Below are 117,119 nucleotides of genomic sequence, written 5' to 3' on the forward strand. Positions count from 1 at the left end.
CGCTTTGGTTCTAGTAACGAAATGAGAAAACTGTCGGCATCACACATAGACGACAGAGAGCAAAGATCCCAAGAAACTTCAGCCTGCTAGTCTGTGCAGTCTCTCAGTGGATTCATCAGGATGAATGTCGATGTCAGCCCTGTAACAGAGATCAGGAGCAGAGCGAGGACCAACCTCGGCCCGTTCTCAACGTAAAGAGGGCTTTAGTGGCCGCTAGAACTGTTTCTTTGTGGAGAGAATTACAGAGGACTTGACTCCTGCACCATCAATCATTGTACTATATAGTTTCTTCACAACGAGTCATACCTATGTGCTTTTAACAGTAACTTCAAAGTAGAGCTCACCAAATCGTGCATATGGCCTGAATATTTCTTTTATGGGTTTCCAAAGTCAGAGCTCAACATATTGTGCCGAATCAATCATGCACTGCAAAAAAGCCAACTTGTATTTTTTGGCCTAAAACAGTGATTTAAGTTGGTTTAACTTGGAAATATAAATTATTGATATTTAGGGCAATAATGTAAGTTAGCACAACAAAGGAAGCCAGTTGTCTGCTCAAAAACAAGTTTGTGAGTTGTTGTTACTTATATCTTTACGTTGGGGTTCAAAACAAGGGACAATAGTTCTGCTAACTCTTATTTCTTTGTTGTGAAATGCAGGAAAGTGGTGAAATTCGGTCATCAGCGAAAGCTAGCGGCTAACTGATGCTAGCGGCTAACTGATGCTAGCGGCGCTGCTTGTTTCAGCTACAAGAGTAGCCATTAGCGTATCAATGCTAACTCAAAATTGTGGTCGCAACATTAGCTGACATTTCATAGCGGCGTTACAATCGTGCCAATTCAGCACATTGCAGAAGTAAGGATTAAAAGTTATTACAATGTAAAATTATAAGTTAGTACAACTTAAAATTTTATCGAAGTTTGTTGCCTTGAAATTTTGAGTTCACCCAACTTTTTTTTTTTTGCAGTGTGGCAGGATAATCCACTTTCCTGATATCATCTGTATATATTCGTCAGTGATGAAAAGGTATTCAGATCACTTACTTAAGTAAAAGCACTAAGACCACACTGTGAAATGACTCCACTACAAGTAAAAGTCATGCATTCAAAACTTACTTCAGTAAAAGTACAAAAGTATCAGCATCAAAAGTAAAAGTACTCATTATGCAGAATGGATCCACTTATATATTCTAAATATATTATTAGATTATTATTAATATTGATGCATTTATGTGAGCACTGTTTTCATTTTGTAAAGGTAGGGCTTATTTTAACTACATATACTTTTTTGTAGTTTAATTAAAAAAAAAAAAAAAAGGCTAATCACTTAAAATGTATCGTGTTTTTCATGTTAAATCTCGACCAGAAAAGTAACTAAAGCTGCCAGCTAAATGTAGTGGAGTAAAAAGTACAATATCTGCCTCAAAATGTAGCGGAGTAGAAGTATAAAGTTGCATAAAATGGAAATACTCAAGTAAAGTACAAGTACCTCAAAATTGTACTTAACTGCAGTACTTGAGAAAATGTACTAGTACTACTACTTTCCACCACATGTTCATGAGACCTTTAATACCTCTGCCAATGAGGTTATGTTTTAAATTTTTTTTTTGTCTGTCAGCAGATATGACTCTCCAAGACTATGGATCGGTAATGTGTCTCCTCCCCTTAATGCAAACAAGGCGGAGTGCCAGTGGCCGACTCAGACTGTTAGAAGGGCGAAAAAATAAAAAGGGCACATTCTGCACAACATGGGGCCCTAACAGCACACAAAAAGCTATGATGCATCATGTATGATGGAATATTAGCATTAAGTTAAAAGGAGATCCAGATCAAAGTAATTAATGATATGGTACTGACAATTAAAATTATCAAAGCAAACCATCTAGGGGGGTCCAGGGGCATGCCCCCCCCCCCCCCGGGAAAAAAATAGTACATTTTTAAGTAAAATGCATCTATTTTATGCACTTTGAGAGCTAAATGAGACCGTATTATAGAATCTCTAGAGGGCACATCATCATAATTTATTGTATAAAGGGGAACCCTAGAGGGCAATCAATACGTTTTTTCATGTGTAAAGGGCAGCCAATAAGGCACTTTCTCTCATTTTCACCACTCTAGAGGGCACTTTCACGCGCTTTTTCAACCACGGAGGCACCAAACAGGAAAAAGGGCACTAGAAGGGCTCTCATTAAGGCATGTTATCAAATTTTCTTGCACTAGAGGGCACATCATCATAATTTATTGTATGAAGGGGCACCCTAGAGGGCACCAAACCATTTTTTGCATGTGTAAAGGGCAGCCAATAAGGCACTTCCTCTTGTTTTCACCACTCTAGAGGGCACTTTAGCGCGCTTTTTCAACCCCTCGAGTCCGCCACTGCGGAGCGTATAGCAGAATGATAATGGGTCTAACCACATCGTTCTTCAACGTTTTTATGGCTATAAAATATCAACAAATCACTTTTAAACAACTCTGAATGCACAAGATTGATAAACTTTCACAAATCTTTTGTCGATAGCAGATTTGCACTTTTAAGTTCAATCACTAACAGGACATATCCTCTCCAGACACCTGAGTTAAGAGTCATGTTGGCTTAAAAGGTCTAGTCGTTCATAAGGAAACACTTCGCCGCAGACGAGGCTGTCATTGTCCGTCTTTTTTGTTTTGTCCTGGGACACATTTTTGTGATTTCAAGTAGAAAACGTTGAGCTGATGTACTTTTTTACTGGCAAGAGCTTCAGCCAAAGTCATTACTCTCTCAGACACAAACCTGACACACCGGGCTGTTGCACACATGCTAATGGGTTCTGCTTTCCAAGACACACAGAATCTTTCATGGTCGTGACGTCCACCATTAGTGTTAATATCCCTCATGTTGATTTCCTTAAAGTTGGGTCAGGTGTCCTTATAATATCGGCTGTAAAAGGTTTGTTCAGGCAGAGTGCAAAGCACATGTTCTCTTCTTTATGAAGTACAGTCATATAGCTTGAAATGCGTTTGCATTTTTACTTAGTTAGAAACATTTTCTATGACAACCGGCACAATGCTGGAGTTTGCAAAGCATAGAGCAATTCTGTTCTAACTAACATTTGTTGTGACACTAATTTCTCCGTACATTCACTCTAAAAACACCTTTTGTGACGTATATACAGTGGTGGAATGTAACTGAGTACATTTACTCAAGTACTGTACTTAAGTTCAGTTTTAAGGTACTTGTACTTTACTTGAGTATTTCCATTAAATGTAACTTTATACTTCTACTCCGCTAGATTTTGATGCAAATATTTTACTTTTTACTCCACTACGTTTAGATGACATATTTAGTTCCTTTTCAGGTCCTGATTTAACATAAAAACAATGATAAAGTTAACGTGATTAGCTATTTTAAACCTCATTACAACATATTAACTTCTAAAAATGACTATACCTTGACAAAAGTAAAACACTGCTCACATAAATGCATCAATACAGATACAAATACACAAATACAAATATTTTTAGAATATATAAAAACAACCTGAATGGTTCCATTCTGTACAAAGAGTACTATTACTTTTAGAATAGAATAGAATAGAATAGAATAGCCTTTATTGTCATTGTACATAGCACAACGAAATTAGAGTGGAACTCCCATACTGCATAAAAACATTTAAGAACAACAACGCACAAACAATTAAGGACAGTAAGGTATAGAGGTACAAAAGCTATAAAATATCACAATAAGAATAAATAATTGAATGGCATGAAAATATTAAATATAGAATAAATAGCTATGTATGGAAAGGAGGTGAATGAGGAGGAGTGGTAGCATGTAGAGGTAAAGTTATTAGATAATATGAATATAAATATACTGCACTATAAATATTATTGCACTTAGATGGCAAATAACTGTTGATACTTTACATGCATTTTGATACTTTTCTACTTTCACTAAAGTAAGTTTTGAATGCAGGACTTTTACTTGTAGTGGAGTCATTTTGCAGTGTGGTATGAGTACTTTTACTTAAGTAAAGGATCTGAATACTCTTTCCACTACTGCCTATGTAAAGCACACAACAATTATGTTTCCACTTAATTAAGCAAATGTATTTTTACCTTGTATTTCTACCACATTTTGAGAGACTGTAGCTGGACTAAGCCTAAAATGATGGATAATACAAGGATGTGGTTGCAAAGACTGTCAGACGCCAGCTTAATTATTTGTTGCTCTCGAAAAGTTCCTTTCGTCGGGAACACATAGGTGATAGGAAAGAAGTTGGCCAGCAAGTTAATACAATGTGCTGCCAGACTTGGTTATTAACTTAGCGCAACATGTTTGTATAAGCTCATTGAAATGTTTAGTTATGATTAAACCATTCTTTCAAAGCTTTTCTTGCAGCACACCTGATATCCTATGGCACTAGTGTGCCCTACAACCTCTACCATGTCATCTCATAACTGCTTACAATAGTCATATAATTATAAATAACTGGAAAGATTATTTCAATGAGTGAAACATCTGTTTTTCTCTGTGAACTCATCAGATACATGACAAAACACAAAGAACAAGTCCAAAAGAATCTAAAATAAGTCAAGAACAACAAAGCATTTGAACTGCTCTCAACTCAAGTTATGATTACAGTAAGTCATTAGTTACAATCCAGACATCAGGAGGACACTGACCTAATGCTGAATCCTGTCTTATACTATTCTTTCCACCTTTGATTTAAGACCAAAAGCCCCAGCTGACTAGTCTGTTTGGGAAGCAAAAGTGTATTCTGGATGAGAGTAGTGTTTTTCTCCATTTATTTGGGAGTTGAAATGTCTATTTTAGCTCATGTCTGGTCCTCCTCCTTTGGGCTGAGTTGAACAGTGTTTTTGCCAAAAAGGCCAAGATTGAACATAGACTTGGTGAGGTATGATGAGGGGTCACACTGAACCTACTGTTATTAATTATACCATAAACTGTGAGTTCTTTATTACACCAAGGTTGTTGTAACGGCTTAACAAAGCATAACTGTTTCCACTTTTTCAACACGAGAAACTAGAATTTATAGTTTGCGGTATATTCAACAGAAGCATCTTCTCACTTAAGTAGCGTGACTCACCGCTGAAAAATGTGTTGAGTCATTTTAATTAGCCTTAATTTGATGTAATTAGTTTAACATTGAAATCAAGTGAATGATTTACTTCATGCTTCCTTGTTGGTGTGTCTCAATTTGTACATACTCGTGAAACTGATATGACAAATGACAAAATGCAGAGCACTATGAGGACGCCGATAGTGTGGAATGCTGGACACTTCTCAACTGTCGCCATCTTTGCTACATAGCTGAAGGGGAGGGACAACAAACCTGCCTCAGACTTGTGAAAGTGCTGGCCAAGGAAGTTGCAGCTGTTGCGACTGAAACTGTATACACTAAACTACACAAATAAGTTATACAAGTGGGTTTTTCTTCACTGTTGTCAATTAGAAGCCGTTGTTCTATTATTCTATTCTATTCGAAGTCTTGAATGAACTGAATTCATCAGCATGACGTCCATGGCTGACTATCACTAGCCTGGCCTGGACACCAACCGTTCATTTCTCCGTAGAGGAGGTGTGGTTTACGATCCTCCAGAGCCGTTTATTGGGCGCTTAGAATGTCTATCAAAGCGTCTGTAGGTAGCTCTTACGTAGTAGAGCAACAGAAATGGATGTTTGTTGTGTGTGTGTCTGTGAGAGAGTGTTGTTTGCCGCTTTGCTTCTCCAGTTCTCGCTTTCTGCAAGATTATTTATTTTCACGCTTTATTCCCCCTCATGTCATTCAGCCACACACATCCGCTGATTTTATGGGCAATAAACAAGCTGCTGCGGGTCTCTCGGCGGCTCCGCTGTCCCCCGGCTCGTAGCCAGATCACCGGCGGCGACTGGCGGTCTCGCCGGCTCGGTCTCGCCGGCTCGGTCTCGGTCTCGGCGCTACCGGTGATCTCGCTACAAGCCGGGGGACAGCGGAGCCGCTGAGAGACCTTTCGCCTTTCAACTTTCGCTCTAAACTATTTAAAACACCATCTACAGCTAAAGAGAGTTTCGCGTCTGCAGCAGCCATGTTGGATCCGGAAAACTACAAGCTTCCAAGTGCCGAGTAGTACGCGTCATCGTCTTGCCGTCCCTCCCCGCTCTGTGATTGGATCCCTAAAACAGGGCTAAGAAACCTCTCTGGTTGCCAGACCGCCTGGAGGTTCGAAATTAAATTCGAGCGTGCAAGGCAGTCTGGGTATACCCAGGCTAGACTATCACCAGCAGATCTACCAAACTTAGAAAATGTGCAAGTACCCTAAACATTACATTACATTTTTTTACATGTCATTTAGCAGACGCTTTTGTCCAAAGCGACTTACAATAAGTGCATTCAACCTGATGGTACTAGACATAGACCATAGGAATCGAGTAAGTACATAACTTTAAGAGCTAACTGTCATTGCTAAAGGAGTGCTATATGTTAAAGAAGAAAAGAAGAGAAAAGAATAAGAGTTTTTTTTTTTTTTTTTTTTTTTAAATATATCTGTTAGGTGACCATGACTTAACCGAGGTATTGTTGGAAGAGGTAGGTCTTCAGCCTGCGGCGGAAGATGTACAGGCTGTCTGAGGTCCTGATGTCGGTAGGGAGCTCGTTCCACCATTTGGGAGCCAAGACAGAGAAAAGTCTGGAAGTGGTTTTGAGGCGAGTTGACCCACGCAGGGTGGGAGTCGCCAGCTGTTTGGCTGATGCAGAGTGTAGAGGACGGGCAGGGGTGTAGAGTTTGACAAGGTCCTGGATGTAAGTAGGACCGGAACCGTTAGCAGCAGAGTACGCCAGAGCTAGAGTCTTGAAGCGTATCCGCGCAGCCACCGGTAGCCAGTGGAGGGAGCGGAGGAGGGGTGTTGTGTGTGAAAATTTGGGAAGATTGAAGACCAATCGAGCAGCTGCATTCTGGATGAGTTGCAGAGGTCGGATGGCTTTGGCAGCAGACCTGCCATGAGGGAGTTGCAGTAGTCCAGGCGTGAGATGACCAGTGCCTGGACCAGGACCTGAGCTGCCTTCTGAGTGAGAAACGGGCGGATTCTCCTGATGCTATGCAGCAAGAATCTGCAAGATCTGGTAGTGGCGGTGATGTTTGTTGAGAGGGACAGTTGGTTGTCAAGAGTTACGCCAAGGTTTTTGGCGGTTTCTGTGGAGACAACCACTGTGTTCTGGACAGTGATGTGGAGGTCAGTGGTGGGGGAGCCCTTCCCTGGGAGGTAGAGTAGCTCAGTCTTTCCCAGGTTGAGTTTGAGGTGGTGCGAGGACATCCACTGGGAGATGTCGGCCAGACATGCAGAGATACGAGCTGCTGTCTGTGTTTCAGACTGGGGAAATGAGAAGATTAGCTGGGTGTCGTCGGCATAGCTCGGCAGAGCCAGATACTCCCAGGTGGTGAAGGGTGGAGATGAGGATCTGGTGATCCACAGTGTCGAAAGCTGCTGAAAGGTCCAGTAGAACCACCACAGATGAGAGAGAGGCCGCCTTCGCCTTGTGAAGCTGTTCAGTCACAGCGAGAAGGGCAGTCTCTGTTGAGTGGCCCTTCTTGAAACCAGACTGGTGAGGGTCAAGGAGGTTGTGCCTATGCAGGTAGCAGGATAGTTGGTTGAAGATAGCCCGTTCCAGAGTTTTGGAGAGGAACGGCAGGAGAGAGACAGGTTTGTAGTTGTCCACTAAGGATGGGTCGAGGGTGGATTTCTTTAGGAGAGGATTCACCCTTGCTTCCTTCAGAGAGTTAGGAAAGCAGCCAGTAGTCAAGGAAGCATTCTTTGTAATGGCCTGCAGGGTTAACTCGTTTCAAAAGCCAGAAAAGTACCATTACCAAAAAAGTACCTTCATACTTGATTGACTACTTGATTGGAATCATGGATACTACACTGTAACAAATTGCTGTAAGAAAACAGCAAAGTTGTGACAGTAACATACTTTTTTCCATTAAAAAGGTATTATACTCTAGAAAACAATGCATTCTGGGCAATATTTGTAGCTAGTTTGCCGTTTCCCATAAAATACTGTATTATACCATAAATAGCATTGCATTCTGGGAGTTATGGTAGAATCAACAGCGGTGAGGCTGATAAAATACGGAAAGCTACTGTATTTCTAGAGGAGACATTCAGCCAACTCTGGTCTTTCCTTTCTTGGAACATCCATTTTAATCCTGCATTTCTTGAGCAAATCACAGGGTAAGTTGAACTATGTTTTATTTGTTAGATGATGTTTGCAGTATTTTATTGTCAAATCAAGAAGATACAGGATTGTACTGTAATTTAGTGTGTGGTTTTATCAAAGTAACATACTGTAAAGTAAATAACAGTAAGGGAACTGTAAAATTAACAGTAGAATGCTGGCAACCCTGCTGCCAGTATTCTACTGTCAATTTACAAGACAAATGTTTACAGTGTATTTGATACAATCAAATAATTGGTTTAGTCTCACAGTTCCCCATGTGCAGACTAAACTATGGAAGTCAGCCTTTTGTTTTAATGCCCTGCGACCTGGAATGATCTTCAACTTACACTGAGGATCAATATGCCCATAACTTTTTTTCAATTATCGTAGCTTTGAAAGTTTTGATAATTTTAAATAGCATTTTTACTTATTTATTTACCTTGTCTGTTATCTGTGTTTTGAATTTGTATTTCTGTACTGTTTGTATATGTACTTGTCATCACTGTAAATGAGGGAAGTAACGGATGTCCCTAACCAAGTCCCTGGCTGGCACTAGCATTAGCTATAAACCTATTAACATATCCTATGGTATCAAGATGGCAATGGCTAAATACCAGGATGGCGACGGTCAAAATAGCAATCTTGAGGCTTTGAAGCCACAGACCAGAGGGTGATGTCACTGTGACTATGTTCATTATTTTTTCAGTCTTTGGATAAAATACCACCCAGCTGAAATTCATGCACTGAACAAGTAAGTACATTGTGTGCAACGTGGAAGAAAGTATACTAATGGAAGAAGAAAGTGAGACACAGCACATGTCTTTGTCACATTACATTTCCCAACATGCCGCAAAATGCAGGCACCCAGGGTTCTCTCTTGGAGATAACCAAGGATTACAAAAGACTCTTGCTTTAGTGGCTTTGCATCTGCAGGCAGAATTGGCAGAGCATCACAACATAATCTATGTCAACCTTCCAAGTACTTTTGGCTTTGGTGGAGGGGAAATTAAGTCTGTAAAGACAACTTTTGAGGTCAACGCCAAAAACCATGTCAACTCACTGAGGTAGGAGTATATTAAATTCCAAGGCACTGGAGGCTTTATTTACTAACAGACACACTAATTACGTCTCTACTCTTAAACTTAATGATCTAATTTCCCTAGCTCAACCAATTAAAGACAGCCATGCAACTCAAGTTGGTTGCAAGATTCCAATTAAAACACCCTGATTACACAGACAATAGCATTGCTCTACAAAATAGTTTGAGTCAACAAACAAGAGAGTCTAGAAAAGTATGCAATGCTATTATGGCAAAAATTATAATCTTAGTCTTTATTTAAAATGAGGAATTATTGAAAATATGTCTAATAACTTCATGTATTTTTGATTACTGACATGAAGTAATAGTCAAACAGGACATTTTCTCTGTGCCTGCGTGTTTTCACATCACACATCATCATGGTGACACCAGATGGTTCAGCAGGATTCAGTATCAAGTGCAGGAGGAGGTATTCTGTGCACGGGTGCTAGGAGGTGGTAGAATGTTCACTCAAGTACTGGACTTAAGTACAATTTTGAGGTACTTGTACTTTACTTGTGTATTACCATTTTATGTAACTTTTTACTTCTACTCCACTACATTTTGAGGCAAATTCTGTACTTTTTACTCCACTACATTTGGCTGACAGCTTTAGTTAGTTTTCAGGTCGAGATTTAACATAAAACATGATCAGTTTAAAGTGATTAGACATGTTTTTTTTTATTTATTAAACCTCATCAACTTTTTTCTTGCAGATTCACCACTTTAAATCTCATAAATCTGCACATTATTTTCCCGTAGATTTGCCACGTTAATCTCATAAACTTTTTTCTCAAAATATTATTTTCGTATGTTTTTTTTACACATTCTGGCAGTATGTAATATCCTCCAATATTCTCTAGGGTTGAAATTTGGAATTTGCAAGTATTTCAATGAGTGACCTATTAAGGGTTAAACAATGTAAGTGGGGCCATTCTGCATAATGAGTACTTTTACTTTTAATACTTTAAGTACATTTTGATGCTGATACTTTTGTGCTTTTACTTAAGTACGTTTTGAATACAGGACTTTTACTTGTAGTGGAGTAATTTCACAGTGTTGTATTAGTATTTTTACTTAAGTAAGGGATCTGAATACTCCTTTCTCCACTGGTTCTAGGCATGTGGCTTATTACTGTTCAGTGCTTAATTGATGTTCAGAAAAGTTGACACAATGGAAAAACAACTAAGACAAAGAAATGTGTATTTACATGATGAAATAATGGGCAAATTATTACCTTTTGGTTCCTGGCACTTCTGCACAGAGAAGGTGATTCCAATTTTCAACATGTTTATATCATGCAACTTCAATCAATTATATGTAAATTGTATAGAGTATTGCTTCCAATGCCCTTTTCCAACTGACTTGTAATGTATGGACATGATGTCACGTGTGATAAATTCAACATCTGTTCCCTGAGCAGAAACATATTACTTTTATTGGTGGCATCCACAGTGAACTGATTTTGCTGCCTGTGATGGTCTCAGGTTCAAGCAACTTGTATACTGATACAGATGGTGTTATTTTCTTGTGTATTTCTTGTAGCAGGAGGGGAAATTACTGTTTAACACTCTACACATGGACTACTATTGGTACAATGAAGCTTTGTTCACTGGGTAAGTGTACACATCTTGCTGTGGGGTGCTGTACTGGATCAGCTCTGAGATCGTTATCATGTAATAATCACAGAGTGAAGCTGGCCAGCCGTGTTAGTTGGTTCCAGTATAACATGCATTGGGTATGCCAAAGATTCTTGGATCTTTTGATGTAAAGTTGACACTGTACAGATTGTTTTGAGGTCCTTCCACACTGTATTTGTTTTCAGCTACCAAAGAACATGCAAAAAGTCAACCGCAATGGTCACACCACAGATGGAGGCATTTTGTCGGCCTATATCTGCTGTCAGCTTTGGGACACTGCGGAGGGAAAACCATCACAGTCTGGTAGAGTGCCCTGGTGCAGGAGAAACGTCATTCTTTTAATGGCCTGTGGTGTCACCAACACACACAGAAAAGTAGGCTGGCCTCCATCCAAAGTGCGATATTCGCAGCCAGACCACACTCCAGATGTGGTTTCTCTGCAGCTAGCATTGCTCTGTATACAGAGCAGGTTCCAGTGAACATCAGACCCAAGCCCAGGCACCCAGGGAAAACTGATGAGTTCTGGTAAGAACCAGACCAGGCAACATGGTGACTCACGTTTGGCATTAAAATCTTGAAGACTCCGACTTTAAGAGAGCTTTCCATGCACACAAGTAAAACATCCAAGTCCTTATCTATCCATTCTCCTTCAACCTTTGCAAATTTGCTACATGGGTTTCAAACGCATCCATAGTGAAGCCAGGCTAAGAGTTTGGGAAATCAAAAATTAGGATTAAAAAAAGTGATTTATCACACCATCCTTTGAGCAAGCCTGGTGTACTGACACAATCCTATTCATTCATTATTACTTGTTTGGGAGGAGCCCGCCTATGAACTGTGTCTATGTGTTCTTTGTTGGTTCATTTTCGAAGTGTTGGGTTATGCACAGTGCTCTGTTGAAGTGTTCTGCACAGTTTTGACTGCATTGAGGCTTGCTCAATACATTCACATAACAGGAAGTAGCTGGGTCAATTCTATCTGTAGGGGAATGATGGTCAATGCCAAATATCTTGTCAATAACTCCAATGGCGTTAAAAGTAACTATAACAAAAAGCAACCTTATGCCATTACAGGAATTTGGAACGGAACCGGTGATGATTTTTAAGGCTATGAGCCACCATGTGCTCACTTTAAAAGAACATTAAATACAGTTAATAAGACCTATAAATTAAACATTTTTGGAAAACATTTTCCTTGCTAAAAGCGTGTGATTAACAGGTTTTGTTGTTTTAAAAAAAAAAAAAAACAGGACAAAATGTATTCGGAAAAAATAGCTTATGATGATTGTGTCAAGGGCAATTTCTGAATCTGTGCAATGGTTTCCATCACATCAGTGAATTACAAAATTAGTGACGCATGCACCACCCAAAAGTTCTCACTTTTGCCTTTGTTCTGTCTATAAAAACAAATCTGTTCTGGCAGGATAAAGCAATGACATATTGCACGGTGAAAATGAATATGTATTATTTGTAGATTGTTTGATTTTCAGCTTATCATAGTTTTTCTCAGGCATTCTTGGAGACTAAGGGACAGGAAAGTCTGGTAATGTGCCACAAAATAGAGAGAGAGAGAGAGTGTAGGCAGAAGAAGTCATGGGCAATATGAAATGCTGATGAAACAAGTTTTCATCATGTCAGTTGGAGTCCAGCAACAGACATGCTTAGGATACCGCAACCACTAAGTGCAACGTTAACAGCATGCTGTTGCGGTTGTACCAAAGACATGGGAAAACTGATTGAGGCCAAAATCAAGGGCATTCCCATGCATTTTACCAACACTTTCCCAACTTAAAAAGAAAGGGACAAATTGGAATTTCCTGCTTCTACAGATTAGAGTATAAAAAATACCTCTTAGTGAATTTCTGTTGCAGTAAGTTTAACCCCATTTCTCAGGCCTCACTTAAGTGCAGCGACACTCATTTCCGACAGGCACACTAACACACTTCCTTGACATTGTTATAACTTCCTTATGTCCCCCAGAACGGACCTCTTGGGGCCAATTCTGTGGCCAACAGAAGGGAGTTCACCCCATGAGATAAGTATGAAGTACCTTAGTTTATTCAGTTTGTGTTTTTAGTGGGTAGACTCTGACAAATTGACCCAGTCCAAAGATAAGCCGGCAAGTTCTCACACCAAGTCAAAGTGGGTCACACCCTTAAAGGAGACAATTTTTATTCAAGAAAATCAAAATGAACCATGACACCTTTCCTGGCAACTTACTGAGACCCTTCTCATTAAAAAACAACAACTTTGTAACCAAATCCAGCTCTAACTCTCTCTGTTTCTGTCACAATCGATGCACACTCCTCATCTGACACTATGTTGAGTGCTTGGAGAAATAGAGTACTTAAGGTCTTTAGGTTTTCCAAGAAATAATGTGCATATGTGCCTGTATATGTGTACATATCTTTGCGTGTGTCCATGTTCACAAAAGAAAATGGAATAGTTGAGTCACTGGGATCTGCATGCCAAGTACTTACAGTTGCAGGTATGACAAAAACAGTAAAATCTCAGAAGAAGTTTTTAGCTTTTGTCCAATTCTTCTGTGGATTTACATTTTGGAAGTAAATCAAGTAGTCTTTGCAGCCAACTTTGATCCTGTCTCTGGTTTGGTTGTCATTCCTAACAAAAATATCCAAGGCCATTTGGTTGCTATTCTAAATGTATGACTTTCTTAACTGGTGACTTGTTTAGTTTAGCTCACACAATTTCATGCTGGTACAACCATAGACTGTATAAATAATGAACGTTGTCACCATTATATCACCAGTTGGTTTGTGGACTGCCCGTTTGAGGGATCAAGTTCATTAACTCAAACTTTCAAGGCAACAAACTTCGATAAAATTTCAAGTTGGACAATTAAACTAAATATTTTAAGTTTTGTTTTTGAGTTTGCTCAACTCTGAATTTCTCTGGCACGATTGTAACGCCGCTATTAATGTCAGCTAATGTTGTGACCACAATTTTGAGTTAGCATTGATACGCTAATGGCTACTCTTGTAGCTGTAACAAGCAGCGCCGCTAGCATCAGTTAGCTGCTAGCGTCAGTTAGACGCTAGCATCAGTTAGCCGCTAGCATCAGTTAGCCGCTAGCTTTCGCTAATGACCAAATTTCACAACAAAGAAATAAGAGTTAGCAGAACTATTGTCCCTTGTTTTGAACCCCACCTTAAAGATATAAGTAACAACAACTCACAAACTTGTTTTTGAGCAGACAACTGGCTTCCTTTGTTGTGCTAACTTACATTATTGCCCTAAATGTCAGTAATTTATATTTCCAAGTTTTACCAAATTAAATCACTGTTTTAGGCCAAAAAATAAAAGTTGGCTTTTTTGCAGTGTGATCAGACCCACAGGTTGCCGCTTGGGTACAACCAGTTTGTGTATCTGTATCTATTTGTGTATGTGAACTCTGACAGTGGCTGTCCATTGCACTGTGATGCACAATAAGTTGAAAGCTGCTTAAGTCTGCAGAGACCTGCACACTCACTCTGATTGGGATCTGCAGTTCCTCGTACACCACAGCAAGTCATTTAATTGATAATAGTTAAAATACTTAAAATCTTTAAGTAGTGTGACATAGAAAAATTCAAGGTATTTTAATTACAGTATTTTTTAACCAAAGTCACAATGCCATATAAGTGCATGTTACAGGTATTCCTCCGCACCATAATTTTTCCCATAAATTATTATCATCATAAAAGACACTCAAACTTAATGGCACTTAATGAGAGATAACCACATACTGAATCATTGCAGCTAGATTCCAGTATCAACACAGCAAATGATGGCTATCAACCGATCAAGTTTATGAGGGATAGAAAAATAATCTTTTGCAGAGGGAAAATCATCAGCTAAAAAACTGCCTCCTTCTATGGTATAGTCTTTAGAGTTGAATACATTGAATACAGTGCTCTTTATTTCACCATGAACACGTGTTTGTATGCTGAGGGGAAATTAGCCCATTTCAGGATTTAGTGTTTTTTATGTAACACCAATCAAACATTAATAAATTATAAAAATCCTTAATTTCCTTTTCTTTTCTTTTTAAAAGGGGGTAACGCTTTATAATAAGGTCCTTAATAACCATTAATTAACAAGTACTAAGGCATGTTCTTGCTTTAGATCCGGTAGTTGCAAAAAGCATAGTTAACTTATAGTTAACTTATAATAGATGAGCAATAAAGTATATTTTAATATCAATAAGCAAACAAAATAAGATTAATAAAGGCATGGCAAAGACATAATGGGTGGGTCATGGATGTTTGTAATGCCATTATTAACACTTACATAAGCTTATAAACACACAATAATGTTAATAAGCATCTTGTAAGGACTTACAAGGGCCTTATTACTTGTTAATTAATGGTTATTACAAGGACCTTAATATAAAGCGTTACCTTTTATCCAACTGTGCATTTCCTATATCAGTCACGTTCCCTTAAATATAACAAGATAACTAGAAAAGGTAGTAAGTCAAAAGTTACTTGTCGTGTAAAATTTTGGAAAATCAAGCTGGATAAAGGTAATAAAGGTAAACATTTAGACAAGAAAGAGTCACATGTTGGTAAGATAGAAAGAGACAACCCTGAAGACAAGCTGTGCCTCTGAAACACCAACTGGCCAACACTGACAGGAGCATGGCTCTGGACTTTGTCTTGGCTCAAAACATCCCTCCCACAAAACAAGCTAAATATCAGCTTCACTTAATGAGTGTTTCTTTAAACTGTCGGAAAGCCTGTTGGGACATAAAATAACTGCTGCAAAAACTAGCGTTATTAAATCATTATGTAACTGATACATCCCTGTCTGACATGTTTGGTGCCAGCTATGGAATTCTACTTCTATGAGTCGAGGAGGGAGTGATGACTACATAAATGTGTACATAGAGATATATTTTTGTGTGAAAAAAACATGTATATATATATATATATATATATATATATATATATATATATATATATATATATATACACATGGGGTTATAACCAGGTCATGTACCCTTTGCTTTTGGTTAAACAAAAAGCCACAGTCCATTTGCGCAACACAGAGTTTGTGTCAGCTGTTATTCACTTATGAGATCAAACCCAATTATACATAAATAAAAGAAACAAAACAAAAAGATGGAGACATATGAAAGAGCATGCAGGAGGTTTGGAGCAGATTGCTTAAAATAAAGACAGCAGAGCAAAATGAATACCAGGAGCGGTTGTATTGCTTATTCTGACCACACAGGTAGTCACAGTGTACTGCATTGGACACATAAAAAAACAAGTTCCTCAGGAACTCTAAAGTTCGGTTCAGACCAAAGTTTTGCGAAGAGACAACTTGAAAATTGCAACTTCTTTCAAGCAATGAGCTTCTAATACTAATTCTGTGACTGTGTAGAGATGTAACATTAAGTTGTTTTTTTTTTACTCGTAGCGGCTGTCTTGTTAGCTCTCTAGTTTTTGAGCAGCTAGGCTAGCTTGGCCTCTAGCAGACTACTTGGCGAGGAGGAGGGCCGGCAGCTCTGGAGACTAGCTAGCTAGCCCTACAATAGCTTGTCTACTTCCAGAGCTGCAGTCTGCAGCTAGAAAAAAATTGTTTAGTTTTGAAAAACTGAAATCAAATCACATCGAACAGTTTCTTATATGCTATGTATCAATGTTACCGGCATCAATAAAGTCATAGTGAGGGATATTTTAAAGAAATCATCGCTTAAATTATTCTCAGTGATCGTCCATACGGGCGTATGTATGTATTACCTTGGCTATATCGTATTTCTGCCTGATTTCATAATGTCTCAGCTGCATTTCTGTAGCTAGAAAATTGACAGATCTATTGACTGGCTAATGGTTAGTAACTGACTTGTCCAATTGACTAAGCTATAAGCTGATTGGCTATTAAAGAGGTGACATTTAACTTCACTGCTTTTCCAACATTATGTCCTGCATATGCTTTGATTCTGTTGCAAGGCAAGATATATAACAATATAATTATACAACATTACCACCATTACACAGTAGAGTGGCTACAGTGTAAGATGATTGGTTTGCACAGTCAACAAATAGTCTCTATATATACTATATATTCGGTACTTATGTTGGACTCGCAAATTTTTTCCTATTTAAAAGAAATTACCCCAATTGTGCATTTTTTTTTAAATCAAAAGGCACATTGGCCTGCTCTGTGAGCAGTGTACGTATGTTCTGTTGAAAAGTCATTACATTCCCTGCGCAGCTGCTTAATACTGCATGCCAGGTCGGATGTTTACCTAAAGTGAGATCACATCTGATAAATCCCCAGCCCTCACAATGTCACAGAGTATATTATCACTACGATAGCACAGGCATTTAATGTACAAGTTTATCTAAATGCAAGTTTTGACACAAGATTCAATGACGATTCCAAATCGGGCCCCAAATTGATCACCCTCCAAGTTTTTGGCAGTGCTGTCTTTCTTTGTCTTCTAAAGTTACATATTTATACAACAGTTCTCTAAAAGCTGAACAATATAACCGAAGTGTGTTGTTTGGAAGAGAAGGCCATGTTTCATCTGTATAGGTGTACACTGAAAAAAGAAAATAGTTGAACCAACTTGATTGAATTGTTTCATTTGGTAACATCTAAATGAATTAAGTTATTTCAAATTAATTTAAAATCAATTGTGTTAATGTAACTTATTAAATTAATTTGAAAGAACTTAATTCATTTAGGTGTTACCAAATGAAACAATTCAATTAAGTTGGTTCTTTTTTCAGTGTATATATACAGACAAACATACAATAGCATGGTTACTGCACTGAGATCAACTATTTTTCAGGTGTTTTATAATGTAGCAGTAATTGTCTCACATGTATTTTAGAGAGACAGAGAGTCCACTTATTGTTACTCTCAACAGTGATGAACTAAAGTGTTTTACTTAGGATTGGAAGCAAAAAGTACTCACTTATAATACATTTTAAATGTAATGGTATTTTGAATTTAAATTTAACACTTTATGTTTATTGTGTTATTCTTTATCCCCTAAATGCAAAAATGGTAAATATTATAGTAGTTAATAGTGAATAATAAAATTACATTGAGTGGCTTTCTCCAGTATATTGAGTCCTTTCCTTCAGACTGCGCAGTCGACTTATAAATTGTACTTTAATGTTTAAAAATTATTTTTTTTCACTTTCTAAGAGCTTGGTCTGTTACATGATTGATTTTACATGAGTTGCTACTGAATTCCTCTGTATTTGACCAACCTGAACATACACTGCATGTCATACACTGCTCTTTCATACTATCACTTTACTGATGACTCTCACAGATCGTATCATTGCTGTCTACAAGGCACTCCCCCATGTAATGAGCCTAACAGACAACATTTAAAAGAATTTTCCTTAGACACAGTATGCCACAGGTACAATCTAAACTACCTGGTAATTTTAGGGCAAAAAGTTAAAAAGGTTATGGTTAGGGAAAAAAATCATGGTTGTTCTTAAAATAAATACATTTGTTATATATGTTAAGCAGTTGACGTAACTAATTCAACATTGACACACAGGACAAAATCATCACTCTCCTGGGTGCAGTGGCAGTTCTACACAGGGGCCTCCAGGGGCCACTGCCCCTGTGAAGACGCCTTTGGCCCCTGCTGTGGCCCCTGTGTCAAATTAATAATAAAATGATCAATTTATAACAATGAGCAATGGAGCAGTTCTAACCTTTTTTTGTTCAAACAATATGTCATTGTACACAAAAGGAACCCATATTGTGTACATTGTATAATAGTTTAATTGTGCAATAAAATATTGTGTGTGTGTGTGTGTGTGTGTGTATATATATATATATATATATATATATATATAAAGATCATTCTCACTGCACTGCACTTTCAAAATAAAAAAGTGATTCTGCACAAAAATGAGAAATGTCATTGTCATACAAAAAATAACTGTTATTGTTGGAGAGTCTCATTGCTTCAATCAATGTATTTGTATCTTCCAAATATACTTAAATGAGATGTTTGAATAAGCTAAAATAAAGGTTTTGAATGCTTAAATATCATCTTTGCCATTTTTTTTATGTGCTAATGTGCCCCTCTGGTTAAACACTGGCCCCTCCTTGGCCCCCACAGTAAAATCGGTCTAGAACCACAGCTGCCTGGGTGAAAGTCAAAGCCTGTCTTTCCCTCTGCGGACTTTGTCATTCATTATACTACGACACATGACCCAAGTATTTGTTCTTAGCATGAAATAATACCACGGAGGGTTTACATTACCTGAAAAACCTGTGCAGCTCCTACAGATGCCAAAGGATGCGCATAAGACTTTTACCTAAATTACAAATGAAAGATATTTTTTTTTGTTTTGTTCAAGTCTATCTAAATACTTGCTAATAGTTATTGGTCGTGGTAACCATTTACGAAGTGAAGCACAACATCCACAAGCCTGTTCTGTGGAAATAATTTCCTTTCTTAGCAAAAGCTAATATGAGGATTCAGTAGTCTGAGTTTTTTTCAATCAAATTTTCCTTTAATGGCAGATGCATGTTTTTTTCTGCCTGTCAATGCAACATCCAGGAAACACTATATTGGGAAGCAAAGAAAGGGAATTTTGTACTAAAAACTGAGTCATTTTTGGAAACTCTGGAAACTTAATCTGGCTAACTGAGACTGTTGATGCCTCATGTTATTGTTGGCTTGCTTTTATTACAGTGTAGGTGAACCACAACAGGATGTTTTCATAGGCAGTATGTCACATATCCAAACCAGTTTAATGTCTGAAGATGCCACTTCTTTAACAATCATATTCTGTTAATTGATACCTCCAATAAGGCCAAAGCAAAAGGTAATTTGTCTAATTTAAAAACGACCTGCTCTTTAACGTTGGAGAATGGTCAAGTCAGGAAACAGCTTTCCTTTCAATATGCACCATAATCCTCAAAGGCGCCACAAATTTCATTCCAGCCTTTCAGTCTTGTAATAATTCCAGTTTGCTCGGCTTCACATTGCAAAATATCTAGCCTAAAACTCATTCTGCAGCCCTGTTATTAATTATGACCCCTGTTCCAGAGTTTCCCAGGAGATGCTGCTTAATTTACACCATGTTCAAGATGAAGAGCGTGCTGGGCATCATCTAGCGTGCTGACTGTCTGGATTATGGACTCCAAACAACCAGATGAGTTGTACAGTTAAGTCCCTGATTGAACATTTATTAGACAGATTATCCAGGGCTTTCCACTTTAAAAGAAGAGTAACAAGTGATGTTTTCCCTCAATAGCTATTTCATTCATAAAGTATTAATTTCACTTCCCTTCCAGTCTCTATTCATAAGAGAGATTAACTAATTAGAGAAGCTGCTCCCCAGTGTAAACTCATCCTGCAAACGTAATCTATGAACTTTATGCTGTAAGCATTAATGACCTTGTGTCCTTCTTGAAAGACTATAAAGCTATATTGAGCTCAGATTTTCTAGTACTGTGCTGCAAAGACAACAGAACTACTCCACTTCTACTTAGAAACATCTGACAGTGAGATTTAGAGGACAAGTAAATACTGTTTGGGCAAGTCAAACAGTAATGCCACACTAGCCACACTTGCATCCATTTTTCATCTTGGATTGCCTAAAATGGTGCACGGTGCTGATCCGAACTGGAGAAAAGGTCTGGCTAACAACAACACTATACTGATTTACAGGGTAGGGCTGTGCACATTTACTTCTTTTCCCTGTGGGGCCGTTCAATATCTGGCTCAAGGGACTGAATTCACAAAACATCTTGAGGATAAAAGTGGCTCCCAGCTTGCTGATTTAAGAGTAATACTTTTTTTAGGACACTAAAAGACAAGTCAAGTCAATTTTATTTATATAGGCCAAAATCACAAATCACAAATTTGCCTCAAAGGGCATTACAGACTGTAAATGATACGACATCCTCTGTCCTTTGACCCTCACATCGACCAGGAAAAACTCCTTTAAACACCTTCTTAACGGGGAAAAAAAAGTTAGAAGCAGTCAAGAGGACTCCAAAGTCACAAAGAACAAATCCTAAACTGTCTGCCGGCAATCCACATTGTAATCGTGTCAACATTTTAGAAACCTTTAATGATTGACTGAGATTTTAAAACGATATCACTTGAATCGTTAGGGTATTACTATCATAGAGCTTTTCAAGGATTAAGCCAACCAACAGAAACAACCCAATAACTCTTAAGATCTCCTTAAACAATGCCCCTCCTTTCATGCACAAGTTGGGCAAGAGATAAAAGCTGTTCTTGTGTCCATTTTGGTTTCAGCCATTATTATTGTAGTCTAACAATTACGAGGCTTCTTGTATGGGTAGCCTCTGATTGTTAACTAGCTGCCAGCCAAGTAGGAGGATGACAGTTATCTGCACATATACTTGACTAGTCATTAGCTTATACTACTCTTTGTTTCCTGTTAAATTAGTGACATTTACGCTTAACCTTTTATCGGGCGAAGAACTATATTTGGTAACTTCAGGTAATACTTCGAGAAAAAAGTTGCAAATTTACTAGATTAAAGTGGCAAATCTACAAGAAAAAAAGTCGCAGATTTAAGAGATTTAAAGTGGCAAATCTGCGCGAAAAAAATCGCAGATTTACAAGAAAAAAGTGGGGGGAAAAGCAACTTTTTTCTCCCAGATTCACCACTTTAAATCTCATAAATCTGCGCATTTTTTCTTGTAGATTTGCCACTTTAATCTCGTAAACTTTTTTCTCAAAATATTATTTTCGTATGTTTTTTTACACATTCTGGCAGTATGTGATATCCTCCAATATTCTCAAGGGTTGAAATTTGGAATTGGCAAGTATTTCAATGAGTGTCCTATTAAGGGTTAAAGTGGTGAATCTGGGAGAAAAAAGTAGCTTTTTTCCCACTTTTTTCTCTTAAATCTGCGACTTTTTTCTTGTAGATTTGCCACTTTAATCTAGTAAATTTGCAACTTGTTTCTCGAAATACCTGAAGTTACCAAATATAGTTCTTTGCCTGATAAAGGGTTATAGATTGATGAAAGACTCAAGACTCAAGAGCAGATCGGATCATCTTTTTTTGTTAGTGGCAAGTAAGAGAAAAATGTGATATTATGATTTTTCCAATTAAATGTAGTCTAACTGTACATTTTAATCTAAGATACAGGCATTACAGGACAGGTTAAAAGGGTTAAAAAATACATTTAATCTTAATATTTGAATATGGCTTCACACTTCCTTCAGTATTTCTATCATCAATACACTGACAGAGACCCAAAACAGCCAATTACAGCTTCATGAAACATAGCAACGGGGTCTCCCACCAGGGAGAAAGGACATAAGAACTCGTCCTGCTTGTCAAAGCAGGAAAAGCACAGGTGCATTAACAATGGCTGTATTCCAGTAAGTATCCCGGTCAGTGATTGAGCATGCACATTGCCAAAGCCTTGGAACTGACTCACCTAATGGAACACAGCCATCGTTTATACACCTGTGCTTTTCCTGCTTTGGCAAGACAATAAGTCTGCCAGGAAAGCATCTATTCCTAAGTAAAGGTTGGTCTCAGCAGCTTTGTCAACAGGTCTGAAAAGCAGTGGCGGTTCTAGACCGGGGACAAGCAGGGGCCAGTGTTTAATCAGAGGGGCACATTAGCACATTAAAAAACGGCAAAGATTATATTTAGGCATTCAAAACCTTTATTTTAGCTCATTTAAAAATCTCATTTAAGTATATTTGGGAGATACAAATACACTGATTGAAACAATGAGACTTACCAACAATAATTATTTTTGCACGACAATGACATTTCTCATTTTTGTGCACAATTACTTTTTTTTTTATTTTGAAAGTGCAGTCTAGTGAGAATGATCTTTTTTTAAAAATATATATATATACAAGCTTTTATTGCACAATTAAACTAGTATACAATAGACACATTCTGGGTTCCTTTTGTGTACAATGAGATATTGTTTGAACAAAAAATAGGTAAGAATTGTTCCATCTCTCATCTTTACAAATTGATCGTTTTATTATTAATTTGACACAGGGGCCACAGCAGGGGCCAAGGGCTTCTTCACGGGGGCCGTGGCCACTGCTGAAAAGCAAACTCTTAGCTAGGGACTTTTAGATAAGATAAAATGTTTTGTGCATACGGCCCATAGACTGTATATAAACAGGCCTAATGGTTTAGGTATCTTGTTTTTCGTAAACGGTGAGCAGACCGTACTTGGACTGTGGACGAGTGAGAGGGACTACACGCCTCTCTACAGCGGCAACCTGACTACACCTGGCTGATAGCAAGTCGCTGCTAATTCATGTTAAAATCAACTGCAACATTAACTGGGATGTTGATTTTGGCTAGCAAAAAACAAAATGTATGTTACTTACCTGAAAAACTAAACAGCAACTGCTTCAAGTGTCTATTAGTCCAAGTAAACTCTGAACAAGACATTTTTAATGAACAAAATGTTTTTAAAAAACTGCTATTATAGTGAAAATGCAGTGTGAAAGGGTCAAAGTTATGAGACCAAACCATTTTCTTTTTTTACTTTAATGACACGTTGCCGTGGATACGCTTTGCTTTTCTTCTCTTATGATTGGCCTTGTTAGCCACCTGTCAATTCATACAATTCTTTATCTTCTATTTTCTTCTAAATGGGACCATTATTTACACTATTAACATCATAGTGTTTGGAAGAATATTTTTTACTAGTGATTGAGACCATAGTCTTGTCCTAAAAATGTTTTCAGAGCTAATAAATCAAGTGAGAAGTTAACTCATTTTGTATTGGAAATATAGGACCGAAATGCTTCTACAACCTCCGTCAGCGCCCCCTGTTGGAATTTTTGGTTGAATGCAGCTTAGGGCTCTTCCAGCTGCTGTAGGTCTGTGCCTGATGTAGGCATTGCCTGATGAGGTTAGCAATCACTAGCACTCATAAAATGGGAAAGTTTAAGAGTAGTTTCAAATAAGAAATCTTATTGACATGTGGGAACTGAGCCTGGTTATGAGACACAAAGGCCACTGTCACACCAATCAATCACAACTTTCATTTTCACATGGCTACTTCTACGATTTACTGCATTTTATTGTGGCCAGTACTGGTTTTCTCACCTTTTGTACTCAAGTCACATTTTCCATTGATTCCACAAACTTTGGGACACCAGGCCACTTTTTTTATTTGAGGTTTTAACACAGAAGCAAGCTTGTTTGATGAAATCTGACCTATGGCACCTCATAATCAAAAAGGTAGTAACTGCAGCAACAACACTGGCTAAGGCCAAGTTTGCAAAATATTCTAATGAATTTCTTTTCCAGACGCACAATTCAGCCAATACTTACTGGCTCCGCTGTTTCGACAGACGTTAGTTATGTTCATACGGGGTGGCAGTGAGAGAAAAGGCTTAAGAGTGAACATTTCCGCATGAAACAGATGCACTATTCAACAGTAGAGGCCTTTTCCTGACAATCCCTTTGGCACATTGTTGCAGTTGTCTAACATTCATATACTCTAGCTATAAGCTTGGCCTGTTAAATTCTGGATGTGGTTCTTGGCATGAAAATATGGATGCTTAATGGGGCAAAACCACTGCGTAATGTCTGTGATATGTCCACTGAACATGCACAGGAAGGGTTTGGCATTATTGTTCTGTATGGGAGCTAATTAAGTAAGCACTGCCAGCTTGGTCAGAATGTAGGCACCAGGGAAACAAAAACACCCCCTATTCTCTGTTACTCCAGTTCTCCTGAAGTGCCTCTTGTTCTCTTGTTTTCCACCAGCTGTGCTCGCCTGGGAGGGAATGACGAGGGGAAAATGTGAACTAAGATGTGCCCGGGATGTGCCAGTGTTTTTTTCCTTTTTGTTTTTTGAAGTAACTGGTGTCTGTTGATGCTGTCTCCATATTCTAAAAAGGTTACTGTGATATCATGAGCGCCGCCACAGACTGATGTAACAGGTGGCACACGATACATTGTTTAACACCCATAACTGTTTTATCGATGTATTTTCATTTGCAGTGATGGAAAAGCAACTTCAGTTACCAACAATCTGTTTATGATCTGAATAAATCAGTACAATATTGCTGCACTAAAGTTTTATGTGCTTGGGTCCAGTAAAATGACATAGTGACAGACATACAGTAATTTTAAAAATGAGCTACTGACTGACAAGAAGAGACAGCACAAGATCTTACAGAAATTCAAAATAAAATGTGCATTTAATCAGGATTCTAAATAGGTTGACAATTTACTGATACAGAACAGCGGCCTCATTACACAAACCTCCTCCATCTTATCTCTGTTTAAGATAACCTTTAAGATTTTTGGAATTACAGAAACACATTTCCTTACTGCATTTAGGAAAACCTATCCCAACCTATCTGGATGGATATTAGGATGGAAATGTATGTGTTGGATCAGTGGTTCTCAAACTTTTTTCAGTTATGTACCCCCTGTGAAATATTTTTTCAGCCAAGTACCCCCTAACAAGGGCAAAGCATTTTGGTTGAAAAAAAAAAAAACAGAGCGCTCTGCCATCACACATACAAAATTCAAACATTTGAAAAAAAAAAAAAACAATTTCAAACATTTCAAATAATAATAATCCATGACTAAATTTATTAAAAATAACTAATGTAGTAAAAGCAGTGACCATATAACCATTTAAAACTATAAAATGAACCATTTAAAACTCCATAAATGTGCAAAACACTGCTGCTCATTTGTAGTGGTCTCTCTTGAACTATTTAGAAATTAAAAGAAAAAGAAAGAATAATTAACTTAATTATAAATAAAGATTTGTGCACAAAAAAATAATTACCAACATAGGGACAATTACCAAAGTGTCCACTTTTGTGATCATAGTAAAGATCCGTTTTCAAAAATAAATCATTAACTTAATTTTAACAAAAAGTAGAAAATCCCGAAGTTAGGATGGTCATCTAACAGTTAGATGACCATCCTAACTTCGGGATTTTCCAAGTTACGAAAACCTAAATTAGGATGGCATAAACTTAATCCTAAATTGAAAATAACTGCAAAAATAGCAGCAGCACTGATGGTAGGTATGTAATGTATGTATGCAATGACAACAAAGATGTGGACCAACATACATAAGGATATAATGATTAAAAGCCTACTTAAACCATATGGTGATGCTTTCAATTTGCCAAAGCCATGTATTAAAAATGGGTTATTTCAACATAACTGGCCAATAAATTAGAAGAAAATTTCTGGTAGGGTTTATCTCTTCAATGCTACAATTATACAATATCCACTTTTATCCAAAGTGTCAGTTAATACAACACAAGCAGGATGAAGTCAAGAAACATAGCAAGAGTAAGTGCCGTGGGTTCAGTTTGAGTCCATTAGGACGTAAGTGCTTTTAGGCTGCACGAGCGGTTAGTGCGATACTTATCATTGTCATCTGTGTAGATCAAGTGTGAAAGTGTTCAGTAAAGAGTTGGGTCTTCAGTCTCTTCTTAACCCTTTATCAGGCAAAGAACTGGCCAGGTGAAATTTCTAGAAAAAAGTTGCAAATTTACTAGATTAAAGTGGCAAACCTACAAGAAAAAAAGTTGATTTACGAGAAAAAAATGGGAAAAAAACAACTTTTTTCTCCCAGATTCACCACTTTACATCTCATAAATCTGGGCATTTTTTTCTAGTAGATTTGCCACTTTAATCTCGTAAACTGTTTTCTCAAAATATTATTTTCGTATGTTTTTTTTTTTACACATTCTGGCTGTATGTAATATCCTCCAATATTCTCTAGGGCTGAAATTTGGAATTTGCAAGTATTTCAATGAGTGCCCTATTAAGGGTTAATGTGGTGAATCTGGGAGAAAAAAGTTGCTTTTTTCCCACTTTTTTCTCGTAAATCTGCGACTTTTTTTGCGTAGATTTGGCACTTAAAATCTCTTAAATCTGCAACTTTTTTTCTTGTAGATTTGCCACTTTAATCTAGTAAATTTGCAATTTTTTTCTCGAAATATTATCTGAAGTTACCAAATATATTTCTTTGCCTGATAAAGGGTTAATGTCATAGACCAATTTTGTTTTTCAAGACTATTGGTCTTCCACAGACCATAGTTAGGACAAAAGTTCATAGGATGTTGGTAACTTCAGGGACTATTATTTGTCTGGTTGAGAATGGTTTTGGTTTGAATCAATATAATGAAATAAATGGCTTCCTGGATTTGTTTTATTACAGATGTCTTAGCTGCTGGAGATTCATCTTGAAACTTTGATAAAAAAAATTAAATAAAAAACTCTTCAAGAACCACACTGACAATTACAAATGAATTGTTAACACGTACATAAATAATCTCAATTGAAAAAAAACATATTGCAGTCCAAAAGATTTGATTCGCCAAGACAAGGATCCCTTTGAAATCAAAAGTCTAGTCGTTGCTAAGAAAGCATGAGAATGAAAACAGAATACATCACCTCTGTCTCCAGGCTCCAACTTTTTTCTCGTAAATCTGCGACTTTTTTCGCGCAGATTTGGCACTTAAAATTTTTTCTCAAAATATTACCTGAAGTTACCAAATATAGTTATTTGCCTGATAAAGGGTTATAGATTGATAAAAGACTCAGCAGATCGGATCATCTTTTTTTTTTTGTGGCAAGTAAGAGAAAAATTAGATATTATGATTTTTCCATCTAATGTAGTCTACCTGTACATTTTAATCTAAGATACAGGCATTACAGGATAAGTTAACAAGAATAATATGTACAGTTATGGTTATGATTTATTAGGTTGAGAAGAGGTCTAAGATAAGATGTGACTTCAGGGATTTGTTTTGTAATAGGAAGATTGGATTTTCTTTAAAACGTACGTTACGTAGGACAAGCAGTTGGGATATTTTTCTGCAAAGCGGCCTCAGGACCCTAGAGGACCATATAATATCTTTAAAAGTGAAGGAATCTCTCCACATGTTTTGTTAAAAATGATGGAGGTAGGTGACCTGAATCGGGATGTATCTGCTTCTGCTTTAAAAATGTAGTTTTTCCAACTGAAAAAGGTAAAAAGGGACGGCATCATTTGCCCTCATATTTCATTAAAGTTGAATTCACTAAATCGAGGACAGATCCTCTCAGGGGTCTCAGAAAGTACAGTGATGTAAGCAAAAGCATCATTTTAAAATCATCACAAAGGCTTGTATCTTGTGGCCTCTTGCAAATATTTTTATTGGGAATGTGTTCGCTTTTACCGCATGTCATGTAGAAAATGACCTACAACTTTATAGCAATCAAATGGTATTTATAGTTGGAAAAATCTGACTATATACACAATATATTTTGGCTGAGGCTAAATCAGGAACATATTTCTTGATTCTGATTTCAACGAGAGAAAAAAACTGTATGCTGCCCTATGATTGTGATGCAAGATGTGACAAGTTCAACAGATCCAGATTGCCACATCGCTTCAGAAAATTAAAAACATATTTAGATCATCTCTTGCTTTGCAATTTCTGACCAGCTTGAATCACTGTCAAGCAGCACAAATGATAACTCCCAAAACACTGCACTCTTGAACCATGGCAGTAAGATAGACGAGGCGCAAGATGTGTCATTAAACAGGACCATTGCTAGACATGCTGTAGTAGCATCACGCTAACTTAAGTCATTCCCAAAAGCATATCCAGATATGCAGATGGTGGTTTTTCAGTGAAGATGTGATTATTCTTGTCGTCACTGTCTCTTTCCAGCTGGATGCTATTTCTGTCTGTGATTTTTGACAACTGGCAATGGTCCTGTTTGACATCACCCTCAGCCAATCAGGAGCAAGCTCAGAGGGCAGAAAGAATGCAATATTAATGAACACCATCTTTTGAATCATCCATCATCAGTAGGTACACAGCTTGAACATAATTATCTACTGCGAGTGAAGCTTCAGCCAAGCAAGCACAGCACCTCTGCAGCAGTTGCTGGTCCTGTTTTTTTCATCTTATCTAATGAACACTGGGTGGCCCACGGCACTGCTGGGCCTGAGCTTGATTCTGGCTATTCTCATAGGCTGTAAGCATGCAGAGGGTCAGAGTTAGGAAAGTACTGGTGGTTTGACTCACTAAAGAACAGAATCTCAATGAATTATCATGACTTGACGTCAATTTAAGTTCAGCTTTATGCTAATCCCAGGCAATTTTGGGCAAAAACCATGCAGCATTGCATTGCATGCAGAATTCAAGGACATGGTCTTTATCTCTAGACCTGCTCTTACATTAGCATGACACACTGCAAAAAAGGTGTGTCTAAAAACAAGATAAAAACACTAAATCTGAGTGAAATGATCTTGCTGCATGGACAGATAATTTTACTTGACAAGATTTTTTAAATTAAGACTGTTAAATCTAGAAATAAGCATGTTGATAAAATAAAACGCTTAATATAAGAAATTAACTCTTAAAACAAGATAAATTACGTAACTTCTAAATCTAAAGTTTTTTTTTATCTTGGTAAGAAACAAATAATTTGCAGCACACTCTGCTCGGGCCAGCTCATCGCTGCTTGCAGCTTTAATTTATCTTGTTTTAAGAGTTAATTTCTAATTTTAAGCATTTTATTTCATCAACATGCTTATTTCTATATTTAATAATCTTAATTTAAGAAATCTTGTCAAGTAAAATTATCTGCCAATGCAGCAAGATCATTTCCCTCAGATTTAGTGTTTTTATCTTGTTTTTAGACACACCTTTTTAGCAATGCAGACGTGCCGTCCTTCTTCAGCAGAGACAAACCTGCAAGGCTATGAGTGGAAGTTTCTTGTTAGAGAATGCAACAACTTCATAGGCACCAGTAATTTTTGAAACTAAAACTTCTTAACCATTTACATTTACATTTAGTAATTTAGCAGACGCTTTTATCCAAAGCGACTTACAGAAACAGAAACAATCAAGGTATAGTGCAATAAGAGCCATTAGTGCAGCAATAAGTGGTAGTGGCGATTATTTCAGGAGTAGAGTTGTCGTGTGGTGCTAGGAGAGAAGGCACTCTCTAAAGCAGTAGTTCTCAACCTTTTTGAGTCGCGACCCCCAATTTAACATGCATGTTGTCTGCAACCCCCGCTCACTGAACAGAATCTCCATGCACAGTTCAGATCATACAAACTCAATTGATACGACGAATTTTGGACAAATAATAAGGCAGACAACTACTAAAACATCTCTCTGTTTGTGCATTTATATATATTTTTTATATTTTATTGTTACTTTTAATCTAAGGTCTTTGCTATAAGTTTAAAGGTTCATTCTGACCTCCTGAGTGTGTAACAGTCAGCTTCAAGCCAGAGACTCCTTGGAAAGTATTAACTTGCTACTTTGGGATTTGTCAAAAAAGACAGAAAATGACCCAAAAAATAATCAAATTGTCCACAAAATGACACAAAATGATGGAAAGAAGATACAAAATTCCCAAAAAATTACATAAAATTAAGCAAAAAAGGACTCAAATTGACCAAAAAATGACCACAAAAAGACACAAATTGACCAAAAAAGACACAAAATGACTAAAAAAGACACAAAATGACTAAAAAAAGACACAAAATGACTAAAAAAAAAGACATAAAATGACCAAAAAAAAGCAAACAAAATGACCAAAAAAGACACAAATTGGCCACAAATTGACCACAAAATGACCAGAAAAGACACAAAATGACCAAAGGATACACAAAATGACTAAAAAAACACAAAATGACCAAAAAAATACATTAAATGACCAAAAAGACTATTAAAACACATTAACACATGAACACTTTAACACAGAACTGGTAGGAACTGGTGGTGTGTTCCACCAACGGGGAACAACAAACGCAAAGAGTCTGGATTGCCTTGAACGAACGGGTGGCAGAGCCAGGCAGCGTTCATTGGAAGAGCTCAATGGTAGTGAGGTAGCGTTCGCCTGAATCAGGGTGTTCAAGTAGATGGTTTCAGTACCGTAGACAACTTTGAAGGCGAGCTTTAGAGATTTCAATTTTATGCGGGCTGCAACAGGTAGCCAGTGGAGCTAGATGAGCAGCGGTGTGACGTGACCTTTTTGGCTGGTTGTAGACCAGTCAGGAGGACCATGATGAGCATGAGAGCCTGCTTGAGGTTCTGTCAATGATCACAGTTTACAGGAGATCACAAAGAAATTCTTGGAAGGAAGCTTTGTGTAAATAGACCACTGTGAAAATATTTGGCAGCTGATGCATGTCCAATATTAAAATGGTACAAATTAATCTGAGACTGTGTAGGGTTTAACCCTGCAAAATATTAATGTGCAGAAAAGTTTGTCACCTATTTTCCACTGTCACCACTGTTTGCATTTATAATCAGGTGAAAAAGATCTATTGGGGGATTTATTAATTTACTACCAGAATTAAATAAAACTGTGATTTTCTGTAAGCCACACAACATTTATGATAATGATTGTCAGGAGTATTTCATAATGTATAATCTGTTTTTAACAAGTCTGTGAAAGTATATTGTTCCTGTGAAATCAGTTTTCATGTTAAAAATGTGTTGATCAGTTTGAAAGATATATGTCTATGAACACTCAGAGGAGCTCTGCCTCTGGTTGCCTCTACATTGTTACTCTGGTGATAATAAAACATGCACCTTTATTAATAGTGTGCATCCTTAGGTGACAGTTCCCTGGGAACCTTGCGTGTTGTCTCAGCAGTGCCATATTTTGAAATAAGAACATAAGGGATTTTATGTCAACTTAATATCTACCAGAGGGTCAGTAAATCATTTAATAGCTTGTCTCGCAGTCACTGGTGGAATACAACTGACTCATTTCCTGGCAGTGCCTCTCTCAACAAATACTGTCTGACAAGCATATTATGGGTAAAATAAAATCTTCTCTGGCATGTTGTGAAATAAACTGTAAAGAAAATTCACAAGACTCTCGTTGCATGCAATAAAAGAATGCAAGTGAATATCAATAATAACAAACAAAAAGGGGATTTTTCAGTTTTGTACACTGTAGATGATGACAGCAAAAAAGATGAGGCTACATTAACCACATTAAACACACAATGCTCCCAAATAACATTTAATGAATAATTAATGATCATTATTTTTTGTGTAACTAGATTACCCTTTTCACTGCCAATAGAAACTCACAAAGCAGAAGACATGGAGATAAATCATGCGTCCACATAGCACTAACAGAGCGAGAGAGACAATGCCTATGAATCTCCAGTCCATCTGATTCTTATATCTTTGGACAATGGCAGGAAACCAGAACACCTGGAGCTTCACTTGTAAAAGAATTCAACTATAAAAGCAGTGTTGAAACTTTACTTCTCTATTTCAAGGAAAACCAAACCAAAATAAAACATGAAACTCTGGATTACCACATGCAACTATTATATGAACCAGGAAAGCTAATGATTAAAGTATTTGCTACTAAAAAGTAATGGGCTACAAAGGCAAAATCAACACAAACTAAGATCAGACTCTTCAACACAAATGCCAAATCAGTGCTTTTGTATGGTGCAGAAACATGGGAAACAACAGTGGTACAAGACAGAAAAATTCAAAGTTTCATTAGTGGATGCCTAAGGTAAATATTGAACATACGGTGGTCAAACAAAATCAGTAATGAAGAGCTATGGGATCGTACAAACCAACTACAACAAAAGATGGAGACCAGGAAAGGCATCCTACGCAAGGATATAACAACAATCAGCAGACAAGCACTCAGGTGGAACCCCCAAGGCAAAAGAAGAAGAGGAAGGCCATGTAACACCTGCCGAAGGACCTGGGAAGAAGAAAGGAGGACATAGTTGGCACACCTTTGTTCAGAACAGACACAGAGTGAAGCAAGTTGTCTGCAGCCTATATATAAAGTATTATAAAAGGCATAAGTCAAGTAAGTCATATAGCAATTGCACGGCAATACCAACTCAAAAAGGATTGATGCAACGCTTTAACACAGCTTTAGTTGACTCCTCTCCTCCAGAGGTTCTGCAAAGAAGCTACATAACGTAGCACACAACATAGTCTCCATGAACCTGTCTGAGGCAGGAGGAAATAGTTCAAGAGTAGGCGTGTTGCCATTCGGTATTATTCCCTCTAGTGAGCCACTAAGGGTGTGGCCTGGGAGAGAGGATCCACCCAAGATCCGCCCAACTTCACTGGTTAGTGGCTCAGGTAGCGGCTCAGAAAGTACCTGCCTCGGTTAATTTTCTGAGCCGCTACTAACTAGTCAACGCTGATTGGATAGGCGGCGACTTTGCACATGTGTGATTCATTGCAGACTGGATGCTGAGGGGTTAACAAGTCTTGCTCTGCCTCTGACTGCAGCTGGGAGAGACTGGGCCGCTTGTGAGTGCTTTGGGACAGCACCCACTGCTTGTTAAGAAGAGTAGCAACAAGTCTCCAAAACTCTCCAATAACACCAGAAAAAGACGCTAGATTTGTCGCTAGTCGCTTTTTAAAAAAGAGTCACTAGACGGGTCTGAATAGTCACTAAATAAAGAGACAAAGTTGCTAAGTTGGGAACACTGCTTGTCTGTTGTCACATTCCAATTCACATTAGCTGCTACAAAAGTACCTGTATGGAAACAGAGGACGAGGGGAACTAACTGGTGGGCATAGCCAAAATACCAAAATTTACCACAAAGTGTATATCAAGGCTCTTGTTGAACAGGTTCACAAACGACTCCATACATGGGTTATTGTCTACTGTTATAGGCCACTTAGTCAGACTCATCGCCATAATTTTTTGGCCTGCTCAGCTGCTTCTGCCATACTTTCTCCCATACTCCCAATGCTATCAGTGGTGCAATTCAACTGCTTTTCTCCTCTTCCAATCAGTGCCCTCAGCCTCTGGGGCTTGATCTGTCAAAACTGCTCAGCTCTGAGAGGCAGTGGAAGCTGGAGACAGAGTGAAGGATTGTTGGCTGACAGATGACTACACATGGTGCATGATCAGTACAAACCCAGTACAAACAGCCTGGTGGTTCACCTGACAGTTTTATAGCCATGTTTTTTGGGTGTTTTTTGTGCTTATAATTAAAACCCCATAGATGTTAACATGCCATAGTCTCATTATATACCATGTGCATGCTGTAAAAAGAAATAACTGCTAATTTGTGGTCAGTTACTGAACAAGCCTGAAAGTATAAAACAAATGGAAATTCCAAGTCACTCTACATCATGTCTGCCACAGAGTGACTCCACTTTAAACTCATTAATCACATAGTAAAGCACACTTCAGCTGGCCAATAAAACCTCTGATGTGTGATATCAAATGTCAATATGATATTGAATCAAGGCTCAATAACACATTGTGTCTCAATGGACACACACAAATCAAAATAGGATGGTAACAAAATTGGTCATGATTTTGTGTCGTTGCTTCATAAATCATCAGACTAGAATGACTCTTGTCAAGAGTTTTGACAGGCAGGACAAACTGTGTTGCTGAAAGAAAGCAGTAAAAGCTCAGAATAAACATTTTCCATGGATATTGCCAGGAAAAATTCTTTTTGTGTAACTAGGGCATGGTACACACCTATTGGATCATTTCTTAGATCAAACTACTGCCATGGAGGTGAAAGGTTTGATAAGACTTGACAGTCCCAAGAGCTCATGATTCACAAGTGTCTGGTTACCAGTAAAAATACTGCAGTACTTTTTGTAGTTTATTCAAGGGCAGATGGATGCTTTACGTTTTAACATATAACAAAAGATGTTGGATTTTTGCACATGGATAGTTACAGAAACTAAATTTATGTCCTTTGGATGACTGTCACAAAGAATCCTAACATTTGGTTCGGTTTAAAAAATGAAAATAGAGTGATGAAAGTGCAATAGGGAAATCATAATTTAGGACTTTGGTTTGGTTCAGTGTAAAATGGCTGGTGGAAATAAAAGCACAACCTTTCGTATTATAAGAAATAGAGCAGAATTGTATGTTTTGGGGCACAAAAACTTGTTTCTGGGGCAGTACTCAATAGAGTTACTGTACCATTTCCTTGGCAATCACTGCTAGCTGTACTTTTTCGATAAAGTACAATTATGTAAGCTACCCCAACCCACCACAAAGCTTTACTATTCTACAATGTCAATACTCAGAAACTTTTATCCAAAGCAACATATATTTGAGAGTTAATACAACAAAAGCAAAGATGAAGTCAATGTTAGAGCCGGAGTTCTTAAAGCCTCCCACACTGCCCCAGTTCCTTTGTTCTAGACTTGGTTTTTGAAAAAGACTCTGCTGTGTCACAATTTCCAAGTTCTTCAATTCACAGTTATCTTCTGGGTGTGGGCCCCACCCCGACAATAGGTTGGATTTTTTTGCAATTGGTCAATTTAGGATGGTGACGCCAACTCATACCAGTCACCTTGTGGTTTATGTCTTTCCAAAACTATGGTGTCATGTATGAATGTTTCATGTGTATGTTTCTTACTGAAATAGCTGCACCCTGACATAGTTCTAACCGGTTTTCATGAACACAATGTGGTCTCTTAACCCATAGCCAAATAGAAGAAGTGCTCCCTTTAACCCATAGCCAAATAGAAGAAGTGCTCTCTTTAACTCATAGCCAAATAGAAGAATTGCTCTCTTTAACCCACAGCCAAATAGAAGAAATGAGGCTTGCTCAGGGTGAGTGCAGGATGTGCCCCCTTGACCTGCAGTTCAATAGGGGAACTAACCTTTAAATGTTCGTTGAGCACTCTACTGCAAAGTCACATCAATTTTCTAAAAAAATATCAACAAAAAACATCAAATAAATGATGAACACTTCAGTTACAGCTAAGCTAAGCTATATATCCCTATCCTTCATCAAGAAACAACATAAGAAAATGCCATGGGTGAAGTTTGTTCCACCACACAAAGGAGTTCAGATAAGCAGGAGCTGTGCCTGTTGATATTTTGTAGGCAAGAGACAAGGCCTTGAATTTGATGCAGGCTGCGACTGGGAGCCAGTGCAGAGAGATGAGTGGCGTAGTGACATGTGCTCTCGTGGGCTGGTTGAAGACCAGACGTGCTGCCACGTTCTGGGTCATCTGCAGAGGCTTGGTGGTGCATGCAGGAAGACCTGCCAGTAGAGAGTTGCAGTAGTCTAAGCATGATATCACAACGGCCTGTAGCAGGAGTTGTGTCGATTGCTGGTCAGATATAGGGTCTGATTGTCCTGATGTTGAAGAGGGTGAATCGACACGATCAGGCAATTGTCGCCACATTAACCTTAAAGGTCAGTTGGTCATCAGTCAAGACACCCAAGTTCTGTGCAGAGCTTGTGGGCACAAGTAGCATGGATCCAAGCTGAACACTGTAGCACTGAACACTGGGGCGGCTGTTACTCAGTTGGTAGAGTGGGTTGGCCCCCAACCAAAGGGTTGGTGGTTCGATCGCTGACCGCCGCAGCCTACATGTCAAAGTATCCTTGAGCAAGATACTGAACCCCAAATTGCTCCTGATGCTGCGCTCATCGGTGTGAGAATGAACTCCCAATGGTGGCAGGTGGCACTGTTTAGGGTAGCCTCTGCCACCAGTATGAATGTGTGTGGGAAAGGGTGAATGAGCGCAGTCTGTAGTGTAAAGCGCTTTGAGTGGTCGCAAAGCGACTAGAAAAGCGCTGTGCAGGTCCATTTACCATTTACTCTCTCTATATTCTATATACTGTAGAGGTGCTACAGCATCCCCCTCTCCCCTCCTGACAGACACCACGGCCAACTGGTGGGATCCTGTACCAGCTTTCTACCTCTGCGGGCCCTGACACACCAAGCTGACTTTAAAGAACTAGTTTCTCAGCACGTGCCAGACCTATTGCACGTCAATTACTGCTGTCAAACATGCAGCCCCATTTCAGAAAGAAATAACAAATCAAAACTAAACAGAAAAAAATACAGAAACCATCTTTGGGAACATTTTGACCTCTACTTTGAGTTCTTAGTATGGCTCATGTCACATCTACTTACATTGAGGGGCAGAATTAATAACCTAACCGCACCCTCTGGGATGATAACAAGCCTCGCTCATACTTCTCAAGGAAACATAACAAAACCATGTCCCATAATGGGCATTTACAATGGAATCAAGGTTCAAATGAAGATAGAGCACCTTTTGATGTCCAGCATGTTGGTCCTGGTTTTGAGTAATGAAACATCTACTGTGTAGCAGCCCTGGCTAAATACAAAATCCAGACCATCACATCACTGGTCGGAGATTGGCTTGTACATATGTTCTATCTAAATATTTAATAGGAGTCCAGAGCTCGAGAGAAAACATATGAAACAGCTTATTTTAGACAAATAATAAGTTCCCTGTCCAATCTGCAAATGTTTAGTGGTTGGCCTCGTTTAACTGTATATCAGTTATAAAGGCTCCAACTGAGAGTGCTTTGGCCCAAAAATCCTAATTTAGTTTTAGACTATTTTGTACATTTTAATATCGCATTGTGACATCAGCAGTTACATAGTGAACAGGGCCAAAGTGTAACTAGAGTAATAAATGTGATGACTTGTGCCCACTTCCAACTTTTCATATTAACTACTGAGTGGCAGTAAATATAAAAATTGTTTTAAAAAAAAAATAGCTAAATAAATGTTGAACCATAACTCAACATGAGAAGCAGCCAGAAGTCGTGAAAACCAGTAACAGTGGATGTTTTTTTATTGTCAGGGACAAACACAAGCAGACCAAGAATGTAAGGCAGTGCTGTCAGACTGCTAAGTTGGAGCCTGGAGACAGAGGTGATGTATTCTGTTTTCATTCTCATGCTTTCTTAGCAACGACTAGACTTTTGATTTCAAAGGGATCCTTGTCTTGGCGAATCAAATCTTTTGGACTGCAATATGTTTTTTTCAATTGAGATTATTTATGTACGTGTTAACAATTCATTTGTAATCGGTCAGTGTGGTTCTTGAAGAGTTTTTTATTTAATTTTTTTTATCAAAGTTTCAAGATGAATCTCCAGCAGCTAAGACATCTGTAATAAAACAAATCCAGGAAGCCATTTATTTCATTATATTGATTCAAACCAAAACCATTCTCAACCTGACAAATAAAAGTCCCTGAAGTTACCAACATCCTATGAACTTTTGTCCTAACTATGGTCTGTAGAAGACCAATAGTCTTGAAAAACAAAATTGATCTATGACATTAACCCTTTATCAGGCAAAGAACTATATTTGGCAACTTCAGATAATATTTAGAGAAAAAAGTTGCAAATTTACTAGATTAAAGTGGCAAATCTACAAGAAAAAAAGTCGCAGATTTAAGAGATTTAAAGTGGCAAATCTGCGCGAAAAAGTCGCAGATTCACGAGAAAACAGTGGGAAAAAAGATACTTTTTTCTCCCAGATTCACCACTTTAACCCTTAATAGGACACTCATTGAAATACTTGCAAATTCCAAATTTCAACCCTAGAGAATATTGGAAGATATTACATACAGCCAGTATGTGTAAAAAAAAAAAAAAAAAAACATATGAAAATAATATTTTGAGAAAAAAGTTTACAAGATTAAAGTGGCAAATCTACAAGAAACAAATGCCCAGATTTATGAGATTTAAAGTGGTGAATCTGGGAGAAAAAAGTTGCCTTTTCCCACTTTTTTCTTGTAAATCTGCAACTTTTTTTGCGCAGATTTGCCACTTTAATCTAGTAAATTTGCAACTTTTTTCTCAAAATATTACCTGAAGTTACTAAATATAGTTCTTTGCCTGATAAAGGGTTAATTATTCCTTCATTATCCTTAACTGCTTATCTGCACTCATGTCGCAGGGGGCTGGAGCCGATCCCAGCTGACATTGGACAGGTCGCCAGACTATCGCAGGGCAGACATTTAGAGACAGTCAGTCATGCTCTCATTCTACGGGCAATTTAGAGTAACCAATTAAACCTAAGTGAATGTTTTTGGACTGTGGGAGGGAGCCGGAGTACCTGGTGACATGGGGAGAACATGCAAACACACAGAAGAGCTGCAGGCCAGAGTCAAACCGGCAACCGTCTTGCTCTGCTAACCACTACACCACTGTGTAGCCCAGGAATTAATTAATATTGTAAAATTGCTTCTAGTTTTAGGGAGCGTTCTTGTGGATCTGTGTATTAGGTTAAGCAAGTTATCCTTATCACTGAATCTAGCTTATATAACAATGGCATTTTCAACAGGCTATGGCACAGATTCATCCAATCTAATGGAATCCACTGCTCATTCTGTCTAAAAGACTCCTGATATGTTTATCATTGTGAGATATTCCTGGAGTCGTATTTAGAACATAAATGTACATACAATGATTTTTTGTTAATTTATTTTTTATAGCATCTTTCAAATTGATCAAGTATAATACAAACTGCTGTACAGATTGAAAATAACAACAACTTAGAATATTTAATAAAAGGACATGGAGACTAATGCATGCCGAGTAATGAAAAAATGCATAAATAAAAGATGAAATATATGTAAAACAGATAAAAGCTTATAAGATAGGATAAATAAAACAAGTTTAAACCATAAAATTGTGATAAAAAATAATAACGTAAATAAAAGAAGTATAAACCATACAATTTTGATAAAAAATAAGGTAAATAAAAGAAGTATAAACCATAAAATTGTGATAAAAAATAATAACATAAATAAAAAAGTATAAATAATGCAATTTTGATAAAAAGATAATAAGATGCTGATAAGACACTACATAAAAGCCAGATTAAAAAGATTTTAGTATACGTTTAAAAGTATCATTATTTCTAGTGCTTAATTGTTAATTCAAAGTCCTACATCATTCTAAGATATTTTAATCATATAAAGCTGTTTTGTTTCACCATAAATGAATGAGAAAGGAAAACACAAGGTGGCATGCTGCTAATAATTTCACATGACCTCTGACTTACAAGTGAATTAATCACTCTCAGTTGAATTAAGCAATCCTGGGAAAGTTAAACACAATAAAAACAATGATGTGATAAGCTTTTAGCTGTGTGTTTCATCTGTCACCATGCTGGCAGAGTAGCTCACCACAGGGGTTTGTAACGTCGCACTACTGGAGATGCATTTTAAGCATTCATTGCCAAATATCTGAAACAATATTAAAAAAGAGGGAAATAGTCTAGACGGATTTCAGAAAAAAGGCCTTCTATAAGAAGTGAGAAGTAAGTCCAAAAAAAATGGTTCCCAAGCGAAATGTTGAGTTTCTGACCTTCTAATTTGTATATCAAATGGCCACCAAATTGCCCATCTTGCACAGTCATTGGACCATTTCCCCTTAGTTTTTTTGTAAGTAGGCAATCAAGATGAGGAAATTAAGTTTCTGGATCTATAGTCTAAGGTCAGAGCAAGGATATAGTGGAGGCTCAGTGTCTTTTTTATGTATATATATATATATGCAAAATACCAACTGGAACATTTAAAAGTGATTGATTGAATATTTATGTTGGCCTTAAAATGACACAAATAATGCTTAATTTCACCTTAAAAGTTGGTATTTTGCATATATATATATATATATATATATATAAATATACATAAAAAAGACACTGAGCCTCCACTATATCCTTACTTTGACCCTAGACTATAGATCTAGAAAATTAATTTCCTCATCTTTGATTGCCTACTCACAAAAAAACTTGGGGAAAATGGTCCAACAACTGAGCAAGATGGGCAATTTGGCCGCCATTTTGATATGCAAATGAGAAGGTCAAAAACTCAAAATTTCGCTTGGGAACCATTTTTTTTGGGATTTAGCACCCTTGAAATAAGTAAGTATTTCAAAGTTTAAAAATCTAAAAAAAAAAAATAGTTAAAAGTATTTGTCTTAGTATTATGTAGTCCTTTCCAATGTACATAAAAAGTTTTAATTAACATTGCATTTTTTATGAAAAACAAGTGAACTATCCTCATTAAACCATGATCTGTGAGAGGTAAAGAACACCATTGCACTAAATATTGATTGACATGGTTAGTAATGGAGCTAATGATGAAATATAAACAATGTTTATTGGGACATTATTGCTGTTCCTGAGAAACGAGCATAACAGGAGGGTTAAAATTAACGCTAAAACCTCATTGTCACTTCAATTTCAAGATTTTTTTTATTCAAAATAGCAAATTAGCAACTTTTCCTCATATTTTCTTACTGTACTGTAGAATAGTTCGCACGCATCTGAGGCATTGAGTTCATTCATTCATACTAACATTACAAATGGGTTTAAGATTACGACAAAGTCTGTAAAAAACATTTGATGTTGTTAGAGTTTCACCACTTGAGAGTAAATTGATGTTGTTTTAAATTTTGTAAATCTCATGCCGAGCGCTGGAGGCTATAACCTGTCAAAGCTCTGTCAACACGACGAACAGAGTGGGAAACAACAGTACACATGGAAAGCTTGTGGTCCAATTTCTGCCACCTGTTTTCTGTCTTTACATCATCAGATGGAAACCTCTCAGGTTCTGTTCATGCCTCGACTCTTGAGTCACCATTAAACATCAGACAGCAGGTACTGGCAAGAAAGGGGAGGCACACACACACACACAGCCTACTGTTTGAAATGTTTTGGAAAGACGTTGTGAATATTACTCAAAGCAGATTCAAATATGGATTAAATGTACTCTTAGGCAGGAATAGTTAGTCACTTATATTAGATCTCGATGGTAATAACATGGATGAGACAACTGCTTGGCATTTACTGGTATGTTATGTTCCACAGAAAATGTACTGTGTGAAGAATGAAGTTATTTATGCTACCTATTAGAGGCGTGAATCATCAGAGGTATGATATGATTTTATCCCGATACTTAAATCACAATACGATATTATTGCGATTTTAACCCTTTATCAGGCAAAGAACTATATTTGGTAACTTCAGGTAATATTTCGAGAAAAAAGTTGCAAATTTACTAGATTAAAGTGTCAAATCTACAAGAAAAAAAGTCGCAGATTTAAGAGATTTAAAGTGGCAAATCTGTGCGAAAAAAGTTGGCGATTTACGAGAAAAAAGTGGAAAAAAAACAACTTTTTTCTCCCAGATCCACCACTTTAAATCTCATAAATCTACGCATTTTTTTCTTGTAGATTAGCCAAATATTATTTTCGTATGTTTTTTTTTTATACATTCTGGCAGTATGTAATATCCTCCAATATTCTCAAGGGGTGAAATTTGGAATTTGCAAGTATTTCAATGAGTGCCCTATTGAGATTTAAAGTGGTGAATCTGGGAGAATCTGCCACTTTAAATCTCTTCAATCTGCAACTTTTTTTCTAGTAAATTTGCAACTTTTTTCTCGAAATATTACCTGAAGTTACCAAATATAGTTCTTTGCCTGATAAAGGGTTAAATCTATTGGTGGTGTCACATTTTTTCTTCAGGCTATTTCTTTGTTTTTTATTTTTCCCTGAACAGAGAAATATAATTCCACATAAAGTGGAAAAGGTTCATACCATCAGCTACTAGTCTACTTTGATAAGTAAGGCGTGACTGCCTTTCTGCTAAATGATTCTCCCAACCGTTTGGTGAGGCCTTTGGTTGTTGGTTCAGCTGTGCTGCTGGCGTTGTGGGAGGAATTAAAGGAGGCGTTGCTCTGTGCTAAATGCCAAGTGTACATTACAATTACACACATCAGCAGCAGCTTACCATCAGTTTTAAACTCCCAAATGCATGAGAAAAGGGATTTGAACTTTTGTGCCTCAGGTTATCGATTCAAGAGGAAGCAATTTACTTTTCCGAACAAGTCTGAATTGTATTTACATCTTGTCGATTGAGACTTCCCCTTTAAGTATCCAACAGACAAACCAAAATCAAACCAAAGGGACCGAATGAAAACAAGGCGTCAAGTGAAGTGCCTGTAGATTGATGCTTTTGGAGTTGGCAGTAAAGCACCTACTGCATGCAATCTAGAAAATATGAAACAGTAATCATTCTCCAGTACAACATGCCATTCATTGACTGTATTCTGTTTTGACTACATGTCAACCATGAAAAGGAGCTAATGTGGAATAAATACATGTAAAGCCATAAATAAACCAAATTCCAAAAAAGAGCTCAACGTTTACAATAAATTCATCAGCTGAATTAAAATCTGCGTGTCTGCTGGAAAAAACTAGATGGATAAATAAACAATGATACCAAAAACAATACTTCATATAATCCAACCTGTTTGTGTGACACCCCACACAAAAAAAACATTAATCATGTTTATGACAAAACAGACAAACTTGCTCATGTCAGACTGTATTTTCTAGATAATACTAAGGCATTGTTGACACAAAAAATGATTCACATCTGGGCAGTATCAAAATTCAAAAGACTGAATCAATCTTCCTTAATTTCAAGGTCATGTTGGCACAAAGTGCACCAAATGATTACATCTGTTTGAGTGTGTTTGGTCTGTCAGATGTTGAAATTGCACTGGAGTCATCATAGCTGGGTTGGCAACGTCCAATGCCCAATACATGGTCAAATAACATCCAGCTAAGGAATGTTGTGTTGACAATTCGGACTGCAACATTGTGTTCGTGATTGCAGTTATGGAAAGACTTCGTGGGATTACAGATAGATAGTATTACAGGCAAACATGAATACATTGCCATACTACACATACCCGATTAGTTATTCTGATTGCTAAAGTGACAACAGAATTGATCACATACAGTACATTCCCTGGCTAGAGTGAGTTTCTGGATAAACAAAGTAGAGATGTACACCAGTGATGGAAAGTTACTACACTGCAAAAAAAGAAAAGTAAGGTGAACTCAAAATTTCAAGGCAACAAACTTTTAAGTTGGACAATTAAACTAAATATTTTAAGTTTTTTGTCAACTGTAAGTTGTACTAACTTATAATTTTATTTATCATTGTAATAACTTTAAATCCTTACTTCTGTTAACTTCTGCAATGTGCTGAATTGGCACGATTGTAACGCCGCTATGAAATGTCAGCTAATGTTGCGACCACAATTTTGAGTTAGCATTGATACGCTAATGGCTACTCTTGTAGCTGTAACAAGCAGCGCCGCTAGCATCAGTTAGCCGAGTTTTACCAACTTAAATCACTGTTTTAGGCCAAAAAATACAAATTGGCTTTTTTGCAGTGTACTGTACTTAAGCACAATTTTGAGGTACTTGCTCTTTTTTGAGTATTTCCATTTTATGTTATTTTATACTTCTACTCCACTAAATTTTGAGGCAAATATTGTACTAGCTGACAGCTTAAGTTACTAGTTACTTTTTGTGATCAAGATTTAACATGAAAAACATGATACATTTAAAGTGATTTGACTTTTTTTTTAATGATACCTCATTACAGTGTATTAAGTAATTAAAATGAGCCCCTTCTTTACAAAATTAAAACACTTCTTACATAAATGCATCAATACAAATAATATAACAATATATTTAGAGTTTATAAAACAATCTGAGTCGGTCCATTCTACATAATGAGTACTTTTACTTTTACTTTTACTTTTTTACTTTTTTTACTTTAAGTACATTTTGATGCTGATACTTTTGTACTTTTACTTCAGTAAGTTTTGAATGCAGGACTTTTACTTGTAGTGGAGTAATTTCACAGTGTGGTATTACTACTTTTACTTAAGTAAGGGATCTGAATACTTTTTAACAACTTGATTTACTTTTATGTGGTTTAATTAAAAAAAATGTCTAATCACTTTAAATGTATCATGTTTTTTATGTTAATAGGCCATATGTGAACTATGAAAAAGTGGCTAGAAAGTGATTTTCATTCCCACGTTTTGGGACTACTTTTTAAAAGCATTTTTGCAAAGACAACATCATTGTGGACTTTGGGTTAAAAGTTCTCCGCAAGCCATAAATGATTTTAAATTATTATTATTTTTTAAAAACAACGAAAATCTGGTGCTGGTTTTGCTTATAAATTTATTTGTACCAATTTTGGCAACACAAAATCTCTCTCAAACTGACATTTATACATAAACCTAACATCTGGCATATATTATTGTATGATGTATTGATGCATTAGTATGATCAAAGGTACATTTAGACAATGAATTATAGCAAATATGTAAACCAAAAAAACAAACAAAAGAAGTACAATATTTGCCTCAAAATGTAGTGGAGTAGAAGTATAAAGTTACATAAAATGGAGATACTCAAGTACAGTACAAGTACCTCAAAATTGTATTTAAGTACAGTACTTGAGTAAATGTACTTAGTTACATTCCACCACTGCACACTTGACCAAGCTATCATCTCATATTGAACACTAAGGCAACTTTTATCAGTTACATTTGATAACTGATTGAAAGTTCATTGCAACCTGCATGAAGCTTGTTAAAGAACATAAGTAGCTCATGTCACAAGCTATAAAGACGCTAGCATGGGTGTTTTGGTCTAGTTTTACCCAACATGCAGGTTCACATTGTCTGTAAACAATATAAATATCTAATCCACAGTGGTGGTTCTAGACAGGGGCCTACAGGGGCCACTGCCCCTGTGAAAAAGCCCTTGGCCCCTGCTGTGGCCCCTGTGTCAAATTAATATTTAAATGATCAATTTATAACGATGAACGACAGAACAATTCTTACCTTTTTTTTTTCAAACAATATCTCATTGTGCACAAAAGGAACCCAGAATGTGTCTGTTGTATACTAGCTTAATTGTGCAATAAAAGCTTGTGTATATATATATATATTTAAAAAAAGATAATTCTGACTGTACTGCACTTTCAAAATAAAAAAAAGTAATTGTGCACAAAAATGAGAAATGTCATTGTCGTGCAAAAATAATTATTGTTGGTAAGTCTCATTGTTTCAATCAGTGTATTTGTATCTTCCAAATATACTTCAATGACATTTTTAAATGAGCTAAAATATTTTTTTTTGAATGCCTAAATATAACCTTTGCCGTTTTTTAATGTGCCCCTCTGATTAAAAACTGGCCCCTGCTTGGCCCCCACAGTAAAACTGGTCTAGAACTGCCACTGCTAATCCAGTATGATTCAATAGTCAGACCATCAGATCCCTACAGAGTGCAAACTTAATGTAACTGTAGTGACTGAAGATCCAGCTAAACTAGCTAAGATCTGTTTATTTTGTGATACCATAAACAATGGCTTAATAATGGCTCTAACTATCAAATAGTAATAAAAGCTTGGACACTAAGGTGATTTTAGAATCCAAGCTAATTGCAAAAATAAACGGGCTGTTGCTCATTCAACTTTAGCCTTGTGCATGTCCTTGACTGGTTCGTCCATTACTTTGAATTTATTCTGTTTTCATGGAAACTAAGGATGAAATGGCTATTCATCTAACTTTGAAGAAAGCCTTTTGAAGCCACAGGTCAAGGAGTCAGTCAGTGACTTCAGTAGATGACTGTGACTGAAAACATTGCTTTGTGGGTGCCACGCTCCATTATATCTTGGGAATATGGACAGTCCGTGAAGACCAAACAGTGCTGCTGACCTTTGGGTATAACCTTGTGTTTTATTTTCAATTTTGGAAACAAATATCACAAATTAAAAGCAGCTTCCAGGACTAAGGGCTGGAGTGATCATTTCCCAAACTTTAGCCATAAAGCACTGAAATCCCACTTCACCGACCTTTTCCAAGTTTTCCTTTTGTTGATTTATGGTGCAGGCCAAATTGTGGAGCAATTTCACACATGCTGCAAGTAAACATCCTTGTCCAATAATACAAAGACATGAAACTATTGTTTAAAATGGCAAGGGAAAAAAAAGAATGAATAAAAGAGGTTGAAAACGGGACAAAGATGAACAAAGACAAAGTTGTAGCTGATAAAGCATGCCAACTATAATCTCTAGGTTTACAGTTACAAACTTCTGTTCAGGACATCGGCTCTTGGACGTGTCATACACATCAAATTTTATCAATTATTCTGTGGTAACAATGAGGTGAAATGTAAGCACAGACTAGAGCGATTCCAAGCCGTTCCGTCATCCGACACAGTTTTCTGTTTCTCACAAGCTTGACTCCAACACAATCAGTGCATTTCATAAGGAAAGTAACGTTAGTCTTAGTCTTAGCTTGCATAATGTGACACATTTCTATCAATCTATACTGCACTGACATAAAGGAAAACATGCCTCATTGACTTCTCAGGGCATTTTTCCATTCTGACGTTGTTGACTTTGAACATAAGCAGGAAATCAATCTCACATGGAGGCAATGTTTGCCACATTCTGTCAGAATATCTTTCCATGATATTGACAGAATCATCTCTTTTGGAGGAACTTCTCATAATCTTACTGGAACACCCTGCTGGTCTGGAGATGCGTGTATCTGCATAATAAACACTAACCACCATGAGAATATTATCGGACAAGCAAAAGCCACAGAAAAATAAACCCTACAGGATTTCCCCTTCAAGTAAAACCATCTGTTGTTATCATCTGCAATGAATGGACCCTCTGACAACATCCTTAAATCTAATGCATCATTGACATGTTTTGGACTCTTGCATCTTTGCCAAATACACTTGCTTGAATCCAGATTGATCTTTGGCATCTTTGGAAAACAACAGTGTCGGGTATCAGTGAGAACTTAATTTGAAATCAAATAAAAACTATATTTGTGACATTCCTGTTATTTGTTCTGTGTGAAACAAATGTTGCTCTACCCTTTAAGCAGCCAGGATACACATCTACCTTGTTTTTGTTAAGAATTCAACTTAACATACCACTGTGCCTATACATCTCAATTTCATTCATGGAAACAGTGTTTCATGATAATAATATTCAGATGTGGTGCCTGGCTCAATGCTTATGAACAGTCTACTGCATGTGATCTAATACTGCAAACATTTGGCTGAGTGAAAGTTAGCATGGCGTCTTATAAAATGTTGATAAATGTCACTGGTACTTACAATAATGAACTGAGAACTAGGCATGAGGCATCTCAACATGTTGTTGACCCTAATAACTTCTTTTACGATACAAAATATAAAGTGATAGTTCACCCTGCATGGGATAATCAATCACATTTTCCTGATGTTTTTACACATTAAGGTGATGCACGGCTGCATATTCTGCCACGAAAACATAGTTTTACACTGCATTAACTGGCGGTTCAGTCGCAGATGCAGGTTTAGTTTCTCCTTTTTCATCCTAATCACTGTATGAGCTACCTGTTATGTCATTCATGGCCACATATGGTACAAAACTGTGGTCCTCTCAAGAGAGGTTGATGCAATGCTTTTGCACGTGGAATTCACAGAAGATCACTCAAATATTTTGCAGCTGGAATTTTACTCAAATGGTAACCTCATTTTCAGTCCTTAGCTTTCTTGTGTTTGTGAAATAAAGTTATCAGTGTTAATCGAGCTGGTGCACTATCACTTTTAAAAATATATCCTGGAACAAAACCCTTTACTGATTACCTGTAGCACATTTTTTTGGAAGCACAGTCTACATGTTAACATAAAAAGCTGGTTTACACTGCTTCTTAGCTTCAGCGTATTGCTTTTAAATGGCTACTTCTGGAAAACAGGGACACAATTGACTAAGCATGCAAGATACCATCTCCACATCAGGTCTGATTTCTTGTTGTCAATAGAAGCCACATGGTATCCATATGAAGCTATATCTGCATCCTAACACCTGATAAAATTTAGCAGCTAGGCTACAAAAACCACCCGGCATGAAAATGTGGTATTTATGGCCTTTCTAAAAGGTAATTTCTAACACATTTGAGGAAAAACGAAAGATCAGAACTGCAGGGGAATTAAGATCAGAAACATGTCAGGATGATGAGACGTGACAGCAATGTTTTAGCTTTAGCTGTTTTATTGAACTACTGGGATTTACTGAATCAAAATAACATTTTTCACAAAGCCTTTATGTATTACAGTTGTCTTAACTCTTAATCACAAATGTCAGTAATACAATCCTTATTCCAAAAAAAGTTGGGACGCCATGTATATTTACAAAAAACAAAAGTTTATCAGTTTGAACGTACTGTAACAAAATGTGTCAAAAAGGATTTTCAAATAATCACATGCTGGTTGGTGTCAGTTTCAGACAACATCCCAACATTTTTGGACACAGCTTGTACATTCCCTCACAGTTTGCATCTTTTTCCCCACAATGCACCCCTCTGCCTCAAACTCACTTGCTCTCTTTGTTGCTCCCAGCATGATCAGACATGTCTGCAAGAAAAACGTTACAAAAAGCAGTAGATTAATTATTATACATACACAGCAGTACAATATACTATAATATAGATGCATTATAGTGTAGCTAGTGGTAAAATCTAACTAAGTACATTTACTCAAGTATTGTACTTAAGTACAAATTTAAGGTACTTTACTTGAGTATTTCCATTTTATGTAACTTTATACTTCTACTTCACTACATTTAGAGGCAAATATTGTACTTTTTACTCCACAACATTTAGCTGACAGCTTTAGTTACTTTCCAGGTCGAGATTTAACATAAAACATGATAAATTTTAAGTGATAAGACATTTTATTTATATTAAACCTCATGATAGTATATTAAGTAGTTCAAATGAGCCCTATAAAAACACTGCTTACATAAATGTATGAATAATAATACATTTAAAAGATATAAAACAATCTGAGTGGGGCCATTCTGCATAACGAGTACTTTTAATTTTGATACTTTAAGTACATTTTGATGCTGATACTTTTGTACTTTTACTCCAGTAAGTTTTGAATGCAGGAACTAAGTAAGGATCTGAATACTTTTTCCAACACTGAGTGTAACCACTGCAACTCTTTCACTTATATTCTTATAGTTATATATGTGTTTGGTTTACCAGTAAGGATAGGATCAGCACTTTGAGGAGGCTTAGTAAAGCCAAACTTCAGTAACCCAGACATGTCGGTAGCTAGCCAGCGACGAGTACTGTTCGCTGTTTTTGCAGAATGATGAACTTTAAAGGCACAAATGAATTCTCTCCACCTCCCAGGTTCTCTGTGCTTGTTGTATTTCTAAGGAAAAATAAAATAAGGCCAGTTGAATAACCAAAAACATGATGACCCTTAATTTTTTTCCAACATTTATAATGCTGTGCAGCTGCTTTTCATTACAGAGATGAACAATTTCCTGGATTCATTAACTCAATTTTTTATGTGAACTGTTTTATTTCACATTACTGGTGTTCCTACAGGCTGTGTGAAGAAAATAAATCAAAAATAATAATAACAACATAAATTTGTGCAAAACTTTTCATTATATCTACTAATGCTAATAAGATAAGTTTTTCTGCCAAAAATCAATGAATTTAGGAAAACCTTTGAGGTCATATCAGAAGTTACACACGCTAGCTATTTTCAAAACAACTATCAAAGCAGACATGTACTCTTCCATGAGCCAAATTTGCTCTGCTGGATTTCTGGGGCTTGTTAGTAGTCTTTCTTTTTAGCATGCACCCATTTACAAACACTCATCAATACTTGACCTTGATGCCAAATTTCAGCCATCTAAGGTAAAAACTGTGGCGGGGAAATTTTTGTTGACTGACCGAGTGTCTGACAGAGCGAGCTACAGAGCTAAACATTCTCCCTTCTCATTTTTGAAGTCCGACCATAATAAAGTGTCATGTCATTTGCAGCTTGTGAAGGATAATTGAATCTTAATTCTTAACTCAAAAGTAAGCTGTCCATATAGTGAGCTGTCATTTCTGGCCTTTACTGCTGCAGCTTTAGGTTGCAGTACTGTGATTTTTAGTGAGATGAAATAAACCATTATTGTCCCTTGAAATTCATGTTTTTTTTTTGTTTTTTTTTAAATATTCTTTTTATTGCCAAGTTCACATTGGTTAGAATACATGTTTCACACAAAGCAATCATAGTTTTATATGCTTTTTTGGTATACAAGAAAAGAAAAAACAATGAAAGTTAAAACAAAAAACAAAACAAAAACAACACAGCAGCATCTTTAAACATAAATAGATTGGATATGACAAAATGTCGGATTACCACACAGTTTAGGTACAGTGGCCAAACAACAGCAACAAGAAAAAGAAAAGTGCCGACCTGAATGGGAGATTTATAGGACAACAGCAGCAACTAAGACAAAAATGGAGCTTTGTGTCTGGCATCAGATGAAATCCATACATTATGGCAGAAGGAAGGATCTGCTTCCAGTCAGTATGATCACTTAATTGGAATCTTGAAATTCATATTTGACCTAAATTCATATTTAGCAATGACCACCAAAATGTGTTATAAAAAAACAACAACAAAAAACTTCAACCTTAACCTGCACTTTACAACAACATTTTCCCTGTTATTGTCTGCTTATCATTTGTGATTACATTATGTAATATCTCATACAATTTTTTGAAATGTCAAAATCACATCTATACATTTATTGTCATCAGATTTAACATACACAAAGACACAATACTCTTGATTATCATGCACAATACCAAAAATAAAACAAGTAATGCTAGACTGCACCTACAGTCAGGTAAACAACAAAACATCAATCAATGATGATATTATTACATATTATATTAAGAAGATTAAAAATAGTATCTAAATTAAAAAAAACACCCATTACAGTATCTTCCCCCAGTTTAAGGCCAGTAAACTAAAGATGAGTGCAGTTATTAACATTACCTCAAAATCAATTTTCAGCTCTTGGTTTCTTTCAACCGTCCACATTTAGACTGAATGTAAAATAAACATCACATATTAACGCTGTAAAACTGGGAGATACACACATACAACAAATACTTATTACCTGACTGAATTTATTACTTTTTACTATATGCAATTTGCTGGATTATTCTTTGTACCTTCCCCTTCTGTATCTTAAGCTGCTGTGATGACTGAATTTTCCCACTGTGCGATAAATAAAGTCTTATCTTCGTTTATAAATAATATTGATATTAATAAACAGTCTCATTTGAAAATATGAATATTTTTTTATTGCTCAGCAGACACAATATTGTTACATCCCAGCTGAATAAAAGAGTCTGAGTGTTTCTTCAAAATAGAAGAGGTGGAAGAGTGGATTTGTTTTCAAAATTTGCACTTGTTTTCACATTTCAGAATGAAAAAAAAAAGTTTTACAATCATTCATTTTAAAATAAGTTTTACAATAATTTTATAATAATATGATGGCCCCCAGTAAATGTTCTGTATCTATGTATAAAACCTAGGTACACTCCCTGTAAATAGAGCTGAATTTAAAAAAAATATTTAAAAAATAACAAATATGATTTTGTCCATCACATTAATTGTTTGAAGTGGAATTAAATAACCCGAAACATCATCAGAATCACATGATGAGCCGTCCATATGCATAACTTAACTTTTTCCAGATAGAAGTTATCTGTTCAGATAGATACCTATTCACATGGGGATACTAGGTTATTGCAGTAATAAAAGTAATAGCTTTAGCCCCCCGTGACCTTGAAGCAGACAGCAAAAAATAATATGGAAAATGAATAAATGATTCAACAGAAATGACAGCAGATAAAGTTGCAGATCAATGGCCCATTTTTCTGTGAGGAAAAAATTCCAGGATGCTCAACTGTGAGGAGTATTTTACACGTCACTGTGATCAAATTTTGATCATTTTAGATGGAAGCCTTTGCATGTTTTCCTTTTGTTTGATGAGAAAAATGAAAATATGCCTGAAAAAAGTTTTCAGTTGCAATGAACCGGATGATATAATCATGAGAAAACATGTGGTTTAAAATACCAGAAAATGTTTGATCAGGATAATGGGGAGAAAACATTTAGGTCTCCAATTCATCCATCGAGAAAGTACATTCTCTCACACATGCCCATTGCTGAGCAGTGGGAGGACAGCCCATGCTCTTTTTCTGCCATTTAGGGGGGGAAAAAGCGGCCTTGGTGCTTGTGATGTATGAGAAAAACACCCCTCTAATCTGTAGATGTGTCTTAAGATGTAAAGGCTAAATTGCTTCCAGACAAACATCATAGGTGAAAGAAGACCTGGCTCATCAAGGCTGCATCCCCGCCCTCTCTAAAGTCTTATTTTTGGCCTTGAGCACTGGCCACTTAATTTTTCATCCACACCTCTGACCTTATGTCTAAGTATTACTGTACAGAGAATGAGTGCAGCACTGTGCCAACCGAGACAGGAGGGAGAGAGTCCCACGTCATGAAATACCACAGTAAGTACACAGGATTTCTTTATTTCCCAGGACCCCATTCTGTCCATTCTCAAAGGCTGATTGAGAAATCACTGAAGATGAAGTGCATCACCGAGCCAGACAGCTCAAGCCAAGACAAGACAGAGGAGACTTGACTGTCCAATATACAAAGGTTACACCTCAGATGTACCCTTTCATAACGGTATGATGAATATGTTGGTAATAAATCTTACAATACAATGTGGTTGATGTGTTTCCATTACAAATGAAACAGTGAACATTACAGGGCTAGAGACATTTCACATCATAAAAGCTTTCCACAACTCAAGCAATTGATCTCATTTAGCACTATATATATAATGTCATATATAATTCATAAAATGTCACACTCTTGCTTTGGTGTTACGATAATTTACATTACACTTGCCCTTATGAATTTAAACTAAGTTTTCACTTGTGTCAGTGACTCTGCCTTCATAAATAATGGCTTTTCCCCTCACTTGTTAGGTTGTGGAAATAATACCATCAGTTTTCACCATGTTGCATATGAAAGCATGTTTCATTTAAGTTTCTAGAGCTGGCCTACAGGGTAATTGCACAGCAGCTGCAATGTACTGTAACCACTGGGAATCCATGAAAAGAGGCTTTAAAATCCTGACATAAATCAAGACACAAACAGGAGTGAGATGCAGAAGAGAAAGACAAAAGACACTCCAGCATGTACAGACACAACACTGAATAGAATAGAATAGAATAGAATAGAATAGAATAGAATAGAATGGAATGGAATGGAATGGAATGGAATGGAATAGAATAGAATAGAATAGAATAGAATAGAATAGAATAGAATAGAATGGAATGGAATGGAATAGAATAGAATAGAATAGAATAGAATAGAATGGAATAGAATAGAATAGAATAGAATAGAATAGAATAGAACAGAACAGGGAAATAATACTATAGAACAGGGACAGAATTCAATACAATACAATACAATAGGAATAGCATATAATATAATAGCATATATTATAAAAGAACAGAACAGAACAGAACAGAACAGAATAGAATACAATAGAATAGAATAGAATAGAATAGCTTTGGTGTTACAATAATTTACATTACACTTGCCCTTATGAATTTAAACTAAGTTTTCATTTGTGTCAATGACTCTGCCTTCATAAATAATGGCTTTTCCCCTCACTTATTAGGTTGTGTAAATAATACCGTCAGTTTTCACTAAGTTGCATATGAAAGCATGTTTCATTTAAGTTTGTAGAGCTGGCCTACAGGGTAATTGCACAGCAGCTGCAATGTACTGTAACCACTGGGAATCTATGAAAAGAGGCTTTAAAATCCTGACATAAATCAAGACACAAACAGGAGTGAGATGCAGAAGAGACAAACAAAAGACACTCCAGCATGTACAGACACAACACTGAATAGAATAGAATAGAATAGAATAGAATAGAATGGAATGGAATGGAATGGAATGGAATGGAATAGAATAGAATAGAATAGAATAGAATAGAATAGAATAGAATAGAATAGAATGGAATGGAATGGAATGGAATGGAATGGAATGGAATAGAATAGAATAGAATAGAATAGAATAGAATAGAATAGAACAGAACAGAACAGGGAAATAATACTATAGAACAGGGACAGAATACAATACAATACAATACAATAGGAATAGCATATAATATAATAGCATATATTATAAAAGAACAGAATAGAATAGAATAGAATAGAATAGAATAGAATAGAACAGGGACAGAATACAAAACAATACAATACAATACAATACAATACAATACAATACAATAGGAATAGCATATAATATAATAGCATATATTATAAAAGAACAGAACAGAACAGAACAGAACAGAACAGAATACAATAGAATAGAATAGAATAGAATAGAATAGAATAGCTTTGGTGTTACAATAATTTACATTACACTTGTCCTTATGAATTTAAACTAAGTTTTCATTTGTGTCAGTGACTCTGCCTTCATAAATAATGGCTTTTTCCCTCACTTGTTAGGTTGTGTAAATAATACCGTCAGTTTTCACTAAGTTGCATATGAAAGCATGTTTCATTTAAGTTTGTAGAGCTGGCCTACAGGGTAATTGCACAGCAGCTGCAATGTACTGTAACCACTGGGAATCTATGAAAAGAGGCTTTAAAATCCTGACATAAATCAAGACACAAACAGGAGTGAGATGCAGAAGAGAAAGACAAAAGACACTCCAGCATGTACAGACACAACACTGAATAGAATAGAATGGAATAGAATAGAATAGAATAGAATGGAACAGGGACAGAATACAATACAATACAATAGGAATAGCATATAATATAATAGCATATAAGGACAGAACAGAATAGAATAGAATAGAATAGAATGGAATAGAATGGAATGGAATGGAACAGGGACAGAATACTATAGAACAGGGACAGAATACAATACAATACAATAGAAATAGCATATAATATAATAGCATATATTAAAAAAGAACAGAACAGAACAGAACATAATAAAATAGAATAGAATAGAATAGAATAGAATAGAATAGAATAGAATAGAACAGAATAGAACAGGGACAGAATACAATACAATACAATACAATAGGAACAGCATATAATATAATAGCATATATTATAAAAGAACAGAACAGAATAGAATAGAATAGAACAGGGACAGAATACAATACAATACAATACAATACAATAGGAATAGCATATAATATAATAGCATACATTATAAAAGAACAGAATAGGAATAGAATAGAATGGAATAGAATAGAATAGAATAGAATAGAATAGAATAGAATAGAATAGAATAGAATTGGGGTTTTCAAATTAAAAGTTCCATTCCTGAGGACATACCCTAGCATTGTCATTCGCAGTGAGGGGGTTTGCTCTATGCTATTATTACTACAACTCCTTTTGTAGTAATCTTTTTGAATCTGGCCCAAGGTCCTTTTGCTGCATGTCTCTCCCTCTTCCCCCCCCCCTCCATTCTCCCTCTGTCACTATCAAATAAAGCATAAAATGACCAAAATATCATCTAAAAAAAGAATATGGAAAGACCTATTCAGCATTTAGAGAGTGTCTTTCTAGACTTGGCCATGAGAAACCCAAGGATTTAAAGAATCACATTGTCTTCAATGGCCACCACGTATTATTAGACTCAGTGTTCTATGTTTCTTAGAAATTACAGAACCCAAGAAACACAACTTTGTTTGAAGCCTGAGTCACAGTGATCTGCTGACAGGCGATATATCACTCCATGACATCATAGATTGGGCACACTCTGGTAATTCTTGGCAACAGCCATGTTCTTATCTTTATTACATTGTTTAACTAAAAACACAGACTTATTCCAGGATATTAATCGGCCATCGCATCAGACATTATAAATGTTTTAATGCCACTGTGTGCAGTCATGCTGCATTCACTCACTGCTGTGCCCAGACAAGATAAGGAGCGACGGCTATAAACAAAATGTCTCAAGTATTTTCTCACAAGTCCGACAGCATTTCTTGGAGAGCTTCAACCAGAAAGCATGTCCGTAATTTTGCCAAGGATAATAAGAGGAGGGGGAGGGAAACAGACAGCCGGTTAGATAATTTGGTTTGGAGATATTCAATTTTCTGAAGATCCACCCGGGACAAAGTGTATATATGAGAGGCTGCAGTGAGGGATTTATCCATGTGGGTTCAAGAGAGTTAAACAAAGACCATTTTTTAAATATTTCTAAACTCCCTGATAAATGGCATCCATGGTTTTCTGGTGCGTTAGTTGGGGATTCATATCAGCTGTTTTTACAGCTGTTCCTCTTGAAGCCTTGGTTTTGAGAAACTCATTGTATTCCAAAAGCGAAATCTGAGTGTATTGTAGGTGATATTAGAGCTGCAGGCAAGTGCCAAAACAATACCAGAATGGACTTGTACCATAGAAATGAAGAACATGCATCAAAAGTATTTACAGCAGCTGTTCAATCGCAGACAATTGCTGTACTAAAGGCAGAAGACAACACAGTCAAGAAATACATACATCATAAGGAATACTCCAGGATTAAAAGCAGTTAAATTAAACTTAAAATTACAAAACTCAAGTCTACAATACCTCAGATTTATTTTAATTTAAAGACAATGAGACATTTGCTTTCCTATCTGCCTTCCGAACTTCAAGGCAGGGTGATTTATACTCTGATGACTTCATGGAAAATCACATTTATCTTCACTCCTGTGCAAAGATCTGTGGAATCCAAAATAGAGGCAAGATAGAATAGACTTCACAAAAACGAAACAACAACAAATACAGCTTAATTCACACTAACTAGCTTTTAACCATATGGTCCAACATACGGTCCAAAGTTTGCTGTTTTCATGTGATTTTTGTTAGAAAAACCCAAAACCTCAAATAGGTTTTGTCAAAAGCTTCATATCCAAGGTCAAGAACAAACTTTCATGCTTCACTTTTAAGCCAAAACAAACAAGAAGTCATAATCACTCACATTCAACTGTTTGCTGTGGTCATTTGACTAGTTCAAAAGGAAATGGTGCCCAGCACTGATACCATACTTCATCATAGCATTGCCATGCACTGCAAAAAAAGAAAAGTTGGGTGAACTCAAAAAAGTTGGACAATTAAACTAAATATTTTAAGTTTTGTTTTTGAGTTTGCTCAACTCTGAATTCAGATTTTTGTCAACTCAACTGTAAATTGTACTAACTTATAATTTTACATTGTAATAACTTGTAATCCTTACTTCTGCAATGTGCTGAATTGGCACGATTGTAACGCCACTTTGAAATGTCAGCTAATGTTGCAACCACAATTTTGAGTTAGCATTGATATGCTAATGGCTACTCTTGTAGCTGTAACAAGCAGAGCCGCTAGCATCAGTTAGCTGCTAACTTTCGCTAATGACCGAATTTCACCGCTTTCCCGCATTTCACAACAAATAAATAAGAGTTAGTAGAACTAATGTCCCTTGTTGTGAACCCCAACTTAAAGATATAAGTAACAACAACTCACAAAGTTGTTTTTGGCCATACAACTGGCTTCCTTTGTTGTGCTAACTTACATTATTGCCCTAAATGTCAATAATTTATATTTCCAAGTTTTACCAACTTAAATCACTGTTTTAGGCCAAAAAATACAAGTTGGCTTTTTTGCAGTGTGGCAACATAACACAAAAGAATGGCCTCTGACCATCCTGCTTTGTTCATTTGAATAAGGATGTCTGCTCTATCCACGTTCTATTTCTATGGTCCTAAAAGTCCTATGAAATCATAACAGCTACAGAGTTTGCATGTCAACAGATCCAATCGCCATGAAAAACGTTGACGAGTGATTGTACTATAATCATAAAAACAGCACACTGATGGTGACGTTTTAAAATTATGTTGTTGAGGTGAAGAAAAAGATGGTCTCTAGAAATGAGCCATGTGGCATCCCGTGCAAGTTGACGCCACTGCTGAAAGTAGGTGATGACAGATTATGACACACTTTGGATGAGGATCTGAACCAGGTAACTCTTCAGTGCTGGATGTACTCTGTCAGAAAGTGCTATTTTATCTGCAAAATTAGAACTGAGAGATTTACAAGGTGTATCAAAAGCTTACTCAACAGTGCGATAAGACCCCACAATATTAATTTTAATATAGCAGTAATGAGGTACATTTACTGTATATGTTCAGCAGGAGGAGTGAAACTGGAGTTCTTTGTAATAGCTGATCTCACTTCTTCCATTAATAAAATGTGCCCTTTGTAAAAGTATACCACGTCCAACTATATTCATTAAAAACACAGATCGGGCCATTCAGATTAACACTGACATTATAGGAACTGCACTGTACTGGCACAAGCCCTACTGGACATTATTTATATTGATGCTGATGGCTGCTGGTGTCACAAATACACAATACACAATACACAATCAAATTAAACAGGAAGTTCAACAAAACTATGTACTGAGGTGAAAATTAAGTAGAGATTTCCTCCCACAAAATGAACCACTGTGGTAAATTTCCAACCTAAAAGAGCAAAATTCCAGCAGAAACGTCCATACTTTGAATTCCCAGACATATCCACATTTTGCCTTTTGTTATTCAAAAATGTTTCACAGAGAAAACACTCCCTTATGATTCATGTCTTTGAACTTAAAACAAATCCCTCCATAGTTTCTGAATTCCACTGGTGGTAAGTAGTCTTTCTCCTAAAGCCAAGTAGGCTTTTGCAATATGGTCCCCGTTAGCTTCATAGTCACTCTGTCAAATAATAAATCAATCTCAACTGTACTGGATTCCTCCATGGTTGCAACCTCATCAACCTCTCCATCATCCATCAGCAGTTATGACGTGCTCCTCCTGAAGGCCTTGCAGCACATAAAAACACGGTCCAGCCATTACTTACAGCAGTATTTAAGACCATAAGAGCTGGAATTCCCAAAGAATCAGCTCCTCATTTTATCTTTTCATGTTTTTCTATGCCAGTATTGCAAAGGTCACACCCAGGCCACCTGCAAAACCCAATATGCTCAACTTTAGTGTTCCAGGAGGCAAGTTTGTGAGGTAAAGATAACTGCAAGTTTGAGCAATATTTTCATGCAGAGACAAAGAATGGGTAGTCTGATGGTTTCCATATTGTTTATATAAATGGACAGTGGTCTTAGTTGTACTGTGAACTAAAATTTCTGTTGATGGACTATGTATTAAACTGTAGCGCCCCCGCCTGTTCAAACAGTGTACTCTGTTTTGGGAAGCGTAAGACCACCATGAACACTAAGTTGGAAGTTATTATTGAACATCTTCCTTTTATTATCGCTCATATTACTTTTTATTTAGAATGGACCTTGAACCAGTAATTCTTATTTAGCTGTACTTACAGTTTTATATTTGATGTCATTTACATTTTAGGTCACTTTACTGAAGTTTATATGTTTTTAAAAAAAATGATGTCTATAATGTGCTTTAAAACTGCTGGAATGTATTCAAAGACAAATTACCATTTGATTCAAGATTCAGGAGACTTATTGTCCAATGCAGTGGTGGAATGTAACGAAGTACATTTTCTCAAGTACAGTGCTTAAGTACAATTTAGAGGTACCTGTACTTTACTTGAGTATTTCTATTTTATGTAGCTTTATACTTCTCCTCCACTATATTTTGTTGTACTTTTTACTCCACTGCATTTAGCTGCCAGATTTAGTTACTTTTCAAGTCGAGATTTAACATAAAAACATGATAAATTAAAAGTTATTATACATTTTTTAAATTAAACCTCATAACAGTATATTAAGTAGTTAAAATGAGCCCTATCTTAACAAATTTAAAACGCTTCTTACATAAATGCATCAATACAAATGATCTAATAACATATTTAGAATATAGAAAACAATCTGAGTGGGTCCATTCATAACGAGAACTTTTACTTAAAGTACATTTTGATGCTGGTACTTTTGTACTTTTACTGAAGTAAGTTTTTGAATGCAGAAGGTTTACTTGTAATGGAGTAATTTCATAGTGTGGTACTAGTGCTTATACTTAAGGAAATGATCGGAATACTTCTTCCACCACTGGTCACATGCAATGAAAAAAACATGGTTTATACAGCAATGCAATTCTTACTTGCTTACTTGGATAAGGTATATTAAAGAATATTGTATTAGGTTTTGAATTTAAAAGTGGTGGAAGAAGTATTCAGATCCTTTATTAAAATAAAAGTCTCAATACCGCACTGTGAAAAAATAAAGTGCAGATGTGGATGTTTAAAGTTTTGCTATTTTAACTCCTTTGTATACTGTTGGGTAGTTTGATCTACAGCAGTGCATCATCTTCTATAAGATCATTGTATGTTTGTAGTGTTGCTGACCTGTGAGAAGCTGGTAATTCTTAAAAAGTTTATAAACCAGCCCTGTTTTGAGGTTTGTGACTTCATTTTTACAGCCGATCCAGGAAGGTCTTTAAAGAGTTTATTTAGCTTAAGAAGAAGGAGAATTTTCTCAACACATAAAGGAACACGTCATCTTTCAGTTTATCAGAAACATTCAAAATCATAACATCTGGAAATAAATGGATTTCACTGGACACAAAGTAACTAGTAACTAAAGCTGTCAGACAAAGTTGTAAAGTAAACAGTAAAACTATGAAGTATGAAGTTAAAGAAATTGGAAATACTTCAGTAAACTACAAGTATCTCAAATCTGTTTTTAAGTACAGTACTCAGTTACATTCCTCCATGGGTATTAAAGCCTTCTGTAGGCTTTAATACCAGCTTTAATTCAAGACCACGGCCCTCATATCTGCCAGAGTCAGAGAAGGCCAGTTTTTTTCCCTAGATATCCAGCTGAAGATGATTTTACTTTTGGATATGATGCACTACAGACACACACTGTGGGACCAGCCTCCGATTGGCTCGTATCCATCACAAGAAACAATAGGCCTTTGTCACCACAGACATTTGGGACATGTCAAAGCACAGGTGTTATTAATAACCTTAATAAAGGTTGAACTTATGTTTTGTGTTCTCTCTCCAGGGCCCTGGTATTGTGCTGGCTCATTGGCACAGATTTATGGATAAAACAGAGCCATCAGTACTTATATCAGTTACACTTGTGTTTTCCCTACTGTGACAAGTTAAAACATCTGCTGTAAAAAGGAAAATTCAATAGCAGCTACGTAACTGGTTTTCCTCCTCACTACTAAGATTAATGGAAGAAGATTTCTTTTGTCAATTAGTCAATGTTTTAGGCTTTTCTCATAGTAAATGACTTCTTTCCAGGAAACATGAGCACATCTCACAGTGCTGTTCGCATGATTCTTTGTGGAGAAAGTTTTACAGATCTGTCAATAAAAATCAACTCATCGATAAAATGTGTGTTATTAAAAGATTAAAAATGTCTTTAGTTGAGGACAGCTCAAGATGCTACGCTTGTAATGAACTCCAGGTGTCCTGATGTCAGAAAACAATGGAGCAACCTTAATAAAAAATAAAAGGTCATGTAAAGTATGTAATATGAAATTGCAACAGCAAAATATTCCACTCAGTTGAGTTTATTGCAAAAAGTATTCAATGGTTCACAGGTTATACACAAACAAAAACAAATACCCCACTATTTATGGAAAACTGCAATAAATGCCAGCTTTGGTTTTGTAAACAACATCTATCCCTCCAACACCTGCTGCCTTCATCACACTGGAGTCAGTTGACCTATAAAATACCATGCAGCAACTTCTCTGAAGTTTTGTAGAACATTAAAAACTATAGCAAAAATTTGTTCATAGGTATGTTTTTAACTAAATAAATAAATGAATAATCAAATCATGGATTTCCATGTACGGCCCGAAATGGTTTGTAATTTCAGTAGTTAACGACACATGAAATGGCAAGAAAGAAAATAATTTTAATTACTTGAATTGCAATGCAAATATGAATGAAGTTTAGGAATTTATATTTCTTCTTATATTATTATTATTATTATTATTATTATTATTATTATTATTATTATTATTAATAATAATAATAATAATAAAATTGCTTGTTTACTATTTATTGTTATTTTATTGATGCTTCTTCCTATGCTTGCTGTACACTTCTGCTGCTGTAACATGGAAAATGTCCCCATTGTTGGACTAATAAAGGAATATCTTATCTTGTCTTATATAGTTCAACTACAGGCAAGCCACTACAAAATGTAATTAAAAATACTTACTTAATTACGTAGTTCAGCCCTAAAACTAAAGATGTAATAGAGTAATAAGTAATAATCAATATAACCAGTGGTGGATTGTAACTAAGTAGATTTACATTTACAAGTAGTACAATTTTGAGGTACTTGCACTTTACTTGAGTATTTCCACATATGTAACTTTATACTTCTACTCCACTACAAAAACAACAACACAAAAACCCACCACAATCAATTGTAAATGATTATACATGTTTATAAATCAAACCACGTAACAGTATATTAAGAACAATCTAAGTGGGTACAAGTTTTTTTTAAAAGTACATTTTGATGCTGATACTTTTATACTTTTACTCACAACTAAAAACAGTAGAGTAGGGGTATGACATAATACATTACAGTAGGTGTAATGTAGTAGGCATAATATAATAACAATAACAAAAATGTTAACAATTATTATTGTAATTGTTGTTGTAATATAATATAATGTTATATAATATAATATAATATAATATAATATAATATAATATAATCTGAGTACCTCCTCCTGTGTTTGGTCAACGTTACTTGCATAAATACATCAAAAATAATAATCTAATAATATATAAAACAAAACAATAAAACAATCTAAGTGGGCCATTCTGCATAACGAGTATTTTTACTTTTGATACTTGAAGTAGGTATGACATAATATATTACAGTCGGTGTAATGCAGTAAGCTTAATATAATAACAATGACAAAAATAATAGCAATTATTGTTGCTGTTGTTATAATATAATATAATATAATATAATATAATATAATATAATATAATATGAGTACCTCCTCCTGTGTTTGGTCAATGTTGCTTACATAAATGAATCAAAAATAATAATCTAATAATATATAAAACAAAACAATAAAACAATCTAAGTGGGCCATTCTGCATAACGAGTACTTTTACTTTTGATACTTGAAGTAGGTATGGCATAATATATTACAGTAGGTGTAATGTAGTAAGCTTAATATAATAACAATGACAAAAAATAATAGCAATTACTGTTGTTGTTATTGTTATAATATAATATAATATAATATAATATAATATAATATAATATAATATAATATAATACAATATAATATAATATAATATAATATAATACAATATAATATGAGTACTTCCTCCTGTGTTTGGTCAACGTTGCTTACATAAATGCATCAAAAATAATAATCTAATAATATATAAAACAAAACAATAAAACAATCTACGTGGGCCATTCTGCATAATGAGTACTTTTACTTTTGATACTTGAAGTAGGCATGACATAATATATTACAGTAGGTGTAATGTAGTAAGCTCAATATAATAACAATGACAAAAATAATAGCAATTATTGTTGTTGTTGTTGTTGTTGTTGTTGTTATAATATAATATAATATAATATAATATAATATAATATAATATAATATAATATAATATAATATAATATAATATAATATAATCTGACTACCTCCTCCTGTGTTCAGTCCAGGCTGAGCGGAGTGATACCGGTGATCAGCTGCGGTGCTGCGGCGCCACCTGGTGGAGAGCTGCGATCACTGCGCTGTGCATGAGAGAAGTGGAAGATGGCGACTGGAGTCCTTCACAGAGTCAGCGGTGGTCTGGGTCGGGCTAAAAGCAGGGCCCAGGCGGCCGGACAGCTGGTCGTGTGGAGCAGGTAGGACAGTCCCCAGTGTCCCCGTTCAGTCGTCATGTCTGTAGAGTTCAAGTCCTGCTGTTAATTCATTTATTCAGCAGGTTTCCGTGGTGGCTACGATGAGCCTGGGCGAGCTAGCCCGCTGCATGCTAGCCAGTCCTCACTGGCCTTCAGCTTTAACTCTCACATCAAAGCTCCACCTCGAAACACTTTGTTCCGGGATATTTAACGTTAAAGCTGCGTGTGTTTGCTGGTGGAAGCCAAATAACACACGTTTCTGTCATCTTTTGCTGTTGTGCATCCCAAACGCTCAAGGTCAATTTGTTGTTTGTTTGAAAACATGTGATGTATCTGCTTATATGACTTAAAAAATAGTGTGTAAACCTGGTAGATGCAGTAACGTTAATGCACTGTTAGCAGTGCTGCAGGAAGTGCTTATATCTGCCACTTAAAACTCACTTTAAAGTAATAACACAGAGTGGTAATACTCAGTTACAAGTAAATGTAATGCATTTAAATAATATATATGTATATATTTATTTTTTTTAAAGTAAAGGTATTTATTTTGCAGAATGACCGATTTCAGTATAACTAGCATCATAGGATTTGATCATTTGAACATTGAATGCAGTCATGTAAACATCACCTTAGTTTTGCAGCTGGCGAGGGCGGGGCTTATTTTGATTACCTTATATGCTGCTTGTGAACTTCCCCTGAGAATGATTTAAGTCTTATAATGTTTCTCCACAATCATACATCATATTTGATGATTTAATTTTGTATTATTTCAAGTTTTCCCTAAAGTTATGTTAGACTGAGGCACATGGTGGTGGTGTTTGAGTGTCCTCCCTCCAAAAAAAATAAAATTAAATGAAATACATAGAGTTTCACATCATATTGGACCATTATTATTACCACATCTGTAAAGAAATTTTAAAAAGCTAGAGCATATAATTGATAAACAACACCCAAAAAGCTTAAAGGCAAAATTTGCTAAAGAAGTCCACTGGGAACCAACTACAACCATTAGACGTAGTTAAAAGTTAGTTAGTTTTGATGCTTTCCACATTGATTTTTCCAATTAGTCGGCCTCAGTAGTGCCCAAAACTGGTTGGGTGCTGCCCCTGAGCATCGTATAATAGCAGGGAAAACTCTGTTATTAATGTGATCACAATTACGGTTATCAAATAATAGCAGTGGAGTAAAGAGTTCATTTGCCTCTGAGTTGTAGTAGATTGGAATTATAGCGAAGAAAATAAACTGTAACTGTATGCTATATACATCAGATGCACTGACGTTTCAAGCCCAGTCAGTATTCTGAAAGTAATATTGTACAACATTTCTGTACAACAACATCTATAAACCTGAGATTATTGTATTTTTTCAACAAAGCGTGTCGGATCATTTACAGATGTAAATGCACAATGTGAGTGCAAACCTGACATCCCAACAGATCGATCAAGATCAGATCAAGATAGGAGATTAGGGTAGCCAGTCTTGCTAAGATGATTTCTCATCCACCCAGTCATCATGACTCGTGTGTTTGCAGGGGATTTGCAGCATCGAGCAGCAGACACGGACAGGACAGCTGGTTCAAGTCTCTGTTTGTGAGGAAAGTCGATCCCAGGAGAGACACACACGCCAATTTACTGACCAAAAATGAGGAAAGTAACCTGTACAAAATTCAGTGTAAGTTCACCTCACGGTATTTGTACTTAAAAATGAACCATTTATCCTGAAGTATTGACGAGGTTGTTTGTAAATGTGACTTTCTTTTCCAGTCCATAATGTGAAGCCTGAGTGCCTGGATTCATACAACAAACTCTGGTGAGTGTTATTTCACAATACTATCTTTTTTTTTTAAATCGTTTTCATTCTGCCTGTATATACCACTTAAAAAATGTTTACCATGCCATGTTGGTATCATTATTTTCAGCATAACTTCACCTATAAGACCTGATAAAAAAAATTCACTTTGACTTACTGGATCAACATTTTGAAGCCCAAAATACATAAAATCAGATTTTGAAAATTATGTTTTTTTACTTTTAAAACATGCTCAATGAAGAACAGGTTGCAACTGTAACATATACAAGCTTAAATAAGGATGTTTTAATGCTAAATATACATTCATGGAAAAAATTATTAGACCACCCTTGTTTTCTCTCATTTCTTGTTCTTTTTAATGCCTGGTACAACTAAATACACATTTGTTTGGACAAATATAATAACAACCGCCATTTTCCATGTTTTTTCCTTGATAATGATTTTGGTTATTATCAAGAAAACCATGGAAAATGGCTTAGTATCAGCTCCTAAATTAAACTCTTATGATCTATATCTGTTGTTATCATTATTTGTCCAAACAAATGCACCTTTAGTTGATCCAGCCATTAAATTGAACAAAAAAAATTAAGAAAACAATGGTCTAATATCTTTTTCCATGACTGTATTTGACCTTCACTCTGGTTTTACTTGGCCGTTTATCATCAAACAAAAATTGGCATGGAGTTTCAAACCAGAACTTTAGAGTGAAGTTGACATGACGTCATGAAGTAGTCATGTGTTTTGATCGTTGACTCCAGACGGTTAATTTAAACAACAGTAGTGGCAGCAGTAGGACAACCTACGACACAGATGAATAAAAATATTTGTGAGCAGTCTATTCCTGTGAGGTGATTGACACGCTGGCGTGACTTCAGTCCGTCACAGAGCGACTTTGCTCATTCCTAAGATGACTGGAGGCCGCCTACTTATAGTTGGAGACTAACTTTAGACTTGTAACATCAGACAAGAGTCACGTGACCAGAAAACAGGATTGTCATTTGAATTGATTTGTTTAAAAGTGGCCTTCAGGAGGCGTGAATCCAGATTGAAACCGAGTATCACATTTACATTTACATTTAGTCATTTAGCAGACGCTTTTATCCAAAGCGACTTACAGGAAGAATAAAAGTAAACAATCAAGGTATAGTGCAAAAACAGCTATTAGTGCAGCAATAAGTGCTAGTGACAATTCTTTAAGGAGTAGAATTATCATGTGGTGCTATCAACTTGTATCAAACTTGTCTGTGGTTATAGCATATTTCAGTGTTTGATTGTTGTTTCTCATTGGTCACAGTGAGGATGTTTTGCCCTCCATCCATGCTGATAAGTACTACCCCTGTGAGCTGGTGGGCACCTGGAATACCTGGTATGGAGAACAAGACCAGGCTGGTAGGATTATTAATACCAACACACTAACACATCTGTAGTGTGACAGCAGGCATCTTTCTCATACACGTGTGCATGTTTACCAACCAGGGCTGATTTTGTACATTAGGAGCACAGAGAGGCTGCTGATCTGGCGGGTTGGCTTGAGAAAAATATTCCCAGAATGCATCAAAACCACAGTGCCTGACACACCTCGGTGCTGCTGTGCCAAAACTAACAGACAGAGATATTCAACGTATTATTGTTGCTGTTTCTAACATAACAGTGGAACATAGTAAACACAACATGCTCACAACTCCTTAATTATTAACCACACAGCAGAGAATAGTGATAAAGAATATCCAAAACAATTGGAATAACTACATTTCATCACAGCACAATATTGTATCGTTTGTCTGTACTAGGATACAGTATTTGCTGATTTCGCAAAATCTGATATGAGATCAAATAATTTGCCCCTTTAACCAAAATATAATCAGACAATTTTATTACTGAGCTCTTCCAGAAATGTTAAATTAAATAAAAGACTATTAAATTACCCAAAATAAAATAAAGGTGTGTCTTAAAGATGGTTTTATGTATCAATATTATCACTTTGCATCTTTATTGGATTATTGCACCCCTATAAATAATGTTAGATCTTTACAAATCTCTCATGCTTCAGGTGTCACTGTGTGACCTCAGTGATTGAGGCCATCTTTTTACAACATCCATTGCATTCAAAATAATCTAACCAGCTTAAACGTCCCTGTGAAATACAAGAATGACAGAACTGATAACATTAAATATTACACAAAAATGTATTTAAAGACTTTAATGATGAAAAAGGTCCCGGCTCTTGTTCTGGCAGGACACAGGACATATTAATCCCTGATGGAAACCTAGAGAAGCTTTAGTACTACTTTTATATGAACATTCCTGTTTTCCAGGGTTGATTCTTTCCATTCTACAACTACAACATGTTGCATTAATTGTTGTCCTGAAGCACGGTGCAGTTATTGGCTTGATATTTTTTTAACACTAATCCATTAAGTCACAACAGAACCGTTCTTCATCTTCTAATGATTTTTTTTAAATAAAAAGGAAAAATGTGGTATTTTCACAAAGACTTGTTCAGAAAAGGAGTCTTAAAGCATAAATCTGAAATCATAATTTTTGATGATCCTGCTTTGAATCAGATGACCTTTCTATAGTTTGAGTGATTTTGCATCCATGATGTGTTTCCTGTTTCCTCAGTTCATCTGTGGCGTTACAGAGGTGGATACCCGGCTCTAACAGAGGTGATGAACAAGCTCAAGCAGAACAAGGTAAAGACCTCTTCATCCTGTTTGTGTCCCCCTGATTTAGTGTTCTAGTACTGCGCTAATAACAGAGTACAGCCATCAGTCAAAGTAAATCTCATTGATTGGTGTCCGTTCATTGGCAGGAGTTCACAGCGTACCGGAAGGAGCGGGGTAAGATGCTGATGTCTCGCAGAAACCAGCTCCTGCTGGAGTTCAGCTTCTGGAATGAGCCTGTTCCCCGAGAGGGACCCAACATCTACGAGCTCAGGTCCTACCAGCTCAGGGTGGGTACTGGACCAGATTTATGGGTTTATCTCGTCATAAACAGCGCTGTGGATGTTTGGAGAGAGAGTTCAGTGTTTACCTAGCACAAATATAGGCGTGTTTCAACTGAGTACTTTCTGAGTACTTTTTGGAAAGTAGTTTCCCTTTGCCTCTCTTCCCATTCAGGTACTTTTGTAGCGGCTAACCAATGGAGTCTGAATGTGACAACAGACCGACGCGGCAAGCAGCGTTGCCAACTTAGCGACTTTGTCTCTATATTTAGTGACTATTCAGACCCCTCTAGCGACTCTAGCGACAAATCTAGCAACTTTTTCTGGTGTTATTGGAGACTTTTGGAGACTCCTTCCTACTCTTCTTAACGAGTAGCAGGTCCCGTCCCAAAGCACTCACAAGCGGCCCAGTCCTCCCGCACCAGTCTCTTCCAGCTGCAGTCAGAGCAGGAGCTGTTAACCCCTCAGCGTCCAGTTTGGACCAATCTGCAAATGAATCACGCATGCGCGAAATCGCCGTTCAACGGCTCAGTAAGTACTTACCCGAGGCAGGTACTGTCTGAGCCGCTACCTGATCAAATATTATCATTTATTAACCCTCCAAGCCCCAAGTAGGTACAACTTTAACTCACTGTGTCCTTTTTTTATGAAATATATAAATCCTGCCCCTTTATGGAAACAGCACTAGCATGGCTACAGGTAGAGAGAACTACAAAAGGTCCTTTGTGTAGTATAACACAAATGCCAATAATCATAAAACATTAAACATGCAAGTTGAATTTCTTTCAAAATGTATTTTACAAAAAAACAACAAAAAAAAAAAAAATATATATATATATATATATATATATATATATATATATATATATCGGGGAAAAAATGGGGGCCCCACATGCTAGTCATATTGAACTACTGGTATTTCTATTTTTACAAACTCTCTTGTCCTCTCTGCTCTGCAGGTCAGCCTCAGGTTATTTTCGTCTTGACTGTTGTTTTCAGTCGAGTCATTCATAGCTTCCCAGTTTTGCTGAGGAGCGCAGAATTCTTTTGTTTTTTACAGGATCTGGTTAGTGCAAATTGTTTACTTTTAGCTACATTTAAATTAAGACAATAGAATAAAGTGGTTTTCATCAACTATCACAAGGTTAAGTTTAGTTTTTTTTTTACTGACTGAAGAAACATTCAAGGGCTGTTCGCTGCCGTTGAGAAATGGTGTAATTTTAGTGGTTTCTTATTAATTAATTTTTGTTTGGATAAAGTTGACTGGTCGGTTACATCTTCTCATCTCAACTCATCACCACCAGCGTCTTCAGGGCCGAGGGTCACCTCCACAATAATTGTTCCAAAAAGCAACAGCGTTACTCTTTCACTTTCCCTCGCTCACGTTTTCCCATTTAAACTGGTGAAATCCAAATCACATGCTTTGCTTCCGTGACCTCTAAATCACCTCCACACTCACACAACCACCAGTCAAACTGAAAGCAGTCTTAGTCCTACATAATGCTCGAACCAAATCACGCCCTGCAGATTAAGTCGTTTTTCTCATCTGACAGGAGGAACTGTCTTTAGATCAGCGCTCCCTGTGACGTGATGAATGCGAGCCATTATCCCTCATCACTGACCCGGATTACATCCGAGGAACAGCAGGGCGTTTTTGGTCTTAAGCGCCAGAGAATGATTGAAGAATCCTGAGGGTGTAGCTGTTATTGTAGCTTATCTTCACCGTGACAGAATACCTGCGTTATGTCTTTACCATTTATGTGTGTTAATGTTCTTTACTCTGGACAGAAGAAGAAGGTGTGATATCAATCTGTAGCTTAGAGAGCTGATTTATTCTAATAAAGAACATTGTGTTTTCTCTCTTTCCAGCCAGGAACCATGATCGAGTGGGGTAATTACTGGTAAGGCAGCCTGAATTCATTTGCTTCATCGAAGTGTAGTTACAGAACAGTTGCACTACATGAAACCTTCCTCACCACGCTGTCATTAATCAGAGCTAGTCCACAGAGACGCACTATTTTGAAGCTGAACTGTCATGCTCCCAAGCCAAGATTCAAATACAAGAGGAATATTATGTGTAATAGAAATGTGTGTACATAATAGTTGCGAAAAATCATCATTTACTGGAGATGACACTTGTACAGTGCAGCTGATTGCAATTGATTTAAATGAAGACATGAGCTTTCTGCACACCCCTTCATTTTCCATTTTCTTCCCTCTCTGATTGCCCCAGAGTGGATTTCTTGTACTTGTCTGACTGTTTTTTTCAAAATCAACTGAAATACAGTTTGCTACATTAACTCCTCCAAGCATTTTGCCTTGTGACTTCAAGAAAAAAAAAACATACATGAAAAAAGTCAATGAAAAGATCATGTTTGGACATGTCAAGTCACATTCTCCTAACGCTTCAATTATTTTCTTCTGTTGTGTTTATGGTTACTTTAACCTGCCTGTATTTGAACAAACCTCTACAGTCAAGTAGCTTTTGCCAAGAAAGCAGTTCATGGCAATTTTAATATAGTTTGTGTAGCTGAAGGCTTAAACATTTTTTTGAAGTTACAACAACATAAAGAACTGAAGCTTTATAGTTCTCTGTCCACACAGTGATTATGATTTAATAAGTACTTGTTGGCTTTGGGCAGAAAATGTTTTTAAAACTTTCCACTAACACCAGTTCAGTGGTTTCACATGGACTTGGCGAGCGTTAAGATTCATAAACACGTATACAGTAAGTATGGCGTCACATCTTGTGGTTGGTTGGATAATCACAGCTATGGAAGACTAAATCCAACTGTGTAAATTAAACACAGTCCAGAATAAATCCAGAGATGATGTTGAAATCCTTGTTTGAACACTTGTCAAGTATCTTGTGTGTGCAGGCGCTCGTCTTGTTTAGGCCAGACGAAGCTGATTCAGTTTCTGCCGCGTGTTATGACTCATTGTTCATCTTGTTGTTCTTGTCTGCAGGGCGAGAGCCATCGGATACCGCCAGCACAACAGTGAAGCTGTGGGAGGGTTCTTCTCACAGATTGGGAATCTCTATATGGTTCATCACCTCTGGGGTCAGTCGGATACAGATGTCTTTAGTTGTTCCACTGAAAACAGTTTTGAGTATTATGTCATTTATGTAGCAAAAATGCCCCAAAATGTGCTGCTTTCAGCTTCTAAAATTTGAAGATTTTCTCTGATCTACAGAGGAAAAAATTATTAAACCATTGTTTTCCTCAATTAATTGTTCATTTTAATGCCTGGTACAACTAAAGGTACATTTGTTTGGACAAATATGATGATAACAACCAAAATAGCTCAAGAGTTTAATTTAAGAGCTGATATCTAGCCATTTTCCATAGTTTTCTTGATAATAACCAAAATCATTATCAAGAAATTAAACTCTTATGAGCTATTTTTGTTGTTATCATTGTATTTGTCCAAACAAATGTACCTTTCGTTGTACCAGGCCTTAAAATTAACAAGAAATTGAAGAAAAAGGGTGGTCTAATAATTTTTTTATGACTGTATAGCGTTATCTCTGCCAAAGAGGTTACGTTTTTAGTTTGTCAGAGGGATTATGAAGACACTACTGGCCCAATTTGAATAAAACTTGGGGCAAGCATGGGAAGAATCCATTAAACTTTAGAGCGGATCCTGCATTATTTTTCTTTGGTTAACATTGCAAGTCCATTAAATCAGTGATGAAAAAAAACTGATAGAAAGTCTTGTTTAATCGTAAACTTTCAGCTTGTAAAAGTGGGAGCTAATGGAAGTTAATTCATTAATGCTTTTATGTGCCTTTGTAGTTGTACATTTATTTGAGTTTATTTGATACGGCTGTTTGGATAAAAAGCCATGTAAAGCTGCTATTTTTTCATTGTTTTCTGAACTTGCAGCTGCAGTAATTGAAACGTTTAAACAAACAATGGATCAGTTTACTTTGTGTGATTTGAAGTGTCTCTGCTGGACATGTGTTTTGCGATAGCAGCTGTTTGTTCCTATTAATAAAGTCGTTTTATTTTTAGTTTGCATGTCCAATTAACTCACATTATTGTATTTATACCCAATACAGTCATGGAAAAAATGATTAGACCACCCTTTTTCTTCAATTTGTTGTTCAACAAGAAAATATTTTTTTTCCATGACTGTACGTTCTGGCCTGTAATATTGGCCAGAAAGTTTTCAAATAAATACCAGATTAATTGATAAGGAATAATTAAGTGCAGGCAAAACTACCTTTAGTGCACCAACTCTTTTTTTTACTATCGTATGCTGTAATGTGTGATTCTTTGGTTGCAGCCTACAAAGACCTTCAGTCCAGAGAAGACACGAGGAACGGCGCCTGGCAGCAGGAGGGCTGGGACGAGGTGGTGTATTACACAGGTGAGAGGGTCAAAAAGGAAAAAGCCCTTTTATAAAAACTAAAAATTCCTTGCTGTGTGACTGAAAGCTTTTCAAAGGGTTTCCTTGACTTGTTAAGGGCTTTATCTACAGCTGCATCTCAATACATTAAAATATGATGGAAAAGTCCATTTCCAGTAATTCAAGTCAAATAGCCCCAACCAAGTATTGAGTTATACAGATGGACATACTTTCAGAGGCCAACAGTTTCATATTAAACATATTTTTTAAAATTGGTCTTTTGTAATATTCAATTTTTTTGCGGCACTGAATGTTAGGTCTTCAAGCCATGATCATAATTAGAAGAAATTAAATTAAGACATGAAATGTTTCATTGTGTGTGTAATGAATCTATATACACTACCGGTCAAAAGTTTTAGAACACCACAATTTTTCCAGTTTTTTATTGAAATTCAAGCAGTTCAAGTCAAATGAACAGGTAAACATGAAAGGGTACAAAGGTAAGTGGTGAACTGCCAGAGGTAAATAAAAAAAGGTAAGGTTAACCAAAACTGAAAAATAATGTACATTTCAGAATTATACAAGAAGGCCTTTTTCAGGGAACAAGAAATGGGTTAACAACTTAACTCTATGGAGTCTTGGGCTATTTTGTCCATTTTTGAATTCTTTTCATGTCTTTTTTAGTCATTTTGTGTCTTTTTTTGGTCATTTTGTGTATTTTTTTTAGTCCTTTAGTCCAACATAAAATGTGATTTTGAATCTTTTTTTTACTTTCAAAACACTATCATGCTCAATAAAGAATTTTAAATGTTGCAAATGTGCATTCATTTCAGAGTACACTGAGACATTAAACTGCATAATTTTCAATTCAATTCTGGAAAAGTTGGTGTGTTCTAAAACTTTTGACCAGTAGTGTATAAAGTTTTATTTCCACTTTCTGCATTAAATTACTGACGTAAATAAACTTTTCTATGATATTCTAATTCATTGAGATGCACCTGTACTTTGAGTAACAACAAACTGCTGAACATGATCAATATCAAAAGTACCGAGACTAAATCAGCTCTAAATCTTTTCTCCAGTTCCCCTCATTCAACACATGGATTCCAGGATCATGATCCCGACAAAGGCGTCCCCGCTGCAGTGAGATGAAAGCCGAGCTGGAAGCTGATATCAAGTGGCACCCCCCCACTCCCCCCTTTTTGAATGTTACATCCATCCAGAGCATCACTATCACAGTTTCAGCCTCCTGTCAGTGCTGCCAGACAACATCCTTTCTCTCTTCTTGCTTTATCACTCCAACATGTCACCAGGACAGAGGAGGCAACAAGCCCACCACGTTTCCCCAATTAAAAAATAGTCCTTCTATATTTGAGTTCTGGAGCAGCACGAGTAAATTCGGTCAATTAAATCCTCCTGATGGTCGTTATGTTTCACATCTGGTGCCACATTAAAACCGGTCCATAGAGAGAGAGCTCATCTCTTAAGTTAGGAACCAAACAAAGTTACTTGAAATGACGAGCAGCTGTGTGACGACAGATTAGATAGGAAGGTTTGCTGCTGAAGCTCGCTGCACAACGCAGTCGCTGTTTATTTATTTAATGTAAATTTGGAATACGTGTTTTAAGAGTGCTGAGGAGTGGCACTTTGATGCAAGCCACGCCACTGCTGAGTAGAGTGAGCGGAGGTCTCTGTATATTCATGCAAACTGTATTTCTGTTGCCAACCATGATAAAGATGATAAAATATGACGTGTAAAAAAAACTCATTTTATATTTGATTGAGGTCAGTTACAATTATTTTTTCTTTGCCAAACCACTCCTTTCAGTTGCTTTTTTCTGGATGTTCCTTGGTTCCCTGTCATGGTAATGTTGCGGTTTCATGGTGCTGTGTTTGTATCTATGGCTTTTACTTTCTCTTGTAAAAAAAAAAAGACGGCATGCCTGATTTTAAAACTGTTTTTATCCAACATGTTTTAATTGGGCATAACTATCATGTATGATAAACTCTGAAAACATATGTTATCTTATCAGTGGCCGAGTGAAAAAGGCACCAAGTGTGCAGTCGTGCTGCTGCATATTGTAATATCAGATTTTATTGTGAAAGGACGCATGTTTATCTTGTCTTTTTGTTCATCGGTTCACGGGGAACAGTGGAGAGGGAAGGACAAGACAGATTAAAGCAGTTCAAACCAAGTCTTGGACAGCATGTTCTTATGTTTAATGCTGATGCTCTTTACAGGACTTAACACTCATTGACATGTCTGGTTACAGCTTAGTTTGCATACAGAAATAATACATTTCTATTGCACATGTCATAGTATGTAGGAATTGTTTTAGCTTACCTAAAAGGCTTTGATGCAAAAAGTGCAAAAAACAGAGAACTCTTCTTCTTAACCTCCACATAAACACCGTTTGGTTATTCTTTTAGTATTTTCTAGTATATAAAAATCGACAAGGCAACTTCCCCATGTAGGTAAAATTGGTCACACTGGTGTAAACATATTAATTATAAAAATCTATTGAGTAGAAGGAAAAGTGTGCAGGGGATAAAACCATCAGAGGCACACCCTTAGGTGCAAATATAAAATGGTAAAATTAGTAACAGTACTCTTTTAGCTTGTTTAAATCTTCTCCAGTTCTTTTAGCAGCTCTCCGAAACTTGTCACGTACCACGCAGACCTCTCCTTAACCTGCGGCCTGGTGACGTTCCCTCCGAATCCAATGAACGCATTCTGAGGATGAAAGAGAAAACACTGTAAACACCAGGGCTCAAATCCAGGCAATGAATTACAAATACAGTATATACACTCAGTGGCCACTACACCTGTAAAATCTGGTACAATCCAGTACAACAGTCCTGCTATACATAAAGTTTACTTTCAGGTTTTTTTGACACTGTCAGAAGTGTTAATATTTTTTAGACCGATGTGGGATTTTTGAGGCCGATGCTGATTTTAAAGGGGACATTTCAAAAGATATGGTGGCAGATAGAAATTCTTTGAGCTGGAAAGACCAATTTTCCACAACTCTGCAAATGTACCCAGAGAGCTTTCTTTCTAAAAACATAAAACTTTATTAAAATAAAGAATAAAACAGCTAAATAAACATTATTACTGTTCAGTTTTAGTCAATTGCTGACTATTAAAAGAATATTAATAGCCAATACCATTCCTAAATCTCGCCAAGCAACATTTTCTGCATTATATATTGTGTAAAAAAAGTATTCATAACTGTAGTAATTGACTGCATTATATTGAGATGTTTTTCTAATATTCTTCTCCCCTCATTTATACAAACAGGGAGGACAAAAAATGAGAAACGCCTCAATATAAAGTAGTATATTAAAACATCAATGCAAACTACAACCTCAATAATAAACAATTCAGTTTCAACAAAAACTGAACAATATAAACACAGATGCCAGATTATACATGTGCAGAGTGAGAAGTTATTTAATGTATTTGACTAAAAAGCAACTATTCTGTCACATGGTGAATTATTATGAAAGCAATACAATTCCACTTTGAAGCACGTTATTCAAATGCACTTTTCAAACCTTGAAGACACTTTTTAAAGTTTTTCCAAGGATTCCCAGCCCCCGCAGTAACCCTGAAATACACAGTGTGACTGAACACTTAATCATGCAAATGTGTGCACATGAATATCGAAGTGTGAACACTTACAGCAGGAGGGCATGCCTCTAGATCAGTGGCTCCGTCTCCAATCATCACCACAGTTTTGAAGCCGTATTGTTCCTTCAACATACTGATGACTTTTCCTTTTCCCCCGCTCTCCGCTGTGGGCTGACTCTCATCAAAACCAGCATACTCTCCTGGAAAAGAGGAAACACAGATATGAGAGATCAACAACTTTTAACATTATCAGGTAGAAGGAGTCAACCCTCGTCAGTCCAGTCATAGGGCTGATATCATATCACTATAATTTCAACACACTTATAGTATCCTGCTCTTATCAAAACTGGGAAAAGTCACCTCTGGCTCTTACCATTGAAGTAGAACTTGAGCCGGTTAGCATACACATGATGCAGAGGAATGTTTAGCTGAGTGGCCACGTGTTCAACGATGCAGCGGAAACCTCCTGAGATGAGGAACACCTTTATGTTGCGCTGGTGCAGACGGTCCACAAGCTCCCTTGATACAGAGAAACAGGCCATTTATCAACACTCAGGCTAGACAAATGCAATTAGTAGTAAAATTTAATTTGGACTGACCATGGCCAGTCAGCTGTGTGCATTAACCATGCACAGTTTGCACAGACACATTTAGAAGTTCATGTTCGTGTATGCACAGTGGTGGGAAGTAACTAAGTACATTTACTCAAGTACTGTACTTAAGTACAATTTTGAGTTACTTGTACTTTACTTGAGTATTTCCATTTTATGTAACTTTATACTTCTACTCCACTACATTTAGAGGAAAATATTGTACTTTTTACTCCACTACATTTAGCTGAGAGCTTTAGTTACTTTTCAGATTCAACATGAAAAAAAGATTTAATATGATTACAAATTTATAAAACATAACAGTGTGTTCAGTAGTTAAAATTAGTCCTATCTGGACAACATTAAAATGCTACTTATATAAATGCATCAATACAGATAATCTTATAATATATTTAGAACATATAAAACAATCTGAGTGTGTCCACTCTGCATAACGAGTACTTTTACTTTTGATACTTTAAGTACATTTTGGTGCTGATACTTTTGTACTTTTACTTCAGTATGTTTTGAATGCAGGACTTTTACTTGTAGTGGAGTAAATTCACAGTGTTTTATTAGTACTTTTACTTAAGTAAGGGATTCTAATACTTCTTCCACCACTGTGTATGCATGAGTACAACAAAAGAATAGGAGAGGCCTGAAATGCTAAACACATGCATAACATTAGCATTCTGTTTTAAGGCCCGTTTGAATCTGCTGACTATTCAAAAATGCTAACATCCTACTCTGGTGATCTTCTAGCTTTTCTCACGTTGCTTAGCGAGGCATATTATTTTGATGCATTAGAAGAGTCCTCATTCCCCCTCACACACCCATTGGATAAGAGATGCTCTATTCTTTAGGGAAAAAAAAAAACCTTCCCTCCACGGCTCTTAAGTAAAAATGTTCCAAGATTTGTCAGGTCGCATTGGTTAGACACAATTTTGCACTTTTTTTGGGGGTGTTAAGATAAACTTGTTTTTTTTCTGTTCTTAAATGGCTAAAACTATCAAAAAGTACCCTGGCTTTATAAACAGAAGGTTGTTCACAATTACTTAAAGTGATTAATTATTGGGCTGTGCGATATGAATTGTAAAAAATATATTAAAATGTTTATCATATATGTATATTTTCCTACATTGTTCCCATTGAGATTTTTTAAACTCCAGTGGCTAAACTGCATTACAGCAATGTTTACCTTATTTGGAGGACACTTTATGTTCTGGTCCTTGCACTTGGAAGCAACACTGGGGCGAACAATAGGGGTGCTGTGTTGCTAACATGGAGTATACATGAATACAGGTACATCTCAATAAATTGGAATATCACAGAAAAGTTTATTTATGTCAGTAATTCAAATCAAAATTGGGAACAACACATTATATAGATCCATTACACACAGAATGATACATTTCATGTCTTAATTTATTTAATTTCTTCTAATTGTAATGATTATGGCTTACATTTAATAAAGACCTAAAATGCAGTGTCTCAAAAAAAATGAATATTACAAAAAAATAATTTAAAAAAGTATGTTTAATACTTTATGTTGGCCTCTAAAAAATGATGTCCATCTATCACTCAATACTTGGTTGGGGCTATTTGACTTGAACTACTGGAAGTGGACTTTTCCATGATATTCTAATTTATTTAGATGCACCTGTATATTGTATTTTGGACATACTGCACAGCCCTAACATAGGGCCAACATTAAATCTTCCTGTGCATACCAATGTGTCTGTATTTGGTGGAACTCATGATCCAAATTTGTCAAACGAAGAGGCACCTACACACTCACCTGATGCCTGGAGTCAGCTGAGGTGGGTGGTCCGTTATCAGTTTGTTCACTTGTTCTCTAGAACATCGGATGATGGAAAGACGTTCAGTCAGGGCTGTTTTAAATGTCATTGAGCCGCCCATTGCTTTGCGAGTCCTGAATTGTGAAAACAGGGAAAGATTAAATCAAATGCAGTGATAAGATCAAAACTTTTCAGTGCATGTTAATGTGCTGTTGCCTGCATTTATACACATACATTTCAGTGACTGCATCTCCCACGCCACAAAATTTGGCAAGTTCATCAATGCCTTCTTCTTTGATGACTGTGCTGTCCACATCGAAACAGACAGCTTCTGCTCTCCGAAAGACTTCCTTTGTCTCTGACAGAGTTGCCATCATGCTGAAAAAAGAAAAGTACAGTAATGAGGCATTCATTAAAAACAGCAATAGCTTTTCAAAAGGGGCTTACAAATTTGATGGCATACATCAGGCAACATTAGGAAGTCATCTGAGGGCGAATGTAATGTCATTATCAGTTGTATTTGCTGCATGAACGTGAGGTCTGTGATTTCCCCCAGCAGCTGCAAGAATTCATTGTTAAACTAAGCCCCTTTTTGCAGTGGATGTCTTCTATGCACTGAAGCAGCAAATACATCCATTGACTGAAATACCTATGTGCAAACGTTTCTGCATCGACGGATCTCAAATAAAACACGTGTCCCTGCGCGGTGGTGTGTAACAAAAACGCGTTACATAAAGTGCTCAGCCTAAACAAACCATACGAGGCCGTAGTGGACATACTGTGCGCGGATTGCGTCACCCCGACCACACTACAAAGGACTCCTAAACAAACGTGAATACGGTGAAAGTAAGTCAACACAAATGCAGGTTTGGTGTAGAAGTTGCTCACTTCTGCAAGCTCCTCTCATTAAACATGACATTAATTCACGTTACATTTAGCGGGTTGCAGAGGATGTTACCTGTCCGGTGCACTGCCTGATTGAAGCGCGTCACACTGCCTTTGTTCAACTGTCGACTGTAACAGTAGTCAAGCTGCAACACCACGTTAATGTCCTCTTGATATTAAAACGTATTGCTGTGGTACTTACTGATGAGAGGAGCGTCGGTAAGGCACTAACAGCAGCTTCAGCATTAGCCGACCCCCTTCAATGGGCTCACCGATGAGGAAGAGCACCGCGGAGAGCTCAGCCAATCAGAGAAAAGCCGGTGAGGGACCGCCCACCACCGGTTGGCTGGGTTCCATGACGACAGCAACGGTCAACTAACGGCTACTTCACGCGGTGAAATGAACTTCAACATCGATTAGATTTAATCAGCTATCCCTAAAATAACTGTTTTGAAATAGAAGTATTGTTTTTATAACGAAAGTTTGATTAGTCTTTCTTTTTTTTAGTTGTATCTGTCTGCCTATTTATTAATTTATTTTCTTTTACTGTTTTAGTCTGGGTTTTTTTAATAGAGCTTTATTTATGTCTATTTTAATTTCTATATTTATGTAGCCCTATCTGTTAAATTATCCACTGTATTTTACTTTTTTAGTGTAGTTTTGGTTAGATTTTATAATAATAATAATATTTAATATGTTTATCTATTTATTGTTTTAGTTTATTTATATAATTTAATATGTTTTTACCTCTTGGTACAAGTTGCCACCTCTGGTGTTTACTTTTTAAATTGATGTGATTTAGGATATCTTTTCCTCAGTTCTTGTTTTAAATCACTACTCAATGCTGTTCTTATTAACACTAATGATGATGGGGAGTTGCTGTATCGTGTGAAACACTTAGTTTTACATTTTATTTGTATGAAAAGTGCTATACAAATCATGCTATTGTTTGTTTGATTGATTGATTGATTGATTGATTGATTGATTAATTGATTGATTGATTGATTGATTGATTGATTGATTGATTGATTGGTTGATTGATTTTAAAATGAGGGATTTCAACCCCCATAGTAATCATTTAGTCTTGAGTAAGAAAGCTTTATTGGTTCAAAACCTTCAGTGAATCCAAACAGACTTTATTTGATGGTTGCTCTCTTGACACTGACGATTTCAAATTAATAAATGAATGAATAAATCTCTACACCACAAGACACATACTTTGTTCCCTTGATATGACTCACATAAATTAATCACCAAAAAGGTCACCCTGTTAAAATCATCGCCTAACAAGTTTTGCAGGAAACACAAAAAACTTTTATTAAGTTATTATTGCCCAATTGATGCTTGCCACACCTGTTTGTTTGTTTTAAACTAAATGGAAAAACCAATAAAAAAATTGATTACAAAAAAAAACTTCACCAAAAATGTAACATATGACATTTATTGCTCATTTCACTCAAAAAGGATGTAACAAAGGATGGCTATTGGCATAGTAATAACATTGTGTGTAAAGTATGTAACTTAAGAGAAATAAATTACTTAGGCAGTTTTTTTAACATGCCTTTGTGACACAACCCTTCATCAGGCAGAGAACTACATTTGGTAACTTCAGGTAATATTTCGAGAAAAAAGTTGCAAATTTACTAGATTAAAGTGGCAAATCTACAAGAAAAAAAGTCGCAGATTTAAGAGATTTAAAGTGGCAAATCTGCGCAAAGAATGTAAAAAAAAAACAACTTTTTTTCCCAGATTCACGACCATTAACCCTTAATAGGGCACTCATTGAAATACTTTCAAATTCCAAATTTCAACCCTAGAGAATATTGGAGGATATTACATGCAGCCAGAATGTGTAAAATAAATAAATAAATAAATAAATAAACATACGAAAATAATATTTTGAGAAAAAAGTTTACGAGATTAAAGTGGCAAATCTATAAGAAAAAAAAAACGTAGATTTATTTATTATTTATTATTTATTTTTAAAGTGGCGAATCTGCGTAAGTGCACTGTGTAAGTCTGTGTAAGTATCTCTGTAAGTGCACTTTATATATATATATATATATATATATATATATATATATATATATATATATATATAGCTATATATATATATACATATATCGAAAATCCAACCTAAAAGTAAAGTGCACTGGGCATCTTTTATTCTCCAGGTGTTGCAGTTCCTCTCCGGTCCGGGTGGTGTCAGTAATGCGCACAAAGCTCAAAGTACACGAAGAAGAAGTTTATACTGGACGACGATGCTACATTTATTCCAGTCGGCTAGCTGCTCAGTGACCACCGTGAGTTTTAAAATGTCTCCCTCAGTCGTCCAGCTGTGCTGTACAACGGAACCAAGGTCCAGACGGAACAATACAACTTTAAGGCAACTCAACACAGGTAACCTTTGCTTGCGGTTTTCAGGCTGGATGTCTTTAGTTAACGGTTTTGATTTTAGGTATGTTGGCCTCGGGCAGCATGGGATGCACATGGTGGTGCCCGACAGCGCACCTAGAACTCTGTAGGAAACATTTGTGTAGTCATATTTAACTATTTTCGGTATAATATTACGATACTAACACATATATTCGCATATATTATGATTTATATGGTCCCGAGAATTGTTAAATTGAAGTACTAGGTTTAACACTTGCACAAGGAAGTAATAATAAAAAAAACATCTTGTGTATGTGTTTGTGTATAAAACATATAATATGTACTACATACCCAGGATGATGTTAACATGTCTGCGTACTTCCGTTTTGTGATCATTACATAGTATGTACTGTAGGAGATGGCTTGACCTGACTCAGCATGGAGGAGCTCGCAGCCTGAAGAACACCATGTGGCAGATAAGAGCTGCAGATGTCCTGAATATTACTGATCAACACTGAAGGTGAGCCATATATTTGTTATATATCAAAATCAGTGGTGGAAAAAGTATTCAGATCCCTTACATAAGTACTGATACCACACTGCAGAATTACTCCACTACAAGTAAAAGTCCTGCATTACGTCAGTAAAAGTACAAAAGTATCAGCATCAAAATGTACTTAAAGTATCAAAAGTAAAAGTACTCATTATGCAGAAAACGTAGTGGAGTAAAAAATACAATATTTGCCTCAATGTAGTGGAGTAGAAGTATAAAGTTACATAAAATGGAAATACTCAAGTAAAGTACAGGTACCTCAAAATTGTACTTAAGTACAGTACTTGAATAAAATCTAAGCACTGATTAGCTCAATTACTTATCCAAACTTGCATTAACCAGCGTGTTAACTCAGAAATACCTGTTTCTTCTGTTGCAGAGCTGGTCTTTTCTCTACAGATGCCTCCTCTGAAGTTGATCCACACGTGGCCAAGAGTAGAAACACGGACAGGTAACTTTTGCTTCTTAATAATACTATTTATCTGAATGCATGGCCGAATTCTGTTTTACTCTTGAAATAGTAAATGCAGTCAGACACCATGCTAAATTATTGTTTTCACACACTGACTCAACAACAGGATCAGAGTGCTGATTGTGTGCTTCGTTCTCATGTCAGAGTGAATACAGAAACTTCTCAAATATGTGAAACAATTATTATATCTCAAGGCTGCAACAATTTCCAGGTGCTGGAAATCCTGGAAAACACTAACATTAAGATGCTTTCAAGGTTTGAAAAGTACTTAGATTTTAAATATACTTCAAAAAGTGAACTTAAAAGCAGGTGACACATTTTGAAACATTACTGTATTTCCATAGCTCACAGATCTGTATAATGCTGTCAAGAGATATTTCGGCTTGTTGCGTGTAATTTACCACAGCTGTGAAGTCCTGGAAATGCTCAAATGGACTTTGATAATGTTTGAAAATACTTACTTTGGAAAAGACATACAGATATACATGAGGGTTTTTTTTATTCATTTGAATATTTTATCAAATTGTTGTTCAACACCTTTCAATTACTTGATTGCGTGTGACTACACCAGCTCACCAATGTAAGTCAGCAGAAAGCTCCATCTAATAGCCTGTGTTATAACTTTTTGTTCCAGTATTTGCTGAAATATGTATTTATGGAGAGGACACGCTCGGTGACATGTTTCCCATGACTGACCTCCAGACTGGAGAAAGGCCTGAGGACGGTATGTTTGCACACTGACATGCAGCATCATTAGCATTCTCAGCACTGGGAAATCAAAGTGAGGCATGGCCGAATTCTGTTCCAGCTGGTCAGTGGTGGAAACAGTCAGACACCATGCAAAAGCCTCGTCTCATTCCTGCTAAATGTCTGGATGAGTGTTTCTCTCGGCCTCATCCACCTCTACAGGAATGAGTACAAAAATATACAGCTGGAAATTAAAGATGCTGCTCTGCCAATACTGACCTACAAAACAAAAAGGCAGTAACTACGGAGAGTGCAGAACTGAGAAAAATGACTTTAAAGTTATCCTGTAATCTAGCCGTTTAGTTACTGTACAAACGATTACCATTTTTCTCCAAAACGACACACATTTGAGATAAGATGTTTTGTCACATAACAAAGGATGCCTTGAAAGTCATGAAAATGATAATAACTATTTTTTGACCAAAAATGCAGTTACTGCCTTTTTGCTTTGTAGGGCAGAATAATCCTGCTGGTTATTGTATTGATTTTTTATTGTTTGAATTCTGCAGAGCAACTTGGTGGCTGCCTCTGAAGCAGGAACATGAGAAAAAAATGGTCAACTTTTTCACTCATGGTAAGAACACAACAATGAAAAGTAAAAATAACTAATAAACACATGCTGTGATCTATTTAACACTAAATGCTTTTTTTTTATTCCCACAGCTCCACAAGAGGAAGCAGTGTGAGCAGTACCCTTTGATGACTATTTTATAATAAACTGTAACTGTTTAAAATGTGTCTTGTGTTTTATCCTTATAAATTAGGCTTAAAGTTATACAAAAACACAGAAAAATACAACCCAGATAAAAATTAAAAACAAATGAGACTATTAAATTAAAAGCACATTTTAATAAATAAATCCATTGCATACATTTTAAAGTGCCAAAATATTAAACACTTCCCTTGAAGCTGTTACCAGTAATACATCCTGCATAATGTTCAAACAGCCACACAAATGTATAAGTCCATGCAGTTTCAAGTATGCAGGTTCACTGTTTCATATTCCAGCCTGCTAACTTGTTTTTCTTTATAAGTTTTGCTTTGGCTGCTTAGCTGAGCCTTCACAGTTCTGACAAAAAACAAGTGTAACATAATGCTTCAGGGCATCATTTATACAAATAGTAATTATTTAATTGATTTTATTATTTTAAAACTGAAATCTATATTCTAACCTTGAACCTTGGCAAGTAAAATGCCACGTCAGGTGAGTAAAACTTAACTTACCAGATTGGGCAAAAACTGAGTTTAGTTCCCCTTTTTTCCATTTGCCAAATGGTATTTATAACCCCTAATATATAAAAGTATTTGTATATGGGCAAGTTAAAGCTTACTTGAGGCAAATGGATTTCTTACTCACTTACCTGACTGAGAAAGTGAAACAATAAATTATGAACCATATTTCATACAGTAAAATATAAGGCTGAAATCTTTTGTCTACCTTTTGAAATATGGAGATTGTTACGTAGTGTAGGAAACAATCTGTCTTCTGATAAAAACAATGTCCCCAAATGCTTTAGACGGGCATCAGAGAATAAATCAGTTTTCACAGGATATGTAAGTGAGAATGGCTTCTTTTGACATTAAATATTTTCTCTAAACTTGCATTTGACCAGTAAATCTTTTTTAAATCAACATTTCGGGCAGAAAATGAGTAAAGTGTATGACAGTGGTATTGTTGCAGATGTTTTGCCTCCACACTTGGCAGATCTTGAGGTAAATGAATCCCACTGTAATAAATAAACATGCAGCAGTTCAAAATACATGAGCAACAAATGCTCTGCACGTTAATGACAAACTTAAATTAACCTTTGTTATGTTTTACCAGTTCATTTCCTTTTATACAACAGAGAAGAGTAGCTGAGGAGGAGAGTCTCCAGCAGATGTGTCCTGAGGAACCGGTGCTCGTTACCAGATGTGCTGAATCGGCTCGTCCGCCTCGGCGGTCATCGACAGCAGGATGGCTTTGGGAGTGTTCTCGAAAAGAGCCGCTCTGTTCTGGGTCTGGCCCTTCTTGACCCAGTGGCCGTAGATCTTGAAGGCACACGCGTCAATGAGCTTGCGGATCGGCTTGACGGCGTACGGGTCGCTCTGGATCACATCCTTGGTGACGGGCTTGGCTCGGCGGTAGTTGCAATAGATTCGCATCGTGGCGAGAACAGTCATGCAAATGACCTGAAGGAGGAAATTTGGGAAAAGGTCACAGGCGTGTCAGAGTATTAAGGTTAAATCTAATGTTGTTGGAGGTGTTCATATCCATTGTAGGAGCCTGAATGCAGTTTTTTGTTGTTAAAAGAATAATTGAAGTTCATAAGAAATAATAATAATATTTACAATATGTACATGTTTTGATATTTACAATATATGTGGATAGGTATATTTTTGTTTTGTGAAGACTGTACCTTTAATATGTCACTCTCGCGAGTGTTTGGTAATGGTAACTTGGTAGGTAATGTGATTTGTGGTCAGTCAGGACAAGCAGGGAGTGGAGCCCGATAGTTTTTTGACCTCTCTCTATCTCTCTCCACTACTTTTCTAGTTTCGTGTATGGGATGCGTTTTTCATTTAATTTTGTGACATTTTATATTTTGTATTTTTAAGTTTTACCGGCTGGTCTCTGTGGATTTATTGGATGTGGACACGGGGAAGAGTGGTACGAGCATCAAATTGAGGCTTCACCTACATCCATCACCTTACCTATCAGTGGTGGAATGTAACTAAGTACATTTACTCAAGTACTGCACTTAAGTACAATTTTGAGGCACTTGTACTTTACTTGAGTATTTCCATTTTAAGTAACTTTATATTTCTACTCCACTACATTTTGAGGCAAATATACTTTTTACTACACTACAGTTATCTGCCAGCTTTAGTTACTTTTCAGATCGAGATTTAACATAAAAAAATATGATAAATTTAAAGTGATTCCACTATTTTTTTAACCTCATAAAAGTATATTAAGTAGTTAAAATGAGCCCTATCTTGAGGCCTCAATACAGTTAATTTAATAATATATTCAGAATATATAAAACAATCTGAGTGGGTCCATTCTGCATAAAGAGTACTTTTACTTTTGATACTTTAAGTACATATTGTTGCTGATTCTTTCGTATTTTTACTGAAGTACGTTTTGAATACTATATACACCCATAGTTTACCCACACAGGTGTTTTCACTTATTGTCAGGACTGTGAGTAGACTGTTTGATTAACATCTTTTTTACCCTTCTTTTGATTTTGTTGCACCGCCTTTATCATCCTTAAACACACATATGTTTTGGTGTTGATGCAACTATTTGTTTTCATTCAATTCAGTGCACAATGAAATTAATTTATTTTTTAAATGAAAGTTACTTAAAACTTGTTTTATAATAAACTCTAAAATGCCCAAAATTAAATTAAACACTAATCTAATCTAATCAAGTGATTGAACACAGAAAAATCAATGAATTCTAGAATAATCTTTGAAAAAGATTTAAACTTTAAGCTGCTCCAAGGAGTTTTAAACTGGTTATGAAACAGTCTCAATTTGCTGCAAAAATCAACACAATATTAAATGTTGCTTTAATTCTGTAATAAACTTTGACTATAGCCATAGGACATTTTGGAGTCAGACAGTTTAAGATCATATTGAATATTTTTTTCATGTAGTTTCCAGTTATTGTGTGAGTGCAAAGTTTGAACGGTGTCTTTGCTGTTGTGTTTAAGGACAGTATCTCTAAAATATCATAACAATTAGTTTCTGGTAAGGCCATAAAAAGTCCATGTTTTCCTTTAGTTTGTCTTACAGGCATGGACAGTATTTTATGGCTCTGAGAGTTTAACTGATAACCTTTTATGTCTCACCTTGAACCGCCTGTATGGAGTGAACTGTCGTACTTCGTCCACCACATACTGTGAAAAGAACGAGTGGTTGAGGACGTCTGTAGCCGTGAATCGCTGCTTCGGGTCGACCACCAGCATCCGAGAGATCTGAGAAAACCACAGAAACTTCTTTTAACTCTTCTGTGATCAAAACTGTGCATCAGCTCCATATATTAATTATCATAATACTAAGTATTCGTAAGTTTAAAAAAAAAGAACCAGTAACGCTTTATATTAAGGTCCTTGTAATAACCATCAATTAATAAGTAATAAGGCATTGTTCTCGCTTTAGATCCCTTTAGCTGCAAAAAGCATAGTTAACTGTTAACAAGTGCATTGTTAACTTATAATAGATGAGCAATAAAGTATATTTTAATATCAATAGGAAAACAAAATATGAATAAAGGCATGGCAAAGACATAATGGGTGGGTTATGGGTGTTTGTAATGCTATTATGAAGAATTATAAGATACTCATGAGGCTATTATACATCTCTTATAGCCTGCTATTAGCTGTATTATAATGTCATTATTAACACTTATATAGGCTTATAAACACACAGTAATGTTAATAAGCATCTTGTAAGGACTTACAAGGGCCTTTTACTTGTTAATGAATGGTTATTACAAGGACCTTAATATAAAGCATTACCAAAGAACCTACCAAATCTTTAACAGTGTCCGATCGGTCCTCCCACTCTGGAGACGAGAAGTCGTATTTCCCAGATAAGATCATACGCAGCATCAGCATCTGTTTCCGGTGCCAAAAGGGCGGGGAGCCTGCGAGCAGCGTGTACATGATCACCCCTGAACTCCATCTGTATGCATAAACCAGGAGAAAATCAAGATTACACAGTCTGTTAACAGCACTGCAAGAAACTTGTATTTTTTGGCCTAAAACAGTGATTTAAGTTGGTAAAACTTGGAAATATAAATTATGAGTTGTTGTTACTATATCTTTAAGTTGGGGTTCACAACAAGGGACAATAGTTCTACTAACTCTTATTTTTTTTGTTGTGAAATGCAGGAAAGCGGTGAAATTCGGTCATTAGCAAAAGCTAGCGGCTAACTGATGCTAGTGGCTAACTGATGCTAGCGGCGCTGCTTGTTACAGCTACAAGAGTAGCCATTAGCGTATCAAAGCTAACTCAAGATTGTGGTCGCAATATTAGCTGACAAGTTATTACAATGTAAATTATAAGTTAGTGCAACTTCCATTTGAGTTGACAAAATTCAGAATTCAGAGTTAAGCAAACTCAAAAACAAAACTTAAAATATTTAGTTTAATTGTCGAACTTAAAATTTTATCGAAGTTTGTTGCCTTGAAATTTTGAGTTCACCCAACTTTTCGTTTTTTGCAGTGAGTGTGTACATTTATTTTCCTGATAATAAGCTCAAAGTGTGAGTTTGTATATTGTACATAAACATACAAATAAACTGCACAATAGATTCACATCGGTGCAGAATTTGTACATTGCTCATTATTAATTTGTTAATATTTGTAAAAACTTTATTATATATTTTAAGTTTATGTATCTGACTGACATTATTATAACTTTTCTCCATGTTGTGTGTTTTAATGTCTTTGCACACCAGTTGTGGAAAGTAACTACATTTACTCAAGTACTGTACTAAAGTAGAATTTTGAGACACTTGTACTTTACTTGAGTATTTCTGCTATTTCTATGTTATGTAACTTTATACTTCTACTGCACTACATTTTGAGCCAAATATTGTACTTTTTACTCCACTACATTAAGCTGACAGCTTTAGTTACTTTTCAGATTGAGATTTAACATAAAAAACATGATAAATTTAATGATTGTGAAAAAATGTTTTAACTAAACCTCATAACAGTACATTAAGTAGTTCAAATTAGCCCAAACCTTACAAAATTAAAATGCTGCTTATATAAATCAGCATCAATAATAATAATCCAATATTATATTTAGAGTATGTCTAACAATAACAATAGCGAGTATTGGTAACGCTTTATAATAAGGCCCTTAATAACCATTAATTAACAAGTAATAAGGCATTGTTCTCGCTTTAGATCCGGTAGTTGCAAAAAGCATAGTTAATTTATAGTTAACTTATAATAGATGAGCAATAAACTTTTACTTAAGTAAAGGATTGGAATACTTTTTACACCACTGCTGCACACTCACATGTCCACAGCAGTGGCGTATCCTGCATGTCCTCCATCCATGGAGCACTCGATGATCTCAGGAGCGAGGTAACCCGGGGTCCCACACACTTCTGCATCACAGAACAAAAGTACTTCTATGAGTGCACTGTAATCTGATGTGTATGGGCTGAAGGAGTAGAAGTTATATGTTATAATGTTATAGCCATGTTCGCTCTCATCAAAAGCACCAGACTCCATTGACAAACACAGTAATTTGAGTTAGTTTGTTCATATTGTTGTGTGACTTTGGTGTCGTAAAGAGTTAGTTCAGGTTCACTAAAGTCACACAATAAAACTAACTAACTAACCACTCAAGGCAGCAGCAGACCAGAAACTATTGTGCTGTGTGAAGTTAAATTTACTGTTTTTGTGAATGGAGTCTGGTGGCTTTGAAGAGAGCATACAGTCATGGAAAAACTATTAGACCACCCTGTTCTCTTCAATTTCTTGTTCATTTCAGCTGATATCTAGCCATTTTCCATGGTTTTCTTGATAATGATTGTGGTTATTATCAAGAAAACCATGGAAACAGGCTAGATATCAACTCTTAAATTAAACACTTATGAGCTATTATTGTTGTTATCATTTTATTTGTCCAAACAAATGTACCTTTACTTGTACCAGGCATTAATTAATTAATGAACAAGAAATTGAAGAAAACAAGTGTGGTCTAATATTGTTTTCCATGACTGTATATAACACCTACAGTTTCATTACAAAACATTACATTACATGATTTTTAACTGACACTTTTGTCCAAAGCGACTTACAATAAGTTTCCTATTGTAAGAGCTGTGAAAATATTCTTAATATAGCATACACTTTAACCAGCCTTTTTTTAGGTGGCTAAAATAAATTTAGCTGCTGCCTGTGGGCCTCCTGACTATAAATACACTGAATATGGATAAGTAAGTAAATAAAGTTGGAATAGTTTTCAGACACAATCCTCTGTTGATTGTTGTTTTATTTACATTGTTATATGTTTGGAAGAGATTGATTTGTAAAGTTTGGAGAAGATATACACTTTATCTGTCAATAATAAAATAACATCTTCACAATCATTTCATCGAAAGAGGTAAAAAATATTTTATTCCAACTTTATGAGCAACCCTGTATATTTTATAACATCTATAACACCACCTACCTACACCTGAGAAAAATGTATTTAAAATCATTCACCTTTTAAAAATTAATTTTACTGAAATACAGGTGCATCTCAATACATTAAAATATCAGTTTCCAGTAGTTTAAGTCAAATATCCCCAACCAAGTACTGAGTGCATATAGATCAACATACTTTCCTGAGGCCAACATTTCCATATTAAACATACTTTTTTAAAATTGTTCTTTTGTAAAATCAAAAAATGTTTGAGACACTGAATTTTAGGTCTTCATTAAATGTAAGCCATAATCATTATAATTAGAATAAATTAAATAAATTAAGACATGAAATGTTTCATTCTGTGTGTAATGGATCTATATAATGTGTTATTTCCACTTTTTGAATTGAATTATGTGACGATGCACAGTTCCATTAGACGTTTGACTTGCCAGTTCCCACTGCTGAAGATCTGATGCTTTCTGAGAAGTCTTTTTTTAAAGGTCAGTGTGCTGTGAGTGTCTGGGAACACAGTAAATAGATCTGCGTGTCCTGTTGCATCTTAACCTTTGTAAGAGCAGCTAAGAGAGATGGGAGCATGTTGTGCAACCAGACCCAGATTCTCCACGGACCACCGGCAGCTGCTGTAACTGCACATAGTAACTTTATTAGAGCAGGACTCTTACAGTATGCCCTCAGCTCAATATACACCGGCTGGAATTTCCACAGTGATTTATATTGTTAACTGCTCTAAATGTGTGACATAAAATTGTCACTTTGACGTAAATTCATTCAGCTATTATATAAGATTGTTGGTAACGCTTTATATTAAGGTCCTTGTAATAACCATTAATTAACAAGTAATAAGGCCCTTGTAAGTCCTTACAAGATGCTTATTAACATTATTGTGTGTTTATAAGCTTATATAAGTGTTAATAATAGCATTACAAACACCCATGACCCACCCATTATGTCTTTGCCATGCCTTTATTAATCTTATTTTGTTTGCTTATTGATATTAAAATATACTTTATTGCTCATCTATTATAAGTTAACTATAAGTTAACTATGCTTTTTGCAACTACCGGAGCTAAAGCGAGAACAATGCCTTATGAACTGTGTGTTCATGCTGTTTGTTTGTTGTTTTTTTTCCTGTGCGACTATGCATGTATGTCTGGGTGTGTTTATGTGTTTGTCTAAACTGGGTATTTTGAATTGTACATATTTTTCTTTTTATATTTATATTTTTATAGACTCTTAAATGTTGAATGAATTTCGTTGTGCATGTGACAATGACAAATAAAGACCTATTCTATTCTATTCTATTCTATCTATTCTATTATTACTTGTTAATTAATGGTTATTAAGGACCTTATTATAAAGCGTTACCAATACTTTTTATATTTGTACTTGTTCATATTGTAAATTGTAAATACTTTGTTTTGTTTTTACCAGATTGTTTAATGGTTTGGTTTCCATTCAAGCTTTCACAAACCTTTGAGCTTCTGTCCCTGCTGAACTTGAACAGCGAAGCCAAAGTCTGTGAGTTTAATGTTCATCTCATCGTCTAAAAGGATGTTCTCAGGCTTCAGGTCTCTGTGGACGATGTTCTGGTCGTGGAGAAACTTGACCACCTCCATCAGAGGACGCATGATGTTCCTAAAACCAACACACACCAAACTCTTAAGGATAATTCCTCGCTTTTGAATGGTAAATAGTTAAAATAAGGATATAACACACTCTTACTGACCTGGTTTCCTTTTCACTCAGAGTAACTTTCTCTGTGAGGAAGTCAAAAAGTTCCCCCCTCTTCATCCTGCGGGGAAGAAAATAAAACATTTGAATATTCACTGCTTTGCTTGAATTTCTACCCCAGTCATGTAAAACTTGAGATTTGACACTTACAGGTCAAAAACCAGGAAGAAGAAAGCGTTGGACTCATAGCAGTCCTTGAGCTGTACTGCAGAGGAGAGAGACATTTTAAGGGAGATCAGCGTCAATTGAAGACAAAAACACTGATCGTTGATTACCAAAAGGGAGCAAAAGCCAACGCTGACAACAACTGACCTTTAGAGTGCCAGACAAGCTTTTCTGCCTTTTTATGAGTTCATTCCTGTTTTTAAGCAGCTACACAGAGTTTTAGCCGGTTGTTAAACAGTGTTGATTCAATACTGATACGACCTACATAACGTTAGCCTCATAGTCATATTTGAACATTTTCGGGAAACAAGAAAAAACACAATTTTTAGTAAGCCCATTGGTATTTTTAATTGATATTGTAACAGTAAGTTCAAATAGAAGTGTGAACAAGTTTGCATAAAAAATTAAACACATCGATTTCATAACAGATAAAAGTGACTTAGGCAAAATATGCCCTGACTAAGGCAATTTTTCTCTTACATATAAATAATGTAGTTTGGTTTGTATGTAGCAGCAAACATGCCTAAGTCTAGTAGATGACTAAGGCAGAAAGTGATTTTGGACTGGATAGGTTGAGAACATAGGCAATAAGGCAGAAAGATGCAGCAGTGGTAGGAGAGTAAAGTTAGGCAGATATCACAATTTGCCCAAAAAATGACTTAGGCAATTATGCTATGAGGCTAATGATAATCAAAGGAGAGCATCAGTGAGAAAATTTACTATTTTTTACTGCCAATGCCTGGTACGATTCCCCACGAAAACAGACAAAACTATTTAAAGCACGAAGACCAGAAGAGCCTTTGTTTACATTTTTCCAGGTAAAACTGATCCTGAATAGCAATCATCCTCCTTGACAGGTAGATAATGTCGATTTTTATTTATGAAAAAAAATCTGTGAGACGTGGTGCTGCATCAATATATGAATTTACGTTGGTGAAGTGTTAATCTTACATTGCCACAGTTAGATTACTTCATTTCTGAAACAGCTGGGAAAAAAAGAAAAATAACCCCAACTGAATCGACTTGATGCATCCAATTTTTTTATTTATTTATTTATTTATTTTTGTGAGCACAAAGGGCATCCTGTATTTATTAGGGCCCGAGCAGGCAACGACCTGCGAGGTCCCTATTGTATTTCGAATGATTATTTATTTTTATTATTTTTTTTATTTTTCTTCTTCCCAAATGATCGCATTTTTCACTGCCTGAACATACCCCAAAAGTCATGAAACTTTAAATATAAGTCACACATGGTGAAAAATTTTATAATCTATTGTCATCCTGAATTTCCACCACTAGGTGGCGCTGTAATAAAGGAAAGCGCGTTTAGGCTAATAACTCCCACATACTTTATCGCACATTCAAAAAACTTATATCCACGCGTTCACTGAGTTGTGCTGAATCTCGTGATATAAGCCACTCCCATTTTCGCCTAGAGTTTTTTTTCGCAAATTCGCAAAAAGTCGCAAACCTACTTTTTCGAACTCCTCCTAGGCAATTTCATCGTTTTGCACCAAACTTTGCACACAGCATCTACGGACCCTCATGACAAAAAGTTATTAAAAGAATTTTGATTACCCAAAGAATACTCAAGTTATTAAATAACAACTTCCTGCAGGTGGCGCTACTATCAAGACAAAACACAAAGTGTTGCATATCTCCACATTGGTGTGTCTGAATGACATGAGACTCAGGTTGCTACTTCCCCATGAGCCCCTGAGGCTCGCTGCAAAATTTTGGCCGATTACCACTAGGTGGCGCTCTTTAAATTGAAGTATTTTATATCTCCAAATCGGTTGGTTGGATTAACACCAAACTTGGTATACTTATTGTCAATGCTCTCCTGAGGATAACCTTTGAAGGTTTTATTGATCGGCCCCTAGGTGGCGCTCTGGCGGCAGTTTAATTTAATAAGTGCCACTGTGCCCAGACCATAAGACTTAAGGCAATGAAATTCATAGGGGTGGTATAGACTGGCCCCTGTAACGCACACACCCCGACGGCAGCATGCCCCGACACGCGTGTACTGCGAGGGCCCGTTCAGTACTGCGCGCAGTCCTAGTTTATCTATTGTTATCATTACTATTATTCATTTTAATATTCTCTTTTGCCTCCTTCTATATTACTATATATTTTGTATTGTCTTTACTTCTCTTTTTATTTATGTACCTATTTATCTTCACCTACTATTTATTTATTTTTTTATTTTCTCTCCCTCTTTGTTCTTGGGGGTTGTCTTTTTTTCCAGTTCTTCGTTATAAAGTGCCAGTTTTTAAAAAAAAATGTGGATAATAGCTGTGGAATAACTTTGTATCTTGTATTAATGCTTATATAATCTCCAATAAAAAATATAAAAAAGGGAGAAAAAAATTAAAAGAAAAAATTATATTAAAAATCAGTTGCGTCTTTCTTTAATTTGTTTCCAAAATAAATGAAGATCAAGATCTTTATGATACAAGGCAGTGGTGTCCATGGAAGCATTACCACTTTTGTCCACAGGAGGCGCCAAAACCAACACAAACATGAAAGTTACTTATAGCTGCTTTAATAAAGCTGCTGATGCACACAGTTTTGAATAAAATGAATCAGAGGAATGGACGTGCTTACTGATGTGATCCTGTCCACAGACTTTCTTCAAGATGTCGATCTCCTTCACCGTGGCCTCTCTGATCTCCTCGATCTCCTGCGGGGTCGTCTTGTCCGAGGGAGTGATATCGATGATCTTCACAGCGTACTCCTGAGACGTCCGCTTGTTGATGCAGCGACGCACCACACTGCTCACTCCCCTGTGTGAGGAAGAGGAAACATTTGTTATCTACTGTGCTTCGTCAGTTTTTTTTTGGAGGTTTCTATTTGTCCAGCTGGGCTCAAAGGAGACATGTTTGTGTGCTTTGGTCAGGAATTTCAGGAATTAACTGAAGATTTCTGTGACAAATGTTGGATGTGAAGTGTTTTTACATGTTCATCCTATATAGTACACTGTAAAAAAAGATAAACAATAGCTACTCAATAAAATTAAGGCAACGGATTGCACGTAATATTATTAATTAAATCTAACTTTGTTGCATGCTGAGTTAATAACAACTTAACAGGAAGTGCCTGTCAATTAAAAACGGACTAATTCTATTGTGTTGGATTCATTCAAAATTGATTTAGAATTACATACACATAAAGGTGATATTTAATGTGATCAAAATAAGTAGATTCTATCTCAAACATTTTATGTTAAAGTTTCTTAAACAACTGCCTCAAAATCAAGGACGCATTTATATTTGATACATTTGATCAAATATATTAAATAAAATGAAATGACTGCTGAATAATTTATTACAGTGTACTCCTTTTTTTTTACTCATAAAATCCAGCTTAGAGGATCATTCAGACAACACTAGCCTGACTCTCTGTCCCCTGTTAGTGTTTAGCTGGTTAGATGTGAAGAGTACTACAGCAGCTGAGCACATTCTCCAAATCCAGTGACCTCATGACCCGCATGTGAGAAAGGAAGTGGAATTACGCAACACAACGCATGCCATCCAATCAAGGGCAGCTCCCAACACTAAACCTTTGTCCAAAAACACGCTGAAGTTAATGAATACAGCCTCGTCGAATGCTGTGAGCTTTACGTAACAGCACCACCGTCTGACAGATGGAGAGGACTGACAATGAGACAAAGCTCTGCATGGCACTGCTGACATTCCCCAGGGACTTCTGGGAAACTTCGGGGAAACCATTTGGCTTGTTTTTGTACTGTCAACACCAACAATGTCTCGGTCTAATAAACATTATCAACATGTTGAGCCTGTACATCTTCCGCCGCAGGCTCAAGACCTATCTCTTCCAACAATGACTCGGTTAAGTCATGGTCACCTAACATATATATATATATATATATATAATATATATATATACATACATATACATATTATTATATATATATATATATATTATATATACATATTGGGTTGTGCTGTCCAATAAAGAACCTGGGAAATTTTGTAAATTTCTAGACCACAAATTTAAAGGTATACTATGCAGGATGTATACTGCCCTTAATTTTTTTTAACTAGGCAGCCAAATGGGTTACAGGTAGGTAAGTGATGCAACACTTATTTCTACATGTATTGATGATGTCATTTTTACGCTAAAAAATCAAGATGATTTATCAAACTTTGACCCCAAAAAATGTAGTTACTGCATTCTGGTTTTGCATTGCTGTAAAAGGTTCTAATAGTATTGCACAAACACAGTGCAGTAACTACAATATTGTTTTAAAAGTGTTTAACAATTCTATTCAAAGATTTGTGTATTTTAGACTTAATATTATAAAGTAAGGTTATATTTTAGTCTAAATAACATTTTGTCACTTTTTTTAACTTAATTACTATCTAGATAATAATTTCCCTATCAAATAAACGTATAATTTCTATTATTACTGTCTTCACTATTCAACACAATGAAGAAATACAAGGCTACACTGTATCACAGTATTATTTCTCTGAAATAAAGCAAAATTGAAATCTAAAACATTGTCACAAGATAATACAGACATCAGTGAGTTCATTTTTAGTTATAACTCAATTTCAACCAAAAATGTAGTTACTGCAGTTATGCTTGGTAGGGCAGTACAACACCAGCACAATCTGAACATTCTTGCATATAATCTGCAGTCTGCACATTCTCCACTAAATTTGCACAAAGTTGTATAAAGTATATTAATATTATTGTATATTTTGTATATTGTTCAATGTCTTTTCTTAGATTGTTTTTTTATCTTATCTTAAAAATTGTGTGATATTTTGCGGCTGTATCAAAGAAATTTCCCCATTGTGGGATTAATAAAGTCAAATCTAATCTAATCTAATCTAATCTAATCTAATCTAATCTAATCTAATCTAGTATAGATAATCCTGATCAAGCATCACTTATGACCTACTAGAACTGTGTGGCGTCCTCTGCCTGTATTTCCTATTTTCTGTCCATTTTGCTGAGTTTGAGACTTTTCATGTGTCAATCTTTGGGCACGAAGTTACAAAAATAGCAAATACAGCCTTTGGAAAAATGCAAATGAAGCGAGTTGAAATTCAAGTGGACAAAGCTTGTTCCAAAACAAGAGTGGATATGGGGTTTGCTTTCACTTTAATTGGGCCGGGTCTGACTCACCAGATGAGTGTTAAACCTGCCAGTGGCGGGTTATTTCAGACAGAACTCTCCTCCCTTTCTGCTTAGTTCATTATCTATTTTACAGGGGCACTGTGGCTGCAGCCAGACCTTTCACCACAGCTGGCAGTGCTGTGAGACAGGCCTGTCTGCATGAGAGTGAATGTAACGTAGTTCCTGAATGTAACTGGCACACTGCACAGCTGTCATCACACAGACCGTTATTTGAACCTTGGAGCAAACTTCTGTCTGATTAAAGAAGATAGATAAAAACTGGCTTTTCACAGCAGCTATTGCAGGGTAAACACAAGTGTAATTGATCAAATGGATTATGTACTGTTCTATTTAATGTAAGTCAGCATGCATGTGTGATCTCACAATGATATCATCTGTGTTTACATGTCAAAATGGCTGCTGTTAAAGGGGCCTATGACCTTTACAAGTACTGGTACAGAGGTGGATTTTGTTACCTCGAGGAGGGGCGAGGCTAGCCGTTTGCCCTCATTTCCAGCCTTTATGCTAAGCTAAGCTAACCACAACTGGTTGTAGCATCATATTTAAAGTAAATATACACTCCTGAACAAAATCTTAAGACCATTGGTAAAACATAACCAGGTTGTAAGTAGAACTTCGAAATGCAAAACGAATAAACAGGAGCTTTTGATCCGCTGATGAACAGCCTGTTTGAGTTTAAATGCTAAATGTTTTCAATAAATTGCCTAATCTATTTTTTTAATGTCTTGCTCCTGTTTATTCGCGAAATGCAATTACTTGTAATATTTCCCCTGATCTTATGATTTTGTTCAGGAGTGTATCAGAGTGGAATCGATTTTCTCATCAAACAAAGATCCAGTTAATCCAGTTAATTTAATGAACTCCTCCTTCAGTATGAAGCTGGATTCTTCTTATCAAAGATTACAAATAACTTCTGAATGTGACCAATTCGAAGAAACCGTGATTTTTCTTGCTTTTGTCCATTAGCTTACAAGAAAATAGAAGCAAAGATTAGATGACTGTCATGGCCCTGACCCTGAGATTGGGAACTCCTGCTGCAGGCTAATTTAAGACTTTATAAACATACCTCCCCAGAATCTCCTTGGACTCATACTTGTCGTAGAACTCCTGGGCTCCCACCCAGTCAGGGACCTCCTCCTCTTTGGTCATGATGAAGCTTGTTCAGCACAGAAGCTGCACAGATTCTCTCCTCTCACAGCTCACAGCAGGTCGCTGACACAAAGAGATTGTATTCTCAATGACACAGGAGACAATTTAGTAGGAGGAGTGCTACATTATTACATATTATGTTATTTAATAATCATTGCTGATATCTTACTGTATAAGCAGCACTGTAATGTTGTAGCAGGTCAGCGTGAAGCTCGTTTAACTACTGCATTGAAATAATTAGTTGGTTAATCAGCTGGTCAATTCACAGAAAATGAATCAGCAACTTTTTGGATAATGCATTAATTGTTTCATTCATATATGATGCAGAAATGGCAAATATTAGCATGATGCAATTTATAAATGTCACTTTGGGCTGAGATTGTGTGTCTGTGTGTGTGTATATATATATATAGTATAGTAATAGTAATATATAAGTATAGTATACACATTGAACATGTGTAGTGGAGTAGAAAAGTACAATATTTTACAATGAACTGTGGTGGAGTAGACATTTAGAGGAGCATTTATATAGAAACACTTGATACAAGTGTCTCCAAACTGTAACTGAATAAATGTATTTAGTTTATACTCCGAAATGTGACTTTGTTATATTTCACCCACTGACAGGACATTTACTTCACCTGTGAGAGGTTATAATGCTGTGGCTGATCGATGTATATAAACAATGTCATATTTCTTCATTTCTTTTTTAAACCATTTCAAATGGCAGAGATCGGATTGGTCTAAATATTCAAAAATTATCAAAAATCGTGAGTTAATGAAAATGAACTTCTTAGGACAGATAGAGTGTTTCAAGGCGTATTTTTTTTTAAAATTTAAACGCAGTTACTAACCCCTTGCACTGTTTATGTAACATCACAGTAAGATGTTTAAAATGTCTGCTCATTGTAACTGATATAAACAGCGAACAATCTGTGATTTGGGTCCAGACATAGTATCATAGCCGACATATCACAGGCTGCAGACTAATATGTCCCAGTGTGTGAACTAGATCTCCTCTTATCCTCTGGTACTATTTGACCTTTAGCGGGCTCCAGTAATAAAGTCATACATTAAAGAAAAAAACAACAACAACACTCACCGTGTCCGGTGCCGGTCAATCCCTGTTATAGATCCATCATGATCAGCCAGAGGACGGACAAAGAGCTGCAGTCACACGGTGCCGGGGCTGTCGCGGTGTCTCGGTGGGGTCGCTGCCATTACAGAGGGTGAGCTTTAATGTCAGATGCCAAAAATAAATTGTTGCTTCCACAGCAGCAGCACACTCTGAAGGCATGTCCCCACAAAAAACAGATCCATGAAATAACACCCTGCTCAGTCTCACTGTGAGACACTCAGAGACACTCAGAGACAGAGGGCTGTCCTACATTACCAACATTCACCTGCAACTGGTTGGATTTGCAGATAATGGAGTGACATGACAGCTTAGATGCAAAAATAGAAATGTTTCTTGGAATGTCCAGTCTAATATATATATATATATATATAATTTAGCCAGGAAGGTCCAACTGAGACACAAGATCTGTTAAACTAATATATATATATAATATATAATATATATATATTATATATAAGTATATATATACTTTAACTTATATGTGCAATATTCTCTATGCAATGGTCAATATCCAACTGCTGTCTTATACTGTTCTTAAGTTTTTTTTGTATTTTGTTTTAATAGTTTGGTAATGCTTTATATTAAGGTCCTTGTAATAACCATTAATTAACAAGTAATAAGGCCCTTGTAAGTCCTTACAAGATGCTTATTAACATTATTGTGTTTATAAGCTTATAGAAGTTATGTCTTTGCCATGCCTTTAATCTTATTTTGTTTGCTTATTGATATTAAAATATACTTTATTGCTCATCTATTATAAGTTAACTATAAGTTAACTATGCTTTTTGCAACTACCGGATCTAACGCGATAATAATGCCTTATTACTTGTTAATTAATGGTTATTAAGGACCTTATTATAAAGCGTTACCAATACTTTTTATATTTGTACTTGTTCATATTGTAAATTGTTTTTTTTAAACTTGTTTATTTGCTTATGTTTGTAGTCTAGATTGCTGTTGTACTTGTTTTTTGCTATCCACTTTGCTGCTGTAACTCTTGAAATTTCCTCATTGTGATAGTCTTATCAGTCTTGATTGTCATAAAGAAAATCTTAATCTTTAACTTAACACACCATGCTTAGGAGCAGTAGGCTGCACATTTCTACTGGCTTATGTGCCTTGCTCAAGGGTGTGTCAGTCCTTGAACCAGCAACCCCCTCAGTTACAAGCCCGATTCCTAAACTCTAGACCACAGACAGACTGCTACAATGCATTAAAGCAACTCAGGGGAGATAGTAGAAGAGAACATACCAGTGATATCAATTACACATTCCACCTCAGTCAAGGATTGTGTGAAACAGAAGCACATTTCCTTCTGTGCAATTTGTAAAATACCTTCAAGTTGTTGAAAGAACTTGGTATTTCTAATTCTCACTCCTTGCAACTCGCCCAGGGTGCATTAAAAGAGAAAACAGTTCATTAACAGGCAGTGAAATAAATCCTGCCAATCAATAAATAATAATAATAAAAAATATAATATTCCATTTTGGAAAAATAAATGCTCAGTGTTTGATAAATTAAGTGCTTTATTATTTTTATTATTTTGAAATCTAAACATGTTGCAAACAGAATGCAGCCATCCATACTCCAGACAGGTGGAACCTGGAGGTCCTACAAGTTACCATGATCTACAAATGGAGTTAAATTTAAATCAAAATGCACTGAAACTAAAAAAAAACAACTGACAACTGAAATCAACATGCAGCAAAATATATAAACAGTATTTATAACACTATTATTACAAACTGTCCTGAGAATGAACACAAGTCTGATGAAAATAAACTGTCAAATTAAAGCATGTTTATTGATTTTATTAATTAACTCCTAATATTCATCCAGCGTGGTTGCTTCTGTGTGTGTGCGATTTTCACTCTTCAGGTTTTTGTCTCTGTCTCATGACAGACCTGTAAAGAAATAAGAAAGATTAAGTTTTCAAACTTCCTACCATTTAGAATAATAATGTGGCAATTTTAAAAACCCTACAGCACAAGAGTAAAAAGCTGGTTATATGGAGCAATCAAAGCCTTTAAGGCTGCGCCTCCTTGTGGTCACACTGTGTACTGCAACACATTACATCAGATCCATGACGTTCACAGTGCCAAGTCGTTCAGCTATGACGTTTAGAGGTGGTTATGTAAAGCCTCCTTATTTGGCATTTGGTGTTAAATCAAGTGTAGAGAGCAGAGACAACGGATCATTCTGTTATGAAATTAGAGAGTGTGAGTCTTTGAAAACAACAAAAAAGATAACGCTACAATTACATAAGTGGTCCAACGCTGCATTGCTGGTCTGCTAGACACACATACCAAAGAGCTATAAACAAACAGAGTTCCCACACCTTTTCCAAAGGCAAATTCAAGCACTTTCAAGCTTTCCTGCAGTTTCATAAACTAAATTGTTGGAGCTATTTATTTCTTACGAGTATTTGGTTGTCCATTACATTTATTATTAATATTATTGTTAATAATAATAATAATAATATTTATTAATATTATTATTAATAATATTAATATTAATAATAATAATAAGTACAGTTAATTATAGACAATTGTTTATTTTGATAATACTTTGTTTTGTTAGTTTTTTGTTTAGTTTAATCATTATTAGCGTATTTAGTTTACATAGTATTTTTGTTTTTTATGGAAATTGGATTGACAGTGTGGGCGCCTGATGTTATATAGGTAGGGGGGTAGGCAGAGGGCTGGTATGCACCTGGGTGGGCCTATGTTGGTTTTTTTACCACAATGCAGAGAGGCAGCAGGAGCCATGTTTCTTTGTTCTCTTTGTTTGCTCGTATTGGATTAAATAAACCTTTGGAATACCCACAACTCTGCATGGTCTTCATAACTTCTTTGCCTCTGTATACCACATGCCCATGGTGCATCAGTGACATTTACAGTATTGCTGGTCCTAGACTGCATTGATTGACAGCCAGACAATTGTTTCAAACTAATTTGAATAAAACTCCTTTTTTCCACTCACCATTAGAGAACTTGCACTGTTTCAGCACCTCGCTGAAGCCCTCGCAGAGCTTGAGGTCGCTCTGGTTTTGGGCACACTCGATGAACTGTTTCAGCTCATATGAACAGGCCTGTGGAGGAGCCTCCTGCTGGAACATGGACTGCGGCTGCTGCTGGTACATGGGCTGCTGCTGGTACATTGGCTGCTGCTGGTACATGGATTGCGGCTGCTGCTGGTACGGCTCCTGAAAGACACGAGGCAGAGGACGGGATCGGTCACATGTCTTTTTCAGACGTCTGTCTGCATGGTGCTTGATTTTTCTGTCATTTGTTTCAAATTGCAACACAGCAATAAAAAAGGGACATCTTCTTGCCTAAACTACTGGAATAATTGAGCACATTTACCCCTAAAATATTGAAATGTCTTACATGGTGATATAAAATACAAGCGTATAATATCTTAAAATAACTCACAGGCCAAGATATATAGCATGGTTAAGTAAGGCTGCTCTATCATGGGAAAAAATAAATCACAATTATTTTCGTCAATACTCAGATCACAAATTTATTTGTCCTTTTAACAGCGGGTTTTCTTCATTTTTATATTATTAGTATATAGTTTAACTGAAAACCAAATTTAAAAAAATAAGATAACACAAGTGCTATTTAATATGTATTCACATTGGAACATAATGAAAAAAAATATAAATAAAATTACTCTTGTACAGTAATATTTCAACATAGGTGCACTACCACTACCTACTAAAACATATATTCAATACATAAAAATAGTAAATAAAGAAATTAGACCAAAATATACTAGATCAAATATGTTGTAATGCACTTCAATGACCTACTGAAAACTGCTAAACGTTTTGGTAAACTGTCAACATATTCCAGTCAGTAACCTCCTAAAAACAGAGGAAAGCACAGCGCTGTAGAGGAAAGGCCAGGGTGCACTGGATTTATAACAATACAAAACAAGAGCATCATTAAGGGACAGAAAGCAGCACAATAAGTGCTTAAACTCAATTATCTTGTTTTCCTAATCTTTGGAAGGATTCCCCAATAACTTGACTAGGAGCCTACAAACAAACATTGTTCTTCTCATCACTACTTTGCCTTCACCAAACACAAACACACCTGTTTTTGTGACGGTTACCTTCCTATCAGGTGTCAGACACTCTAATCTGTCTCGAGGCTATTCCGGTCTCATGACCGGCTGAACCACAGTTTATTTACCTGGTACGTTACGTCAGGCTTGGCAGGCTCCGAGCCCCCTCCACCGAAGCCTCCAGTCATGGCGTGGCCGAGGGTGTGTCCTACTGCAGAGCCCACCGCCACGCCAGCGGCTGTCGTTGCCATCTGGGCGAACATACCGGGCTGCCTGGGTGCTGCAGCTGGAGCACCCACAGCAGACGGAGGAGCATGCGTTGGAGCCGGGGCGTAGGAGGGAGGGGGTGCAGCCCTGGCCATAGGTGGTGGTGATGGTGGAGCCCGGCTGTAAAGAGAAAATAATTACTTTAATAAGTACTTTAACGACTGACACGACCTGCATGTGCTGTTGTTGTTTGATTTAGAGCTGGGCAATATACGGATATTATATTGATATTGTGATATGACACTCGATATCATTTTAGATTATGATTTTGTAATTTGTGTTGTCTTTTCCAGATTTTAAAGGCTTACATTAAAGTGATGTAATATTACAAATTTATCAGCCTGTTCTAGCAGTTAAATTACAAGGTTTACATAAATTTAAAAAAAAAAAAAAACACTGTCCCCTCCCAATTAAATTGACTATACTTTACTATACTACTTTTTACTATACTTTTTGATTGAATTGCTAGTTCTGGGGTCCAAAGAGGCAGAAAACCTAAACTCTAAACTGAAGGAGGACTCAGTTGCACATCAAGGATAAATGCAAATATTGAATTAAAATGCAAATCTTTCTGTCCTTAGACCTTCACTGGTAGGAAAGCTTGACTATGGAGCACTGGATCAATGAATGTAATACAAAAACACATTCAAAGTGTGCAACAAAGTGATTAAAATGTAACTGTAGGTGGCACTGGCGCATGGTGTCACTTGAGGTCACTGATATGAGGATCCCTTTGGACAGTTTGTCATCAGAGCTAGTGATAATGCTGTCAAAAAGTAACAAAGTCAAAACACACAGAAAAGAGGAAAATATTTCTATAAACTTTAGGAGGATTTTAACCTGAACAAAATCCCATATGGTATAAGCAGCTATAAGACTGAGCTCCGTGTGGTTTAACACACATATATAATCTTGAAAAACGTCTGACTGCAGGTTAAAGGAAAACAAGTCCTAGCTACCTTAAGTTTTATATAATTTAACACAGTTTTGAAATGTGTATTGTTGACTTTGTAATGCCATAAAACAGGCAACACTAAATGATGACAATGCAGGTAATACTCTGTGACCTTGATCAGTTTATCAAAAATCTGAACAATCACCAGTTTCCCCAGTAAAAGAAAGGACACATAGATACATAAATCATCATTAAACATTAGCTTTAGCTGTTATTCTCAGTTGATGTCCCTGACTGCCAGTAACGTTACATGCGTATGGAAGCTAACCCTGCTAGCAGCTACATTAGCCATCACTAACTGTTCAAACAAGTTATTTAAACCGTCAGATATAAAGTGTTACCTGGCTGGAGGGGCCATCCGGGATGTCCGGCTTCTGCTTCCTCTCGGCATTTTTAAATTATTAGTATTATTTGTGAGTTTTCTGGCTGTTAAAACTAGACGCTTCTGATTAGCAGCTAGTGGTGTCGACCTTTAGTAGTCCGGAATCTTCTGTGTGTTACATCATTTGTCTCCCGGGTAACTTCCGGTATGACGGCGGCAGCGGGGACGGTTTCATCAGTTACAGGTAAGTTTGTGTTGTGTAACTTACTGATTGGATTCCGTTCGTTTTCTTTAGCCGTAACAGCAGTTAAACACATTTTACTCACATAGCAACCTACTATAAACGGACTTCCCTCTGTTGTCTGTGTTTTTACTTCCATTTATGTTTTTATCTTAGATTGTTATTGCGTCTGCTTTATCGTTTGTTTTTTTTATTGGTTTTATTTATTGTTTGCATGTTTTATGGTATTTTTTAAATTTATTTTTATTATTGTGAAGCACTTTTAGTGTAATTTCTGTGAAAGGAGCTATACTAAATACACTTATGTTATGTGTTGTGCCTAAAATAACATTGTAATAATAACAATAATAGCTGATTTTTCATCCTTTCATTTTTTAGTTTTGTTCAATAATCCTGCCATATTTTAAAGAAAAGTGAAAGGCTGCTTTTCAGAGGAAATTCTGTGGGGTTTTTTTTTAAGTCCTTATTAAATGTAAATGACCAATTATTACATTTTTTTAAAGCTGTAGCTCATATTTGCCTCTTTTGAACTTAAAAACGGGGTTTTTAAAAATGTATATATATTTAATATGCCCTGGATGAATCAATCACATAGTATCCGTTATCATTTGGGGGTTTGGCTGCTTTGTAGACCTCTGAATTGAAATAAGATAGTAATTCAGTCTGTTTATCAGCCAACTTCTAGACACTGGAATTAAAAATAATAAAAATATGGGAGGGTTTGTATGTGAACTGTAGGTACAAATGGACCCGCAAATCCACCAAAAGGAGGCTGATTAGGCTTTTAACCATATTTACAAAAATTTTGCTCAGCTAGTCACCTGATTTTCCAGAAAGACTGAAAAAAAAGCATTCAGCTAAAAAACAAAAGCTACATTAGCTCAACCACTTTTTTCAAGTGTCTTGTAAAAACAGTTCATAAATGAGAATATGATTTACATCAGTGTTGTTTTTCTTTTCACTAATAGTGAAATTTTATTAAAGGGTACCTGTTAATTAAATAGTAATTGCGAGTTGATCTTAAGCATAGAAGCAATGTCTACTTTACACATTACATCACAAAATAACAATACATTTTTGTGTTTTATAGGTTTATTCTTTAGTAAACAAACCTATATATAAGTGTACAAAGCCAACACATAAAAAACCCAAATTAAGCATAATTTTCTTCAACAGAAATATTACAAAAATATCTGGTTATATACCAGTACATTATAGCAATGACAAGCTATTATAGAAAAGTACACAGCCAGGTATGTACAGTACACTAACTAAAAAATACCTTTATACCTATTAAATTATATCATTTGTGGCATTCCAGAGCCATATTTTATACCATGATCTAAATTAAGAGATGATCACTTGTTACTCATGTTAAGTCAAGTAAAGCAAAAGCAAAAGAAAAAGATATGCTACTCTTTTTTCCCTTTCTTCTTTTTATCTGGAAATCTTCGTCGTTGATTGTTTCCACCTCCTCGTCCTGTTCCGTGTCCTTTCGCTCTGTGATGTCTCCACTCTGGCATCGGTGCCTCAATTTCCCCCGGTCGTCCTCCTCTGTCTGGTACGCTGCCCATCAACATCTAGTGAGACCAAAAAAGAGAGAGAAAGGATTAGAAATCGTATATCTTAGCCAGAAAATTCTTCATTCCGCATCACAGTGTTAAAATAATTGATTATTTTCTATATTGGTAACTGATTTTATGCTTGATTTCTGCTTCTCTGTTGTCTGTCTCTGTTCTCTGTCTCTGTGAGTGACGCCGGTCACTATCAAAGGTCAAACCTTGAGTGTAATATCTCTCTCTATGCATTTATATTCATCAGGCAATATGATTTTGATACAATGATTATGTTTGTGTGTTAATGTTATAACATATATTTCATTGTCTGTTTCATATTTTTTAGACTTTTAGAATCTATGTGAGACAGTGAAAATCCTTTGGCTCTGTAAAACACACTATCTTTGTAAGACATAACAAGGCAGGAGGTTTTTGTTGAATGTTCTGGAGAAGAGGCCAGGTCAGGATGGCCTTGTTCCAGCAGCAAGCAACCAGGTGGCATGACGTGCCGTTGTATTGATTAAAACTGGCGAATCAGCGATCAAGAAGGCGGAACTTCCTGCAAGAAATCGACCAGCATGTTTTGTAAACAAATGTTAGGCTGCGTGCCAAAGCTCTTATTTCGCATCTATGCGTCCCTCACTTGCGCCGTTCACTTGCGTCTTAGTCCCGCCCACCGGGGATGCATGGAGAGACGCAAGTGAGGGAAGCGAGGAGAGGAGAAACGATTTAAGACAAATGGGACGTCCTTCCCTCCGGAGCGTCACGTGAAGCGACGTCCGTTTCTAATGACGGCGGCAGCGGATCACAGCTGGATCAGCTGTCAGTCGCTTTAACAGCTGGAGACATGCACTGATGATAATAATAATAATAATAATAATAAGTGTTTTCTCTGTTTAACAAACACCTGCACATGAATAACAACCTCCATTGTGTATTTATACTGTGAACTGTGTCCAGCTCAGGGGCACGGGAATGCCTTTATATAATTTATTAATTATTATTTGCTGCTGTATTAGGACAACTATTAGGGCCAAGTATGAAAAAAAAATACGGACCCGGGGGAGGGGGGTAATACTGGTCCATGCCTCACTGGGTCCGTCCGGTGCCACACACATACACACACACACACACACACACACACACACACACACACACACACACACTTCAAAAAGATGAATAAAGATTCCATAAACCCGGCTCCATGGCAGCGTAAAGACGCATCACATGAGGATGACCGTGAGGAATGAAGGCTGGGAACAATAAACCTGCTGCTGTGAAAAAAGTTTAGACGAACGTTACACTGTAACTGTCAACAAGAAGCAGAGGAGGTCTGAAAGAGAGACAGCGCTCCGTGTGAACGCGAGGAGGAGGAGCGTCAGTCGGATCACTCTGATAAAACACCTTAAACAGAGCGAGTGATGGAGAAGAAGAGACATCCCGCAGGTAGAAAGGAATGAAATGTGGTGATGTCGTAACATCACCTCATGTTATCTGTTTTTAATCATGCCATGGTGGCTGGGTCCCTCTCCCCTGGGTTCCTATTTATTTATTTATTTATTTATTTCGTATATTGCCCTAATACGCCGTCGTAGTAGACGATCCTGGTGATAAATTAATTATTTAATATACCAGAACATGATTGTGTCCGCTGAACACCGGCCAATATTTTATTAGGTTAGATGATGAAGGTAAAATGTAAATTATGTCACTCAGTAATGATCAGCCTCGCGTGGTACTGATGAAAATGACAAACGATGTAAAAGTGTTTCTTGCTGACAGACAGACTCTCAGACTCTCTACTGTTTTTTTTTTTTTTTACTTTAATAATATCCATAATAAATCTGTACGGTGGAAAAAACAGATCACGAAAAGGAAAAAAAGGAAAAAGGAAAATAACTTCTAGAGCGATGTTTCTCTTAATTTATTATAAATGTAGAAATATGTTTGTGGTGTTTTTGTTGTTCAGAGTCACAATAAAACAGATTTTAATTACATGGTGAATCATATAAATAAAATATAAAACTTGTGGTGACACACTTTAGTTTAATCTGTGATCTGTCTTCACTCTGGTATCAAACTACAGCGATGTTGCGATGTATAACATCAGTCCGATCAGCTGCTGCGTCTATTCAACGAGTCAGGGGGCGGGGCCACCGCTAAAAGACTTCCGCATAGGATTCTCTCGTGTATCCTCGCTTGTGCCTCCTCCGATATGCCTCCTCTATCCTCTATCCTCTATCCTCCGATCACAAATAAGGGCTTTGGGACAGTCTTAAAGATGGCGCCCGCGAAAGAACTTCCGGTTCAAGCGAGGATAGAGGATAGAGGAGGCGAAACTTAAGGGCTTTGGGATGCACCTTTAGTATTTTAACGGGTTCCAGGGAGAGAGTCGTGGTTCAGACTTCACGAACTGAAACACGTCTGTTTGTATTCAGGGACATGAGTTTTTGAACCCGGAGAATCTCTGTAAAGTGCACATTTTTTGACGTATTGTAATAAAACTTTGTTAAACTGAGAAACTCGGACGTCTCCAGCTCTTCATTTCCCCATCAACCATCTGCGCAGAAAAATGGTGAGGTTTTTTCTGTTGGTGACAGATTATCAATTTTCAAGGTTTCCTCATGCAATTTTTCTAACAACAGCCATGGTAACTGTTTACTGTTCCTACCTTGTAGACAGGGGTGCTCTTTCCAGCCTTGATGGACTCATTGAGGGACTGATCCTGTCTGGCAGCGATCAGAAGAGACGGGGAGACTCTGGAGGAGCCGGTGAGGGATGAAAGATGAGGCACTGAGGCCAGCGCTTCTGTGCGCTCCTGTAAATAAAAGACAAATTGAACAGGGATGTTGTGTTGTTATCATAATGCACACTGACGCCTCTGTTGATTCCAGATAAGATGATGTTAAAAAAGGCATCAGAGGTTCATGAACTTCTTAATACAGACACTTATTTAAATCACCATTATTCATTGTAAAATTCACTAATTGAGTAATTTTCCTGCCTCAGTCTACGGGATTGGTGGGGCTAAAGGATTGATTTATGGGCTCATAGAAGCAGAAAATCCAGGTAATTTTATACACAGAAGTCAAACTTTTTGTTCTGCTTCATGCGCCACTGAGCAACTTTGATAGGAATGAACGGAATGTGATTTCCAATTTGTTAAGTAAGATAAGATAAGGTAAGATATGACTTTGCAATGGGGAAATTTAGTTGTCACAGCAGCTCAAGATACAGACACATAGATATGGAAAACAGAATAAAGAATATAAACAATAAGACATATACATACATTCTATACACATTATATACATACCCTTCTGCTATTTGGCATTTATTATTAATATATTATTTTTTTGTTTGTTTTCCTGAAAGTACTTTGCATTGATATTGCACATTGGAGAAAAAAATATTTTAGCATGCTATAGGTTGTTGCATGTAATGGTATGAACATCATTGAATAACTATAAGTGATATAAAACTGAATATCTTTGGGTGTATTTGTGGGATTGTGGGTCAGACAAAACCAGCAATTTAAGGAAATGTTTTGGGTTTTTTTTTGCAATTTTGTGCAACAGACAAAACAGATTAATGGAGAAATTAATTGGTCTTCAACTTTTAGTGGAAATGTGTTTAGCTTGCAGCATAGCAGTGCATCCACACACACCGTGAGGGCAGATGGTACTAAATAAACTAACAACCAAATGATCGAAGTTGAAATTAAGTTAATTTTAAAAGAAGCAGAGATTTAACATGTCTACCTTTTGTTTTTCTCCCCAAGCAAATGACTCCAGTGTAACCTGAAAGCGTTTGACCATCATTTGCCGCCGACATTGATAGTCCTCCGACAGAAGCTGATTGATCTTTTTAACTTCCACCTGAGAAAACAGAAAGGAAATGAAGTTTGAATGTTCCCGTTAAAGTGCCGTATGATGAACTGTGTAACAGCCCTGACAGCTTACCCACTGCTCTGAGCTGAGGCTGCTGTTAAGAAGCGGGGTTGTCATGTCTCCACATGGCAGACGAGAAAGTCTCGACTCCACCTGCATTCAAATAACATTTAAAAAATCCTTTCAGTGCCTCACAGTTTGTAGCCGTGGCTTACACACATCTCAACTCTCTTAAATCAGACTCACGTCACTCAACACATCTGTAAACTGGGAGGAGGCGTCCATGTCGAGGGCGCGCAGCAGTAATATCCATTCTGCCTGCATCTCCGCTTTCCTTCTGTCTTTGTCAACATCATCTTCATCTTCCTGACAAACCTCAGAGACTTCATGGCTGTGAGCTTCAACCCGTTGCTCTTTTTCAGACTCATCTCCGCTTGTCTTCTCCTCAGGATTCTCTTCCTGATGCTTCATTATTCGAGCTGCTTGCAATTCTGATACAAGGAACTCTAAAGGGATGAACGACAATTTTAAGATGATTTTGTTCTGCAGGAAAAGTTCAAACCCATAGGCACTACAGTCATCTATTATTACCTTAAGCCATTGAAGCCTGGAAAGCGGATACATCGTTTTGTAGTATTTGTATAAGCTCTCAAATACTTTTTGAATTTCATTTCTATCTGCTACAGAGGCTGAAAAATCTATTATTTAGAAGAAGCGTTGACACTTCTGTTGAATTTCTAGAAAAACTTCAGGTTTTAGGGGCTTATTTTAAAATCACCCAGAGGTTTTACAGGCGTTTTAGGCGTCAATGGGTTAAACACACACACACACACACAACAGAATCCACCAAACTCTTTTAATTTCTCACCAGTGACTTTGTTGAGGCTGGACGGCCCGAGCACCTCCGAGGTCAGAGCAGTGAGGGGAGACGACATGTTTGACAGTAAAGTTCTCAACTCTCCCACCAGCAGGACGTCACTTGTCCTGTCTGGGTCTGAAAAACCCCCATGACATTTTAACAAATGCTTGATGTTAAAATGCATGCAGTAACAAGTACAGACAAATACTATGAACAAAATATAACAATAGCTCTAAGCAGTGTAGAACAATAAAACATGCACTACTGTAGATTAAACTCCCCTACAGTATATAAAGGATATAAAATTAGCACAACCTTAACTGTCTGAATCCCTCCGTCAAATGTGAACTTTCCGACAGTCCTAGAATAGATCATAGGTTGTGAAAGTTTCCATTTCCAACTGTGATACAGTATTTCTGTAAAAATCACTTTTATTCTACATGTCTCATTTGAAACATTTCCAAAAATAAACCGTTTGGAATAACTACGTCCTGTTAAAAACATTAAATTCTGCATATATATATATATATATATATATATATATATATATATATTTATTTATTTATTCCATTTTACTCCACTTAAAGATGTGTATGTTTGTTTTAAATATCTTTTGAAGAGAAATTCAACTTGCTTTTTTGTAATTCATTGTATTATAAGTGTGTTATTCTGCACAAAAGACATTTTTGAGTTGTCCCAACTTCTAGCCATCATTTTGTTGAATCAATAAAGGTGAAGGACTTATATCATTGCAGTGAATTACAAGGCCACAGTGAGTAAAATGTAAAAAGAAAAACGCCCTGAAAAAGCTTAGGGTTCAGGAGGTTAGACATCTCCAGCAGTAAATGCAACATACACAAATATTAATCCAAAAACATCAGATACAATAGGAAAACACTGGCAGGGACAATTGCTCTGCACAATGATTTTAACTCTATGGAGTCTCGGGCTATTTAGTCCATTTTTTAATCCTTTTCATCCTGCCTGTATACGCCACTTAAAAAATGTTTAAATGCCATGTTGGTATTTTTTTTCAGCACAACCTCATCTATATGACCTTATAATAATGTATTTTTTATTCTGACTTACTGGATCAACATTTTCAACCTAAAAGAAACAAAGAAAAACCAACATAAATGTGATCTTGTGATTGTGTGTGATCCTGTCATCCAACTCTGGTTTTTATTCTAGTGTGACTATTTTATTTGTATCTTGTGTGTTTAGCGTAACAATTTTGGTTTACTTTGTGTATTTTTTTTGTAATTTTGTGTCTTTTTTAGTTATTTTGTGTCTTTTCTGGTCATTTTGTGTCTTTTTTGGTCATTTTGTGTCTTTTTTAGTCATTTTGTGTCTGTTTTAGTCATTTTGTGTCTTTTTTTAGTACTTTAGTCCAACATAAAATGTGATTTTGAATATTTTTTTTTAACTTTCAAAACACTATCATGCTCAATAAAGAATTTAAAATGTTGCAAATGTGAACAAAGGTTGCAAATATAACACATAAGAGGGTTACATCCAGTTCTATCATTTTACACAAAATATATTTGACCTTGTCTCCAGTTTTACTTGGTATATCATCATCAAACTGAAAGTGGCCTCATGGAGTTTACAGCCAGAACTTTAGAGTTAATTAACAGTAGGGCTCCACGCTGCTTTGTTTTCTAGTCTGGATGTGATCAAGAAGTCTTGCTTTGGCGCCTTTGGAGACTCCAGAGGGTTAAGTTCTTTTACATTGAGGGCATTTTGTTTGTGCTAAACTAAGGCTGTGAATGTACTGCATGACTTGTACTTGTAATGGAGTAATTCACATTGTGGTTACTCGAGTAAAGTAATCTGAATAATTCTCCCACCGCAGACAGACAGAGGTGTGTAATAAAAACCTTGCAGCTCTGGACAGAGACCCCTCAGCTCTGCGGTCAGCCAGGTGAGCAGCGGACAGGGAAGTTCATCACACTGACACCGTGTGACGCAGCGGCCGCCCGGGTACCTGAACAGGAAGTAACACGACAGGTGAGGTTACCTGCCGAAGGTCGTAAAACGTCCTATTACAATGGAAAAACTAGAATATCGGTACTTAATATACACATATATCTAGAGAATTAAGTTCTTATATGTCAACCATAGCGCACTCATATTAACTGTACCAAAATTAGCTTTAAACTAGTTGCTATAACAACAAACGAAGGTAATTTACGTCACTACGCAGCAACAGAGTTACTCACCCTAAAGATTTAATGGCACAAACTGTCCCTACACCCCTCTCCATTGTCACAATAAGAGTAAACAACTGACAACAATCTGTTATTGTGGGTCAGCGCGACACAACTTTTGAAAGTTGCAGTGTGTTTACATCAGTCTATGGTTTACATCAGAGTTGATAAGTTGTGCTTCCTCTTTTTACAGTGTTTAATGGAAGGACACACACCGCCACCTGCCGGCCGGAGTGTGTACTGCTCCCATTCAATTTTTTTAAAAATCACAGTGAGTTAGGAATAATAAATACAAGAAAAAAAATTCTTCTTCACTAAATATTAAAATTATCTAAAAAAAATAGCTAACAACACATGTAGTTGGCTTTATATGATGTACTGGATTTATTGATAAATGAATTATAGTCGATAGATAAATAATAAACATATAAATATAACAAGTCGTCACCCTGTTAAAATAATCGCCTAACTCATTTTTTCAAGTTTTGCAGGAAACACAAAAAACTTCACCAAAAGTGTAACTTATGACATTTATTGATCATTTTACTCATCAGAGTTGATAAGTTGTGCTTCCTCTTTTTACAGTGTTTAATGGAAAGACACACACCGCCACCTGCCGGCCGGAGTATGTACTGCTCCCATTCAATTTTTTTTTTTAAATCACAGTGAGTTAGGAAAAATAAATACAAGAAAAAAAATTCTTCTTCACTAAATATTAAAATTATAAAAAATAGCAAACAAAACATGTAGTGGGCTTTATATGATGTTCTGGATTTATTGATAAATGCATTATAGTCAATAAATAAATAATAATAATAAACATATAAATATAACATGTCGTCACCCTGTTAAAATAATCGCCTAACTCATTTTTTCAAGTTTTGCAGGAAACACAAAAAACTTCACCAAAAGTGTAACATATGACATTTATTGATCATTTCACTCAAAAAGGATGTAACAAAGGATGGCTATTGGCATAGTTATAACACTGTGTGTAAATTATGTAACTTAAGTGAAATAAATGACTTAGGCAATTTTTTTTAACATGCCTTTGTGACTGAAGCAAGATAAGGTAACACTTTATTTTGAAGGTGTCTACATAAGAGTCACACAAGCCTGTCAGAAACATGACATGACAAGTATCATGAGCATTAATGTTACTTCAAAGTGTTATTAATGTTCATGACACATCCCATGTCATGTTTATGACACGCTCATGTCACTCTTTTTTTGAATTTTTTGAACATGTCAAGGCATGTTCAAAAAATTGTCCTAGTCAAATTTTATTTTGACTTAGGCATAATAAATCCGTTTAAGTCACACATATGACATAGGCCATTATCTTAAAGGGGTAAAGTCACATGATCTGATCTACTGAGGATGTAGGCGTATTTACCAGAGGTGGCTTTTTAAGGAAACAATATAGTGTGTTTCCTTAAAAATTCTCCTGGAAAGAAGTGATGTGTTTTACATTTTGTCCACCAGGAGCCACTAGAGGTCTGTGATGAACTGGAGTTATAATTAACATGTTGATGCTTCACTGAAACATCCAATATATTAGGAGATATTCTGCATAATGGTGACTCTTAAAACATAATGAAAATTAACTGATTTTTCCTTATATTTAGAGGAAATTCAACCACTACTCACTATTAACCCTTAATAGGGCACTCATTGAAATACTTGCAAATTCCAAATGTCAACCCTAGAGAATATTGGAGGATATTACATACTGCCAGAATGTTTTAAAAAAAAACATAAG

General features: G+C 36.3%; 5 protein-coding genes, 1 long non-coding RNA gene and 2 other non-coding genes across 11 annotated transcripts; 4 read left to right on the forward strand and 4 right to left on the reverse strand.

The window, feature by feature from the left end:
* Window positions 1-64,207: 64,207 nt before the first annotated feature.
* LOC131970179 (protein NipSnap homolog 2-like) lies at window positions 64,208-75,510 on the forward strand. The gene is made up of 10 exons (XM_059331493.1): window positions 64,208-64,299; window positions 65,828-65,967; window positions 66,060-66,105; window positions 67,400-67,494; window positions 68,728-68,798; window positions 68,918-69,058; window positions 70,919-70,950; window positions 72,017-72,111; window positions 73,340-73,423; window positions 74,485-75,510. The coding sequence occupies exons 1-10, from the start codon at window positions 64,208-64,210 to the stop codon at window positions 74,547-74,549; spliced, it is 861 nt and encodes a 286-aa protein (XP_059187476.1). The 3' UTR covers window positions 74,550-75,510.
* Window positions 75,511-75,646: 136 nt separating this feature from the next.
* psph (phosphoserine phosphatase) lies at window positions 75,647-80,648 on the reverse strand. Of its 4 annotated transcripts, none has more exons than XM_059331495.1 (6): window positions 80,513-80,648; window positions 79,660-79,803; window positions 79,425-79,559; window positions 77,410-77,555; window positions 77,088-77,236; window positions 75,647-76,136 (listed from the first exon to the last, which is right to left on the reverse strand). In XM_059331495.1, exons 1-6 carry the CDS (start codon window positions 80,554-80,556, stop codon window positions 76,026-76,028), a joined length of 729 nt encoding a protein of 242 aa, XP_059187478.1. In that variant the 5' UTR covers window positions 80,557-80,648; the 3' UTR covers window positions 75,647-76,025. The 4 variants fall into 4 exon arrangements, with proteins under 4 accessions (XP_059187478.1, XP_059187479.1, XP_059187477.1 ...); XM_059331496.1 differs by having other exon boundaries at window positions 80,384-80,520; XM_059331494.1 differs by lacking the exon at window positions 80,513-80,648 and adding an exon at window positions 80,075-80,226.
* A 1,903-nt stretch (window positions 80,649-82,551) lies between these two features.
* Window positions 82,552-85,211, forward strand: LOC131969431 (uncharacterized). Its single transcript, XR_009394119.1, has 6 exons — window positions 82,552-82,710; window positions 83,090-83,206; window positions 83,619-83,690; window positions 84,346-84,435; window positions 84,968-85,032; window positions 85,122-85,211. It is a non-coding gene; the product is annotated as an uncharacterized LOC131969431 (long non-coding RNA).
* On the forward strand, window positions 83,728-83,868 carry LOC131970884 (small nucleolar RNA SNORA15). The gene has a single exon (XR_009394289.1). It is a non-coding gene; the product is annotated as a small nucleolar RNA SNORA15 (small nucleolar RNA).
* LOC131970883 (small nucleolar RNA SNORA15) lies at window positions 84,498-84,634 on the forward strand. Its single transcript, XR_009394288.1, has one exon. It is a non-coding gene; the product is annotated as a small nucleolar RNA SNORA15 (small nucleolar RNA).
* A 76-nt stretch (window positions 85,212-85,287) lies between the features above and the next one.
* On the reverse strand, window positions 85,288-101,244 carry LOC131969430 (phosphorylase b kinase gamma catalytic chain, skeletal muscle/heart isoform-like). The gene is made up of 11 exons (XM_059330426.1): window positions 100,948-101,244; window positions 100,015-100,065; window positions 99,763-99,908; window positions 96,132-96,310; window positions 93,510-93,564; window positions 93,355-93,420; window positions 93,100-93,263; window positions 90,486-90,576; window positions 88,982-89,135; window positions 88,301-88,426; window positions 85,288-86,630 (listed from the first exon to the last, which is right to left on the reverse strand). The coding sequence occupies exons 3-11, from the start codon at window positions 99,843-99,845 to the stop codon at window positions 86,364-86,366; spliced, it is 1,185 nt and encodes a 394-aa protein (XP_059186409.1). The 5' UTR covers window positions 99,846-99,908; window positions 100,015-100,065; window positions 100,948-101,244; the 3' UTR covers window positions 85,288-86,363.
* A 1,247-nt stretch (window positions 101,245-102,491) lies between these two features.
* Window positions 102,492-106,783, reverse strand: chchd2 (coiled-coil-helix-coiled-coil-helix domain containing 2). Its single transcript, XM_059331339.1, has 4 exons — window positions 106,621-106,783; window positions 105,186-105,444; window positions 103,966-104,188; window positions 102,492-102,887 (listed from the first exon to the last, which is right to left on the reverse strand). Exons 1-4 carry the CDS (start codon window positions 106,668-106,670, stop codon window positions 102,877-102,879), a joined length of 543 nt encoding a protein of 180 aa, XP_059187322.1. The 5' UTR covers window positions 106,671-106,783; the 3' UTR covers window positions 102,492-102,876.
* Window positions 106,784-107,862: 1,079 nt separating this feature from the next.
* im:7138535 (uncharacterized protein LOC797998 homolog) lies at window positions 107,863-115,565 on the reverse strand. The gene is made up of 8 exons (XM_059330449.1): window positions 115,370-115,565; window positions 115,028-115,134; window positions 113,157-113,282; window positions 112,535-112,794; window positions 112,361-112,441; window positions 112,160-112,276; window positions 111,070-111,216; window positions 107,863-108,422 (listed from the first exon to the last, which is right to left on the reverse strand). The coding sequence occupies exons 1-8, from the start codon at window positions 115,411-115,413 to the stop codon at window positions 108,255-108,257; spliced, it is 1,050 nt and encodes a 349-aa protein (XP_059186432.1). The 5' UTR covers window positions 115,414-115,565; the 3' UTR covers window positions 107,863-108,254.
* Window positions 115,566-117,119: the final 1,554 nt, after the last annotated feature.

Source organism: Centropristis striata, chromosome 4 (genome assembly GCF_030273125.1).
Source record: "Centropristis striata isolate RG_2023a ecotype Rhode Island chromosome 4, C.striata_1.0, whole genome shotgun sequence".
NCBI lineage: Eukaryota > Metazoa > Chordata > Actinopteri > Perciformes > Serranidae > Centropristis > Centropristis striata.

Coding starts and splice junctions, on each gene's coding strand:
- LOC131969430 (XM_059330426.1), bottom strand. CDS start 99,845: ATGACCAAAGAGGAGGAGGTCCCTGACTGGGTGGGAGCCCAGGAGTTC. Junction 96,311..99,762: donor TCCAAGGAGATTCTGGGGAG/GTATGTTTATAA, acceptor TTCCTCACACAG/GGGAGTGAGCAGTGTGGTGC. Junction 86,631..88,300: donor CTCCATACAGGCGGTTCAAG/GTGAGACATAAA, acceptor TTCCTCCTTCAG/GTCATTTGCATGACTGTTCT.
- LOC131970179 (XM_059331493.1), top strand. CDS start 64,208: ATGGCGACTGGAGTCCTTCACAGAGTCAGCGGTGGTCTGGGTCGGGCT. Junction 67,495..68,727: donor TGGAGAACAAGACCAGGCTG/GTAGGATTATTA, acceptor CTGTTTCCTCAG/TTCATCTGTGGCGTTACAGA. Junction 68,799..68,917: donor ACAAGCTCAAGCAGAACAAG/GTAAAGACCTCT, acceptor GTTCATTGGCAG/GAGTTCACAGCGTACCGGAA.
- im:7138535 (XM_059330449.1), bottom strand. CDS start 115,413: ATGGAGAGGGGTGTAGGGACAGTTTGTGCCATTAAATCTTTAGG. Junction 113,283..115,027: donor TCTCTGTCCAGAGCTGCAAG/GTTTTTATTACA, acceptor GGGGTTTTTCAG/ACCCAGACAGGACAAGTGAC. Junction 112,277..112,360: donor GCCTCAGCTCAGAGCAGTGG/GTAAGCTGTCAG, acceptor CTGTTTTCTCAG/GTGGAAGTTAAAAAGATCAA.
- psph (XM_059331494.1), bottom strand. CDS start 80,202: ATGTCCACTACGGCCTCGTATGGTTTGTTTAGGCTGAGCACTTTATGT. Junction 79,804..80,074: donor GCAGAAACGTTTGCACATAG/GTATTTCAGTCA, acceptor TTCTTTTTTCAG/CATGATGGCAACTCTGTCAG. Junction 77,556..79,424: donor CAGCTGACTCCAGGCATCAG/GTGAGTGTGTAG, acceptor CTCTGTATCAAG/GGAGCTTGTGGACCGTCTGC.
- chchd2 (XM_059331339.1), bottom strand. CDS start 106,670: ATGCCGAGAGGAAGCAGAAGCCGGACATCCCGGATGGCCCCTCCAGCC. Junction 105,445..106,620: donor CGGATGGCCCCTCCAGCCAG/GTAACACTTTAT, acceptor TTCTCTTTACAG/CCGGGCTCCACCATCACCAC. Junction 104,189..105,185: donor AGCCTGACGTAACGTACCAG/GTAAATAAACTG, acceptor CGTGTCTTTCAG/GAGCCGTACCAGCAGCAGCC.